We start from the raw sequence: 121,027 nt of genomic DNA on the forward strand, positions 1-121,027 counted from the left end.
TGAAAATTCATTAAAAAATTTATAATTTATTGTGTTTGAATTCAAAATAAACATGTGATATTTTTTTATTAAAATATGCAACACTAATGAACACAATGTTACGTGTGTTCGAATTCCTTTACTCATGTGAGGTTTTGTAAGGGAGCTCATGTGAGAATTGACGAGTGATCTATAAAAACTTTTATATGTATGATATTTTCTGATTGGTGATAGTGATTGGAATCGAATCCACTCAAAGTTTTATTAACAAAAAAAAAGAAGCATATTGAATTCCATTTTTTTTCCTTTTGGTATGGCATTCCTAAGCTTGTGGTAGTGATTGGAGTCCAACCTATCTAAATTTTTATTCACAAAAAACAAAAAAAAAAAAGAAAGAAGTTTCCTGAAATTTTTTTTTTCGCAGTTTTGAGCTTTATACTGGTGTCTCACTAACCACGATCTCTGGATTCAACTTTAGCTTGGTCATAACGCGGCTGTTTTAACTTTTTAACTCGAGGCCATTCATATAAAGCTCTGTTCATAATTCAGGAGCACATACTTTCCATTTCACTAAATCCCTCCTCAGCTTAAACCCTTGTGTCTTTCTCGGAAAATCGAGCAAAAAATGTTCAAGAAGTGAGTTTTCGTTATTCCTCCTCTGACACTCTTAGATTCTTCTGATTACTAATTTATGCTGCAAAATTCTTTCATTTTTTCTTGGGTTGGGGGGAAGGGTTACTTGTCCAATGTAGATATTAAGGTTTGTGTTTGGGTTCAAGTAGTTTAACTCTCGGTTTTCAATTGGAATCCCATTTCGTGATTTTGCTGATTTAATTGTGTATTGTGTGTTAGTTTGTGGGTTTGTTGTATTATCTCTGCCTGTTGTTTTGTTTGTTTGTTCGTTGTTTTCAAGTTATTGTTAGATTTGGGGATTCATCTTGTGAGTTGGGCTTCTGGGTTGTAAGGTTATTGGGGGTTTGAGAGCAATTAATTGTTGCAGTGAATAGCTTAGATAAGGATTTTCTCTGGGATAAGTAGGGAAGATAGATAGCATTTATCGTTGAAAAATCGAAATTTGACATTAAATATGATACAGATTTTTTGCGGCGAGGAAGATTTTTATTTGATATCAAGGGTGATGAACTGTGTAAGAGCTTCAAAAACATGTTTTCCTGAAATACTCGAGACACTTTTGGTGTTTCATATAGTACGGATATAAGCTGTTGAGGAAAGTTATTTGAAAGAAAGTGAAGGTGAAGAGATACCGGTTTGGAAGTGTAGTAGTTTAACTTTATTCTATCACTGTTATTCAAGTTGCAAGGTTTTGAGGAGAAAGGGATTATATGAACTATTGACAGTCTGTATGGCTGTTCGTCTGCTGAGTTGAAGGAGATTTTATTTGTTCCTTTCAAATTCATTTTTTATAGTCCCTGGTCCACCCTCACCCTTAGGTGGAAGAAATGAAATTCTAATCAACCTGGCAATAGGACTAATGAGGTGAATAGTTTCAGGACCTAGGCAAATGAGGAGAGTAGGAGTCATGTAATCAAATTGCCATTTAAGTTGAATTTTTATTCCTTCGCTGTGTGGAATAATGGCTAAACAAGTGTATGAAAGAAACTCTGGCTTATGTTGGTTTGCAACACTTTTGCCATATATCAAGGTTGACACCGTTTGTGTTGTATTGAGTTAAACACCATTTGTGTCCTCTGTGATTAAATTCAAACAAACTGTAGTTGATGTTAATGATGTTCAAGTTACTTGTTTGAGGAGTTCAGGTCCTGCAGTCTTGTTCTTTAGCAGTTACTAATATGCAGAGTAAAATAACCCTTTGGGTATTTTCCTTTGAATGTTTTGCAGGTTCACATCCGAAGAAGTTTCTGGCCAAAACCAAGTAAAGGCATCTGTGCAACGCAGAATCCGCCAAAGTATTGCGGAAGAGGTCTTAATTAGGGCTATACCTATCACATTACTCTGTACTTTCACTTTAGTTCTAGCACTTATCAATCTTGTAATCCTTTTTGTTGCAGTATCCAGGACTTGAACCAGTATTGGACGATTTGCTTCCTAAGAAATCCCCCCTAATAGTTGCAAAATGGTTTTCTTTTCTTCAATGATCTTTAAATCCTTGTATTTTACTTCTGCCTTTTATCAATTAGATTATGACCTTGAATCTAACTTTCTACTCTTCTTTTGCTTTCTTTTCTGTTTGTAAGCCCAAATCATCTGAATCTTGTTATAGTGAACAATGTGCCACTTTTCTTCAATATACGTGATGGACCGTACATGCCTACTCTTCGACTTCTTCATCAATGTAAGTCGGTCATTCATTACATAGTTTCTACCCCATTTCTCTAATTTCTTCTAAACATTGCCATCTATCATGTATTTAGGCTAAAAAGTTTCCTGTTGATTTGACAATGTCTCAACATGCATGGTAAGTCAGTTGTATTCCTGGGGGAATAGAAGCTCAATATGCAGTGGGGAATGGGGGGAGAGAAAGAGAGAAATATAATCCACCACTGATTTCCTTTAAAATTTCCAAATGATTGCCCCAGGGAATGTCAGCAGTTGTAGTCTATACCAGGAATCTGGTTTAATACTATGAAGATATGTATCAAGCTTGTGTAAGTTTGAAAACTTGTAGCACATTTTTTTACAAAGTTACAGAATGTAGCTTATTTATTACGAAGTTGTCCATTTGCAATGATGAGTTCGTTTAATAATCTACATTTGAATATTTGAAAGGCTTATAAGATATCATACTTAAAAAACCTGCATCTAAATGTCTTGTTTAAGATCTATTGGGTAATTTGGTTGGATTGGCGATGGTCCTCAATCCATGTCCAGGTCCAAGTTTAAAACTAGTATAAGATGCAAAATGCTGGGATGCAGAGAGTTTGATTCTAGCAGTCATCCTTCTTAGTTTTCATTTGTGAACCATTTGGTTTTCATATTGAAGATCTTGTTTCTGTTTGGTTAATTGCTTTCAACAACCAGCTAGCTGACATATCATCCAGCATTATGTTAATTTACCAAGAAAAAAAAAAGAAGCGTAACACTGGGGTTCCCTGCTGCATTTTGCATACTAACAATGAGATCACTAAAAGTAATTTTACCTGCAATGAGATATGTAAGCAATGCTGTTAAACGTAAAATACAATGGTGTCGAACCACAAACTGAGTCATGTACACATCAGTTTCTTAGGAGAACCATTGTACCTATTCTGTGGAATTATGTACGAAAAGAAAATGTAGTATGTCATTTATATAGATCACATCATACTTTGATACAAAAGTTTAGTTGTGTTAATCCATTTATTATATGCTTAACTATATATCCCAGTGAGTTGTGTACTTGTGTGTAAAAAATTCTTATCTTCACAGGATAATCTAGTGTGGTGTTACCTTGTCATGTTGATTGCCACCTTTGGGTCTCAAGAAATTGTAGTCACTAATATGGAATGGTTCTGTCATCCAGCATGATTTGTTCAATCCTCAGATAATCGATGTTAACTGTTCTTGGATTACTGTGAAGGAATGACAGAAAGACATCATAAAAAGTGCTTCAACATCAAGAGAAAAAATGTAAAAATAAAAACCAGATTTCAACTGGTGCTGACTTATACACAGTTGAAATGAGAACAGAACAGTTTAAGAGCCCTAGAGAGATGGTGGCTGAGAGATGCGTTGCAGTCACCTGTCATTAGCATGCATAAACAAGTATGCAGCAATAGTACAGTCAATAGGTTCATTATGTTTTTAGCTGCTTAAACAAATATATTTGAATGTGGTGCTGGTTGCCTTGAGTGTGCAAAAGTTTAGACTGTACTCAAGGATTCTCATTCAACCAGAAAAAGAAAAATGCTGAACAGTTTCAGGATTACTAGTGCTGGAGGCTAAGTTGGATGATATGGAAAATGCTTTGACAACTTATGAGCACCTTTAGTAGTTTGCTCTTGAGAAGTAAATGTTTTCTCCTTGTTTTCCATCGGCAGAGTGGAACTCTTCTTTTCTTATTGCTTTACTCTGCAGGGATTTCTGATCAAAACTGCACTTATCTGCTGATTCAAGAAGAAGTTTCTTTCTAAAACTCTTTTTTCATTAGGGGACAGGTGTTGTTTACATTATGTTGGAGTAAAAAAATTTAATATTGCACATTAAACATGTTTCCTTGAGCAAGTTGTGGCATCAAAATCATTATAGTCTAAGGGTTGTCAAAACTAGTCTATAATTACTTTTGCATGTATTTCTCTCTTTCACAGATCCAAATATCATGAAAAAATTCCAAGTTGATAGGGGCGCGATTAAATTTGTCCTATCTGGTGCGAATATTATGTGTCCTGGGCTTACGTCTCCTGGAGGTGCTTTGGATGATGACGTGGAAGCAGATTCCCCTGTGGTAAGTACAAGAATCATATTCTTCATTGCTTTACCATGTCCATTTCTATAATCTAATTAGATATATAAAGATATTTGGTTCGATGTGCTGTTGTGCCATAGTTGTATCAATTTTGGTTTGATTGTGGTCTTAAAATTTATGACTCGTTGACTTCAATTATCAGGCTATAATGGCTGAAGGAAAGCAACATGCTCTCGCTATTGGTTTTACTAAAATGTCAGCTAAAGATATGTAAGTTTGTTGTAAGCTGTTAGGAAACTTCGACTGTCCTCTGATGTTTCTTTCCTTTTTCACTTTGCATTTTCTTCGTTTTGATCATGTTATGTTGGTGAGTACGTTCACTATGTTTTAAAAATTATTCTGTGCTATTGTAGAAGGTCAATCAATAAAGGAATTGGTGTGGATAATATGCATTATCTTAACGATGGACTCTGGAAGGTATATTCTTTTCTAGTTCATTTCTTTGGTCTCTTAAAGCATTAAGGTGGTTTTATTTATCTTTTGGAGGTTTTCTGTATTTCTTGAAATTTCCTCATGAATGTTACAACCATCGGAATTGCATCTTATCAGCAGTTTCTTTAGATTTTGGCATTGTAAGTGGTTAAGTAAGTTGAGTTCATTGATTTGTTCATCAAATGGAAAATTTTTTTCTATTTGTTCTGCTAGCTACATTTCATTATGCAAATTGGTATCTATGGCATTAATTCAAAGTGTATTTACAGATGGAGCGTTTGGATTGAGCTGACACAACGGTCAAAGGATGTCCAATTTGCAAGAAAATGAATAAGTTTTACCTGCTAGAAAAGCTGCTTCTTTTCTGCAATAGTTTTCAGTTAATCTGGATGCTGGTGGTAAAGTCAGAGTTTTCTTGAGACCCTTTTTTCTGCCTTGGAGGGTTTACAGGTTTTGGTTCTGAAAATGTATAACAATTGTATGAATGTTAGGTTATGCCCCTCTTGAGTGTGGATCTTAAAGCAGGGGCTGGTCCTCAAACATCTTGAGGCTGAACTTTAGTCATCTCTTCAATTTTGTTGCATAGTTGAGCCAAAAAAATGTAGAAATTTTCGAGAAATCGTGAAAATAGAAGTTGGAACCCGTTAAAATTTGTTGGAGAGACAAGCCTACCTTATATGTTGAAGCTCCAATGGCCATCTTCTTTTGATAATTGTCTTGGGTTTGCTTTATTAGTTCTACGTGGAGTACTTATCCAACAGGTTATGAGATAAGAATGGATGCATCTTTATTTCACAGTTACTCAAGACAAATTTCTGAGCTCAGGTAATGATTACATGGTGCTGAAGTGTAATTTGACATGAAACCTAGTGGTGAGGCAAACCTGATGAGCTTGTTTCTCTCCTTACCTAGCATTAGTTGTCAGTCTTCCAGCTTTGGCTGAGATCTGACTAGCTCTTGGGTTCATGGTCCTATAGATCTTAGATCAAGTGCTTGACGTTGCAAAATACAGGTGATACTGGATTCTTATCCAAAGCGTTACAGAATTGTTCAATGGATGATTGATAGTAAGAATTGAATGATCTTGAAGCTTTACCATAAAATAAAAAATCAAAGAAGGAAATCCTGCAGCAGGAACAGCAAACAGACATTACTGAGAATACCTAGCGGAAAATCAAGCTTCTAAATGTTCAATTGCCACTCTGCAGAACCGCAGGGCATATTACCACAAGTAGCTCTCAGAACATTTTGATGAAATGATGGATGTGATGGTTGATCTCTTCAGCTCTTTCTTGGTTGAGGAAGTGGCCCGCGTCCTTCATTATCACAGGTTCTTCCAAGAATGGCACGTCCCTTTTGAAGCCGCCACCATGTACGTATTCCTGTGTCCCTGGAGTGGTATACACCATATCCAAGTCTCCGACTATGAATTTCACAGGAACTTTCACTTGTGCTCCTGTCCATGCTGCAGTCAGCTCCCAGTTTCTGCAACGGTGTGGAAAGATTACTATGAAATGCAAAATCCATCTTTAAAACCAGGAAGAAAGCCAAGGGAATTTTCTCAATGCATTCTATCCTTTAGATTCATTAGTCTCCATGTTTAATCTTTCACTATTTTTCAATTTTGACCAATTTTTTCCCTAACGACATTCATAAAACTGTGATGATCATTAAAGAGCTCAGTTCTTTCTAACTTTGCTGTGTAAAACTAAACAGAATGGACTTAATAGTGTTTTCAAATGGTTTAAGAGGGAACTGCACCTGAGACAAGTCTATCAAGTATGATCCCAGATTTGCTACAATTGGAATGTGGATGCATAAATGGAGACTAGCGACAAGAACACGAAAACCAAGAAGGCAATTCATCAAGAAAGAAAACGTACAAATCCAATGCACGGTAGTAGTTCAATCCTCCAGTGAAGCCCTTCTGGGCGTATTTGTTAGCATAGTACTTCAAGTCTTCTTCTGATAGCCAGGCGGGCAATTTGATGTCAGTATCAGGTGAAATCCCAAAAGGGTTCCCCTTTGGTAGACAAGGAGGACCAGGTTTACGATCTGTAAGAATTTTCTTGAGTACTGCTTTGCTCCCATATTTTGCAATTTCAGCTTCAATCTCTCCAGGTTCCTGTGACATGAAAATACTTGCCTTGTTTGGACAGCAATTTTCTAAAGAAAAATTGCTACATTTTCCGTGAACACGTTTTCTAATCACCTTTTTACCTCACATTTATCAAATCGCTACAGTAATTTTTCTACAAAAAATCTAGAAAAATACAATCCAAACACAATCGTACAGCTAACGATAAACATTTTATTGTCGGTTGTATATTACCAAGATGTGTGTTATAGGACATGGCATAGATACTCAAGTCATAAAGTGCAAATTCATGCATTTAAGAGTGTAAAGTGCAGATTCTACAAGCTAAGTCATTCAAATCCAGTGCATGGTGGTGCAACTTGATGCTGTAAATTGATAGTTGAGGGTCTATAGTGCAAATAGGTGACATTTCAAGGGTATATGTTGCAATTAAGCCAAATGGAAAAATTGAGAAATCAATGAACATGACCAATGTCCAAAGGACTTGTGTTAAACAATTACACCTTAAACTAGGGATATGGAGACCTATAGTTATAACAATCAATGATACATAGCTTTGATAGAGATTATGCGACAAATTTATCCATCTAAAACGTTTTTAACGGTTTGGATTGAGGGAGTCGGACAGAAACGTAAGGAAAGGAATTGAAGGGATTTGATTGTGCTCATTTTAATTGATTCTTGAGAGGAAAAGAAAAGGATAGAAAGGGAATGGAAAGGAAACGATCTAGTTATTTTGTTGAAGTATGATTTCGATCCAAAAGTGAGCAGAAATAGAATGAAAGAGAATCACATCTGATAAAATAACTAAAATTTTTTTAAAAAGTCATTTTTTTCTTATCCTATTAATTAACACTTGATCTTTTCTTTTCTCAATCTAAACAAAATTTCAAATGTTCTTTTTTTTTTTCCCATATTCAAACCAAACAAAATGAATGAAACCATTTTACTCTACTCTCATTTTTGGCTTTTACCTTTTAATATGGGAGATGCAGGGCTTAAATTATGGCCATAAATGCAACTGGAATTTAGGTAATGGAAACGGCGCATTCAAGAAGACTGAATTGGCATTCAAGAAAAAATGCTTATGAACCACGAACAACAGGTCATAGCCCACAAACAATGAATTATATGACCTGCCTACGTCTTTAATGCCTACGTCTCATTTACTGGGAGCAGTGGTTTTGCTGACAAAATAATTTTGTCTGCATTTGTAGAGTTATTAATCTAGAATATGGGGTGCCATAATAAAATAGCCCTTTTCTTTGGGTTCAGATCTAGTATACACGTTGTAGTATTTATTGGACTTGGCTTCTCTCCGTAGATTTTCTTTCCATTTCTTACAGTACACATCTGAATCTGAATGCATGATACGTGTCCTCATTTATTAATACTGGTTAGAATTAGTCGAGCTTAAAATGATCACATTTATTTATAATAAATAAAGACACATATCATTCATTCAGATGTGCATTGTCGAAAATCGAGACAGGATCCACTTGAGAGGAGTCAAATCCGTATTTATCCTCTCCTTCTCACTTAAGAATTGTGCATGGTTTCACAAATTTGGACAAATTCTAATCTTTCGCAAGAATTTCTTCCCTTACGTAAATCAGATTTCTAAAACTAAAAAACCCCTCAAATAACATAAAACATCATGAATAATCTTCTTGGTGACAAGTAGCTATCTTGCAACTTTTTGATGTGTCATGTGACAAGTACACCAGTCAATTGTACTGGCAAGTAGCCTAACTTTCAATATTAAGGTGTCACATGACAATTTTTTCTTTGAGCAGACACCGTGAACTAAATTGGTGAATCTCGTGAACCGTAATTTAGTTGATTTGATATTTTTCTAACATATACATTTCATAAGCATACACTAATGTCCACAGAAAAATATATATATTTTTTTGGTTATCAAGGAGAGCTAAGCAGCTCAATACATAGATACTAAACGCGGGGTAGTTACTCCGGCAATATCCAAGTTCATCCATCTCCGAACTATATCCGGTGGACTCTGTAAACGATATAACCCTGCTCCCAGTGGAATTAATGATCCCCTTAAATGATCCCCTTAAATGATTTACAAGGCAACCCTAACCACCCAACCATTACCCGACCCAACCCAAGTGGCTGAGGCCAAGAGTCGAGATTTCATAGGCAGATACTAAGGCTCCATTTGGATTGTATTTTTCAATTGAAAAATTTCGTGGTTCTACTCTGTGAATATTTGTTCAACATAATTTTTAATTATCTTTTTATCTGACGTAAATTTTATTTTTTATAGTAATTTTCCCTCAAAAACTCCCAAAAAATGCAATTCAAACGGGAAATAAGTCAGTGAGAGGTTAATCAAAGTGGACGCATGATCCATTTCATTTCATTCCCTATTGTCCAAGAAGCAAATAGATCTATGGAAACAAACCCCTTTTGGTTCAAAGTCGAACATAAAAAGTTTCCAAAATAATAATAATAATAAAAAAAAGAGTCATACTTAAAAAGCTTATTTCAAATCTAAATGCTTTTGGTCATCTGGAAAAAAAAAAACCTGGAATCTGCACATGTAATACTCCTCCCCAAAAAATGCCCGCAAGCCGGCAATGGGCTTCATCTTAGGATTCCTTGGCCGGAAAGGCACAGTCAAGCTCACAAATGCCTTCACCATGTCAGGCCTAAACAAGCACAAGTACCAAGCAATCATGGCACCCCAGTCATGAGCCACCAAGAAAACATGGGCTACGCCTAGGGACTGAATGAGGGCCACGAGGTCACCTACAATGTGGAAGCAAGTGTAGCTGGATATAGAAGAAGGAGCATCAGTGTCCCCGTAGCCACGGAGGTCCGGCGCAACGGCACGGTAGCCTAAGGTGGCGAACGCCGTGATCTGGTGGCGCCATGTGTACCAGAGCTCAGGGAAGCCGTGGAGGAAGAGGACTACTGGGCCTTCACCTTTTTCAGCTACGTGCATGTTTATGCCATTTAAGTCCACTTTCTTATGCTCGATGCCCTCCATTTTGTGGCTGCTTTTTGGCTATGAACAAGGAGAAGAAGAAGAAGAAGAAAAGCTGAAAAGGTTGAATATTTGAAATGATGTAGGAAGGTAGTCAAGTGCATTTGAAGATGGATATATATGGTTGTGGCTGAACTACTCCCCTTCGACCCCGTTTCCCTCTCAACTCTCAAGTGCACTGTTCCTTTTATGGTAAACTTTAGAAAGTTGCCTTTTCTGTCTCATTGAATGCATGGTTTCAAATTCAATGTCTTAGGGCATGTTTGGAACCTGAGTTTTTTTGGAGTTTGTTTAAAACTTTACTGTAGTGCACTGTAGAAGTTTTTAAAAAAAATTTGTAGAAGTTTTTGTAAGGTAAAATTTTTTTTTCTTTTTTTTTTTTCTCTTTCTCTTTCTCTTTCTTTTTCTTTCTTTCCTTTTCTTTCATCTCTTCTTCTTCTTGCTTCCCCCTTCCCCTTCCCCGTTACCTTGCACCAGCAACTCCCTTTCCCCCCTCCCCCGCCACCGCACTGCCCTCTCTTTCCCCTTCCCCTGCCCACTGCCCTCCCCGGCCACCCCCCTGCCCTCCCTTTCCCCCCTCCCCCGGCCATTGCCCTCCCCTCCCCCGCCATCGCACTGCCCTCTCTTTCCACCTTCCCCCGCCTACTGCCCTCCCCCGCCACCCCTTTGCGCCACCTTTCCCTCTTCTCCTGCCCGCCACCCTCTGCCCTCCTTTTCCCCCTTCCCCCCGCCCTTTGCCCTGCCCTTCCCCTGCAGCCCAGCCGCACCAGACGATGGCAAGCCTAGGCTTGCGACCAGACGCAGCCCAGGCTCAGCCTTTCCTCTTCTCCACAGCGCACCAGAAGCAGCCCGGACTCACAACCCAGCCGCAACGCGCGCGCAGGCTGGGGGACGAAACGGTGGTGGTGTGTTTTGGGAACCGGCGGTGATGTTGGGTTGGGATGGGGGAGGAAGAAGGAAAAAAGGGAAGGGAATTTTTTTTGGTGTGTTTTGGGTATTTTGAGGTGTGTAGGTAAAAAATTTTGAGAAGATTTTTGGGATTCCTGTAGCAAAAGTTGTTAAAAAACTAGTAGATAAAATACTTATCCAAAAAACTGGGTTCCAAACAGGCCCTTAGTTTGATTTGATAGAGTATTTAGACTTTAGAGAGAGAGTTGAAAATCACAATTTAAAAGATTTTCTAAGTAAAATATTTATACTGAAAGAATACTTCGTATTATAAATTTTCAATTATATAAATGCACTAAAATGTAATAGTAAGATATTAATTCAACTAGAAATGTAATATATATATATATCCTTATACTATATAAGAATGAGTTTAGGGTAAAGATGATCTTTGGATTTCAACTGCAAGGGTGGGACTATTTTGGAAACGCGAGAATGTTTGAAGTGCAATTAGAATATTGAATATGAGTCATTGTAGTTAATTTGATTTTGTTGTAATTACTTAGATGTCCTTTCAGACATTCAAAGCTAGGTTTAAGTTTGACATGTGGTAGTGTTCGATATCCGATCCAACATTGGGTACAACTGAATTCAGCTTGTGTTTTAGTGAAATTACATAAAAACCCTTCTAATCATTTAATTGTATTAATATCCAAGTCTTTTAATTTTCTAAAGCCTTTATCATCAGTTATTTGCAAAACTTATTATATATAGATGTTAAGACATAATCAATACCAATTAGTAGAGAAGTTTAGTTTCTTGACCATTACCATGGCAACCCCCATCTATTCAAATTCATTTCATTTACTTATAGTTTTGTTCCATCACAATCATGCAACCTATTTGTTTCTCAATAGGTATGTTTTCTTTAACCAATTTACTTTTTGGTTGAAGAAATCTATAATCTTGCAAGTTGTATGTGCAATAAGTTTTTAGTGTTTTAATTCAATTATCCATGTTAAACAAGCTTAATAGGTAGGAGATCACATTTGTTAGTTGTTATTTGTGGTTTAAAATAAGTTTATCATCATAAAATTTTCCATTTATAGACTGTAGCTACTTCTTTTGTTGTTTTAACTACTCCCTCCGTCCCATTTTGATAGTCATGTTTTCCTTTTTCGTCCGTCCCAAATTGTAGTCCACTTTTCAATTGAAAAATATAGTTGTATTTTAATTTTTATGAAATATCCTTATTCAATGTAAGTTATTGTTACTATAAACCTACCTCATTTAATGAGAGTTAATTCTTTATTTACCATCAATTCAAGTTCCCATAAAGTTGTACTCTAATTAATGTGAGGGTATTTTAGGAAAATAGTTACCTAAATTGATTGTTCCAACAAAGTTAACTATTTTTTCTTAAACTGTGTGAAAAAAAAATCAGGACTATCAAAGTGGGACGGAGGGAGTATTAGTTATGGTAATTTTCAAATCGTTTACTATTTTATTGATGATTCCATCTAGGCAAATTTTCACTTCATTTGATTTGTCAATATGTTTAACTATCTACTTAAAACTATTTGGCTGCAAATCTAAAGTATGTATTTCATTACTTTTAATTATTTTCTTGAATTGAGTGGATTAAGATGCTTTAGTACTTTTTTGAGGTAATTATTTCTCTAAATTAGAGTGTTAGGTGTTGTATATCTTTGCAATTAACTCAAAAACTGATGTTTCGTGATTGTAACCCTTATTGAGAAGGAGATTCTTTGCTATATGCCCTAAACCATACAATAAATCATAATTGATTGATTGGTCAATATGGAGGTTTCGTGATGATATATCCTTAAAATCAATATAAAATCAAGAATTTGGCTTGCAAGAACCGAAATTCCACCAGCAATGATTTTTTTAAGTATGTAATTGTCCAAATCTCACTTGTATGACAAGATAATGTGGTGGATTGCCCTCATATCAAGATTAAATTCAAACTAAATAACAGATTTTAATATTCCTAAAGTGCATGAGCCGATATAGGTAGGTTTTTTATTCAACTAGGTTAGATGCAAAGTGGTTGATCGTATCTTATAATTATGTTTCATTGCATATTATATATTTTGACTAATGATTTTTATGTTTAATATTACATAATAAAATTGTCATACTTCAATTCTTATACTACAAAATACCAATTAATAATTATTAACCATCTCTAATTACAAGCACTAAACTCCCGCGCGTTGCGCGGGTTTTTTCCCCTAGTATATATATATAGTCAAAGTTCTATTTAGTGTTATGAGATTTTTTTTCCGTCAAAATCAGATAATGCTGTTAGAGTTCCATCTTTAACCTTAAGATATAGTGGTTAATTTTCATTATCTGAAATTCATTTCTGGCTTCTTCCTTCCTTGTTCCGACCTGAAAGGAAAAATTTTCAATGATAAGGATGGTTGGATAGAGTATTATTCCAAATAATTGGGATAAAAATAATTACTGTAATACTTTTTGTAATGTGATATATGTGAGATAAAAAGATGATTGGGAATATAAAAAGGTGGATTGAGAAATGTATTTATGATGCAAGCGAAAAATTTTTTTGAAAAAATTTGCTATCCAAACATAACTGTTATATTGCCAGAGCTATTATTTTTCTGTCAAAACCAACTACTTCTAGAATAGTTGACCACCAAGGAGAATGAGAATAGGTAAAGGATCAAATCCCTTTACCTACATTCTAAAAAATGCAAAATTTCCAAAAAAAAATTCGCCAACAGGTGCTGGATCGATGATGGTTCAATCCCCTTCGAATTCTTCCTTTAGTCCCTTTGGATCCCCTCTTCCCCTAATCTAGACTCTAAAGTAGGAACAGGTGTAGCATAGAATCTATTGTGTTTGGCAAAAAAAATACTATTATTTTTCTGTCATGGCAATTTTACTCCAAATACCTTAACTACCCTCTATTGGCAGATGAGTTAACAGTAAGTGTTTTCCAAGCCATGCGGGCCTTTCTTCTTCCTCTATTCCCTGAATTCACACTTCCTCTTCCTCCCATAAAGACTTGCAGCAGCTTCATAGTGATAATGCCCTCGCAGTATTCAAAGCCGCAAACATGAAACTCAACACCAGTCCAGCTAGAAACATTCATAAACGAGTTGCCAAATGAAAAAAAAATAACAATCCAAGCCTGTTTATCTGCTGCCCAAAATCCCTAACCGTTCTGTCTTTTGTTTAGTATCCCAAAGCTTTCCCTTTTGACCAAACCCACAATTTAGATATGCCAAGTAAATTTCTTGTATTAAACCACCAGCCCAAAGGCTGGTGGCCACCACCCAATCATTAAGGTTTGGTGGGGTGGGAGGTAAGGTTTGAACCTTGCCTCCCACCAAATGCCACATTTAAAGTGGCTTGGCTTCGAAAAAATCTAGGCGGGTACATAGTGCACCCGTCTGATCCGGTGGTGGTTCAGTCCCCTCCGAGTTACTTCTAGGCCTCTTTAGGTCCGTCTCCTCCCTCTAGTGTAATATATATTAGGTTATATAACAGTTGTCGTCTCTGAAAAAAAAAAGTATATTTCTTGTATTACGGTTTATAAAATTATCAAAGTTATGTTTGTCGATAAAACACCCTAAATCTACAACTCCCATATCCTTCTTACGGAGAAAATAACAAAAAGATAAATGGATTATTTTATGAATTTCATTTTGCTGTCCAAGAACCAAAATAGAAGAGTAGCGAAAGGGGAGAGACAAAAGGGTGGCACACAAAGATCAATCTTATCATCGAAGGGGGATGGAGGTACTGGGATTTGAGAGATGTAAAAACAAAGATGGAACTGCCCAGAAAGACAGAGACTAGTGGCAGAAAGAAAAGTGGTTTGTTTTCCATACAGCCACAAGTTACCGAGTAAGGATAGTTTGGGCATTTGGTGCAAAATTGCTCTGGCAGGAAGATTTTAGCTCTGGCCGTAAGGATAGTTTGGGCATTTGGTGCAAAATTGATCCGGCAGAAAGATTTTAGCTCTGGCAATATCCCTAGTAGGGTGCATACGAGCCGAGTCGAGATAGGTAAAATGACTGAGGTCAAGTTCAAGCCTGAGCTCATCAAGCTTTTAGAAGTCGAACTCGAGTTCAATCTCAAACTTGATTTCAATTTACCTTACTTGAGTTTGAATTTAATTAAATTTAATCGAATTAAATCAAAATCAATTGAGCCTATTCGAGTCTAATCGAGCTCACGTAATAAAAATTAATATTTTACATATAATCTTAAATAAAAGACATTATTGACATTTCACAATAATAAATATAAAAAATTAAATATATATATATATTATAAAAAACTTGATTAAGCTCATCAAACTTTCTAACACAAAATATTGGAACTCGAACTTGACTCGTGAGATCAAATGAGTAGTTCAAATTCAAATTCAAACTCAAACTCGGTCAAAACGAACCCGAGTCAAGTTATTGACCGAGTTGTTCGCAAGTTCAAGTTGAGTTATCTGATTTAGCATCATCCAATCGCTAGTCGATAAGAAAGGAAGAAAAATGTTTTGAAAGGAGTAGCAGCATTAATAAGGAAAGTAGTATGAACATATCAATGCATCGGAAATTTGGAATGGGACCGCATAATTATGGTTTGTGATGGCACTAAAGGAAAATTATAGAGCACAGATGTAAATGAATGGGGGAGTAAATGAGGAGGAAGACGGAATAATTTTGAGCATTCAAGTATCGACCGATTCGCGTAGAGTTTATTCTTTTTTCCTTTTAAAAATCATTTTATTTAATAAATTTGTATTAAATACTAGAAATACATTAAATAAAAAATGACACAAATATATATATATATAAATTTGAGATTAATAAATACAAAAAATCTGAAAAATCAATATAAATGAAGATGAGCTCCAACAAATGTCAATCCGTCTAGGGTTAGGCACTTGAAATCATGATGTTTCTGTCCATAGATTCCTAAGTAGCTTGTTGGACCTTATACCGTAACAGTAGTATACTCTCATTTCATAAGATATTCAAATCTAAATGTCTAACTCATTTGTGTTTGTGGATTTTTTATCCTCTGTTTAGAACGGGAGCCTAGAGTTGGCCACTCTTCCTTAACCTTCCCACGGCCCACACTCATCATGCATGTTAAAATTGAACCTCCACAAGCTGATCATGCATGTTAAAAATGTTCATATATATATATATGCCAATCATTGATTTAGTGATTAAAATTCAAGCCCTAAGACTAAAAAATTCTCAATTCAAATTTCATTATAAGCAATTTTTTTCCACTCTTTATGAGTTCTTTGTTTTTTTTTTTTTTGGATCAGTCACTAATTGTTACATTACTCCTATTCTAGCCTATAATAGAGAAGGGCTCAACTGGATCAAGGAGAATTCGAGGGAATATGCAATATTATGAGTGAGTGTGCAATATTATTGCGTTGTAGTTCTCACTATTTTATGGGTTAGTTTTACTGATTATTTGTAATATTCTCAACATGTGGGTTATTTGTAATCTTAAGAATAAATTTGTACAGAATTAGCTTACCTAAATTACTTTATTTTCTCCTTTGTCTAAAGTACTTGTTGCGTTTTGCCAAATTGGAAAAGAAAGTATTGCAGTGATTTTTTCACACTATAGAAGTTAAGCAATTTCTATTGTTACTATTTTTACAAGGGAAGACTCTAAGCTTAAGCCTTACAAGGGATAAGGGAAAAATGATGAGAGTTTAAGAGTTGAACTAGGAACCTTACCTAATGTCTTTACTAGCTAGATTGGGTTTTGGGGATATAGTTAAACATTTCATTAGACTTCTTTAAGAGGAAAATAGAATTCAGCATTCCCCAAATTTTTAAGTTTTCTTTTTTTTCTTTGTTGGGTCAAGAACAGATTCCAAACCCTAATTTTACTTGGTTTAAATTATGAAAAATTCTATGGTCCCTTTTGAATACTATCCCTTCAACTTGTATCTTTCAATAAAAATAATAGTTTGGATTTTAAATCTTTGGAATTGTTAATATTTAAGAGCCACTAACATCTTTTTCACTATCTAACAGTGAATTTAACTTGGGCATATGATATCAAAAAGGACCGTAAAATCTCCCTAAAATTATTTTCGTAAGGTAAAATGTTTGTCACGGGTCCAGGCCCCTAAAGTTTGTTGTAGATGTTGTGGATTGCCAGTTGACAGATTTGTAGGGTTGGAATGGGCCAAAAACCCACCCAGTTGGTTCAGTTTGGGTTGGGCTCCTGTCCCTGGAATGCAATAAAACGTTATCCATTCATATTACTCCTTTTCATTCAATTTCCTAAGACAATTAAACTTCTTTTAATTTGAGAGTTTTTGGTCAAATTTTTCATTTCATAAAAAATACGCCAATGTTACATACGAGAGTTAGATCCAATCCAAAACAAGCTTAGTTGAGGTCGGAAACTGGGCAGCAAGACAATGATGGGTTTGGGTTGGGCTGCTGTCCCTCGATGCAATAAAACATCTGATCCGTCCATCATACTTCTCTTGACTCCTTTTTCGTCTCTCTTATAAAAGGGGTAAAAAAACATTACATCTTTTTACTTCTTTTGATTTGATTTTTTTTGTCAAATTTTAGAGTAAAATTTTTATACATTGTGTACATTTTTCAGGTCAAATTTTTGAAAATAAATTTTTGTGTACACTATTAGTATAAATATATTTTACAGTTATAAATTTAAATCATTACCAGATAACATGAATTCAAATTTAAAAATACAATAATGTATTCATAATTATTAGTGTACAAAAATCACTACACTATCTATATATAAGAAGTTAATCCAATTTTTTCATTTGAGATGATCTACAAATCCTTCAATGTTGTTTGCACTGCAATTTTTCAAAGAAAAATTATTACGTTTTCCGTGAACACAGTTTTTAATTATATTTTTACTTCACATATATTAAATCGTTATAATAATTTTTCTAGAAAAAATCTAGAAAGATGCAATCCAAATAAAGAGTAAGAGTTAGATTCATAACGATTAATCTTTGATTAGGAGCCAAGTGCCACTCTTTATTTTCAATTTGCAGAACACAAACAATACATCAATAACTAGTAGTACAAGCATAGCATTGATATGACCAAGCACCTCGTAGCTAATGCCTCATTTGAGAGTTTATGTGCAAAAAATGAAAAAGAAAAGACAATAACGTGTCAAATTTATAAACTTGGCCTTCAAATCAAAGGGGCATTACCCAAAAAGAAAAAAATTGACTTTGTTTCCATTTCTTGCCAATTATGGCAAGACAAGGATTCGGACGTTTTGAAAGAAAAAATTATATCATTTTCTATAGGGGAAAGAACAATGTCATAGTTGAGGTGTCAGCCATTACCATTGAAGCATAGCTCCACAGTTTCATGGGGAGAAAGCTCAAGCAGAATGGATGATTTCTTTACGCACAGATAAAATCTTGGAAACTGTTGTGATTGAATTGCCAAGAAGAACTATGTGCGATAAACCAGAAACAATAAACCAAAAAAAAATCAAAAAAGAAATTGCTATTGGGAAAAAAAACGAAGACGAAAAGAAGAAGAGATACAGAGTAAAGGTAAAACAAGAACAGAAAACCAAAAAAAAAAAAAAAAGAAGCTTCTGCTGAGAAGAAACCCAAGACAAAATGAAGAAGAGATACAGAACAATGGTGAAGATGAGGAGGCCGCATGGCGGGGTCTCGAACCCTAAAACGAAGTCATTGGCCTGGGCTGCTAGTATTTATACAAAGATTGGGGGATCAAAGGTTTCCCGGGCCAAGTTTTGTATGACGCTATTGCCCTCATATGCATCTTCTTATTTCCTTTTGAACCCTCCTGCCTTTCATCCATTTTTCTTGGGATAATTTCGGAAATCTCCCCGGATGTTTCTGACAATTTCACTAGCCTCCTCTGAAGTTTGTAAAAGTACACAAACCTCCCCTAAAATTAAGATTTTGATAAAAAGGTTAGTCCAATTAGAAAAAGTAACATTAAAAAAGTACTTTAAGCAGAGAGTTAGAACTTTTATTTCGTAAATACCCCTTATGCATGGACATAAGTCATATTAGTAAAAGAATAAAAATAATTAATAATTAAAAATAATTAATATGCACATTTAACCACTCAAAAAGTTCACATTTAATAAATTAGACAGCACAGATAAGTAACAAAACTATACTAATAATTACAAGATTCGGCAAAACAAACTAGTCATCTTTTTTAACATAATATTTGTTATGATTCTTGTAATTTGAACAAAAAATTTTTCAAACTTTGCCTTTCTTTTCTCTCATTTCAATTTTCTTTGAAACTTTTAAAGTTGTGACAATTGTAAAGTAATTTTATGGAAATAAATGAGACAATTGTAAAGTAATTTCATGAAAATAAGGAAGAAATGAGGGAAAAGAAAGACAAAATTTAAAAATTTTTCTATTCAAAATCACAAGAATCATATCAAACATCAAGTTAAAAGAAATGACTGGTCTATTTTATTGAATTTTGTAATTATTAGTGTAGTTTTGTTGCTTATTTGTATTGTCTAATTTATTAAATATAAACTTTTTGAGTGATGAAATGTGTTCATTAATTATTACTAACTTTTAATTATTTTTATTCTTTTACTAATACGATTTATATACATACATAAGGGGCATTTATGAAATAAAATTTTCATCTTTCTTCTTAAAGTACTTTTTTAATATTATTTTTCTAATTAGACTAACTTTGTTATCAAAACGTTAAATTTTAGGGGAGATTTGTATATAAATACAATCTTCAGAAGAGGCCAGTGAAATTGTCAAAAACCTTAGGGGAGGTTTCTATAATTTTCCCTTTTTTCTTTCATAATCAATAAGTGGCTTCTAGGGAGAGAAAATGGCTTGGTTAAGTCATCACCACCACTGGGGGAGATATATAAGCAAAGTAAGAGAGCTGATCACAAATGAAAATTGGAACAAGCAATTGATAGAGTCCATTTTCAGTGAGGATACAAGAGAAGTACTAAAAATCCCTCCAAGTACATGCAAGGCAAAAGACAGGTTCTATTGTTTTCACTCACCAACTGGTGGGTATACAGTAAGATTTGGGTATATGCTGGCGAGGGAACTGAAAAGAAAGAAGATATCCAGGAGTATCATAGGTGGAGAAAGTAGCAGAAATGAGAGCAGAACAAGAATATGGAAACTGTTGGGGGGGAACGAATGTGAAACATAAGTTGAAGCACTTCATATGGAAATCCCTAAAGGGGTTTCTACTTGTGAATGAAGTGATAAAGACTAGGATGGGAAAAGGAGAACAACGTGCAAGTGTCTGTGGCAATCAAGTGGAAACATTAGAGCACATGTTTTTCTTCTGTGAAAATGCAGAAGCAATATGGAAATGTGCTCCTATAAAATGGGATGGACTGAAAAAGTATAGAGACAACTTCTGGCACTGAGCTTCTGGGAGTGACCCAGAGAGAAAATGGTCATGATCATATTGCTTTAACCATCAATATTTTACGGCAGATTTGGAAGGTGAGGAACGAGTTCCAGTTCAACACAATGAAGAGACAACCAATGACACAGATCAACAAGGCCATATCAGAATGGATAGAGTGCAAAGAAGCACAAACAGCTACAATGGAACAAGAGGAGATCAGAGAGCCTAAAGAAGAAGATAAAAGATGGGTTCCACCAAGGGAGAAATGCATCAGAATCAATATAGATGCAGCGGTACAGACATCAAGAGGGAAAGCTGGATGGGGTATAGTGACTAGAAACTCAGAAGGGAAACTGATCTCCACGTGGGCAATTCCTCAAAAATGTTCTTCAGAACCAACTGTGGAAGAAGAATTAGCCATACAAATGGCCTTAATGAAAGCTAAACAGAAAGGATGGAAGGAAATAAAGATTCGATCAGATTGCAAAAATGTAGTAGGGAAGCTGCAAGAAAACTCTGCTGAGAATGTGTACTGCACTACAATTCTGAAGGATATTATCAAGTTGAAGAACGAGTTTGATGTTTGCATTTTCTCTTTCACTAGAAGAATAGACAATGTAGTTAGTCATACGCTGGCAAATTTTGCTCTGAGCTTGATTACTGTTGTAACCTGGGAAAGAAACTTCCCAACTTGGCTCAATACGCTAACCAAGGAAGATATGATAGAGCAGTTGCTCAGAATTTTGTAACACAGTTTTTATGCGATGAAAGTTTATCGTTTTGGGGGAAAAATAAAGGCATCCTCTAAATCTCTCAAACTACTTCATTTCCATTCTTGATCTAGTATGGCAACGCAAGGCTGTATATTACATCTGCAAAATGGCATTCTATGGAATGCATTCCGAAGATTAATGTTATCACAAAAATAGCGCTACAAATGAACAAACTTACACGGCCTGCAAGTACAATGAAAATATTGAACATAGCAATCCAAAAGAGCATATTTAAGGTAAAAGATTCTTTAACTTGCATCCCAAAATAACATGCTAATATAGTTCGGAGTCGGACATTGCTTGAAGTTAAATCAAAGTATTGGATGCGGATCAAGAAAACTTATCTTGGAACATCTTGCGGCACATTTTATACTATAATTGATCAGCACCTCAATCAGTTGATGATAACAACCTTCCCAATTTTCTTTTTAACTCCAGTCCGGGGCCTTATCTATTTGTAATATAAAAGCCAGGGAAGATGGCTGTGGATGCCCCAAAAGATCACCAAAACAGTTTTGATGTAACAGCTTTTGATACAACTAAATAACGCAAAATCAGGAGTCGTATAACGCTGAATGTCAGAAATGCAAAATCGAGATACAATGTCAAAAATAATAATAATAATAATAATGATACAACAACCATATAAGTTCTCAAAAAACCATGAGGTGGAGAAAGAACACAATTCCATATCTTGTAATTAACTAATATATGGAGTGCCTTTGAATCCTCATGAATGTCGTACAGCTTCAATCATCTGCCCCAAGAAATCCCATTCCAGGAAACCTTTCTGGGGTCCCTGATCAATCATAACTAGCATTCAAGAAATTCAGTAGCTTGTTCCGATTATTTTCTGCCATTTTGTCCTCCTTTGATTTCTCAAGCTTTAATAGAATCTACAAGTCAAGAACACGATATAACCTGAGGCGCCTTCCTGATAATATATATGACAATCTAAAGCTACTTAATGCGAATCAAATGCAACCAGTAGAAAGCAAATCTTTTCTAGCATAAGCATTGAGTCAGCTCATCTGACTTTTTCATATTTCAGTAAGAAGATCTACGCACAATATAGAGTCATGAAATCCTCCTAGACACCAGTTTGCATTAATGTTTTACATTTAGATGACTATATTGTGCTAATTTTAAGAAGCCGGACATCTACCTTTTTGCCAGAGACAGCACTACGACGGACACCGTCATCTTTGTCTCGTCCCAGAAACTGTATTGTACCCAGAATATAAATTAGTTCACAGAGGAAAACAAAACTTAAGCAGCAAATTTCAAAAGGAAATCTTTGAGGGCGAAAAGACAACCTTAGACAGCTGCACAGGGCTGCTACTCTCCTCCTGCTGCTTCTATATATAGCTCCCATTACCAGGATAAAATCCGAGGCAGAAACAACATCCAAGCAAGCCAATCAACCACCCCATCATCATGCCACAGACCCAGCTCCAATTTCGAAGAGCCATTAATTAAAACAGACAGAAAGTATTATAAGAGTCACGTCAAAAAAGTATACACCAATTCATAAAAACAAAACCAATAAACTACCACACATGAGAGAACTCTTAACATGGCTAAGAAGGTTGTTTCAATCACAAAATTAGGGATGTGATCACTCTAATCCAAAGCTGAACCAGTAATCTACCTCTTTGACTTTGTGCTTGTGACGTTTATGCTGATGGCTTTTCCTTTTCTCTTTATCCTTGCTCTGAAAGATCAGAAGCCATTAGAAGGTTACACAATGGGAGAGGAATAGTAACCAATGGAAAGTAAATAAAGTCATTATTCAAGACAACCTTCTTGGGTCTGTCACTCGATTTGTGCCTCTTTGAACGATTTGATGCTTCATGTTCACTATCAGAGGAACTGCAATAACAAAAAATATGGCATGAGACGAAATCTCCAAGTTCCAGTTATAGTTTAATTAAACCAAATAGTAATTCGAAGTCACTTTTTCAATCTGCAGCATATATACATTAATAGAAATTCAAATTCAAGTTCCTTGTGTTTGAGGGGGAAAAGCCAAAGTGCAATATGGCATCATTTGAGAACAACATAATGTACAGACCCTCTAATGCACGGCATAATGAGTTTATTAACAGAGCAGAGAACTTTTAGGTAAGCCTTACAGAGATTGCCTAATAAGTAAGATGATCTGCCCATCTTTAGACCGCAATAAACCAAGCAACCCCCTTTAACATCGGATCAAACGAAAACAGAATTAAAAGCATTTTAAGAAACCTTATAGATACTAGGAAACCTCCTAACTACCAATTACTTTCCAGTTTTTTAATGTAGATTTCCTGCACTTTTGGAACAAGTAAGAGATCAGACTTGAAGCAGGCTTCAGGAAAATACAGTTCCAACTTTTATAGCTAAAAAGAAGTTGACCACATGGTAGTATTAAACAATTTTGAAGAGACTTGTGAAAAATTTGAACTGATTTAGGCTAATGCGATAGTACTGTATTTCCAGTGCAAATCGTATTAAGGAATCTTGACCAAGCTTCTACCATTTCTTGCTCAGTACCAGGTAACCATGTTACCAATAGACAAATTAAAATCAGATCCAATAGAATGAGCACCATCTCATGGAGTGAACAAGTTATTGATTCCTAGCATTCCATGTTTTGTCTGTTTAATATAATTTGCATTCTATTAGTCTGCTCAACCTATGAAATAGTTAATTTTGTGTATCTATCTAACCTATTTGCGTATCTTTATATTATGAGTTTCATCTACTCTTTGCCCAAGGTGGAGAGGCATAAAAATCATCAACAAAATGGCAAAATATAGGCAGCATATTATCCCCCGTCCCCGTCCCTTCTCTTCATAGCAGTATCTGCTGACTGCACCGCCTCTATATTATGAAAGCTTTCTATTCAAGCTAAGAATAGTTGAAAGTATAAAGTTCAAATTGGTACCACCATCTCATAAGGAAAAATCGAAGAAAAATTTTGACAAAGGCAAAGCCGAAAATTTTGCATTGAATTAATAAATGATTTCAAGCAAGTGACTAGACTTACATTCAACTGACATTACAAACACCTTCACAGCAAGTGTCTCCTAACTACAACAAGTGCGTAGGTTGCCCAAGGGGAGCCCACGCTGAAGTTGAAAACAAAGTGAAAGAGAATGAATATCCTTGAAAAATGATATTAAAACAGTTTAGGTCATAAACAACAAAGCTCGTACCCTCAAAACAAGGTTTCTAACCCCAAGCCTAGACAGAAAAGTAAAAAACAATAAACCACCGCAAATACAAGGTTTATATACTGTCGCAGACTGTCAAGGCACCAAAGTGACCTAAGTAATGCCTTTATGAACGCCTCCATTATGCCTCCTTGTATTGCAGCTTGAATTAGCAAGTAGATGACAACAATGGTCTACCTTACCCTAAAGGTCGGATTTCATAGCTAATAGTATGTTTAATCTAGCACTGCTTACTTCCAGCTAAAGAATATTCTTAGATGTTCCTACATATCTATAGCTTCCTTTTAGCTTACTAAAAGCTCAATATTATTTTCAGAACAAGAAGCTAAAATCTTCTCTACCCAACCACCCGTTGCATTTTTCACTGCTTTTTTACAAGGCAGAATTCACGAAAATTAAATGCAACCTTAGAAAAAGAATCTAAATTAAATAAATCACGCCCCCCCCCCCCCCCCCCCACAACAAAAAAAGAAAAAATAAAGAACTACAATCCCCAAAACAACCAAATGCAATCCGTAACATCCTAGAACAAACGTCAGTCTACAGATTTCCGAGAAAAGAAAAATCCAAACTTCATCAAATAACAGAGGGGAGATTTTCTTTTCGAAATAATTAAAATACAAGATCAAAGGGAAGGGTCGAAAAAAAAAATGAGACCTGTAATCATCATCCGATGAAGCGGAAGAGGAGTAAGAAGAGTATCGGTCGGACGAGGAGGAGTGGCGCTTATGACGACGCCGTTTGGATTCAGAAGAGCGGTGGTGGCTTTTCTTGCTGACCTTGAGCTCGTCTCGGTCTTTGTCTTTGTCTCGGCGTTGACGGCGGCGACGACGGTGGCGCCGAGGCGAAGAATCCGACGAGTTGTCCGATGAAGAGGACGCCGAGGATGAAGAGGTGGAGGAGGCCGGCATACTTACGCCAGAGATTTGGGAAGTTCTCTTCTCCTTTTGCAAAATCTGGGATGAGCTTCGACTTTCGATTGGTATACTGGTGAACGGTTGGGACTTAAACGACGTGGTAACAAGGGTTTTGTGCTTTTTTTTTTTTCTTTATTTTAATTTTTAACCTTTCTTTGCTTTGTTGTACCTAGTACAAGTGTACAACTAGGACTGCTATTTTTAATTTTCTAAATTTTACTCCAATGACTGCACTTTTTCCTAAAACGAACCCTGCAAAGTTTTGTTATCTTTAATCAAACTTAAAAAACTAGTAAAAAATTGAATAAAGTTTAATATGGTTTTGACTAGATTATAAGGAATCTAGAATAATGGGAAAAAATTATATTGGATGGCTCTCTAATTTGATGTGAAACTTTAAAAAAGAAATATGATGGACAACTCTCTACACTGTGATATGGATATTAAAACTAATAATGTCATTGTAATAATTGCGAAGTAGCAAGATTTTAAATTTTTAGTTTAACTTGGTGGTGTTTGTAATTTCAACTTCATAAATTTTTAGCAATGTTAGTTTGATTTGCAATACATATTTTCAGAAATTCTAAGAACATATACAAAAATATTTTATTTGTATTCAATAAGTAGATCAATATGTTGTACAAAAGAGGGAAAAGAATGCAATTCCATATAACTTTTTTTTTTATCAAAACGATAACATTTGTATTGATTTAAAACTTGATAATACAAGTATGCTTTACAAAAGGGACAAACTGCCCTCACAATCCTTTCGTGCTAGATATTTTATCCAACCCGGGAAATTTGTTTCTCAATACACATCATTAACTAGCTTCAAAGTGAATTTTGCTAGCGTATGACACACCTCATTTCCTTCCCTATAAATAAAGGAGAAATTGCATTGATCATAAAACTCCCTTAGCTTATAACTAAATGAGACTTATTTGTATGTAAACATTAAATTCTTGAAGGTGATGATGCTTAGACTAAACTTTCATTTGTATAGTGTTTTTTAAAACTATTTTAACCATTTTTTAAATCTCATCAATATATTTATTAGAAAAGTGTCACAATAATTTAAAAAAAAAAAAAAAATCTAAAAGCACCATATTTTGCTATAAATTTCTTTTTTAGCCCCCCTTTTTTCACTTTCATTTTGTTTGTTCCCAAATGAAGATCCTTGGGTTTAAGGCCTTCATGATGATGTAAGTACGTCGTGAGTCAATATTCGATTGAAACCTATTTTTGACATGGGAATAGTGGACCAAAAAGTAGGAAAGAAAGCTTTGTGAATCAAGAGCTCAGTTTGAGACAAAATACGAAGATTCTTATTTACTTTTCTAGCTACAAATTAGAAATCTTGTGCTCTCACTTCTGTTCTTTTGAAAGTGTTGAAGGGTTTTTTTTTTTTGTTTGAAGGAAAAGTGTTGAAGGGTTTGAGTTTGTGTTAATATAGGAAAATTATAGATATTTTCATGGTTAACATACACTGCCTGATACATAATTTACATTTAAATTGTCACATTAATTTTCATGTGTTTTCCCTTGCATGCATTTAGCCACTTTCATGATTAAGTTTAAGTTTTTCAACAGGCAAATGGATGAACTTAATCAAATGAATGCCTCAAACACCCTGCAGACATACTTCACAGTCATCTGTAGGTATAATTTTTATTAACAAATTACAGAACTCTTGTCTCTCTAACAAACTTGTAGCTGATCTTGAATTGGTTTGTAAATTCTTGTTTCTATAATAAAATTTGGGAAAAGCCTATTTGGACTTCATTTTTTCTTATTTGCACTCCCATCATTTTGTTTTATCATATAATTTAATAAATAAAAACTATGTGATTAAAACGATAGTGGAAGTGCAAATAACATTTTCCTAAATTTTATGTATCAATTTTTGTGGTCCTAATTGGCTATGCAAAATATCATAGTGGTATTAATTTGCCAGTGACTAATGGGATGATTTTATCATTAACCCATAACTGAATTATGACCCAAGCAACATATGAATCACTTCTTCTTCTTCTTCTTATGATTCATTGATTTCTCACCCTCGCATGAACTGAGTTGGCTTATTTTATTGGTTAGGAGATGGAGCAAGCTAATTGTTTGTTTTCTACGTTACCTCACATGAAGAACTTATATCCCTCAAAAAATGTCATTTTTCAAATACCTTTCCTTTTCCGCATGAAAACCTATGAGATTTGCCGTATACAGCCAAGACAAGTTTTGCACTTAAAGACTCATAGCCAAGTATCAAAAGGACATTGAAGTCTGGATATTATTAGACAAGCAAGAAACTAATGGTAAAAAGAGATGAATGCTAGTAGCTACTCTCTCTCTCTCTCTCTATATATATATATATAGACACAAACAAAAGTTACTACTTTTTCTCCCCTATGTTAATACGGAATTATGTTATTAAGCATTTGAAATATATGTTCAGAAATATAATGGCAATACATTAAAACAAAAATCTTGATATATATGATAAACCATAAACGAATATAAATTACTACTGTTACTACTACCATATTCCAAAAAAAAAAAAAAGAATATAAATTACTACAAATTGGCCATGAACTTAACATTAAGTGAAGAAAACGAAATTACAAAAGGGATAAAAAAAAATACACAATTGGTTATTTCCAAAAAAAAAAAAAAAAAGTCTTTTTAACTCGAGATTTCTACACTTGATTCCTTCGAGCTGTCTGCATTGTCATGGGAAAATTGAATCTTACAGTTCATTGCGATTTGATCACTGGAATATTCTACCGTCGGATTACAGATGCCAACATGTCACCAAATCTTTGCTATAAGCCGCCTAAGACGTGAACCTGATCTCCGTTTGCGAGTGGGAGTGGGAATGGGAGCGGGAGCTGGAGCGGCAACTGGGCTCAAAGCTGGAGGAAGGCCATAGCTTGTAAGAGGAGGGGCTGCTATTGATGCAGATCCAATGTCTGCATTATCAGTTGCTGCTGGTTGACGGAAATAGAATGCCTCCTTGCTTCTGTCTGAGCCTAAGTCTTTGGTTTCTTCTGGTGCTACAGGGGAGTATTTAACACTGGGATCCTCCTGTGGTGGTGGGTAAATGAATCCAGAGTTGTAGGGGATATGAGCTGATTTTACCCAGTGATTGCCGTCGATGAATTTGGCTGCAAGAAAACGTTCAACTCGAGATGATGGAAGCTCCTTAACACCATTCCATTGAGCACGGAGCATCTTATTGGAGGAAGGTCCTCTGTTGTTGAATTCAGCATAGAAGAGTGTGTCGAGAGCAAAAGAGCCATTCCAGGCCAACCATCCCTCCGGCTGGATCAAATCATCAATGAAAGATTCCATGATGATGGTTCTTGAGAATTCTTTCCATGGACGGCCAAGATATGATTTGAGTTGAAATCTGTATGGGAAATATGCTGGATCGGCCACAAAGCTGCAATTCTGTAGCACCAGACCTGTTGGCTGGCGCGCGTCCTTCCTGCCTTGTGCTGTGACGATACACTGTTGATTGTCCAGAGGCTTTCTGACCTCCAATGTGCAGTTTTGGAGCACGGCAGCACTATCACCAAATACAAAATCTATGGTTCCAGAGATTTTACAGTTGCGGTAGAATTGGCGATAGGTGTGTGCATAGAGAGTATCTTGGAAGCCATCGAAATGGCAATTGTAGAAAATTGTTTTGTCAGCTCCAACACGCACTGCCACGGCTTGATGCTTTTCAGGGCCAGCAGCATTCTCGAACCCAATGTCCCTGGCAATGAAAAAGTCTCCAAGCACAGCTGCATTCAAAGATATTTCTCACAAGATTAGAAATCCAAAAAGGAAAAAGTTACATTCCCATTTGAATTACTGGCGTTGTGTCCTTTGTTTGATATATTATTAGTAAACCAAGGCAATGTATCATAAAAATTGGAAGAAAAAAAAAAAGGGAGAGAATACATACCGACTGTAGCTGTGTGGTAAGTAGGAACTCCATCAATGAAATTCAATTTTCCAGTAATCCTTGTCTTGGTTGGGCCATCACCGATAACCGTCAAATGAAGCAAGTTCTTATGAAAGGTCACCTTCTCTTCGTAGACACCCTCTTTGATGTAGAGCACAAATCGTTTTTCTTCATTTTTGGTGATATTCAGGAGTGCCTCGTTGATCGTCGTGAAATTGCCGGATCCATCCTTGGCAACAATGAGATCAGGTTTAACTTTACTTGGCTTAGCTCGAAGGAGCCTGCGCCTTCCTTCATCTATCCAAGAAGGTAAAATGTCCATACCGTGACCGAGGATATCATCAGATAGGAGACGACGATTTGTGAAGGCAGGAAGTTCCAAACTTGTGAGGACTGAAGAGATGTCATTGATCATGGCAAGACCATTGCTTGTCAGTTCCATACTAGTCTCCAGAGATTGCCTCATTTTCTCTCCTGCATCTCCCTCGGCACCTTCAAAACCATCCAGACATGTCTGTTGATATGTAAGGGCACCACTGAGCCAAACCTTGATATCAGCAAGCATGTCATCTATGTTGCTGAAATCAAAAGTTTGGAACTTGGCAAAAGATCTTTCAAGATCCTCAACAGCCTGGTGTGCAAGCTCTTTGCAGTTTTCAAGAGCCAATTTGGTTCTGGGATCTTTCTGAAGCTCTTGCAAAACAGTTGAGTTCTTGGCTGCTTCGTTGATGTAATTAGTGGTAACCTTGAATGCAGCCTGAATGAGTTCTTTGGGATCTGTGGAATTTCCAGCTTCGGCTTGTAGGGTCTTGATGCAAGTCTCTTTGTAATCTGTAGGTTCACAGATTGTCTGGATGGCCTTCTGGGAGTCAGAAACTTCTTGGTGATTGTAGTTGTCGGTGTCGGAGTTTTGGGTGCCCAAGGTGACGGCAACCACCATAGCCACTAGGACAAGTGAAGCAACGCCAAGAATGGCAAATTTCTTCTTGGCCTGGCCAGCCATATTTGGCAATTGTATAGCTATCAACAACTGCCAAATGAAATCACTTTTCTTATAACTTTTTCAGAAAGGTTGTGGCTAATAGAACGAATTATTAACCTGATGTTCAGTGGAGAAGGGCCAGAACAGCTACTTTGTGACCCTCCCCTTTCAAGCTATCTATTAGCCTGCAGGATGCTGTTGGCCCTGGAGAATTACTAGAAAGATTGTTTTATAGGTGGTGTGTAAATCAGTATGTGAAACTTTTAGTAGTTATTCTGTTATAGAACATGAGGCTCAGAGAGAAACTAGTATGGAGAGTTAGAGATGTTTTTACTATGGTTAGCAAGTGGTGATTAACATTCGGCTGTTTTCTTTGCTTATATAGTGGAACTATTAGCAAGTATGGACACAATCACATCACACGAATAGGACACGGCAAACATCCAATCTAACCATTTAGACACAAAAAAATGTCTTAAATTACGGAGGACACTTCTTGCACACGCTATAAACTTGTGTTGGATAAATTTTAGGTAAAATACCAAAAAATTCCATGTGATTTGTTGAATGTCTAGTTTAACTCCCACTGATTTAGAAACTTACACTGTAATTCCCTGTAATTTCGACTAAATTGAAAATTAGACAAAAAGCATCCAATTTAACGGTTGTGTGTGAAATATCAATAATCTCCCTGCTATACAAGAAATGTTTTCATTCAATTTTCAATTTAGTCAAAACCGCAAGAAGATATAGTATGGTTTTTTAAATCAAAGTGAGTTAAATTGAACATTCGACAATACGTTATCAATATGTGCTACATAATGGCCAAAACAAGCATGTATACGTACTTCAATTGATTCATACAATATCAAGCATATAACTGCAATCAAAATGAATTAATCATTTAGGAGCTTTATTCTTCACACAAGACTAAAGTTTAGATTCTATAAGACCCTTTTATGTTAATTTTATTTCGTATAATTTTCCACGTTGGTCGCAAGGAAATCATCTCTTATAGTGCAAATAAATCATACAAAATAATTTTTTTTTGTTTTTTGATTTTGATCATTGATAAAATAAGCTGCAAAATCTCTTTTCCTTTGCCTTTAATCATATCATAGTTACAGCGAAGTTAAAACATTTCTGATGCCAAAGTTCAATAAAGCCGAATTGAAAGGGTATTACGGTATACAAGTTCCATCCTACAGTCTAATTATCACCTTAATTAAATCGATTATGAGTTTACCCAAAGTTGCCTCGCCCCAGTTTATTTCCTTCTTAGAAGCTTTCTCAAACTTTGGCCACACACTTAATTATTCAAGAAATATTTGGCTTGAAAAGATTAATCACCTCACTTTCTCCAACCATTCCCACCATGTGATCCAAGGAGTTTGGCATAAGATTTAGCAACCAAAACAAAGCTCACATTAAGAAAGACTAAAAGCCAAAGCCTTCAAGTGATATGATTACAACATTGTAAAATAAGATTAGATGCTATCTATTTAGCCAAGCTAAACTGTTTAGAATATAAGGTAAAAAGTAAGGTAAATTTTATATTCACTGACAGTGTATACTATCACCGTTAGATTCATGATACATGTACAAAAGTTAAATTTCAAATTCAAATTTTACATAGTTATCATTCATCCAAAACTGACAGTGTATGCATTGTTAGTGTAGAAAAGATTAATCCTAAAAATTATATAGATAAATCTCAGTTTATTAATTTTCGTCTTTCTAATCTTGCACCAGCTTCAACCAAAACAAGACCCGCCCAAATGGAAGGATTTTTAGGCATAAAGAAAGCCACCAATGTAAGGAACTCCGGTAGCAGGCAACCAGAAGTCCCCAGATATGAAAATGGACACAGTGAAATTAACAACAGCAGATGCACTTGTGATCACATGATAGCCAGGCCATGTAACCCTGTTCGATCCCGGACCAGAGTTGTTATACTCAGCATAGTACAATGTACTTAGCGCAAAATCCCCTGACCATGCAGCCCAACCAGCAGGATTAATCAAACTATCCATGAAGGATTCCATATAAACCGTCGTGGAATAATTCTTCCATGGTCGTCCAAGATACGTTTGTACCGTTGCATTGCTCAGAGATAAGTCAGTCGCGGCCAAAATGTTGCAATCTAGAATAGAAGTACCAGTATTTTGGTTTATGTCGGTTTTTCCTTGGGCAGTGATGGTGTTGAATTGACCTTGGAGAGGAAGTCTTGAGTACATGTTGCAGAGCTGGAAAACAACAGCGGCATTTCCGAAAATGTAGTCTATGGTTCCATATATGTCACATTCCCTGTAAAACTGCCTCATAGAGTGGGTGTATAATGTGTCTTGGTAACCTTCAAAACTGCAGTTGTAAAATGTAGAAAGATCAGCACCATTTCGAACAGCCACAGCTTGGTATTTTGCTGCTCCAGCAGTATTACGGAACGTAATATTAACTGCAACAAATCCTTGTGCAACCACGGCTGCAAGAAATATATATTATGTTGAGATATGTACCAACATGTAGTTTTGATTTCTGAAATATAACAGGCCAAACATGAGACGATTGGCTCTCATTCTCCCCCCCCCCCCCCCCCCCCAACCACAAAACCCCACCCACACACACAAAGAAAATAAGAAAACTCGAACTTTTGAGGGAGATTTGGAAGCACAAGTTGCCCTGGTTCGATGTGAAAAAATCATCTTAGTCAGGAGGGAAGGAACCAATTAAGGTGTACCGCCCCCAAGCATTAGGAATTTATATTTTTTGGGGGTAAATTACCTTTTACCTTTTACCTTTTACCTTATAACATAATCTCTTTATGGTTTGAAAACTTATGTATAGCTCTCTCATGGTTTGGGTTAAAGCGTCATCATTAATTTTTCCCTTAAAACTAATAGTCAATAGTAAAAAGTCAAAGTAAAACTAATAAATTAATAAATTAACCCTTTTACTACATTTTTTTTCTTTTTCCCCTCTCTCTCTCTCTTGGAGAGAAGAGATGATTTTGAAAACCTATATTTTGGCCTACAAAATTTTAATTTTCTCCAAATAGAAAAATGATGGAAGGGAAGTAAAATATAAACAAATAAGAAACAACAAAAATGGAAGGGAAATAAAAATAAATAAATAAATAAGAAACAAAAAAGGGGGGTTATGTGGTAAAGCATCAAACCACATAAGGTTAAAAAGTAATTTACCTTATTTTTGCCAAGAATTTTAGAAGGATTTTATAGATGTTAGTAACAAATTAATAAACTTTTTGCCCTCACAAAAATTATCAAAAACTTTAACATTGACCCCCAAACCTTATAAATATATGCAGGTCATCCCTCCAAAGTAAGTTTTCCATTGTGGAAAATAAATAAGAATAGCAAGGAAATGAATATATAGGAATATTTGATGAACTAGTGAGACATTGTGTATTGGATGTATACAATTAGATTAAGTTTTACGTATTCTTCAGAAGGTGTGATTGACAAACACTAAAAAATCAATTTCATTTCTTTGCAGATGAGCGGATTAAAAAGAGAAAATTTAAAGAAGTCAAGGCTCAATCTACTAATTATGGTACCAAACAACTGTGACTAATGAAATTGCACGCCATATGGTCTATATGCAACTCCACCCAGTCAGTTGGAAAAGGGTTTTAAAACTAGGCTGGTACTATATATAGAAACAGGCTAAAATAATTTTACCCAATTTAGTCAAAGAGCCAAACACATTAATGAATAGAGCAAGAGGCTGACAGTTCCAGCATTTCAGCCAATTGAAAAGAAGAAGACATTTACCAATGACCAACAAAGGCTTGGACTTTCTATTAGTTATGTCCATTCTTGTAATAAAATTTTCAGCTTAAAGAATTGCAAATTGTGTTCAATTATGATTTGTCAAAGAGTTAAACTACAAATTTATTCGTCCTTCTCCATAAAGATTCATTTCTCTTAATTAATCTATCACGTAGGTAAACATGGGAAAAACATTATTCAACGTGAAATTAATCATCAGATAAGCCTAAATTAGATCTTACTAGCTAAATCAATTGATCTGGGGGAGGGAAAAGGATGCTCTAGAGTCTTAGGTCATAGGCTACAATAGGGTAGTGCAAAACCTCTTTACCACATCTGATCAGTATTAACTCAAATAGCCAAACATTGACATCCCTCACGAAGCTGCATGCAGAATGCATACAACCTCATTCTACAATGCCAGGGCTTCTACTTTCTTAACTAGTGTTTTTGCATAATTATAACAATTTTTTGTTTCTAATAGAACAAACAAAATATTACAAATGATATTGCTAGAAATCGTTCAACACAATTTACTCTTAATAAATCTAGAGGAAAGTTCCAGAGAGACTCCAACATAGGGCTTATTCTTAATTGATTATAGATTTTTTATTTTGGAAAATCAACTTTTTTGATGTTCTCGTTTAGTTTTTGTATTTAAATTATAAAAATTTTTAATAACCAAAAAAAGCTAAATTTCATATCAATAGATTATGCAAAATCTAAGGCAAACGAGAACAAGGTATAGTTTTATCTAGTACCAATTCGAAGGACTAACTAAACAAAGTCGTAAAATAATTGAAGAAGTGTACGTACCAAACGTGGCAGAATTGAAGGTTGTCCATCCATCACCAACGCTATGATTACCAGTTATAATCGTCTGGTTTATGCCATCACCAACCATCATCAGATACTTCTTGTTACTAGCAATAGAAATGTACTCTTGGTAAACTCCAGCAACAACATGAATCAGGTAATATCCCCGGCCTGCTTGAGTGTTGTTAGGTGCAGCTGAAATGGCATCGTTAATGGTGGTGTAATTGCCACTTCCATCAGGATTCACCACGACTACTTTGGTAATGTTAACACTACCACCACCAGATTGTAGGAGTTTTCTTCCAATTGTTGACTCATAGAATTTAGGATGCCACCTTGATAGTCTCAGAGGCAAGTGATTTCTTGCATATTTTGCACCAGAAAAAGGGAATTTTTCACCAAGCAGTCTGGATTTTGGGGTAGATGGGATCCAACCATGCTTGACAAGTGCAAGGGACACGCTACAAAGCATGGTTCCATTAGCTAATGAAGGTGAAAGGCCATTTGCTATGGCCCAAGCTGATGACACAGCATATAGTCCCTCCAAACAAGTCTGTTTGTAGGTAATGGTTGCACTAAGCCAAGTGTCCAAGTCATCATATTGTGAACTTTGGAGGGCATCTATATCTTTTATAATTCCAGCAACACTTGATAACAAATCCACATTTGAACTGAGGAGAATTTTGCAATCCTGAAGAGCAAATATTGTGGTCTGAGATTGTGAAGAACTTCCGGAATGTAAGTAACGATTGATTGCAGAAAGTATGACTTGGGATGTTGAAAGAGATTTCTGGATGGACAACCTGCCATAGTCATATATGTTGGTTGATTTGTTTTGAGGCATCTCAGAATTACAGAAATCCGGGTAAGGAGTAATGTCACAGAGGCCATCGGATAAAATAGGTTTTGAGAATGAAGAAGATGCATGGATAGGAGACATGATTGCATGAATGAACAAAAACAGTGAGAAAGTAGAAATCGACATTGTTTCGATACAACTAGATTGGAAGGCAGCTTAATGTTGTGATTTATGATACACTTATGCGGGTTTAAATAGACAATTATGTCAAAAAGAATATGATCAAGTTGGTGAGATGAACGTGGTGCTGACTTTTGGTTGCCACTCTGTCATGAGGAAGTTTCCATTTCTTTATCATTAATCAAGTTCCTCTTTACTTAATAATGCATCAATCAAGTATGGTTAAAGCAGTTCCAGATCAAAACTGCGACTTAATATATTTTAATATGGTTTGATTAATGGGTGCACGTCGTTAATCGGGTCTCAAAAGTTTTTTTTTTTGAAAATTTGAAAAAGTTTTTAATTGAGAGGTGCAATACTTGTGATATTGTATATTTATATGACAAGTTAAATGTAATTTATATGTGTTAACAAGTGTTTGCTCATCCCCCAAAGCTTTCTTACTTCATGCGTCCAGATGAAGACTTCAATTACCATCCGTGTGAAAACTTTGGAGTTTTGAGATCCAGAAAACTAATGGTGCATTTGATAAAACAGAAATTTGAAAATCGAAATCTGAAATTTGAAATTTAAAATCTGAATTTATTAAGTACTAAATTTGACATATTTGAGCGTATATCACATTAAATAACAAATGAATACCTGATCACTTATTTTTTTTGGAACAAATTTTGCCTAAAAAATTCAGTACTATTTAATTAATTCAGATATTCTAGTTTTAGTTATCCAATGCATATGAATATATTAAGTTCTTAATCCATTAAATTTAAGTGTTAAATTGAATTTTTAAGATCTAAGAGTTACTTTTGGAACAACACCTCAAATTTCAGAAATTTGTGTTTTCTCCCCTTGAAAATTTGTAAGGTTTCAAAATTTTCCTTATAAATGATATTTTGCCTCGAAAAAAATTCAAAGAATTTTATATCAAGTCTAAAGTTTATATGTGTATGCATTTCGCCCTCAAAGTAAATTTTTCTAGTTTCGTCACTGGTCAACGTTATCTCCCAATCTTGATCATCTTTACTCGTTGCCTATCACGTGAAAAATCAGCTATGTATTTCTGCTTGCATTATAGGTGTATTATCCCATCCATAGTTGACCTTACCAAAGTCTCATTCTCGTTTCCTTGTGAACATTGCTGCATTTGGGCTTTTCCAGATTGTAGCCATTGGTAGATTCGTCGAAGGTTTTGCGCAAAAGACAATAATCATCAAATCTGGTTAGGGGTTTGTCATAAGACATTGAGACCCCTCGCAGGTTACTGAATAACTCGGGAGATTACAACAAAAACCTGCAAGTGATTGTCCAATGTGAATAATCCACAATTCATTTAGCAAGCTGAACGTTTTAAAACGCGAGGAATATTAATTAAGACACTGACAAGTATCCGACCATTAGCTGGTTTTTGTTTTACTAATCTTTAAGCTGCTCCAAGAAAATAAAAGACCTCGGATTGAGAAATCTTTATGAATACAAAAAGCCACCAAGAAAAGGAACTCCAGTGGCAGGCAACCAGGAGTCTCCAGATATGAAGTTGGACACAGTAAAATTAGAAACATGAGATGATTTTGTGATGACATGATAGCCAGGCCATGTAACCCTCTTGGCAGTGTTTGATCCCAGACCTGTATTATTGTACTCAGCATAATACAATGTACTCAGCGCAAAATCCCCGGACCATGGTGCCCAACCAGCAGGATTGATCAATTTATCCATGACCGATTCCATAACAACCGTTGTGGAATAATTCTTCCAGGGTCGTCCAAGATATGTGTTCACAGTCGCATTGCTCAAAGCTAAGTCACTCGCGGCCAAAATGTTGCAATCCTGGATAGATGTACCAGTATTTTGGTTTATGTCAACTTTTCCTTGAGCAGTAATGGTGTTAAACTGGCCTTGCATAGGAAGCCTTGAGTATATGTTACACATTTGGAGAACCACTGCTGCATTTCCAAATATGTAGTCTACGGTACCATAAATGTCGCATTCTCTGTAAAATTGCCTCATGGAATGAGTGTAGAGAGTATCTTGGTAACCTTCAAAACTACACTTATAAAATGTCGAAAGATCGGCACCACTTCGAAGAGCCACTGCTTGGTGTTTTATTGCTCCGGCCGTGTTACGGAAGGTAATGTTTATTGCAACAAATCCTTGAGCAGTTACAGCTGCAAGCAATATTATTTTTAGACGTGTTAGTAGGTAGCGTAACATGGTTTTGATTACTAATTAAAATGATCCTCCACAAGATACAACACCAGCCCAGAATATTACTCAAACGTGTGTACATGGTGAGAGTTTCAGACAATTGGATGAAAATATTATATCCTGAAAAGCATTTGTTCATCAAACTATAGCATAAGTTTTGACTTGTCTTTTCAATTTTTAATGGTATAATGGATTTCAGCTTCATGAACTGCAAAGTCTAATACCATTATGAATTCTTCAAGTATAAAATTATCCATCCTTTCCTGTACAAAGTCAGCCAGCCAAATGAATCCAAGCTTACACTTAACGAAAAAGGAGGACGATTTTAACCAAATCAAAATGTGTGATTGAAAAGAAACAAATGAGGTACCCAAGTAAAATGCGCTGTATGCATTTCTCTTGTTTTGTCATAAAATAGTGGAATGGAACTAATATATTGCAATGGAAAGTCTGAAAATGTGAATTCCAAATACTACTTTTCAGTATGTATTAATCACAAATGATCCTGTTCGGAATCTTAAATAGTGAGATGTAAGTGCCAATAACATTCTATAATGCTGATTAAAAGGTGTAAAATTCCTTTTATACATTTTTAAAGCAAAACCTTAGAATAAAGTACTCCTCAGGGAAAGGTATCGCTGTCACAGCATGAAGTACTATATTAGAACTGAGTTACTAACATATCAGAGGATTGTGTATTTGTTTAGGGAGTTAATTCTCCAAAAAAAAAAAAAGAAGAATAATTTGATTCCTAAAGAGAAGTAAAATGGAGTAATAGTGTTACCAAATGTTGGAGAATCGAAGGTTGTCCATCCATCATCCACGCTATGATTACCGGTGATAATTGTCTTGTTTATACCATCGCCAACCATCATCAAATACATTTTGTTACTAGCAATAGAAATGTACTCTTGGTAAACTCCAGCAACTACACGAATCAGGTAGTACCCCTTGCCAGCTTTAGTGTTGTTTGGAGCTGCCAAAATGGCATCATTAATGGTAGCGTAATTGCCACTTCCATCAGGGTTCACCACAACAGTTTTGGTTATGCTAACACTCATACCACCAATTTGTAGGAGCTTTCTTCCATTTGTTGACTCATAAAACTTAGCATTCCACAAGCTCTTTCTAGCATATTTTGCCATAGACAAATGAAATAACTCTCCAAGAAATCTGGATTTACCGGTAGATGGTTTCCAGCCATACTTGAGAAGAGCAAGAGACACCCCACTTAGCATGCTCCCATCGGTGAGTGAAGGTGAAAGCTCACTGGCAACGGGTGAGGCTGATAGTACAGCTTTCAGTCCGTCCAAACAAGTTTGTAGACAGGTTATGGTTGCGCTAAGCCATGTATTGGAGTCCTCATACTGAGAACCCTGGAGGGCATCACTATTTTTCATAGTTTGGAGAATATTTGACAACAAATCCACATTTGTAGTAACAAGATCTTGGCAATCTTGAAGAGCAAAAACTGCGGTTTGAGACAATAAAGAACTTTTGGAACTTAAATGACGGTTGATTGCTGAAAGTAGGACTGTGGATGTTGAAAGGGATTTCTGAATAGACAGCCTGCCATGGTCATGTATGTTGGTAGATTTGTTTTGAGGGAATTGAGATTTACAGAAAGTCGAGTACGGAGTCATGTCACATAGGGCATCAGATGAAGTAGGTTTTGAGGGAGAAGAAGAAGATGCATGGACATGAGGAAATGAGATGGAACAAATTACAATGATGAGCAACAAGAAAGTAGTGCAACTGGAGAAAGTAGAAATGGACATTTTCTCCATACTCAATTCAGAGGGTTATCAGATGTTGTGACAAATGGTATGCCACTGCAGGAGTTTTATAGGCAGGAGAGCTATAAAAATATGATCAACTTGGCTGGGTGAACTTGGTGCTGACTTTTAGAGGCCACGCTGTCACGAACAAGTTTGCATTTTCTTTGACATGGATCAAGATCTTCTTTACCTAACAAAATTCCAATCGTGCATTTTAATTACAAGGGGTTCTTGATCAAATTTGTACTTGTACTAGTGTAACATGGACCCGAGAAAAAAGTTAATAGTATTGTAAAAGTCAAAGTCCAATACAACCGCAAGAAAAAATCAACACGGCTTAGCCTTTGAGCAATTAGATCAAAATGTCAAACAACCCCCCATAAAAATTTTCATGAACTCACATGCAAGAACACAAGTTGAAGTAATTAAAGGGCCATAAATTTCAGAAGTTTCATGTTCAGCTAACCTGATTGGGGCTGCGGCAATTCAGGGTTCAAATAATACTAGTATTTGTGTAAACATTATGGGGATTCGAGTTTAGAAAAACCAGCAATTGTTGTGTTTTAATGGTCTAAAATCGGCTAATGTCAAGTTGGTAACAGTTGCATTTGATTGCCCAAATATGTCAAGTTGTCAACAAGTCTGCCTTACAGGACAAATTTTTCAACATCTAGAAGAGTGGAGATTAAGAAGGTGAAGCAGAGGATAATTGGATTCGTGACTCATTGATCAGCCGCTATGTTTCCAAGGGTTTAAGATGTACGCTGTCCACAGTTATTTGATAGATAGCTTCTTCTTGCAAATATTTACAGTATATATCATCTCTTATGTTTGCCTTGCACTCGATGATTTATAGAGCTAGAATAAGAGAAGAGTTGCTCTAGACTAGACCAGGTAATTATGCCCAAAACCCAACAATCCATCCACTAATTTGACAGGTTGGCTTGTGTAAGTTGGGTATTGGGTCAATTTTGGATTAGATAATAAAAATCCACATATATTTTGGGCGGTTTGGGTATTTGTGTTGGACACCCATTACCCAACTTGTGCTAATTGAATCAAGTGAATAATCAACACAATCTTAAAAGGGTGAATAGTTACTCAAAAGCATCAACTATAGACTTTTTTTTACTATTTTTTGCTATAAACATCTTTTGTGATTATAACATAATTCGCCAAGCAAGTTAAAATTTTTTTACTTGGCCTATTTTTAATTCCTTGGTTACATACTTAGTAGGGTAGTACCCTAGATATGGAAAAGGCCAGATGTGCTAGAATAATTGCCAGATGCATCGTGACAAAAATATTAATTTGCATTTATGAGTTAAATATTTAGCTACAACGTGACTTTTTTTCATTTATATTATCGTCATCAAAATGTGCAGTATGAAGAATTTGAACATTATTAAATTCGAAATTAATTTTGAGACATTAATGTCAACTTACAACTACTTGTGCCCTCGGTGCTTAATAACTACCACATAACTCATTCATGCTAAAAGATTTTTGTTTTTATAAACCGTATTCTCAATATGTAAAAACTACATAAATCCAAAATTACCTTACTTTCTTTGTGAAAATATTAGCATAAAATATTTTTTTGGGTGGTTTGGGTATTTGTGTTGGACATCCACTTAAAATTTTTTTTTGGTATGTGAAAATATATTTGAGAGAGTTTATGTATTAAAATCTATTAATTAATATATTGGGTCATGGGTTTGAGATGACCCAATATGACCCAACCCAAAATTAATCTAATCTAAAATTGAGCGGGTTGGATGTAACCCATTTAAATGAAAATCCAATATTAACCTGCCCAAAACCCGTCCAACCCATCCAATTGCCAGGTATACTCTAGACTGTCATAATTTTACACATACAAGGATGAGGGATAAAGAAGGTGGCCATGCAATCTTCACTAGTAAGGTATGTATGAGTATACTCCTTTCGTCCCATAATTTTTTAATTGTTTACGCACTTTGAAATTAGTACATTTTATGCATGGTAAACTTCACTCAAAAGCTTTAAAGCTTTTGTTCCATATATGCCCTTTAGCCCCACGTTCAAGTTTGTGGGTTGAAATGATTGTAAGACTACTCAATACTTTATGGACCAATTTGCATATATATATATCTGTGATGATAGGACAAACATTTTCATTGTATACAATGAAAGGCAGAAAATAACATCAGAAGACAGAAGGTGTGTACTAAAATAACTGACAAAGGTTTGATTCACTTCGTTTCCAAATAAAGTAAAATCTTTTTTTTTTAACATAATAACCATTTTATTGATGTATCAGTAAGCTTTACAAGGGAGGATATACTCTTACTACATCTACAACACAGCACTAGACTACTGAGTACAAGTATAAAACTGCTAAAAAATACACAAACAAAAGCTATTCCTACAACTAGCTTTGCAAACACTCTTGAGATCAACCCCCTGCCAGGACCAGTAGCTAGTTTCCATGAGTTCTGGGAGCTCAAGTCCATGACACCACAGTCAATTGAACCTCTTGGTTGATAGCAGCAGCAACTTGTTCAGTGGTAACGGCAAAGTGTTGAAATATCCTCCTATTCCTTTGTGCCACAGGTGCCAAAACTGTTGCAGCTAGTGCTAATCTTCTAAACATTGCAGCAGGAAAATCAGATCCGGCAAACGTAATACCTGTTGATTTCCCTTTTACCTAATAATAAATGGATGCTCAAATTATCAAGCCCATACTAGTAGTCTAATTCAAGCAATACTGCAAAAAGATTGGTAAATATGTTAGTCCCAACGCAACTTAACATTTCCCATAACATATATGAAAATACAATAATAGATGAAATAACAACTCAAAAATTCTTTATCACCCGATACATAAATACAAGAAAAAAACTAATTCTATATAGCCAGCGAGCTGTACTAGCTAGTTACATATTTGCATCAATACAACGTCTTGTGAAAATCTGAATATCCTGATATTAAAAAAAAAATCTTATAAAGAATCAAGAGTTGCAGTGTATAGAAGTCTTGGACAAGTGGCAATTATAGCAAACCGCTGGTATAGGTTACTCCTGTCTGGGGTAACCAATTATCCCCTAATATGAAATTGGCAACAGTGAAGTTAGCTGCATCAGCCGCATTTATGACATGGTAACCAGGCCATGTAACCCTGCTGGTAGTATCAGATCCGGGGCCTGAATTGTCGTACTCAGCATAATACAATGTGCTCAGTGCAAAGTCCCCTGACCATGGAGTCCAGCCGGCAGGATCAATCAGGCTCCCCAGGAATGATTGCATGTAAACAGTTCTTGAATACTCTTTCCAGGGTCGTCCAAGATATGTCTTAGTCGTCCCGTTACTCGAAGCCAAGTCTGGGGCTGCCATGATGTTGCAATTCTGTATAGAAGTCCCTGTGTTCTGGTTTATATCTGTTCTACCTTGTGCAGTGATCGCATTGAATTGTCCTTGCATTGGAAGACGAGGATAGAGATTGCAATTTTGAAAAACAACTGCTGCATTGCCGAATATGAAGTCTACTGTTCCATAAACGTCGCATTGCTTGTAAAATTGCCTTAGGGAATGTGTATATAACGTGTCTTGATACCCTTCAAAACTGCAGTTGTAAAAGGTGGACAAATCTGCACCATTTCGAACCGCCACTGCTTGGTGCTTTACTGCTCCTGCTGTGTTCCGAATGGTTATGTTCATCCCAACAAACCCTTGCCCAGTCACAGCTGTGTGTAACACAACACGAGTATATTTATTCAGATTTCAACAAATAATAAATATTATCATGCAATTATTTAGATGAAACAGTTTCCAAGGACAAACGTTTGGAAAGCAATCAACTTGTCAACGGTAAATTGATCACTATAAAGGATTTAAAGTCTCTCTCTAAATTTTAGGTCAGGATTCGAACCCTTCACCCTACTATTAAAAGAATGTAGAGAGTGTGCCTATGCACTACCCTAGCTTAGATGCTATTCATTGTAGCCCTTTCGAAATTAAACGAAGAAAAAAAAAAAGCTTGGAAAGCAACAATTACATTACCAACCCCCAAAAAAAGAAAAAAAAATGATAACAATTACATTAGTCAATTCTTACGGAGTAATTAATAGATGTGATTGACTCATGACGTGAAGTTTCAAACTTCCAAGTAGTAATATGGTGATAAAATACTAAATTTTAGTACATAAAATGACGACTGTGGCACACTTTTACGGTCAACTAATTAACTTGATATACTAGTTTAGTGTACTCGATCGATACTGAATCCAGAAAACCAGATCAAAGTTTTTCAAATCTAGCTACCAGCTGAATCAATTTTTTAGTAGCACCCAACAGAGATGTTGATGTTTGGCATGTTCTTGAAGCGAAACGTGTAACCATTTAAGCTTTGAACATTTCCAAAAAAATTTTAAAGCACATCCATCGTTGCAGCTGCCTTGTGTTTTCCAAATTAAATTGAAACAAGTCAAACTATGAAGCAATCCAATTATGTTCTATTTTACTGCATTATTTTTTTAAAAAAGAAACTTCTAACTTACAAATAAAGAACCTGTAGGAAATGCACAAGAATATGGTATGGCAAATGCTCTCAAAAAATTAGTTAATAATCTTCTCCCACATAAATTGACACAACTTGTCATGACGGTTCAAGCTTCTTGGCTTGCTAGAGATTGGGTAAATAGGCATAAAAAATAGTAGAAGATATTCTGTTAGCTAGAAGCTAGAATATGAATACTTACCCAATGTTGCAGAATTAAATGTAGTCCAACCATCAACCACGCTTCTGTTCCCCGTAATTATCGTCTGGTTGATCCCATCTCCAACCAACATAATATACTTTTTGTTACTAGCAATTGTAACATACTCTTCATAAACTCCAGCAACCACGTAAATCATGAAGTAGCCCTTGCCGGCGGCCGTATTATTGGGAGCTGCAGCTACAGCATCACTAATGGTAGTGAAAGTTCCATTCCCATTTGGATCCACAACCACCATCTGATTCACCTTGGCATTATTATTCCCAATTTGCTGCAGGAGTCTTCTTCCCCACCCAAAAGATTTATCAGAATTCAATTCACTTAGCGACCTCCTTGATTGTCTGTAGCCATGCATGAAAAGGGCTAAAGAGACACTAAAAGACATACTCCCATTAGTCAGTGGAGCTAAAAATGCACTGCTAACACTAGAGGAAGAAGTTGTTTCTTTTAGCCCATCTAAGCAAGTTTGATAGTTGGTTAATGTGGCACTAAGCAATGTTTGCATATAATCAGCTTGGGAGCTTTGAAGGGTTGTTGTGGAACCAATGGATTGAATGGTATTCGACAAGAAATCCCTGCTTAAGCTAGCTAGAGTTTGGCAATCTTGAAGAGCTCGAATCGTGCTTTCGGTGAAAGCAAACCGAAGCCTGAGATATCTATTGACTAATGAGAGAAAATTGTTTGTCATGGACAGAGAATGATAGACAGAATATCGGCAATAATCATGTATGGTCGCGGATCGATTGTTTGGTAGTGTGGATCTGCAGAAGTAAGGGAATGGAGTATAGCTACAAACGGTTTGTGGATTGGAAGGAGCTGAAGGTGGTGGTGGAGAAGATGCATGGTTTGTGAAGAAGAAAGAAAAGAGGAGAAGTAAAGCGAAAATAATACAAGTTTTGGATTGCATGGTTTTCATGGTTTCTGAAAATGACACAAGTGAATTGCCTAATTTTCAAGACTATGAATTTTATGCAGCACTGAAACCTATATATATAGAAAAAGAAATCGAAAGAGATTCATGGAACTAAAAAAAATTCAAACATACAGTACACGTCAAGATGTTAGCCGTAAATCTGTCTTTCTTGAAATTTGAAACCGTGTTTAGGTCTGAATTTACGCGAAGGGTTGGAAGTCAATTAAAATTCGCTTTCCTCCAAATTCTACGAGTATTTTACTCTCTCCATTTTTCCACAATTTGTGAAGCTGTTATCCAGGTTGGGAATCTGTTTGCAGGTTTTGGAGAATGGATATTGATCTTCCAAGGCTGCGCTAGAGTCTTCCTGTAACAAACCGCGTTTTAACAGAACAAGGGAACATAAAGGAACATTTAAGGTTTATTTTACATACTATAATCTATGCTAAAGACAAACCTCGTGGCTGATTAAGATGCTATATGGTATAATGAATAACTAATCTATGCTAAAGCCAAAGCGGAGTTGTTAGAAATTAAGAAACAAGAATACATTGGCCAAATCTTGAAAAAGTTGCAAGAAAGAGTAGGACAAACATGTACTAGCATGTATTAACGTGGGATCCAATAGCAAGCCGCCGCGGACCGATCACAGACGTGTTCCGCAGATTTGGTTGTAAGATTAGATATATCTCTGAAGTTATGCCGTTCCTTCCGCCTTTTCAGTAGTAAGATCTCACTTTACCTTTGTATAGATAGGTATAGTGCGACTCGGAAAGATTTGGGATATATAATCGACTGAAAATGTTCTTTGTGCTGGAATACTAATGACTGGATTTAAATTTTAGGGTAAATTACGTGTAATTCCCTTATAGTTTTATATAATACTACATGACTCTCTTAAGATTTTAAAATAGTCATATAGCTCCCGTGTAGTTCTAAGTATAGTGAAAAATGGATGGAAAGCACCATAGATTATACTAATTGAACAAACGCGCTCTAAAATGGCGTGAGATGGAATCATAATATCTACTTAACCTCGCGTGATTTGCATGAACATTCCGTTAGATGGAATCATAATATCCACTTAATCTCACATGATTTGCATGAACATCCATTTCACCCCTTCCCCTTATACTTTTTGTATTTGTCTACATAATTCTTCTATGCTTTTATGCAAAATCATTAGGCCATTGATCGATTTAATGTTTAAGAAATGGTGATATTGATATTTTAAGTAACAATATTATAGAGGCTATTTTTCGTTAAATTTTTATTTTATTTTACATGAAATCACAAGAAATTAAAGTAGATATTTTCAAACGTTAAGGGGTCACGTGACAACGGACAAGACCACATAAGTGTTATATGTAATGTACCCTTAAATTTATTGAGCTAGTGATAACAAAAGAGAGGGATGCTTTACGTATGCCACAGGAAATGCATCTTGATTGATAACGAAAGGTTTGAGGAACCCAAAGGAAATGCATCAAAATAAAATCGTAGTCACAAAAATAAAAAGCATACTCCAGATTTTTGGCTATGTCAAAGAAGAAATAAAGAAAATTTCGTGCCCCGACCACAATAGGGAACGGAAAGCCATTTTGATGGATAACGAATAGCTCAAAATGTATTAAAACAATTGGTTTGCATGATTTCCATCTTAAAATGAATTAATTAATGTACTAAAAGCTAACCACTTCACCGACCCCATTTTCGATCACTAGATATCCTTTTTTTTTCTGACACGATAGATTCGATTTTACACCTATTTCTACTCTGTACAAGAGAGAAGGGGAATCAAAGGGGTCAAAGAAGAAACTCGGAGGACACCGGCCCGACTAGATATCACTTATGTCTAAGTTTTAACAACTGTTGCTGTTGTACCAAGAAGCACCTTTGCGTGGTCAAATTAGAATAGAATACAAAACATGACTAGTGTTGTCAATTCATCGCCAATTAATGCATTGCTTCAGGGCTATAGTGCCCATTCTCTTATATCTGTGTTTTGATACCTATGCATGAATGATATGATTAATTAATGATATAACTTCTGTCATTAATATAGATTTTAATGATATTATGACATTTTGAAAAAGGGAAAAAAAAAAAAGGTGTTGCTTCAAAATTTTGATCTTGATCTCATGGACTAGCTTCTTTAGTGAATTAGGACCCTTTAGCAATGAATGAACGTTGAAGGTTCCAATTCTCCAAAAAGCGTGTTGCTAATTAATTGTCCCACCTTCGAGAGATGGGAATAAAAAATCGCAAACAGCGGAAATAAAGAGGAGGCGACCCAAAAGGACTTGGTCTATATGGGCAGCTGCTATCCAGCAAACCTGTCAAATTTGAATTTCTCAGGCTGATTAGGAATTCTCGGTTCTTTTTTGTTTTCTTACAACCTTTATTCGGTCAAGACTAAATATAGTTCGGCTAAAGTTGATGCTGATTTTGAGGGGAAAAAAAAAAAGTTAAGAGCATATTGATTGATTTACCTCAATCAAATATAAGCAAAAAACTTTGAAAATGCACGTATTTACAGGACTGGCAATTGACCTATTGGTTCTAGTAGCTAAAATTCAATTCTTCTTGTTATACGATCTCAAAATTAAGACCCTGTTTGATAATGCAATTCAGTACTTAAATTTAACAGATTCAAATCTTAACATGTTCAAACGCATTTGATAACCAAAAATTGAACACCTGAATTAATTAAATGGTACTAAATTTTTTAGGTAAAACTTACTCCCAAAAAATAAGTGATGAACTATTTACTTATCATTGAATATGATATACATTCAAATTTATCATATTTAGTACTTAATAATTTAATTATTTCATATTTCATATTTCAGTTTTATCAAACGCACTTTAAGCATTTCACTGGACATTAAAATGTGAAGATAAATAGCAAGTTAAAGAAAGGTAAGCAAATGATAAATCGAATACAAAGGCGAATAGAATGAATTATCGAATGAATGTTTTCCTTCACCTATAATTCATATGGTTGAATATTAAGAAAAGTTCAGTAAGTAAATAACATTCATTGGAAATGCAAAAAGTAGGAGCCCGTTATATGTTTTAGTTCAATGTTTCATTATGAAAATATGGAGGGAAGTTGTAAAAAATTTCAATACTTTTAGGGGACAATCTTGGGGTAATAGGGGATATTATCAAAATTCAGACAAAAGTGAGGTAATACTAAAATTTTTAAATTTTTTACAGCTTATGCTATAGTTTCTAAAAAAAAAATGAAGGGGTGCTTGGACTGAACATGATTCCGCCACTGAAAATAAATTTACAAACTTCCTACAAATAAAATACAGCAACAAATATTTTCCCCCAAAAATACAGAAATTGAGAAACAGGGGAAGATAAATTAGCTATACGGGTTCTTTTCCCTCATTTACTTAGTCATTCAAAAATAGGTTTTAGCAGTAACCAGGCTCACTGGCTAAGCGCCTAAGCATACCCCTAATTGTTTATTGCACCACGTCCGTAAAGTACGGAAGTTCCAAGCTCCCACCGACACTAATTAGAAATTTCAGAAGGTATATATTTTAGTTAGACCGTCTAATCAAAGATCTCAAACAGTTCAATCTTTTCCCCTCAAAACATTGCTTACATTGACTCGGATTAAGATAGTGTTTTGATTTAATGTTTGGCTACATACAAAGCTAACAGCTGTGCATTTTCCCTTTACATACGCGGGACAGGGACGGTTGATCTATTAACCATATAGCATTTTTTAAACGTTTTGTAATTTTGTGTAAATTTTTTATACATTTTTTTTAATAGAAGTGTGATATTTTGTTACTATTCATCTGTTACAGGTCCTTCCTTTACCATGTTCTGGTGCTAGGACGACTAGCAACTCAGTCCAAAATTATGGGTACACCAACCAAAAAGCATACTAGTTTTGTAGCAAGCTCTGTCTAGACAGACATTCTTTAAAATATACTTCAGATATTAGATTTTTGAGAAGTAAGATTAATTAAGGAAAGTATATAAATAGAAGGGAAGATACTAATTATTAGTACGTATATATATATATGATAAGTTAGATGAAATTTAGGTGCGTTAAGTAGTATCCAATAGGCGACCGTTAAAAAAACCCTTCGTAATAAAAGTCGTGCTTCAAAATCAAAGAGCTAGAAGATCTGTTGGTTGCTGTCATAACAAAATTAACATTAAGAGAGGTAAGGAAATACAAATTAGGAAATTTTGATGTTCAATAATGTCCTGCTTTTCAAGTCAAACGACAAATAGTTCCTTAATTTGGATGCAATCGAAGTCAACTCAATTGAGTTGAGTTGGCATTTCTTGGTAGAAGGATCAACTTCGATATTGCAAGTTGGGTAGATTGAATTATCTCTCTTGTGAACGGGAAAAATGCGAACATTAATGAATGAAGCTTGATACCATTCATTAATGCGAACATTACGGGTAGATTGAACAAGTTTTTGATACCATTCAGATTATATGTCGAAGAAAACCAGAATGCAGCCAACTTCTAAGAAGCCACACTTGCAGAAAATGGATTCTTGAAGGACGTAGTTTTGTAGGCTACTTGGCACCCCAGAAGACGTACAACCTTTTTTTTTGTGTCCCTTCCATTTAAGCATTATTCTTTTACAAGCATACCTTGGTTGGTCTGGTCAAATTTCTAAAGCAGAATTTTAAATGGGAAGCAAAGCGATGGTGTAAAAACTAAAAACGGGTACTTCCACCGGCCTAGAGAATACTGCCTTGGTCGAGCCTGCCGGTTGAACCTTCGCTAAGTTATTAACTTACTATGTTTTCAGCCCTTTAGCCTCAGGAAGCTCGCATCAAATCTTCTGTTACGAATTTTGTCTCTGTTCCGTTTTCATTCAACTGCTACTTGTATTGTGCTGCTAAACTTATCCTCTAATAAAATCCTAAAAGTTATTGATTGTTAGACTTATGCAGAATAGAATTTTAAAAATTATTAATCAATATACATGACAGTTAAACAAGAACGGAACAGAGACAAAATCAGGGACAGACGATTTCAAGCGTTCTTCGCCTCCTGCGAAGTGTAAAACATGACATTAAGAAAATTCTAAAATTATCAATAAAAAAATTTATTCCTTTGTATAGCCATTCATGTGGAGGTCTTTATAATTTTTTTAAACAATAAATAAAACAACTTCCCTATAAATAAATACTTAAAACAACTTCCCTAGATCAAACCGTCAAGGGCTAGCACTACAATACTGGCTGGCAACCAATATAGCCCATCATTATTGAACACCTTAGAAATAGATACTGTTTAATTGGTCAAACCATCTGTGAACTTGATCCCAGTGCTCGGCAACCAAGACCGCCCATCAATGAACCGCCCAACCGTGAAGTAACCGGCCGCAGAAGCATCCATAATGATATGATAGCCAGGCCATTTAACCCTGCCTGCTAGAGATGCACCTGGCCCATAATTCCTATACTCTCCAAACCACAAAGTACCCAATGCAAAGTTCCCGCTCCACTCTAGCCAACCTCTAGGCTCGACCATAGAACTCATGTAGGTGTTCATGAACACCGTTCTTGAAAATTGTTTCCAAGGCCGGCCTAAATAAGTGGGCCTCGTCGCGTAAACAAAACTATCTTGAATGATAAATCCAGTGCTTTGATCTGGGCTTTTGCGGCCTTGGGCTGTGATGGTTACTTTTTGGAGGGGTAAGGGATTACCTGTGAATAATTTGCAGTTTTGAAGAACAGCTGAACCATTGCCAAAGATGAAGTCTATGGTGCCATAGATGCTGCATTCCCGGTAGAATTGGCGGAGGGATTGGATGTATAGGGTGTCCTGATGCCCCTCCATGCTGCACCGGAAGAAGGCCGATTGGTCGGAGTCGACTCGGAGTGCCACTCCTTGATGGTTTTCCGGTCCGGCGGTGTTACGAAATGATATGTCTCTGGCTATAAATCCCTTGCCGGAAACAGCTACAAGAAATACAAATTGATTGCCATCATCAAATAACTTCTATGAAATTGATCGAAATTTGTAGCTTGTTAAATTGAAAGTTAACACCAATGAACATATCTAAGTTCATTCCGTATAGGTCACCTTTGGATAGTCAAAAGAAATTTTAAATTGGAGAAAGAAAAGGAGCTGATCATTTGAATCTACACTTTTTTTTTTCCCTTTTGGCTGTTTTCTTTTCTTAGAAAAACCAAGTTGTTGTTTTGATTGTTACTATATGGCAATCCGTTGGCCTTTTCCCGTAGTAAAATAATAGGAAAAAGAAACCTTTTGGTCTCACCCTATTCAAGAAAAATATTTAATGAAAACTAACGTGTATTTAAGTATATAATAGCTCATAGAAATAGCAAAGGTTCAAAATTTTGAAGAACCATATAAACAGAGTATTACGTACCAACAGTAGCTGTCCTGAAAGTTGTCCATCCTTGCATGAAGTTTCGGTTACCAGTGATCACAGTTTGCCCAATTCCATCTCCCACAAGCATGATATTAGTCTTTTGCTTCCTCATGTCAACATTTTCATGGTAAACTCCTCTCTTCACATATATGATGTACCTCCTAATACTATAGCTAGGAGCCTCGTATACTGCTTGAGCTATAGAACGATAATGCCCACTCCCATCCAATGCAACAACGGAATCAACATGCATCCCTTTTGGACTAGCAGAAACTATTTCTTGATCTCCCTCAGTCATCCACTCTGGAAAATCCACGCTTTCACTAGTGTCATTAGGACTATTTCTTGGTGGCTTAAAAGGTAGACTATGCAGTCTAGTGTACAAACTCAAAACATTGCTAATTAGTTGGGTAACTTGTGTTAGACTTCCCCTAACAAACCGCTCAAGACGCCGGTCCGTGCCCTCGAATCCTTCCAGGCATGTGTCTTGATTGCTCAACGCAGCGCTGAGCCACGCCTTCAGATTTCCTTCATAGTGAGAATTCTTGACGCCGGATCTAATCCTGTTCATTTCTGCTAAAGACCATGCTAGCTCGGAGACTGAAAAATCAAGAAGCTCTTTGCAGTCATCTATTGCAATTTGCTCGCGATAACTCACCGAGAGTGTACTGAATTTTGTGAGTGAATCAGCGGCTAATCTTGCCTCATTGAGCGTGTTCTCCAGGGCAGCTTTGAGGACTGAGATGGGATTTTGTTGGCTCCAAGTGTCCAGCCTAGATTGCAGGTTGGCGAGACATGAAGTCTGATCATCAACATGTTGACAAGCTTGTGTCATCATGGTCTCAAAGCCCTGGTGGTTTTGATCTTTTGGATAAGCACTGGTTTCTTGGGATTGAACTTTGGATCCGCAAGGTAAAAGAATGAGAAGAAAGAGAACAACATTGGAAAATGCCATTGTTTTACTGTGCTGTTGCATGGTGAAGAACGTGGTTGGCATTGCTGTTTTACGCGGCAATATAATATGCATTTATTTAGAGAGTTCTTAGATTCTTTGATACAAAAGACAAGGAATATCTATCTCTTCACTCTTGCTTGGAAAACTATGCTTTTGCAAGTAACAGAGTACAAGTTATGCTTCCTTGCATACTATGGGATCAAATATTCTTCACTGTTTATGTCTTGCAAGCTAAGTAGTCTGCTTCTATCAAAAATTTTTCAGGGATTCTAGAGCTAAACGTGACGCTACTGTAAATGTTCATGTAAAAGTTAGTTAATTGCTGCCCGTTAAGAACTATATTCCTAAATCTTTAGTCTTGACCAGCATTAGAAATTTGCAATGTCATAAACTATGTGCTTTTGTGTGTGTAAGTTGTTTGGGGAGAGGAGGGTGGTGGGGGAATGGAGGCTAAGGAAAGGTATATGGTTAAGGGATTTGCAAATCCCTTGCACTCGTCCTAGACTAAAAACTGTGTAACAGTTCCAGGAGAGCTATAAAACCACCCAAAAAAAAAAGTGATTTTGTAATGCAAATTGTGTTCTAGATTAGTCATACAATCTGTTTAAGTGATTTTACATGCCACAAGCATTAGAACTTCCATATGTACAATCACAAGTTTGGCTGGCAATACTGTCAAAGGGATAATCTTCTTATTAGAGCAATATTTTTCCAAATATCAACATTACTCTCAATAGTTAATTCCATATATTTTCATTGATTTTGTTGGCCCATTACTCACCAATTACTTCTTTTCTTCTCTCTCTAATTAATTGAATAGCTTGCCTACTTCTTCTATCTCTTTAATTTATTTATCTATTATTTTCATTACTCATTGTTTTGGTTTTCAGTTTTTTATAATATATTGTAATTCTTTTACTCTAAAGCGCTCTTATTTTTAATTTTTCAAGTTGTATTTAAAGTTTTTTTTTGGCAAATACAATATGATTTAACTCAAACAACTAACAATCTAAAATGAAAATAATCCAAAAAAATGTACACACACTTCTTCCTTCATATTCGTGGGATATAGAATGTAACACATTTTACAATAAATTTAATCTAGTTATTAGAAAATACGGACACATGTTGAAGTCAAGATTTATATAATAATTAAAATAGTGGAAAAGATAGTGAAGTTTGAAGATCAACTACACACTAATAAACCAAACAACCAAAATTCAAAGAAATATAATATGTTGCATATATCCTAGGATTGAGTTCGAATAATATCATAATAGCAATCACACAATTTTTCCATGGTCTTTAATTAAAAAAAAAAAGAATTAAAAAAAAACATAGTAGACCTTCAAGATTTTAATTTTATAATATGGAAAAATTGATTCTCGTATGAAGGATTAGATGTGGCCTAATATTCCCCTTCTTCTCTTGCAAACAAATACGAGTTTGTCTGCTAAAGTAGCCATTGCATCGTAAAGATTTAAGGTTCAGCAAAAATTGATGAAGCCATCTAAGAGTAGGTAAAGCACTTGTAACAAATCTAAACAAATTGACGAAAAATTGTAATAATGTACTGATAATGATGGAAAACATAATGGAATAAAAGTAAAACAAAATTGTAAGCAAAGATTATTTAATAGAAAACATAATGGAATAGAAGTTAAAAAGAAAAAAAAATCAAGAAAAATTGAATGATATTGATGAAAAAATAACGAGCAAAATGGAGAAGAGAGTAATGCAAAAAATCTTGAGCCACATCATCTCTAAGTATCGACAAAATGAAAAGAAATTGTAAAATAGAAAAGATTGAGAGACATTGGAAGGCACGAGTTGGAAAGGATGTGAGAGAAGCAAACAAAACCTTATTGTGTCAATAAGAAAGAGAAGAAAAGGAGTAATTGTTAGATAATTGGTCCAACAAAATCACTGAGAATATATGAAATTAACTAGATTGGGGTAATATTGGTATTTGAATAAGTATAACTGTGGGTATTTACATAATAACTTGAGCTTAGGGGTGAATAGACACTCATTTAAAATTCCAATTACAAAATAGTAACACGGCATTACATTTCAGATTTAAGAATTCTTTGCTTCCATTTGCCAAAATATTCGTAATGAATCTTCTGTCCTATTTCCTATGCCACTCTCTGTTCCATTTTTTATTATATTGCTATTTTTTCTTCACAAACATCATATTTTAATTCTTTTTTTATTTTCTTAAGATTCAATAACTATTTAATTAAATAAAAAATAAATACAACAATCTCAAAAAAGTAATATATAATAGAAGCTTAAAAAATACAACAAAAAATTCAAAAAAAATCTCATTTTTTATGCATTTTGATTTTTTTAATTTGTTAAATTTTATGTATTACTCAATTAATAACTATTGGATCTTAAGAAAATAAAAAAAAATCTAAAATATGATATTTATGAAGAATAAATAGCAAAATAATAAAAAGTGAAACAGTAAGTGGCGTAGAAAGTCGAACAAAAAATACGTTGCACAAAGTATTACACTCCCATAAGTCCGCAACCAATCTTCTATCTCACACTCTGTTCCACTTTTTATTATATTGCTATTTCTCCTACATAAACATCATATTTTAGGTCTTTTTTGTTTCATTAAAATTCAATAACTATTAATTAAGTTATACACAATTAAAACATGATGTTTATGTAGGAAAAATAACAATATAATAAAAAGTGAAACCGAGAGTGACACAGAATGTGAAACAGAAGTTCCGTTGCGCCGTAAGTCTAGTACAGTAACACGTCTTACAATGCTTGCCAAACATGATTAGGGTATGACCCAAGATTCATAAGATTCTAGCAATAAACTAAGAAGCTAAAACAGTTGCCCTAAGAATCTATGCAAGAAACCCCACACTATATATATATATATATGCAAGAAACCCCAGATTAGGATGCAAATTCCACAAATCTCTTGGGCGTTTTTCAACTGTTCCAATGCACAGATAAAACCGTTCATCATTTAATACAGATTAGATCATTAGACTGCAATTAACCAACCCCTTAGTGTTTTCTACTCGATAATAGAATAAAAATCATACGAATACATGTGCTTGAGGCCTTATTTTGTGGCTTGAGGCCTTTTACAACACCATTAACGTTCTTCATTCCAATTTCCCAGTTGCTACTACGAGTTTCTTTTCTGTTGCATGTATAATATGTATAATCTATAATATGAAGCTGCACACATCTAGTTGTAAATTATTGTGGAAGGCCTAGTCCCATCTAACCCTGCAGCCCCTTGCTGCTAGCATCTCAACTATCTCCTGGGATAAGTGAAATCTAAGGGAAGTAAGCAACTTGACCTTCTTGAGCCTCACGCAGCATGCCCTAAGAGCAAGCTCAAATCCATTTACTGTTACATTGATGAGGTTGACCAACTTTGCATCCTGCAGCCGTGTCAAATTTCCCATCACCATGCAGAGTCCCACGTCTCTAATGGCACAATTGCTCAAATTGATCTGCTAAAACTAAAGTATTTCAGTACTTTCAATGACCAACTTTCTTTGCTTATATCATAAAGATTTTAGTTAGTAACAGCATATATGTATCAGTATTTTGACAAGCACAATGCAGAAATGACAAAAAATATTGGCCTAAATCTTCTCAAGAAGGAACACGATAAGAATACGAGGATAACCAATTAAGCACAGCTAAAATCTGTACTTGTACAGCAGTTTTACATTGTAAAAAGTACAGCAAGCAGACTCGTCAAAATGAAGGTTTCATATTGTCAATTCAAAGTGGATGAAGAGATGTTAATGCTTTATAGCCTATCCTATATGTCCATCCTTTTGGAATGCATGCACTACAGTTATAAGGATTGGTCTTTCCTGCACTGATACTGTTTATGACTTGCGCACACTAGATGGCACAAGCAATAATTTCTCCGAAGTATGAACTACAATGGTGACCTGATTATTGTGCACAAGTTAAGGAGTTAACTTATAAGCACACAGTCTGACCCTTCGAATAGGCCAACAATTTTTATCTTACCCCATAATATAAGCCAAATGTGGGTATTAAACCTTTAGGTAACTTCTATATGCAAATTTATGTGTTTGCATGATTTGTTCCACTGACAAATAATTCCAAAAATATTTTGTGGTCGAGTATATGCATACAACAAATACCAGAGGTATTGCTGCATGCTACAGAAAACACTAAAGCTTCATTAACAAAGTCTCTGCACTCGAACAACCATGTTGATGAAACCATTGACAATTGAGTAATAAGAGATATATATACAGATTCAGAGTGTGTATACAAATAACATGAGGCTTTTTTCATGTAAGTTGTGTATGTCATATCATTTTGTGTCAGAAAATTTTGGCAGGCCCCAAATATATAGAGGTGATGATGATTATATGTCTTCATATCTTATATAGAAAGTACAAGAACTCAGTAGAACTATCATCCTTACAGTTAGAAACTTGAGCATGAATCAAAACAGAAATGCTCGTACCAACCTTACCTTTAATTGACTCCTCAAAAATTAAATATCTAAAACCTAAATGACATCATCAGTTCATCTCACACCTCAGTTATCAGATCTAATAAGTTATATAAAGAAAAAGATTCTCCTTGCTTGTACCAATTTCCGTGAGATTTTTTTTCGGGGGGTGGGGGTGCGTGTTTAAAAGGACAAAATTGCTAATCTATCACATGCCTTGCTGAGTCAAGTATGAGAAATATGGAACAAAAGGTAACTGTGTAGCAATGATATCTGAAAAAATTAAAAAACTTTCACATCATAAGCCGACAGTAGCTGATACATGTGTCTTCCTAAATAAATTTTCCCACTTCCAAACAAGTGTTCCACCATCATGTCACATAGGTAATTTTTAATGAGAAAAAAGGTCCACTGCTCAAATTTATAATTGTTCTCTTGGAAAGGCAATGTTTTAATTGCTTCAAGACCTTTCTTTTCAACATAAAAACCTGATGACCATGGCTTTTGTGAATTTACAGATATTCATGATTAAGATTTAAAACAATAGTATGGCATCATACTCCACTGCTATACCTACTCCAATTCAACACTTTTCTATTTAAAGTTTTCAACTTTACTCATATTCCAATTCAAAGTTGAGACCTTTTTACCTGTCGCAAGTTCCTTGAGTAGTGGGCAAGAGCCCAAAACCCTGAATCATCAATGTTCTCACAGTGTTTAATGTCCAATTCCGCAAGTCTCTTGCATCCAGCCGCAACTGCTGTCAAACCTTCGCTTGTTATGTTCAGCAAACCCCGTATCTCCAGATCAGAAAGAACCTCTATGTGACCCAAAAATTTCATCCCTCTATCGGTTATTTTATTGCAGTAAGACAAGTTCAGCTTCTTTAACTTCTTGCAACCAACTGACAATGAAGCTAATGCATCATCCCCAACTCCTGAACACCTGTGGCCAATTATCTAGATCATTATACCAAATTTAATACCTCCACTTATGCTAAAACCACTTTAGAAAAATAATTACCTGTAGAGATCAAGTTCACAGGTTTTTGTGCAGCAAGAAGCAATATAGGATATTCCCTTGTCTGAGATGTTAGTACACAGCCCCAGTTTCAAGCATACAAGCTTTGAACATCTAGACAAATAGCCGAGCCCTGAAAACGTCAAAAAAAAGAAAACATCAATACCAAAAGTATCTAATGATTCACTAAATTATTTTAACAAAAAAAAAAAAAAAAAAAAACAACCATGTGGTAGCTTCAAAAATATCTTCTAGTTACCTAAGTCAGTAACACCAGAACAATCTGTGAGATCAAGTTCCTCAAGTAGGTAGGAAAATGATCCAAGACTATATAGGCTCTTCTCAGTCAATAAATTACAACACTCTAACTTAAGGCACACAAGATTCTGACAGGATTCTGCTATTCCTGTTATTGCCATGTCTGTAATGTCACCGCAACACGTCAAGTTGAGCATTTTCAAATTAATGCACCCAGATACTAGCTGCAAAATGCCATTGTCTGTTACCCCTTTGCATTTCCCAAGTCCAATTTCAACCAAAAACTTGCAACTTGTGCTGATAAGTTGGAAGCTAGAATGAGCAATCCGTGCTCCATCGAGTGTTAGAGTCTTTATATTCTTTAACTCCAAGGAGAGACAATATGGGGTCAGGTGAAGCTCCTGCATGACATTAATGACAATGACAGCTCAGATTCCACACCAATGCAGTTAATAAGAACTTAAGTTAACTTTCAACTGGATATCCACTTACAAAGAAACAGTAGCTAGCATGGAGCTCTATCAAGCCATTATGTCCTTTGATAACTGAAACAATTGAAGTGGAGCTCAGCTTGTCACATCGTGATATGTCCAGTACCTGTAGACAATGCAATCTCAAAAGTGAATTTGAAGAGCATGGTTTATGCCATGATAGATCCCTCAACTTCATTAGCAGCCTTAAGATATAATGACACCTATAAACCACCATTACAATAGCAAGGATGATGCAACTAATTGACAAAGTATATGATACCATAGGAAATTAACTGCTTGAAGTTCAGTTACTGTTTAAACGTGAGCAGCAAAAAAATTATCTTGCTATAACGTACATTTGTTTGAAATATAACAGTGTTCATGCTTCTTTTGAGACTGCATATGTCCATTGAGAATTTCATATGACAAATGTATATGCTATCAATGGTTTACATAGAAAATACCAAAAATGGCATCTTTTCACAGTTCAAGATAACATGCACAAACTCAAAATGCAATGGATTACTGCACACATATTAAAACCCAATTACGCAACTTACCCTAAGTTAACATGGAAATTGTCGTTTTAGTTTTGATACCAGCAGGTAGACTGCAGCTTGTGAGCAGCAAATAAATGACCTTTCAGTTAAAAAGTAAATCTGTTTTTAAAAATAACTTAATTTTCATGATCGTTTTGTTACTGCACATCCACTGAAAATCGCACATGGTTATTATATTCTCTGTAGGGTTAACCAGACTATCTAATAAGTATGGGCATGCCTGAAGACTGTGCCACCATCTAATGATAATATGCAGCAAATTCTTTCCAAAAAGAACAGCAGTTTATTTTGGGAATAAATTTATCTTATAGTACTGAATATAATCTAACATCTGTCAACCATAGGAACTAAGATTATGTTAGTTGACTGGTGGACAATCAATAATGCAATAGACCAACCAAGAAAAACATCACGTTCTCTGACAAAATTGTAAATCTAATATTATATCCTTCACATTCACAATATTCGGCTGCATGCTGTTTCAGCTTCTCTAATTTTACCTTGAGGAACTTGAATAAGAACATGTATGTGACACTAAGCTCCAAGTGCACTTAACATGCACAACACCTGAATTATGTTCAACTAATTATGTCTATGATGGAGACTAGCTTACTAAAAAGGGTAATATTTCCATAATTTTGATTAGGCTAATCCTCATAATGAAGAAATATTAAAGATATTAAACTCCTCGACATTAAAAAAAGGTAATAAAAAAAATTCCTTAAAGCAAATAAAGTTGAGCACTGGTGCACCTACCTAAACTACAAAACGAGATATCCACTTGCCAAGGCAAAAAGCCTTCATCTTTTCATCTAGTTTTCAATTGAACATGTAACAACGGTTTTTTTTTCTCATTTCCTTGTATTATCTACTATGTCACCAGCATATTTAATAGTTAACGCATTTTACAGTTTCTTTTTTAACTCTTTTAAAATGCACCACTACAGCTAATTCCAAGAGTTCATTTCCAATTGTTAGCAACTTTCAAATGGGAGAACTTGAGAATTTGAAATACAAAGGAGAAGTTTGAACACGTTTATGGAACTCCCTAGGCCCTATTACAATCATACTGGCAGAGAATCAAAGTACATGAATATAACCATTTTAAGGTAAAAAATAATGAAATGAAGAAATAAAAGACGTGATGCAAAAAAGCAAGCAAAGATAAAGGATTAATACACTTCAAGAAAGTAACAATATAAAAAACAACTTCCAAAATAAGACATATAGTTTAAACAACCATCACAGACTAAGATACGTAACAAGAAAATGAAAACTTCCATAACACATAATTTCGGCTATTCATCAGAATCCAACTTCTAAGACAGCTCCAGCAAGTTTCAGCACTATAGCTACAATTACTGTGCACTAGATCACATTCAAGTACAAAGATATAGTACACTGCAAACATTTTCTTGAAAAGTATGCAGTTATAACTATATATACCGTTATATCTATCCCGTAGATAACTTAAAAGAGAAACTGAATCGTAATAAGTGTTTCAACCACTGCTACAACCAACTTCATTAATTAATAACCAAATAAGACACCCTCATAATTATGTCAGAAGCTATGAATTGAAAGACTAACCTGCAACAAAGGGCACCCTTTTCCCAGATACCTCAGCCCAACATCATCCACCATTCCACACCTCATCATCGCCAATACCTCCAACTTACTTATCCTACTAATCGAACGCAAAGCCTCATTTGTTACCTACAAAAAAAGACAAATAAAAACACGTATCAATATCCACAAACAAACAACTGAAAAATACCTTCACTTGACTATCACTTTGCATGCAAATTCGTGCTCCCAAAAATCTATTAATATAAAAGGATTAAGTACACATGTATTCATGTCTGTGGAATATTTAGATGTTAATAAAGAAGATGAACAAACCTTTAGGTAAGAAACGTCAAGTTGCTTCAAATTTGAACATTTCTTGGACAAAAGATCGATCCCAATATCAGTTATCTCCAAGCACCACTTCAAACTAAGCTTTTCAAGTCTTCCACAGCCCACAGCGATCTTAGCCAACCCAACATCAGTTACACCAAGACACTTATCAAGCCTCAAATCCCTCAAATTCGCAGCACAAGAGATCGCAGAAGCCTCCAAATCGCCGAATGTGCAGCAATACGAGACGTCGATAATCTCCAGTACAGGACAAGACTTAACCAGAATGTCCAGCCCGTAATATCCTAACCCACAAGACCGACTCAAAACCGCCCTCCTCAACTTCGTAGCCCAAAATGGGACCGACCCATTTCGGAGGAGGACGGCCAAAGCGCCGTCATCGATGCGGGGGCAGCCGGAGAAGTCAAGGGAGTTAAGACAAGGGAATTTCGAAAGAAGCTGGGGGAGAAACTCCGGGCGGAGGATTCTCAAATGGGTTCTCTGAAGAGAATCCACACGATAGAAGGTTTTGCAAGTAGCCCGGAAGGATTTCTTGTCGGAGGAGTCACCGGAGAGAAAAGAGTAGATTCGAGTCAAAAGGTCTTCGTTGAGCAAAAACAGTAGGCCTCCTGCGGTAGAGATGTCCATATTAGTAATATGATAACAATTCTGGGGTTGTTTTGGGATTCTTGGAAAAATGAAGCAGTAGTTTTAAGGTGGGGACGAAGAGGAAGAGTAGGCGGAGGTTGAGCAGGGGTTCAAGGGTTGAAGAGGAAACCGAGCGAGATGAGCCAAAACGTGTTTTTCGGACCAAAGGTGTCATTTTTCTCTTGAAGTAGTTAAGGTTTATGTGAGTTTTGAGGTTTCTTGAAGTTTGCCAGTTTGAGCTACTTGTCTAACAAACCTATCATAACACACAGGATTGGATCGTGGATGAGGATGACCGTGTTTTGGTGTTAACTGTGTGTGTTTAGTGGGTGTTTGGGTGTGAAATGGTGGGTTGATTGGATCGTGGGGGAGGATGACCGTGCTTGGGTGTTAACTGTGTGTGTTTAGTGTGTTTTTGGGTGTGAAATGGTGGGGCAAAGGGGAGGTGATAAGTGGTGGAGGCAGCTGGTAAGAGAGACTGAGAGAGAGAGAGAGAGAGAGAGAGAGGGGAGGGATGGCATTAATTGATTGATAAGTTGAAAGTTTACACATACAAACAAACAAATGGTGTAGGGGATAATAAATGAGTGGGGCAAAAATCTGTGTCACGTGATAGTCACGTGGATGAAAATTTATCATTCAAATTTTTTTGAATATATATATATATACACACATATAATATATATATATATATAACAAAAAGTGTGAATAATTTTGACACTATAGGCTAGTGCAGGCCTTGAGACCCTGATGTACAGAGATCATGAATGGCCACCAATATAGTTCTCACTTCCTGCTCTTTTTTTTTTATATAGAAAGAGTGGAAAATTTTATTAATATCAAACTAAATCTGTTTCAAAAGCAGAAATAACAAAATAAGGTGGAGAGTCATGAATTGGCGACCAATATAGTTCTCATATTGAGGATCACGAATTCAACTCAGTACTATCATAGAGAACATAATCCATCTTTCTTACAATTGAACCACATAAATTGGCTTAATTTTAAGATCTTTATGCAGTATGTTGGAGCCTGTGCATAGGAGCAAAAAATGTCCAAAACTATGTACTTTTTTTTTTTTTTTTTGTAAGCAAGAAGATTCGAATCCAAGATCTCACGTTTATACTCCTTCCCCCGGTACCACCCAACCCATCCTTCCCCCCCTATATACTATTAAAGAAGAAGTAACAATAAAAAATTTAATGGTTTGACTAACGAGATTATGTACTCGTTAAGAGAGATTTTATGTATTATTTTTTTATAAAAGTGTCATTTTTTAACTAAGTATCAAAATGCAGAGGATGCAATATCTGTGAGTGTCTATATTTTCGTGATAAATAAATTAATGGTTTGTCTAACGGGTGTCTAGATTCATACCTACAGGAACTTGTTAAGATGTATTTCAGAAGTTCGAATTTTAGAAATTTAAAACTAATTAGGAAAAACGTATAAATACAATGAGAGTTTTTAGAAAAAAAATATATAAATACATGAGAAAGTAATAATTGTTAGTATATGTATACATAACAAGTTATGTGGAACCTAGGTGTATTAACCAATATTTACAAGACACCCATTAAAAAAAACCCATAAATTAAATATAATTTAAATGTGCTAACAAGTGACACCCGTTGTAAAAACCCAACCAATGAAATTATCTCAAATAATATTTTGCTTGCATCATAAACACATTTTTTAACCCATCTTTTTTATATTTTCAACCATTTTCTTTATCTCACATACATCACATCATAAAAAATGCTACAGTAATTATTCCAAATAATATTTCAAATTGGATAGTGTATTATTTGAAATAATACTTGAAATAATTACTGTAGCACTTTTTGTAATGTGTTGTATGTGAGATAAAAAGGTGATTGAGAATATAAAAAGATGAATTGAAGAATGTGTTTATAATGCAAGTAAAATATTATTTGGGATAAAAGCACTGTCCAAACATTGTTTGACTGTGACTGTGACTCACAAATCAATCTAAAACAATAATATGGCCTTTGACTGTGAGTTTGTGCCCTTTACGGCTTACGCAATTACTGCCTGATGCCTGATGGTAGACCGCATGTGAGTTGACCGTGCATGTGGAGAGACTTTCTAAATCAATTTACTTAGGGGGAGACATAGTGTATATAACCGTAATACCCTAATCCACTAATAGGATATGTGGTCATTGTTATGTGATGTGAAATGGACTCGGAACTGGATAATCTCTGGAATACTTCAGCATGCTTAGCTGGAGAATCTCTTTCTCCAAATAAGTAACTGCTTTGACATGGGGAATCAGGTCAAGTTTGGAAGAATCATTAGAGGAAGGGATTTTGGCAAAGCTATTATCGAGCACAAAATTGATGCTGAACCAAAATGTTTTTATTCAGAAGATGGAACGATTAAGGATTAAGACAATGGTAGTGTCATATTTACTTTGATTTTTCAAAATCACATACACAGCATAAAACGCTTTACCAAGGGAATGGTGTGGAGAAATCAATAGAGGAGGGGATTTTAACAAAGCTATTATCAAGGACAAAATTTGAACTGAACCTAAGGATTTATTATTCAAAAGATGGAACTAGGGTTGCAAACGAATCGAGTCATATCGAATTTTGAATTTATTAAACCGAGTTGGACTTGTTAATGTGTGAGTTCGAATTCAAGCTCGAACTCGTCAAGCCAAAAAAATAATGCCTGAGCTCGACTCGACTTAAGAAAAGAAAAGTTCAATCTCGACTCATTTCTGTCTCACGAGTTTAGCTCGATTTCTGGCTCGCGAGCAGTTAGAAATGTCAGCTCGAGTTTCGCTTGATATTTTGGCTCGCAAGGAACTTGAAGTCAGCGCTATTTTAATTGATGTAGAGGCATTTTTGTAATTTCACATCAACTCGAGCTTTTCAAGCGAATCATTGAGTGATCGAGCCTAACAAATGACTACTTGAGTTCGACTAATATATATTAACGCCCAGATCGAACTCGATGTTAACCAAATTCGAGTCAATTGCAGCCCTAGGTGGAACAATTATAGGACAATCACAGTATAACTGAATATTCACTTTTGATATATTGTAATTTTAGACATATGTATTCACTTAAATCAAAAGTGATTTAGATATATGTAATTTTTTCTTAAGGATTAAGTAATTACTTAAAACTCTAACTTGCTGGTTGATCTTAAAATGTGAAGTATTATTTTTGAAACACTAATCTTTTGGTATCTGTGTCATAGTCTTTCATGCATAATGAAATCAACCCCCGTTATTATACTCCACTATATTTTAGCTTGATGTTATTATAGAGGTAAAAGAATCTTAGTTGAGATTTAGCTAAAAACTTAGGTCCCGTTTGGATTGCATTTTCCGTCATTTTTCATGAAAAAATTACTGTAACGATTTGATGTATGTGAGGAAAAAAAGTAATAGGAAAATGTGTTCACGGAAAATGACGAAATTTTTCTACGAAAAACAGCAATCCAAGCAAGGCCTATTGAAGGAGACCCTTGAAACTCAACCTAGAATATTAAGGTAAGATAAATAGTGTGTTTGGATAGCTAAATTTTCAGGTAATTTTTTTAAAAGTATCGAGAAAAAATGTCGCATTATGTAAACACGTCCTTTATCATCGTTCTATTTTTTAATAACTTTTTCAATTTTACGTAAATCGTATCAGAAAAAGTGTTGTAGTGTGATTCTAAAAAAAATTTCCAAAAAATTTCCATTCCAAGTTTTCATTTTGACCATATCTATTTCAATTTTTGCACGTCTTTTTTTCCTAAAACTATGCGTGATATGCGTGTGCGTGTGCCATAGGCATCATTTAATCATTCAACAATTGCCTTAATTAGTTAGTGGGCATGAAATTATGATGAATCAACAACCAATGGGCTAAATCTCAAAAAAAAAAAAAAAACAACCAGTGGGGCAAATCTCGAAAAGCACAAGAATAAAGTGGTCTGGATATGAATATGAGAATATGATGCACCCCGGGGCACGCAGTACAACGAATAAGACGGAGCAGGTAATAGTACAACAGTAGTACGCGTACGAAAGTCGTCAATCGGCTGACATGAATCAATTCCGCCAAGAGAGACAGAGTGAGAGAGAGAGAGGCTTCTTGGAGACTGCGCCGTATGTGGGCCCTACTAACGTGCAATGACCGTACCTATCTCTGAGATGGTACGTCCGGAATCCGATGTAAAGATAACGCCAATGGCCCAACGGATATAAACTTGTGAAAGACCATCTTCCATTTATTTCTTTCCCAAATAAAGCTCTAGAACTTTTTTTTTTTTGGGTGGAAAAAGTTTGAGTAGATTAAATTCCGATCACTTTTACTGATCAAGACATGCTCTTAGGACCGTAGGTCACATGCAAGCACAGGTCAGGGCATGTCTTTGAAACTGTAAGTCACTTACAAAGGTTCGTAAAATCACCTATCAATACGGACCTTACATTAATAGTGGTATTCGAACATGCTCTCGAAACCCAAAAATCGTCCACTAATATAATTCTCACATTTTATAGATAGTTCATCAATACAGTTCTTATATCAACAGTCGACAAATGAGATTCAAGCACACATCTTTTTGTGAGAAGGTAATACGTTCTTATTAACTGAATCAACTTGTATTATTATAATGTAAATTCTACCTTCAACATAAATATTACAAAGTACTAAAATGTTGTATACCATTATTTGAAATAATTATTTAACTTACATTATAAACATATTTTCAACTATATTTTTATATTGAACACATTAAATCATAAAAAGTGGTATAGTATTACAGTGAATAAATTTTTTAAACAATGGGCATCCAAACACCCCAATGTGGTCAAATAGAAGATTATTTGAAAAAAATTTTGAAATATTTACTTAGTAGTTTTTTCTAATGTGGCGTGTGTACGATAAAAAGGCACTTAAAAAAATTAAAAAGTGATTAAAATATATTTGTAATGCAAGTGAACATTGTGATTAAGGGTATGAATATTAAATCTTACGAAGAATTGTGATTGACATTAATTTAGCAGGCATGTGTAGGTCTAGAGATCATAAGTGTTTTCTCTACAAAATAATTACTTGGAATTTAATTTGAACAAAAATGTCTATCCAAACACTGAATAATCATGTAACATATTGCTAAGAGAGTGACAGCAGCATGCAGTTGTGGGACAACTACAATTGTTTTTTTCTTCTTGAGCAGGACAATTATTTTATTGAAAGATGAAGTACAATTCTTTTAGTTTGTAATGGTTTTGGAAATCATGCATCGAGTTAGTATGGAACTTATAAGTTTCTGAATTTAAAGTTACTACATTATGCCTTTGAGTTTAATAGTACACTACTAGATTGTGGTATTTCATTAACAATTCGGCATTCGTCTAGAGAGATTTTAGGTGGCAATTTAAAATATAGATATATATATATATATAATTAAGTTCGAAAAGTAACAAAAAGCCGAAGGTGCAATAATTAGAACTATATGTAATTCATATAGTAAATTAAGTATAATTTAAAGTCTATTTGGAGTGTGTGTTTTTTTGGTATTTCTATAAAATTTTATTGTAACTTACTGTAAAATTAGTGGAAAAACTTTTGCATATTTGAAGGGCTTCGGAAATTTTAAAATTTTTATTTTCTTTCTTTTTTTTCCCATTTCTTTCCACTATTCTTGCTTCCTACCACCATAGCTACTCCAACGTCACACCTCCGCCCCCAATAGCTTCTTTTTTTTTCTCTCTCTCTTTTTGTCCCTTCCTCTTATCTTCTCTATTTTCCCTTCTCCTCTCCGATCTTCCCGAGACCTCCGATCCCCTTCCTTATCAGATTTGGACCAAATCACTCTGATCCAGATCCGATAAGGGGAAAGGGTTTGGGGATGGAGGGATGGGGAAGGGAGGAGGGAGAGAGAAGGAAGAAAGAGGAGTGGAGGTGAGAGGGAAGGAGGAGAAGGGGAAGAGAGAGAAAGAGAGGGGAAAAAAGCTGTTTTTTTTAGATTCTTGTAAACAAAAATGTTTTTGAGATTCTTGTAAACAAAAAAGTTGTTAACAAACTTGTTTAATGAAAATAAGGGGAAAAAAAAAAAAACGGGGTGCCAAGCAAGCCCTTAAGATATGCTAACAATTACTCATTAGGTTACTGTTAACAATAATCCCTTCACAATACTGCAACTGTAGTTATCAATTATTGGATAGGTTTCTAGAAGGGGTCTTTTCCGTAGATTCATTTTCTATACTGCTGGTACGAATAAAAATCATCTTTGCCTCCGTACGGACTAATTAATTAGTCATAACCATAAGTGCGCAACTGGGTTCTTTTTTTATTTTCTCCTACTCTTTTTTTATTTTTTTTCATTTTATATATATTTATATATTTTTTTTTGTTAAGGGGACACGGATAAAAGTAAAGGCCATCGTTTAATGGGGTCGGGTCTTCTTAAAAGGGAAACCCGCTATTATTGTAATAGGAAGTGGTTTAGGACAATCTGACCGACAACGTTAAAGAAATTACCATTTGCAGAATAGTTTTATGTTTCTGTTACGTTGTCTTTAATGCTTTTTAATTAAAACTAACCAACAGACAAATGATAATCAAGTCGCTGATTAATGACTGTCCTTATCATTAATTGCTGTGGGGCACTTTGTTCAAATGTTGGACTTGAAAGTTATTAGCGAATTTCAAAGTATATTAATACGAAACTATTAGTGATAAAATGCAATGCAAATATCGTAACTGGGAAAAAAAAGCAATATATAAATTTTTTGTGTGAAGTCATCTAACATCGAAGTAAAATAAATTGTCTTCTTGGACAGTTTTCACTATTGAATAATTACCGCCCCCATAATGGAAGAAACAACATTGAGACTGTCCAAATGTTTTTTTTTTTTTAATTTACTTCTGCAACTGATGCATAAAAAATCCTTAATCTTTTAAATACCAAAATTCGCAGTTAAATATAAAAAACAAACACAGAGTTTAACGTCATTTTGTTGTTGGAGTGTTGTTGTAAATATCATTTTTTGTTTTTTAAATTCAAAGTGCGTATCAATTAGAGATAATTGGATAATGGTAAATTATGATAGTTGCCATTTGAATGATCGTCTAAATGGATTTGTCTAAATGATAGTTGCCATTTAATCCCTTCTCTCTCTACAGTCTATCCACCCGTTTTCTCTGCATTTTCTTAGTGAAAGTTTTCTCTCTCCTAATATTTATTAGTGAGAGTTTTATTCTCTCTTACATTATTGTAGTAGGAGTTTTATTTAGTTTTCTATTATTTTTTTTCTCAAATCTAATAATTTTTTCAGATCTATATGTTATATTTGAAATTTCTTAAGTTTTCTCGTCAAATCTTAGTATCATTTTTGAACTTGAATCGGTTGGATAGCAAATCTGACGAAATAAATATATATAGAGCAACTCGCACAATTGGTCAGATCTCATGGTTTGTGATTTACAATGCAATCCTTCTTATTTTGTAACTCTATTAAATCTTATAATTTTTCAGATCAGATATACCTGTGATATGTTTTATATATTTTCTGCCATCAGTGTAGTTATTTTCTGTCAAACAAATAGTTTATCAAGCAAATCGTGTTGGACTATTCACAACTACTTTATTAATAATATTGACTTCTAATTTATTAAAAAAATACCATTGTAACATGTGTGAAATACAGAACAAGTTTTCACAATCTTTTTTCCTTCTTCTTTACCATTTTCCATTGATTCATTTCATTTTTCAAAGCATACCAAAATTGGCCAGGCATTTGAAATGGGCGAGAGACCAATAATGTAATCTTAAACGTATGCAATACAAACCTGCCGATCACAATAAACTGTTCATTCGTTTTGGTGGTTTTTCAATAACAAGGTCTTTTCCCTTTGGTTCCCTCATTATCTTGCCTATACTAATGCAGCTAAGTCCTTGAAAAGCTTGAGTCCATGTCCATTGTACTCAAGAATTTAAATTCCACAAAAATTCTTTCTTAATCGACGACAATCTTGAAACACCCACATAAACTGCTGGCCATATTCCTCGCAACTAAAGATTCAAAGCCCCACATCAAAACTTTATATCTAAGTCACAAAAAATATTTTTTGAACCTATCTAATAATGTAGATATCTTAATAATCAAAAGATTTATGGTGGCGAAAATGGTGTTATACAATTCTACAATGATCCTTGACACGTATAAGGTATAACATGAGTGTTCTAGAGAAGTTTTCGACTTTTTCGCAGTCAAATGTTTTGCCATTCATCATCTTTTCAAGACTTCGTAAACTAATAATAATATATGTTTTCCTGTGGCCTGTTTCAGCTCAAGGTTGGCGGTGAACAAAGAAATTCAATGGCGCAGATTCATCGACCCAAAGAAAGAAGAAACAGTTGCCAGACGCCCTAATAATTAAATATGCACTGCAACGTTGAAAAATAAGCTGTTAATGTGTGATGATACGAGTACATATTTGATGTCTCAACTTTGTCAAATTCATGGAACCTGTATGATGTACGTAATGATCGACCGTACACTTGAATTCTTTATTCGAACTTGAGGGAATCATGTCCAACATTTGTGACCAACCCTATCAACTTGTTCTTCAAGGAGAGCATCAAAGTGCCCACTTTGGACCTTGGGTGCCTTGTAATGCACTACCAAGGAATTTTATATGCTACGATAGTCTTCGTGTTGTATTGTTTTGCCAAAAGCATCTCTCATTTTCGTTATCTGTAGATGGCGGTAGTGGTCTAGTTTGGTTGATGGAGAACTGGGGTCAGATTTGAGCAATATAAAAAAGTGATTAGAAAACGTATCTGTGATGCAAACAAATATTTATAACTAGAAATACGAACATTAATTTGGCAGGCATGTATAGGCCAAGAGATCATACGTGTTTTCTCGACCTTATAATTACTTTGGATTTAATTTGAACAAAAATGTCTATCCAATCACTTGTAGTTATCCCACATCGGTTTTGGGGTGAGGTTTGGTTGGATAGTTAAGTCCCTGGGTTGGCTCCAAGAGTTGCCGGCTTTTGGAGTTCAATCTGGGATTAGGTTTAATTAATTCAACGAAAAGTCATTTACTGGAGTTAGAAAAAAAAATCACTTGAAGCTATACAGAAAAAGTTCTGTCATTAATTTCAGTTTTCTTTCCCTATAAAAGGTTTGCTTTTGAACAATCATGTAACGCATTGCCAAGAGAGTGACATGATTTTTTGGCCCCTCAGCAGGACAACAATTTTGTTTGAAAGAAGATGAAGGACAATTCTTTTAGATTGTAACATGGTTTTGGAAATCATGTATCAAGTTATTATGGAACTTATAAGTGTCTGAACTGAAAGTTACTACATTATGTCAATGAGTTTAATAGTAGGTTACTAGGTAGTGTTAATGCATTAACAATTTGACACTCGTTAAGAGCTTTTCAGGTTTTAGTTTCTTTAAAAAATGTAATTAAGTTGGAAAAGTAACAAAATGTCAGAGTTGCAATAATTGTAATTATATATATTCATACACTAAATTAGGTGTAATTTAAGTATGTTAATGATTTTGTTAATGATTTTCATTGATCTCCGCTAAAAAAATCACTTCACAAAACTGCAAGTGTGGTTATCAATTATTTGGATAGGTTTCTACTTTCTAGAAAGGTTCTTTTATGAATAAAAATCATCTTTGATTGAGTACGGATTAATTTTCTATACACTGACAGTGTACGCTTTTACCATTGGATGTATGATACATAATTCGAGTTTAAATTTGAAACTCAAAATTTGTATATGTGTCGTTCATCCAACTGTAATAGTGTATATACTTTTAATATATATAAGATTTATTCTTAATTAATTAGTCAAAATTACTCTGTTTGGATTGTAAATTATTTGAGATATTTTTACCGTAGCACTTTTTGTAATGTGATGTATGTGAGATAAAAAGGTAATTGGGAAGATAAAAAGGTATGTTGGAAATTGTAATGGTGATGTAAACAAATAAATTTTGACAAATAATCCTCTATCCAAACAACTGGGTTCTTTTTAATTTTCTCTTACCTTCTTTTTTGTTTTTTAAGGGGGCAAGGACAAAAGTAATAGCCTTTCTAGTTTTTTTTTTTTTTTTTTTTTTGTCAATCGTCAACCCTACTCCTATTTCTACTCTATTCTAACCTAACTAGAGGGGAGACCCAACTGGGCCTATGGGGGGACCGATGAGGACAGAACCACCACCAGACCAGATGGGTGCACCACGCACCCATCTGGATTTTTTGAAGAACCCCAACTGTGGCAAATTGGTGGGAGGCAAGGTTCGAACCCTTGCCTCCCACCCCACCAAAGCCTTAAAGGCTTGGTGGTGGCCATCAGCCTAAGGCTGATGGTTTAATAGCCTTTCTAGTTGCTGAATATTTTTTTGTTTGTGGGGTTTTGCGGCTACTCAAATGGGACTGGGAATCCCACAATTATTGTACAGGAAGCGGTTTAGGACAATCTGACCTACAACATTAAAGAACTTTCTAGTTGCTGAATACTTTCCGGAATGTTGTCTTTTAAGGCTTTAAATTAAACTAACCAACAAATGATAATCGAGTCACTGCTTCATGAATGTCCAGTGTCCTTATCGTTAATTGCTATGGGGTACTTTGCTCAAATCTGGGACTTATAAAGTAATTAGCGAATTTCAAAATATATTAATACAACTATTAGTGATAAATAGCTATGCAAATTACGTAACATGTATAAGAATTTCCACAAATAATTAGTGCTCCTATTTAATGGAAGAAACAACATTGGGAATCCAAATATTATTTTTCATTTACTTCTGCAACTGATACATAAAAACCTTATACTCCCTCCGTCCCACTTTGACAGTTCTGGTTCTTTTTTTACACAGTTTAAAAAAAAGTAGTTAATTTTATTGGAACAATCAATTTAGGTAGCTATTTTCCTAAAATACCCTCACATTAATTAGAGTACAATTTTATGAGAACTTGAATTGATGGTAAAAAAGGAATAAACTCTCATTAAATGGGGTAGGTTTATAGTAAAAACAACTTACATTGAATAAGGGCATTTTAGAAAAATTAAAATGCAACTATATTCTTCAATCGGAAAGTGGACTACAATTTGGGACAGACGAAAAAGGAAAACAGGACTATCAAAGTGGGACGGAGGGAGTATTCTTTTAAGTACCAGAATTCACAGTTAAAACAAAAAAAACATAGAATTTAACATCATTTTCCACTAATTGATTTCACTTTTCAAAGCAAACCCAAATTCGCCAAGCATTTGAAATGGGTGAGAGACCAATTATGTAATCTTGGACTAATACAATACAAACCTACTAATCATAATGAACTATTTATTGGTCTTGTAGTTTTCCAATGACAAGTTTTTTCCCCCTGGCTGCCTCATTATCTTGCCTCTATTAATGTAGAAATGTCCTTCAAAAGCCTGAGTACATTAAACTCATGAACTCAACTTGCTACCATCCTTTCTTTAACTCATGAATGAGAATTAAGTATTTTTGGAAACATTCTCATCCTCTCCTTTTCTTTCCTTTTTTCAGAAGGTCTTCCTCCTTCGAAGGGAGACTATCATGGTCTTCTTTCCATAGATTTCGTATTATTTTAATCTTTAATAAAGTCTTTCCTAAATTTTCTTTGTGAGAACTCTCTGTGTTTTTAAGGATTTCTAATGAGAATTTTATGTTTATCTTAATGGTTTATTTCAGATCTTGTCGCCAAATTTGATTTTTTTTTTAAATTTTGGATCTTACTCAACAAATCTCATCATCATTATGGAAATTTAAAATTATTGATTAGTAGATTTGATGATTGTGACATGGACGGAAGGGAATTACAGTGATTTATCTTATTAGTAGACAACGTCAAATTTTTCTGTATATTTTAGATCTATTGAAAAAAAAATTTAAAATCTGTTGTATATCAGTTAAATTGCAGATATGATCTATTATTTCTAGTACATAACAATGTAAATCAAATTGCGTTAGACGATTTTCAACAATTGATTAATAAAATTTTCTTTTATTAAAAAACATACAACCATTCTTTTTAATGGACGACAATTTTGAAGCATCGATGTGAACAGGTGACCATATTCCTTGAACTTAAACTTCATAGCCCTACATCAAAATCTTACATAGTGGCTACGATTTTTGAACCTATCTAATTCTAATGTAGACATCTTTAAAATAAAAAAAGTTGCCGTGGGGAAAATGATACAATAGAATTCGTCGATGATCCTTGACCCGCATAAGGTAGGTATAACATGAGTGATCCAGAGAAGCTTTCGACTTGTCGCAGTCAAACGTTTTGTCATTCATTACGAAACTGATAACAGATGTTCTCTTGTGGTCTGTATATCAGCACATGGATGGTGGTGAACACAAAAACTCAATGCGCAGATTCATCGATCCAAAGACGAAAAAACATTTTCCGGATGCCAGAATTAAACATGCACCACAACAAAATTGAAAAATGATGAATTGAAATTCTTTTTATATTAACACGATAATTCTTATTTTACTCCAACTCCTCTTCTACATTAAGAGGAAAGGAATAGACCCGAAAGGGTCGACGAGAATCAGAAAGGACTAAATCATCACTAAGCTTGATGGGTGTCTTTCAAAAAAGTTTGAATAAAACTGCAAGTACAGGAGATTTCATTCCTAGGGATGGCAATTGATCGACGCCCGTCCCACGCCGCAGGGCTAATGGGACTGGATGGTAGGGGAAATTTTTTTCCCCATTAAAAAATGGGATGGGGAGCGGGAGAGTATACCCCCACTCCATTCCTTGCTGTGCCACCTGTTAAAAAAAATTAAATATATATGTGTGTGTATAAAATTGGGGAGCGGGAAAGTATACCCCCACTCCATTCCCTGTTGTGCCACCTGTTAAAGAAAATTAAATATATATATATGTGTGTGTATAAAATTAGTTACAAACTCGTAATAATGATATTATTAGTTATAAGTATTATATAATTTATATTAGTATATATAATATAATTGATATTATCAATTATATTAATAATTATACATGCGTACTAATAGAAATTATTAATTAGTTATACTAAATTTACTGATATATTTATACTAAATTCTTAATTATACTTAATACAATAACACTTTTTTCTCAAAAAAAAAATCAATAATGACTTGTGATTATATTTGTCTCTAAAGTAAAAACTTAATTACTTTAATTTTATTTGTCTCATAATGTTGTTGGATTGTATTCAAATAACTTTTATTTGATTGTTTTTATATATTTCAATTGTGAAATTATATGAACAATGACTTGATGATGTGTTGATATTTAAATACTTAATTTTTACTAAAATTTGACTACAACAAAATTATATAATACATTTTTATTAATCTCGCCGAAAAAGTGAAAAGGAATGGAGACGGGAGGGGAGATTGGTACCTGCACCCAAGGATGTCCCTCCCCGTTTGCCAACTCAGCTGAAATATCCAGACGTGGGGTGATATGAATACATTGTATTGACGGCTCGACTTTGTCAAATTCATGGAACCTATTTGATACACGTAACGATAGACCGTACACTTGGATTCTTTATTCGAATTTAAGGGAATCATGTCCAACATTTGTGACCAACCCTTGTCAACTTGTTCTTCAAGGAGAGCATCCGAGTGCCCACTTTGGACCCTGCTACTTTGTAATGCACTACCTAGGATTTTTCACACTATATACTACAATAATATCCTTCATGTTATTAGTGTTTTAGCAAATCTAATTCCCATTTCGATTTTCCTTGCCTGTAAATGTTGCTCGTGGTCTAGCTTGGTTGATGGAGAACTGGGGTAAGCATTTTAAATGGATGTAGGTTTGGTCAGTCCTAAAAAAAATCTTGGGAGAAGTTTGTATTTTATCACCTTATGTCTTGAGTAGTATCAAAGATGAAAGTCAGTGAAATATCTGTTTGATTGAAAAAGTATGATTCATATAACGATGCATTACTCCAATCACCTTATATCTTGAGTAGTATTGTAACTTAGGCCTGTTATCATCTAATTAATCCTGCTTTTCCTGTTGTCCCGCCTACACCAACAAAAGTTAATCCTCAGAATATGCTTCACTACTTGAGTAGATATATGGTCTTACCATGGAATTTTGTGCCTTGTTTGGAAGTAAAGTTTTTTACCAAGTTTGTCTGCTACAAGTTTTTTAAAAACTTTAGCTACAGTAACCTCAAAAATTTTTTCAAAGTTTTTAAACTATACACTTCAAAATATTAAAAAAAAAATACACTTCAAAAATTTTTTTAAAAACTTCTACAGTAAAATTTTAGACAAACATCCAAAAAACTCACCTTCCAAACGGGCCGTTAATACATGTGATAATTGTGTCATTCTGGTATAACTTTAGAGTGGAAGAAAGTTGCTTCCACCCACATTTAACTCGGTTCAGGTTGATTCTGTCTAGTTCGATCTAATTATTGTGATTCATAACTTTTGGTGTAAATTCGTACAACTTTAATTTAACTGTGAATTAGTTGTACGAGTGGATAACATTCACAGTTATACCAAAATTGTACCATTTTACACCAAATGTTTTAAAAATTACATAATTGGATGGAATTGAACAGAAGTTCAACCGGACAGGCTCCGAATGGTCGAACCATATTTAGCTACCCTTTTCGGAGCTAGCGGCCCCAATTATGAACGCAAGTATTCTTATTTTGTGAAGGAAGAATAAGAACAACTAAAAACTTGTAAGAAGGGAAAACAAAGAGAACGAAATGTGTTACTTTGTGAAAAGGCTCAACTAGGAAGACTGTGAATTAAAAGTACCTTTAGTGGATCGGATGTATATTTTTTATGGAAAATTTTTTTGAGATTTTTTAAGGTTAATCTTTTTTATACAATGTTGCTGTATAAATTTTTAACACTAGTAGATTTATGTCATACAACATAATATGAATTCAAATTTGAATTTCAAATCATGCACATGTGACATACATCCAAAACTGCTAGTGTAATAAAATCACCACACCGTCAGTGCATAAAAAGTTAATCCATTTTTTAAATACATTTTTTAGCTACCTTTTAATTTTTTTCATTCAAATTTTTATCTATCATACAGCATATCACAAACAGTATTATTAATAAATGAAGAAAGACAGTTCAAAAAAATTGAAAAAAGATTTTTTGCAAATAATCTTCACTCCAAATACAATTAGATATATTAATTTGGCGTAGGCTCACTTCTATCTATGTCTCCTCGTTTTTGGACTGTGGTCCAATTAACGGTCAAAGCCCATAAAGCCAATGGGTTTGTTTGGATTGGGTTTTATTTCCTCAAATTTATTTGCTTACATCATCATTATAATTTCCAATACACCTTTTTACCTTCCCAATTACCTTTTTATCTCACATACATCACATCACAAAAAATGCTACAGTAAAAATATCTCTAATAATTCACTTCTATATGGATTGGATTTTTGACGGCTGCTTGGAGATTAGGCTCTATCGAGGCGTCGTAGGAGGAAGATTTCGGGGTAAGGTCAGATCCATTTCCGTAACGCTAAAGAAAAAAATAAATAAATAAAATTCCAGTTTCTATTAGAAAAACTTTATCTAGATTTGGACTAACTGCTTGACAAACCGGCTTAAAATTCCACTTTGCATCCTTTAACTTGTATACTTTTTTCACTTTGCACACCATTTTAATTTTGGACACATTGCATCCTCAACTATTGAATTTGAATCTACCCTATTTCAATCCAATTGATAACTCCATCACCAAAATTAACAAAATAAAAGACATTTTGGTCACAATGCACAAGTCATTTTGGTCAAAGGGGGGCAACCTTCCCTCCACAAAAATTTCATCATCTTGTACGGACATAAAAGTCATACTCGCTCATCGTGTGCATTGTCTTTTATTCTATTAATTTTGATGATGGAATTATCAATTGGACCGAAATGTGATAAATCCAATAGTAAAGGGTGTACTGTGTTCAAAATTAGAATTAGAGGTGCAAAGTGAGAAAAAGTGTACAAGTTGGGGTTAAAAAGTGGAATTAAGCCTAACAAACCTAATAGTTTGGGAGGTTTGGATTGGCGTGGTAAGGTGGGAGAAATTATCCTAAATACAAGACTATCCACTCACCCAAAAAAAAAAAAGTTTGTCTTTATCCAATGGAGTACTGCTAATTGAACAAATAAGAATCTCAAAATATTAATTGTATTTGATATAAAACTAGTGAGCTCGAGAACATTTTTATTTGTCTACTAGGCTTGCCAAATTATTGATTTGACTGTGATAAAATTCTTAGAAAAATTTTATCTTAATTTTATCATTAAGAAATCACATCATCAATAGGAAAATTCTATTTATCTCATGATTGATTAGGTGCAATGGGGAGTTCTCAGCATAGAACTTTGTACGAGGCTACTGCTTTAGGTAATGTCCATCTGAAGGTGCTGGTAACATTTCTAAAATCTCAACGAAGTACTAATTAAGGGAAAACTAGGAGTTAGAAAAGAAAAAAAAGGTCCTCAAATCCTTTGAATCACCTTTCAAATCCTGGTATGAATTTTCCATGTCAACTGTTACAGTTTTTTCAGGGCAAAGACGCCTCCCTTGTACAGCTTATCCCCACCTTCTGCTGGTGAGTGGTTGAGATTCATAGCTGATGGCCTTGTCATATCATCCATCGTTTTGGAAGCCACTACTGTCTCGGCATTCCAATACCAGGGTTGAAGGTAAGGTGAAGAAATAGATGGAGAATATGAAGAGGGATGTAGCATTATTGATCCCCAGTCTCTTTCTCCAGGCTTTGGTTCCTTTATCCTCCTCCTGATTAACAAGCTTCCCACGTCTTCTTTTTTCATTTCCGATATGCTTCTCAATACTGATAAGCAGATAAGAAGTACAAAAACTGCATCTTCTTCAGGCAGTACCTCCACTGCCGGTAGCTTCCAATTTAGAAGAGCAGTTGCTTTTCCAGTTGGCAACTCCTCTGAGAACCGGACCAGTGTTATAAATCCATCTTCTTCTTCTTCTTCTTCTTCTACTTCTTCGTCATCCGTATCGTTTGGTTTTTTGCAGATAGAAGAGTCTGAGGCTGATGATGACTTCTTGACTTGATACTGCATCTTCCTCCCTTTCAGCAACCTTACCTAGAGTACACAGTTGTGATTTGTTATTTTGCATCGTTTGATAAATGCATGTTCTAGAAAATTGATCTTCAAAAATAGGGAATAAAACTGTAGGCTGTACCATCCTGTCAGTAGGTTCCTTGTTTCTTATGACAAAATTGAAGCCTGAACTGGATGTTGGAGACCCCCAACGTATTAATAGTTCATTTCCTGTTGAGATGTTCCATGAAGCTTGCCACTCCTCAGGTGGTTCTTGAGGTGTTGCAGTGCCTACAACTTTCTCTGCACTAGATGACAATTGCATGTAAAATAAGCACGGAGGTTGAGAGGGAAACAGCATAACTGAAGAACCAAAACAGGTGGAAGCAGTGAGAAAGAGCTACATTAAAGCACATACCAGGGGCTTTGCCAATCGAACTAGCAACGTAGGACCAAGAACCTTCACGAATCTCTATGATCCTGTCCTCCCATTTAACAGCTGAAGGTGTTTCGCCTCCTCTCCTCCAAAATCCTCCTCCCATCCTGGATCATTCTTAATCATTTGAAACTCAGAATATTGAATAAAGCAGACACTAATAAATGACTTCTTTCCGATAGCAATTACCTCATTCGGATGACAAAACACTCTCTTCCTGCATGGTCAAGGACAGTGCGAGACAACCACCGACCAGCCTGAGGCCGATACTCATTCATTCTAAGTATTACATCTGATATCATTGCTCCTGAATCATCTGTGACCCGGTCTGGGACGCATTTCAACAAGTAGGGTGCTTGAACAGGTGGAGTGATTGAAGCATCTGCTTTAACTACTTGATCAATTTCTTTTGACCAAGTTAGAGAGCGTGCACGCAATAAATCATTCCAAAGAAATGCAATGCTACATTGCAGGTTACTTCCTTTAAAGCAACGGCCACCTCTCTGACGAAGTTCAAGTATCGCTCCCTTTGTGCCAAACTCACAGTACAGATGCCAAGCTTTACGCCATGATTCTGATCTAAAGTCTAACAATGGTTTATCTAATTTGAGTTCCTTATGGCATCTAGCCATCCGGAGACGTAGAAATTCATTTGACATCTGTCTCTTCATTGCTCTTGTCTCTCTACTTAGCTTCACGGATATGCAGAACTGCACAGCAGGATAATGGAGCAGTAAGGTGACTTTCACAACTTCCAATACTCCCCATTGGGCTTCCCCCAACCCAAGAAAGAAAATCGGAACACAAAGTTCTACGATATTTTCTGTAAAAGTTAATTGCACTTATATTCTCTAACATATCTCATTACATCTTATTCCTATGCAGTCATGCAGTTGTTTATGTTTTAAGCATTGAATCAATCAGAACAAGATTTAAGTGAACCGAGCATTCAGCATCTTCCTATTGAGTGAATTGAGTGAACCATCAACAGCAAAATATCAAAAATCTTTTGGATTCTTAATAGCTGATGAATGAAAAGATGCCAATGGTTTCTGAAAAGCAAGTCAGAAGAACCTAAAATTAGTTCCTTTGTAGATGTTACACAAATTAGAGTGGCAGTTAATCTCAAAAATCAAAATTGTGCCATTGACATCCTTCGAAGCCTAATGTAAGTAGAGAATCACAAGCTTTTTTCTGCATTAAAAAGATCCAATTTTGGGGTTTCACCATAATTAGATACTTTGAAGAGGGGATATGAAGTTCAGCTAGCAAGTTAATCCTAAGTTAATTAAATAAGAAAACATGATTGTCCTAAGAGTGTTCCTTTGTATTTATTTCATATCTCTAAGTTGGAAAGAGCCAACAACTGACACCAATGGTAAACTACTTGGTACTTCTCTGTAAGACAAAGAAAGGCTTAATGACAAGGGCTACTGTACTTTCTTAGGCAGATGATGCCAATTGGAACATGAACATATAGTGCATAATTTCACATTTTTGGGGGGGAAGGAAAAAGTGAAGAGAGTAACTGTTAACCTATTCTGTCTCAAGATGTACAAGTTGCTAGAAGATTAGAAGAACTACCACGAGTGAATACACCTTAAAGGCTAGATGTACATGAGACTCATTCGAATGGAATTTCAACATGTCAAGACGAGTCCAAAGATTCCTTTTAGATGTTTGTAAATTACTACTTATCAGAGTCAATATATGTCAAGGAGTTGAATACAGTTACCATTTGTTGCATTTATTGTAGACATGTTGTATCAAATCATTTCATCTAAAACTTCTAGACGTTTTACCACTTGATAAGCAGACAATTTGCTAATCTTCAACAACCAAGTTACCCATGCAAATTCAGTTTCAGGGTTTAGTCCAGGCACTGAACTAGGATCTTTTCTGTCCCTAAACCAAAAATATGTTTAATTTGTCAAAGCTGGAAAATTTTGGGATCAAGAAGAAAAATCTAGGTAAATGGACAACTGCCCTTGCACCAGACAAGAGCAAATGCAGTGAATTCTGCTGTGCAGCATCTGCCCAAAAAAAGTGAGCGGTTCCAACTCCCAAGCCTTCTTGAATCCCAAGTTGGTCTCACATGACACAAAAAATCTTTTAGCTTTTAAAATATTGAATTCTTGAACAGATATCTTGACCGTGATTAAAGACTTAATGAAAGTTCGATCAAGCTGGAGCGTGGTGGATCATATGTCACCACTCACATGTTCTTTAGACCTGACTTGTACAAATTTGTTGCATGTACATGTGAAGGAATAATTAATTATAGGAGCTATATTAATCTAATTACATGTTCAACACTATTAGACCAACTTGCTAATTAAAGAAGTACCAACTGAAAGAATCAACCACCTAATATGGACACTGCCAACTAATAAATAGAAAAGGTGATATAGAAAGGGCCAATCCTAGACAAAGCACTCAAACAACTTGGTTAATGTTAAATCATGACTCACAGTTTCCTTGATCTTTCCTTTTTCTTTTTCCATGTTACAAAGTGCTAAAGCTAAAGGAACTAACCTCAAGCAAGAACCTTGGCACCAAAGACCTGTACTTTGTATTAACATCCGTGTCTGAGGCATCCCAATAAAAAGGTGGTTTGACATGAACAGCCCTCCCAATGGCTGAACCACCAGCTTTCTCATATGGTCGATCAAATATTTCCTCCCACATGTTTTTCGCTTCTTCTATCGCTCCTTCCTTCACATTCACATCATCCCATGCTCCATGTACCTTTTCAATATGCCCTTCCAACTCCTTAGTGTCTTGAGCATATACTGTAGGATAGCTCTAACAAATTGAATGGCAAAAATAAATAAACAAAATATGATAGATTATGTGAAGCACATATCAAAATTTGCACGAGTTCACGTATCTAGAGAGATTATTGTTTAGCGTTTAGGGCATACATTCTCTTCTTATCTTAGGACACCCATTCTTGTAAGCTTAAAGACAATATAGCAGGTTTGGGGCTCAACAAACTACTGATTGAGACTTCTGGTGTTTTGTAGCAGATGCAAACAGTGAAGTATATCGCTGTACAAAATGTTCTTGTTTTCACTACATTATGAATCTAGACTGCAGTTCAAATTGTGTGGCTACATTTTCCAGCCATGGATTCACCCGTCAAAAATTAGTAGGGCTAATTGACAGGTAGATTGGTGGGAGCTCCAATCCTTACCATACTGTCAGTCTTCCACTTGTGGTACTGGATGTCGAGATTTACTTTAGTGATCAGAACATTACTTCCAACTCTGAGGCAACATAATTGGCCTATCTTGAGTACTCTTAAGCACAATATTAAAGTAATGTCTACTAACTTTTAGACAATTATCATAAACCAGTAAATTAAGCCATCTTCTACTGTTTCTGACCCAGTCATCAAGAAGTATGCTTCATTTGCCCTCATGCCCCACCACAGACCCCAAACAAGAAAAAAAAACATACTTAGAAAAGGGCAGGAGGATGGAAAAGAAAAAGGCTGCAGCACCACTTGTTGCTTGATAGTGCAAAAACCTAAAAAGTAGGGATTTTCTGTGGAGGAAGTATGAGTCAGACTGAAGCAAAGAAAGAATGTATATTTGCTAGAACCAAAAGACCACCATGAATTTCAGAATAGCTCCATTTCCATTTGCCAGGCAAACCATGTAGATGTAGGTAAACCAGAAAGCTGGGAAAACAAAGAATGAAAAATAAATGTGGTCACCTACCTGATGAGTCAGCCACATAAGTAGAACATCTGAAGGGGGCACCAATAGAGAGCACCTCTCGGAAATTCTGTTCAAACTGTACAGAAAGCCTTTATAGCTTTGTCTTGCTGCAATCAGATAGACAACCTCTGACCTGTATGGCTCATTAAATATGGTGTATAAATATCTCTGCTTGGACACTTGATCCAGAAGATCTTCATTTATAACACAAGGCTTCTCCAAATTTAACTCAAATTCACTCTCAAAAGGCTCGGATGGATATCTGTATTCCCAAATTTCTTTGCATCTGTTCAGTGCATACTCTTCATTTTCTTCATCAAAGATCGCTGCTTTCCCAATTAACTTCGAGAACCTTGACTTGCAATATTCTCTGTAACTGACCTGGAACGGAATTCAGAAAATAAGCATTATCGGTATAATCTTCGATGCAACCTTACTTCAATTTGATCAAGAATGAACTTTATTTAACCCCAAAAAATTTAACTTGGATTGAGTACATAAATTTGATGATTTTAGCTTCAGAACACCTCTGTCTAGTGCATTTTTTTTCTCGACTGTTAAGAGCAATATCATTCTTTTAGTCTTAACTTGAATTTCACAATCACAAGGGGAAAATTCTGAATCTTTGTGGTGCAGCTAAAGCCATTAAATGAAAAACTTACCGGATTCAAGGTGTGACAGAACCAAATCCATTCAACATCAAGTGGAGGAAGGACCATAGGAGGAGTTGAACCGACTGCGAGATCAGAGATGAGAGGCATCCAAAGCTGATCATATCTAAACATTTAAACCATCAAAATTTCCATCAGACGATAATTTTTTGCTAAACTAAACCACACCCAGATGAGTTTAGCTGCTAATAAATCATCCCAAATCAAGAAATCAGTACCTTCTGATGGATTCAAGAATGCTGGGTTTCTGGTGAAGCCAGTCAGAGTCATCCACCAGTCTCAAGAACCCAAGATTATGCCTTGCAGCAGCTACAAGATCCACACTAAGTTTCACAGTTTCCTCCTCCGATATCTGACTTAGGCTCCTGATTGATCCAACATCGTCTGAAACTGACATTGCTTACCAAATTCTTCACATGCCTTCGGACACAGCACCCTATTTGTTCAACTCAACAAATCCATGACATCTTGAAAAGCATGCTGCATGAGCGCACACAAAAGTAGTAAAAGAACTCGGCACGTGGTACATTTACATTTGATTCAACTATAGATTGTACTACTGATGGGACCAGAAAAGACAAGACCATTCATTGGTTCCAAGATGTAGTCAATTGGGTCATCAAGGGTTGTAAATTTCAATTTGTTCCTAGTAATGTGCAATGTGGAGTGCAAATTTCATAATAGTAGTATAAGCTTATTCTTTGTAACACTGTTCTTTCCTTCTTTTTTTTTTTTTTTTGGTATGTGGAAACAAAAAAGAAGATGAAAATAGTGGAGGCATGTATCAACGAAAAAATCCCATTATATTATATGATTGCATGATGCAATGTTTTAATTAAATTATCTAGTAGCAGTTGAGAATTTGCCATGGACATTAACGTTAGAATTGATTGAATCATGTTAAAATTGCAACAAATCTGTTAAATTAACATTATCCCCATTCTTGTGTGTTGTATTTGTAGTATTATATGATGCATAATTTCGGTGGAATGTTCATCCGATTCAACAAAGAAATAACAGGTGTTGCATCCTCCATCAACGTTATGAGATGATAAATGTATTTTTGTACAATGATGAGTCTTCGGTAAAGTATATGGTTGCTTTTCTTGACCTACTCTCTATGGTGAGGTGTTCCCTTTTCAATTGAATCTCCCATTCAACGTGGCATAAAAAATTAGATATTAAAACTACTAGTTGCAAATGACGTTAAATGGAATAATTGACGAGGCAATACATACAATAAAGGCAATATTCTCATTTTACATTAATTAGTGTACTCTTAATGTGTACTACAAAAAAAATGATGAAAAGGGGGCATTATAACTTAAAAAATGATGAAAAATGGGTATTTTAACTTTTTGTTTAAACCTTCCACCCCAAATGCCAGGCATAAAATATAGGATTGGAGTTTTGAACTTGATAACAAGAAAAATTTTAAGAGCCATTTTCTGACCACTTAACCGGTCCTAATGGTTGGGTTATCGTAACATTTGTTATTTTTATATTTGGATTTTTCTAACGAGTGCCCTTAAGGCACTTGTTAACACATCTAGTATTCATCTAATTTATCATATATATATATACATATAGTAACAATTATTATTCTATCTTGCATTTATATAATTTCTTTATTTAATATTGTCTACCCTTCCTTGTATTTATTTATTTTTTCTAATTAATTTTATATTTTCAAAAATATAATACTTGAAATATATCTTAACGAGCGTACTATGGGCACTCGTTAGACAAACCATTATAGGTTTAGTGCTATTGAATTGTAATAGTTGTCATGTTCACTATTTGTGAATCAGTTGTTCATTAATTGTATTACTCCAATTATTATGGGTTTCTTGTAATCTTATTAAAAGAATAGAAATGTTATATTAAGCGCCATACGACTTAAATGACAGAAACAAACTAAATAATGGTCCATTTTCTTGATTTTAGGGATTTCTTTATTTATATCTATCGTTTAGGAATGTCGTGATTTTCAATATCTTTTTGTAAATGGACCAAAAAAACAACTTTGTCTTTTTGATAAATGAACACTTCTTAAGAATTTACTAGGCTAATTTGATATTTAGTAGGTCCCTTCTTCAAATCAGGCCAAATGAATTATTCACCAGAAGTTAAGCAAAGACAGGATGAAGAATGTAGAAACTAGGCTAACGAGTAGATGTGGGACAATGCAGCAAAAAACTGATACAAGAAGAATACACAGAGTTCTAAAATGAATCGATTGATTGGTCCCATCCTTTTCACTTTCGCTATTGCACCACTAGGCACAAGGTATCAAACCACTACTGGTAAATCTATGATGATGGGCCAAATTTGGGGTGACGTGTGATCATGATTTTTGCGTCCAAATCTCTACCTCATCCTGCGGCTCTTCGCTTCTTTCCGCTTAGCTTTTGGTTGAAAGTGTCCATCTTTCATTGCATCATGTCATAAGAAAAGTTAGGTTAGCAAACTAGCAACCTAATTTAGATTTTCCATATAAATTTTTTTTGAAAAGCATATAGATTGACCTTATAGAATATAAGAACATTCCGCATCATATAGATTTTCCAATGTTTTGAGCTTGGGTTGGGTTAAGCAGCTGTTTGAAAATCCGTTATTTTCTGTCAGCCAAAAAAGTATGTAAATACCTAATTTAGAGGTGGGTTGGATTAGATGCTACGATGGAAGGAATTGAAACAAAAATAAATTTTAAATATTTAACTTACGGTGCAATTGGGAGGAGGGTTGGGTTGAGTAGTACGGGAGGAGGAGGGAGTGTAAGTGAGAGTTTTTGGATTCAAGACCCTCCACTTGCATTTGAAGAAAGAAAATCTTGTGACGCAATTAAGTTCATTATCATAGAAAACAAATGTTCCCTAAAGGTCTACAACTTCCATCAATCCTTCTTTATATCCTATTGGCACAAAATTTTTTTTTTTTTTTGACGAGGGATTATTTGGACAGAAATTTAGACTTTATATGTTTGGGGCTTTTGGGCACTTTATTAACTGAATCATAATACAAAAATGGACTATTATTAGGGGTGGCAATTTCTGACACGACCCGAAAACACGACACGAACCTAACACGAAATTAATGGGTTTGGGTTGAAGTTTTGGGGGTTCGGGTCAGAATCGGGTCGAACCCGATGAACCCGAAAAGAAAACAGGTCGATTTCGGATCAACCGGTGGTGACCTGATATGACCCGATATGACCCGTTTACAAATTAAAAATAATTTAATAAACATAAAAATTATTTTATCTAAGTAAACTAAATCATTCTTTTTTTTTCAAAAGCATTAATTACTTAATTCTAAATGAATTTATTTACCTTGTGTGAAGTTAAAATTATTATATTTGGACAAATAATATAATTCGTTTTAATTTATTTTATATTTGATTTGGGATAAAACAGTTTTACGATGTTTAATTTATTTTGGATTTGATTTGAAATTATTTATTTAAATTTTTATTACTTGATGATGTAATTAATTTTGTGAGAAATTGATTTTATTAGAATTTACAGTGATAAATTAATAAATTAAAATTAATTTTCGGATCATTTTGAATCGACCCGCCAACCCAAAATTTTCGAATTCGTGTCAGATATACTGACCCGTCACGGGTTGACGGGTCGAGTTCGAGTCAACAGATTTTTTGGCGGGTCGGATCAACCTGATTGGTCCCGAATTGCCACCCCTAACTATTATAATGTCAAATTCGACAGTGTAGAAAATTAATTGTTATTTGTCACGTAAGTACTTATCATCACAAAATACAAGTACTTTCTTTAGTGATAACAATTTCACATGCAGTAAGGTAACCTCATCGTACTCAAGAATTGTTTACAGCTTATAGGAGTATTATATAACAATAAACGCAGTGATTAATTTAATAACTCTATGTTGTTGTATGAATCCACATTAATATTTGGAGATGATAAAATACACATAATCAATCAGTATTTCATCAATTCAGATGAGAACATTCATTATTGTCCAAGTTCAAGTGAAAATTTTGGAACTGATTCCCTCCTGCCTTATGACAGAAAATGGATATTCAATGATAGAGAAGTAATAATTCATTGAACTTCAAGAAGAAAACGTCAAGGCCGTTGCCACAACTTAAAACTTTTTTTTTTTTTTCAGACAATGCCTGTTTAAGATTGATTTTGCGTATACCAAAAAGGGAATTCAATGATGAAGAAGTAATAATTCATTGAACTTGAAGGAGAAAACGCTAAGTACCTGGACAAAATTTAAAACTCTTCAGACAATGCGTATTAGAGATTGTGATTCCATAACTAAATTGACATCTTAACAAAGTGCCTTAAGTAACCAACTAAACTATCTCTAGGTCGAGTGATTGAATTCCAGAAGTAGTTAGCCAAGTTCTCTTTGGGTGTCAATCAAAGAATTGAATCCTTTGACTTTGCACTCGTCTAATCCAATAATGATTATATCCTCGTGACCTAAGTTGGTTCAATTCCTATCAATTCCCCGACCGTCTGATCTAATAATGATTGTATCCTCGTGACCTAAGTTTGGTTCAATTCCTATCAATTCCCCGACCGTCTGATCTAATAATGATTGTATCCTCGTGACCTAAGTTGGTTCAGTGACCTAAGTTGGTTCAATTCCTATCAATTCCCCGACCGTCTGATCCAATAATGATTATATCCTCGTTGGTTCAATTCCTATCAATTACCCGACCACCTAAATGATTCTATTCATCGCTCCCTTCCGGTCGATTCCCTTGACCGAATTAAGACCTCCCTTAAATAGGAGGTTGGTGTAAGAGAAACACAAGAGTAGTATTGAGCCCTCCCTTAGATACACTAACATAGGAGTAACAGTAGGAATAATGTAGCTAAAAAAAAAAATCAGCCTTGAGACCCGTGGATTTCATTATGTTGTTTTTCCCCACTCTTGGTTTTTGTTCTCTCTCTTTCTTTGCTGATCAATTTAAGAATGCTAATTTCATCAATTAAACAAGATAGAAACCAGGTTCAACCAGACGCCCTAGCAATCAAAGGAATTATTCTTTCTTATGGAACTCTAAAGGTTGTCACTCTAGAAGGCTGATATTGACAGAGAGATTTCCAGAGCATCTTTTGACCTTTTGCCCCATCAAAGGTTAACTCAACTTTACACTAAATGGAGAATACCAAGTCAATACGCAGGTAAAAGAGCAGAATTGGTACTGGAAGATATCATTGTACACCAATTTTCCTTATTTCCCTCTGATCAATTATCATGCATTCAAGAAAATCAAGTGTCAAACCCATCATCTTATCCATGTTTCAAGCAAAATTGGACCCCAAAGAAAAAAAAAAGTGAAACAGAAAGTAAACAAAAGGGCTATTCCTGTTCCCTCAGAAAATGATAATTTACAAATTTCAATCAAAAAATGATTCAGAATTAGCATGGTTTGGATAAGAACATCACAGGGAACAAAAGCCCAGTTGTTTAGACTGCAATTCATCAAAACAGAAAATCCCAGATCCTAGGGCAACCTGGAAAATAAAAAGAAGTTAAAACAAAGGATTGAAGAAGCTCAAGCTCAGACAGATGTTGGAAAAAAGTCCATTCCTGGACCTTCTAGTTGGAAGCCAGAAGGCCTCATAATGAGCTGGGATTAACATTTATCATCATAGCATTCTTCCATATATATATAAAAAAAAAAAAAAATAAGCAAAGCCTCAGTGGAGGAACATAGAACAAAGGCAGAAACAGAAAAAAGAAAGAAGAAAAAGCTTCAGGTAAAGCACAGATGCATTCGTTGGTGGTTCTATAAACAGAAGCTGGAGAAGAAAACGGAGGGCAGGAGTGGAGAGCTGGAAGGGGATGGCGAAGGATTTTATATTTGAGAAGACAAAAGTTTAGTAGGGATTTAGGGTTTTGGTGTGGGCTTGTGGGTGGTTGCCGTCTGCTAACCTTCAACAGAAGTACTGAAAATCCTCTGGGCCCAAATACGTCTCCCTGTGTTCTGGGCTCAGTCTCAGTACCCGCTATATTGGTGGGCCATGTAAGGATCTTTACTTCTATGCGGCTTTAACACCCAATTTAATGGGCAGATACATTAGTCTGGTGGTTGTGAAGATTCTGATTCAACTTTTTAAATCATCTTTTTTTTTTTTCTTTTTTTCTTTGTAAGATTTGGAGTCTCTGTTTGCACTAAAAAGAAAGAGAGAAGAAAATGTAAACTATTTGAGTTGAATTTTGATAATACTACTAAAGTTGTTAAGCTTTCAACGATTGTGTTTAAGCTCAATATGATGATGGTTTTATAGAGCTTGAGCACAATTTGTATAAATTTGAGTGAGACAACTCTACTTCAAATTTGAACTCGAGCTAAATGAAGGCGGAAATTTTGCCGGGGGAATTTGATCAAACATAAGGTTGATGAAGCAAATTTAACGTCATTTACTATTATTTCTTTAGAGCTTAGGCAAAATATTTCAAACAAGAATTAACACAAAAGATAAAATAGCTAAAAAGGAACATGAAACATGGTAGTACTAGAAAGCAGTTGCTTAAGAGCTAGCATCTTTTAGCGTCTCCTTATCAAAGCATCAGAAAAGGGAATGTAGTGCAATCAAAGCCCAGCAGCCAAACAGGGCTTGATTCAAACTCCTTCCACATCCCAAACTGAGAAGAAAGACGCACATAAAATAGGCGATTAGCAATTTTTAAGGTGACCACGACGACGATGATGTTGAAACGAAGAGGTTTGGGCGCTGCTTTTTCTATTTCTCCATACGAGAAAGCATCAGCTCCATCAGAATCAGGTACTTCTGCTGCTGCTGCTACTGCTGAATTAGCTTTTCGTTCTGGTTCTGCTGCTGCTGTTAAGGAAAAATACCCATCTTGGGGTTTGAGGAATCAGATTAATAATGACATCAATAATCTGGAAGATGCACTGAGATTGTACGATGATATGGTTCGAACGAGGCCTCTGAATAATGTTATTCCCTTGAATCAACTGCTAAGCCGTTTAATTAAGCTGAAGCATTATTCCTCTGCTATTTCCCTTTTCAAAGATATGTGGGCTCTGGGCATTCCGGTCAACGAATACATCCTTACCACAGTAGTCACTTGTTACTGCCTCGTGGGTCGAGTGGATTTAGGGTTTTGTACATTAGGTGCTTTCTTCAAGCGTGGTGTTGTCCCTAATGTCGCCACCTTTGCCATTTTACTCAATGGACTGTTTCGATGGGATAGAGTTTCCCAAGCACAAGAATTGTTCAAGAAGATCATCTATCGAAAATTGTGTGAACCGGATGAGAAAATGTATGGAGTTATAATCGATGGGCTCTGCAAGGCGGGGAACACCAGCATGGCTATTGAGTTTCTTGAAGTTTATGCAAAAACGAAAAGTTAAGCCGAACGCTGTTATTTACAGCTCCATCATTCACAGCTTGTGCAAGGATAACATGGTAGATAAAGCTTTTGACCTTTTACATGAGATGGTGGAGAAGGGCATTGCCCCGAATATCGTTACTTCCAACTGCTTGATCCATGGTCTTTGCAATTTAGGTCAATGGAAAGAGGTTGCTAGGTTACTGACTGAGATGCAGGATTTTCATTGGATGTTTTTACTTTTAGTGCTGTGATTGATGCTCTATGCAAGGATGGAGAGATAGAAGCTGCAGAAGATGTATTTCAGACCATGATTCAGCGAGGTGAAAGACCTAACAACGTAACATATGCTGCTCTGATGGACGGATACTGTTTGCAGGGCCACATGGATGAAGCAATGAGAGTTTTTAACACCATGGTTGCCAACGGAGTTGTTCCCGATAACTTCATATATAATATACTGATGAATGGATATTTCAAGAAGATGAGAGCAGATGATGCGCTACATCTCCTTAAAGACATGCAGTGTAAAGGTTTAACACTTGACACTCCTACGTACGATACAATCTTGAAGGGATTGTTTACGGTGGGGAGGTCTGTTGCTGCATGAAAAGTGTTTGATGAGATGCAAACGACTAACATAATGTCTGGCTTCTACACTTACTGTGTGATGTTGGATGGATTATGCAAGGGTGGACACATTGAGGAAGCACTGGATTTGTTGCACAAGGTGGAAGTTGAAAGAGCGGATCTCAGACATGTATGTATGTACAACATCATTCTTCATGGACTGTGTAAGATTGGGAGGCTAGATAGTGCTTGAGATCTTTTCGAGAGCCTGTCTCTTAAAGGACTGGATCCAGATGTTGCAACATATAATACCATGATACAAGGGCTCTGCTCAAAAGGTTTGCTAAAGGAAGCTAAGGAGTTGGTTGTAAACATGGAAGAGAATGGTTGCTCGGCAAATAGGATCACGTACAATGTTATCGTCCGAGGATTTCTTTTGGGAGGTAAATATGATGATGCACCGGTGTATCTTGAAGAAATGGATAGGAGGGGATTCCCGGTGCATTCTTATACTTTTTCCATTCTATTAAATTCATTAAGAGAGAGTGAAACTGATCCTTATCTTCTCAAGATAATCCAGAAGTTTGTTCCAAATAGAAAGGTTTGAGTCATAAATATAGAGGAGGCTTGACTATGGGCAGCATGTTTTCCCTAGTCTTTCTCCTAAACAATTGAATCATGATCGTGCAACATATAACACGGCAACAAATGGCTCTTGTTTGAGGGTTTGCTGAAGATGCTAAAAAGTTTGTTTAGAGATTGAGAGAGAATGGTTGTGCACCAAAGGTATTGTCCACCAACTCTTTGAGGTTAGTAAATATGATGATGCAGGGGTATGTTATGATGAAAATGCATAGAAGAGGATTCTGATTGCTTTGTCAACTTTGTACATTTTGCTTTGGATAATTGAGAAGTCTGATATTTCTCAACTACGAGATTTCAGAGTCATATAAATGCAGGATAAATATGATGGTGCAGGGGTATGTTGTGATGAAATGCATGGGAGAGGATTGTGACTGCTTTTGTCTACTTTGTAGGCTTTGCTTCGTTCAATTAAAGAGGATGAAAGTGATCTTTCTCTTGTTTTGGATACTTGAGGAGTCTGATTTTCTTAACTACAAGATTTCAGAGTCATAAATGCAGGACTATATTGGATTGCTGGATATCAAAGTGCTCTTCTGCTCCTAAGATTTAATTTTGTTGGAAGGTACATGCTGCAGATTCACAATTACTTTTGATCAGAATATAGGTTTAAGATTGAATACAACTAATCCCTTGAGGAGCACTTTTGGGCATATTCAGGGAAGTCTGAGATATTATAACCCTTGAATTAATTAAATTATCAAATCGTGTTTGAACTTGTAGATAATTGACGCATTAAAGCTTAATAGGAGGCTCAAATAACAGTTTCAGTCAATACATCTTAACATATGTTCTTTTCATTATACAAGAATAGCTATGCATTATTGATAAAATAGTATTAGAAATAGAAAAAATATACACATGAATCAATCTCAGAACTTACATTTTAAACCCACAAAAGATTTAGATCGAGTCAGACGGTTTAAAAACTAGTGGATTTGTTTATAACCCTACTCATGGGTTCAGCAGGCATAAAAAGATTCATGCATTTATCTTCCAGATATTATAAAAAAAAAAAAAAAAATGGTGGGATGCATTTAATTTTTTTCCCCAAGGAGCCTCAACATCATCTGGTTCTCGGATCTCAATCTGCTGCTTAATTTCAGTATTAAAAAGAATTATGAATTGACCGCTTTGTGTATTAAAAACTAGAGTACTTAAAGTACATTTGTAGCCCAAATACTCCACTGCTTTGTAATGAATACACACACAAATCATATTGTTAACTTGCAAGGCTTAGAGTTAGTAGAAGAAAATAACCTGTCTCCTGATTTGATTCTTGAACTCCTTCTTTCCTTCTTTCTTTTCGCAGGGAAAATGATTAAAAAGGAATGGGTTCGGATGAGAGCATGTGCTTTAGGCTTTCTTCAACTTACCTGAATCCGGATGGAAATCTTACTTAAGCTGGCTGTCTTCTTTTCCTTCATCGAAGTCCTCATGGTTCAACCTGCAAAGAGAATTTAGTTTGACGGGCTAAACATCAACATATCTGTGTATAACATAATAGAATATTTTCCAAAACTAACAATACACAGAGACAGAGAAGAGCCTCCATCAGCAATTTGGAACATATATGCATGACTTTTATCCCTTCCAATTTGGAACAGGTTTCAGAATCATCTTGGAGAAGAGATGGATCATTTTCACTCTAAATGCAGTGGGAATCCTCTCTTTATCCCTTCCATTTTGGGTGCATAACTAGTTCCACGCTCATAATGTTTTGGTATCCAAATGTTCTCTTTTTGAAAAAATAATACAACGGCCCCTTTTGAGATGGGATGTACGTGAGATGAAAGGTAGCTCAAAAACATATCAAGGGAATATATTCCCGAAAAATTTTTTCTGAAGACTCGCAATCCAAAAGATATAGAGAGATAGGGACATCACACCCTAGTGCCCCATTGAAATCATCAGTTTAACGAGCCAGCTCCCCAAAAGTTCGCATCTGGTGAACATTCATCCTTCCAGAGTGGACCTGTAATATCAATTCATCAAGGAAAAATCAATTAACAATTATTACTAAATCCAAAAATTGTAAGGATAATGGTGGAGTTTGATGATTAAGCAGGAACAAAAAAATAATCTCAATTAGCGAGTACACCAGCAGGATCGGGATCCCTGGTTCCTTCAGATGGATGGGGGACTAAATTGCTGATCAAGTTGACTTGATCTTATCAAGGCAGGGTCTAGAATGAAGTGCAATTAAAATGAAGCTATTTGACAAGCAAGTTCCAGCTCAAGAAGCTTTGCCATACAAAAGGACCCGGAAAGAAATCTCAAAATGAAAAACAACCTCATGATCAGCATTTTAGAGCCAAAAAAATGTGTTTTTTTCCTCTTTTTTTTTTTTTTTTTGTTCAATCACAAAATGATACAATTCACTTCAGGTTGCCATCCTGTTTCCTAGTAAAAAGTGATTAAAAAAATTCAATTGCAATTAGATTACTTTTCGCACGTCTCTCCCTAATTCCCCTGTGAATTGCTCACGTTGAAAGTCAGTTTCAAGGAACTGAAAAGATCTGTGCAACACTGTATGCAAACTCTGGCAACAGGACCTATTTTTTGTTTCAAAACGTTAATTTAAAACCTGATAAGTAGAACCTGCAGGCTGCAAAACCTTTGTTTCAGATGTTAAAGTCTCATAAAATGTGGCGAGATATCTTGCAATGGCAGTCAGCAGTCTATGACAAGAATAAACTTCTTAATGACTTCTACGCAAAGTCGGTTTGCTAATCCTTAAAAAACAACTTAATAAACAAGTTTAATGCACCAGTGTGAGTATAGCATGCTCCAGCCGCTAAGTTGCTCAAAAATTGTAGAACATAAACATTCTTAATTCTTCAAAACAACTTTAAGCTGAGTTAACATTTACTGAAAGTTTTAACTCAAAGACTCCAAGAAGAGCAAAGAGTAATACAAAAGGCCATGAGACAGAAAATTATCCATTCCAAGGTAAAACTCAAGAAAAAAAAACACTAATTATAATAAAAATAAATTCACTGCAGGATAACCACAGAAGAGTACTTTCAGTTTATTGGCCAACAAAAGGAGCCAAGGATCACAATATTAAGGTTGGGGTTCCTGAATTATATATATATATATATATAATATTTCCAACATTTACCTGATGAACACCTATTTACAAAACCTATTCCAGGAGAATGAAGGCTCATTTCCTATCCTTTTAGGGCATCTGATTCATTCCCCTTAACCGCAAGTCCAGTGTAATGCTCAATGCCACGACAACGAAAAAGTGACCACCTACCAGAAGTAGCATTTTGGACAAACCAAGAATAGCGTTGATATGCCAAGCAAATGGCAAAAACATGTATCCACTCCAACTAAGAGAGTCTAAATAAACCTTCAAAGCATTAACCTGAAATCAATGACATCAAACTTCTACTGAAGTGCCCAGGAGTGCTTTTGAAAGGCTGGTTGTTAACATTCTTCAACAGGAAAGAGATAATCATTGGAAAAAAGGAGCAGACTTCGTTACTTGAAACATATAATTTCACAGAAAATGATGCTTCAGAGGCAACATGAGTCCAAGGATTGCAAACAGTTGCAATCTACTAAAAGATACCCTGTGCCCTTTATTCACCACTTTATTCCTTCATATTGGGAACAAACTTCTGAATTATCTTAAGAAGATAAGGATCATTTTCACTCTTTTTTAATGAATTCAACAATTTGGAAAAAGTATGTGAATGCAATGGGAATCCTCTATTGTCCATTTCTTCAAGATGCACCAGTGCATCATCATATTTACCACCCAAAAGAAGTCCTTGGACAATAACATTGTATGTGATCCTATCTGCCGAACAACCATTCTCTTCCATCTTTATGAAAAAGTCCTTAGCTTCCTTAAGCAAACCTTTTGAGCAGAGGCCTAGAATCATGGTGTTGTATGTTATAACATCAGGATCCAATCCTTTGAGAAAAAGACTATTGAAAAGATCTCGAGCACCATCAAGCCTCCCACTTTTACACAATCCATCAAGAATGATGTTGTACATAGTTATATGTTTGAGATCCAATCTCTGAATTTCCATCTTATGCAACAAATTCAATGCTTCCTCGATGTGTCCACCCTTGCATAATCCATCCAACATCACACAGTAAGTATACCGGTCAGATATTATGGGAGTCATTAGCATCTTGTCAAACACTTTTCTTGCAGCACCAGACCTTCCCACCCTAAACAATCCCTGCAAGACTATATTGCATGTAACAGTGCTAGGTGTTAAACCTTTACACTGCATTTCTTCAAAAAGATGTACAGCATCATCTGCGCTCATCTTCTTAAAATATCCATTGATCAATATATTATAGTTGACACCACTCGGAACAACTCCATTAGCAACCATGGTGTCAAAAACTCTTCTTGCTTCGTCCACTCGGTCCTGCAAGCAGTATCCATCCATCAAAGCACCATATGCCACGCAACTTGGTCTCTCACCTTGCTTAAGCATGGTTTGAAATACATCTTCTGCAGCTTCTACCTCTCCTTCCTTACATAGTGCATCAATCACAATACCAAATGTAAAGACATCTCGTATGATGTGAAAATCATTCATCTCAGTCAGCAGCTTAGTAACCTCTTTCCATCTACCAAAATTGCAAAGACCCTGGATCAAACAATTGTAGGTAACAACATCTGGGGCAATGCCTTTCTCAACCATCTCATGTAAAAGGTCAAGAGCTTTATCTACCATTTTATCCTTGCACAAGCTGTCAATGATAGTGGTGTAAATTATGGCAGTCGGTTTAACTCTTCCTTCTTTACCCATAACTCTGAGAAATTCAACGGCTTTGCCTGTGTTCCCTGCCTTGCAGAGTCCATTAATCACGGTTCCAAACATGACCCCATTGGGTTCACATAATTTTTCACAGATGATCTTCCCAAACAATTCTTGCGCCCGGGGAACCATGTGCTGTCGAAAGAGTCCCCTGAGCAAAGTGTTAAAGGTGGTCACATCAGGGACAATACCGTACTTGAAGAAAACCCCCAATATACAAAATCCCAAATCCACTCGATTCAAAAGGCAGTAACAATTGATCACAGTATTCAGGGTGTAATCATCAACCTGAATGCTCAAGAAGTACATATCTTTGAAAACGCAAATAGCAGGAGAATAATGCTTCATCTTAACAATACGGCTAAGGAGTTGATTGAAGTGAAAAACGTAAGGCACAGGCCTGCTTCGAACCATATCATTGTATAAAAACAGAGCTTCTTCCAGATTATTGATATCGTTATTAATCAGATTTGTCAAAACAACAGGTGGGGAGTCCATAGCATCAGCAGCAGAATGAAAGGATGATATGGGTTTTGAATAGGGGTTTGGAAGGAGAAATGTAGCGGCAGTACAAGTACTAGTAGCAGTACCTATTTCAGCTGATTCTTTCTGAAACATAGAAATAGAGACAATAGAACCAAAAGCTCTTCTTTTTAACATCATGGTTGTCTTCCTCACCATAAGATTGTTAATCAGGGAGAAGAAAGCCAGAATCTTGAAAAGAACACAACAAGAAGTCTGAGGAGGGTCATTTAAATTTACAAGAAGGAAACCCTTTTTCAGTTTATTGGATTTGGAGCTGTGCAAATTTTTACTGCCTAACGTGCATTTCAAATTGTAGGGTTCCAAACAAACAAGGCTCTTAACTTAACAGTTCGGGATCGATTTAAACCCAATTTCAGACAAGTTTGAGTCCTGGCTGGAACAAGAACGGATTGTTAAATTTGGACAGGAGATTGTTTAGAATAAATTTTCAAAGGGATAATTTCAGAAACCTCCGAGGTTTCTGATAATTGCAAAGACCTTTCCTCAACTTTATTAAATTACGCCTGCCTTCCTTGCTTTTACTGTTTATAAAATAATATAGGTCCAAAAGATTTTTTTTTCTCTTAAAAATCTTAAACTACCCTTTTTGTACAAAAATAAAATAAAAATTATTTTGCCAGTTGTTTTCTTCTATATTTCAACCAAACCTATCATACTAACAAACTAGCTTAACAAATAGTTTAATTTCAAATTCTAAACCCAAGCAATTCCATTATCATAGGCATGGATGGAATTAATCAAGTTTAAGATAAGGAAATGCATCATCATGACTATAGAGATTTTTAAAAAATTCATTTTGCCAAAAGCCATTTTATTTACAACTAATCACACCCCAAATTTCAAACCCAATGCCGACATCTTCTCAAAACAAAATAATCTAACCTACCATGAAATCTTCAAATATGTTAACGTCTTAAATACAGAGAAAAAACTCCATCTCCATAACGAAAACCACAACCAACAATTGTCAAGTATAAAAAAAATATATAAATGTACTTATTAACATCTTAAAAAGTTTTTTGGATGAATGATAGACAAATTAGCAAATTTACCAATTTCAATTCCTCTTCCTCTTTTGGAAAATGATTGCATTATTTGTTCCATTATTATTGTGTATTTTTCATCTCCTTTTAGTTTAACTATGAAATCAAATTTTACTTCAATCATCAAATCTAATCCCTTAACTAAATTTGTAATTTGGCAATTCTAAAGAGAAGAAAGGAGGAATAGGAATATATAGGAGAGTTTGAGGGATCATTTGTGGTGTGATTGGTTACAATTATACAACAGTTAGTAATAATTTGAGAGCAAGTTATAAGATGCAGCGGTTGATGGATGAGAACAGAGTGATAATAAGTGAGAGAGAATCATCATTAATTGTAACTTGTAAATAAGATAGTCGAAGAGGTTAGGTTTCTTTTTCTTTTTTTTCAATCTCATTTCATTATACTATGAATTATTTATTAAGTGAAGGTCATTGTAATCATTTTATTGTGATAAGGGAGGTCAGTGTAATTTGTAAAACTTGAGAGGAGCTGAGTGAAATTATCATAAACCACAGGGGAGGTTTGGGAAATTATCCCATTTTCAAATTCTGACAGGTTTGAGTTCTAGCTAGAACAGGAATCAATTGTTAAGTTTGGATACGAGATTATTTGGAATAATTATTTGTAAAAATCCTATAGCGATTTTTGTAATATGAGATGCGTAACGTATGTAAGATAAAGAGATATTTAAAATAAAATTAGTTTAAAAATGTGCATACAACTCACTTCACATTATATATATATGCACTAGTAATAGTTCACGTACTTTGCATGTGATTGTAATATTTTAAAATATATTATTCTTTACTAAAAATTTTTTATGAAAATTTGATCATCAACATTATAATATAGTATTTTTATGTTATTTATTTTTGTAACCTAGTTACTTTTAAAATTTTTATTAAATGAAAAGAGATAGAAAACATCCAATGTAGTTGACATATCCCTTACGATTAAATTTGAAATTATGAACCAAATACTTTTTTATTTATAGCTTGAATTCTAACATATCAAATATTGATAATATATGATCCATCACGTAAAGTTTTTTTGGCTTGTACATTCTAACAATTGAAATTTTATAAATAAAGATAGTTGGAGTTTTTCTATTTTCCTTTTCTTTTATTCATGTTTTTGGCACACTCCAGTGTGAAGCAAAAGCAACTAGTCTACTTTTGTCATATGGCCACAATATTTTTGGTTTTAGTATTAGTTTTTTTGATGATCATGGAACTAGAATGAGAATTGTGGCTAATTAATAATTTTAATATTAACTTTTTGTATAGTGCAGTGTTTTATTTTTTAATTGCCAACTTTTAATTCATAACTGCTATCATTATTATCAATTATTTGAACGCACTACATCTGTCTAATTACAATTGTCACCATAAATGAAATTTACTTAATTTTAAAGCTTTTCATTCGTTTATAGTCCTAATAACGGATTCATCAAAATTTGATTTGCTTCAATTCGTTTATGGTCCTAATGACGGATTCATCAAAATGATTGTAAAAGCTTTGGAGTGTTTCATATCTAAAAAGTCATAAGAAAAAAATTACCTTAATGATCTTCACTTACAGGAGTTATCCATAGATATGCAGAAATCTGATGAAGCTCTTAAGAAAATTTAAGTTTTTCATTTGTCTAATAATAGGCACTCAGTTATCTTGTGTTGTGTTAGGTTACCTGTTGCTTGGTTCCAGGACAAATTAACAATTCCCTTATATTACTTGATGCTTATTATTGCTTTTTGTTTTATGGTCTCTCTGGGAAATATAAAATAAACAAAAAGGGCCAAGCTAGCTTAGAATGGGAAATGACCAAAGGCTTTCGATCCTCAAATGGTTACAGACGGAAACAGGATGAAGCAGATAGTCACTCACATAACTGCTGTTTGTCAATCTCCTTATAAACTCAGGCTCAAAATCTATTTCTTGTTTGGAAAGGGATTTTCTATCAAAAAATCTCTACGTTTTCCGTGAATACATTTCCCAATCAACTTTTTATCTCACATATATCAAATCCTTACAGTACATTTTCTACGAAACTCCAGAAAATTGCAATCCAAACGCAACAACTTAGGTTCAATTACAGAATGTATTATTGTTTATAATACATAACATGCCGCCTGTTAAAGCTGCATTTCGTTGGTGAATGCCAAAATTTCCCACTTCTTAGTCATACATCAGGTCCTCTGACTACATGGCTTTTCTTGCCAAAGTGCATTGTGCCTGTATAGAAATGAGGATCCACTTGAAAATAGGATGAGTATACCCGGTGGGATTCATTTATCTTTTCACAAGCACTTTCATCGTTGAAAGGATCTCTTTCTCCTGCATCATACATACAATTTTCAGAAGTTTCATTGAAGAAACTTGGGCTTTGGTGAAAATGGCCAAAGCCTCCTGCTGAATTGTACTCAATAGAATTCACTTTCACTGCTATGTGTGTCCAGAAATAGACACATCTGTGGTCCGATTAGTCCAATGCTTTGTGTCTTTAAAAGTAAGTACATACAAATCAAATTGATAACCTTTTTTGAAAAAAAAAAAAAAAAAAATCCCCGGCAAGGGAGGAGTGGGACTCAAAAAGCAGGGAGAGTGCAGTAGAATTTAAATCCAAAATCTCTAATTCGTCGGGCTTCAAATTTAGCCATTAGATCAAATCTCTTCAAACAAATCAAATTGATAATTTATAACATGGTACTGAAATTTAATCTTTCCCATGACACCTTTTTTTTTTCATCTGGTTTTGTTCTTGAACTCTCTTTCATTACTTTTTCTTTTCCCGGGGAAAGGGATAAGAAAGATGGATTTGAATAGGAGCACCGCCAAGTCACTGGACTTGACCGCCAATACTTTTTTTACATTGCTGCATAGGTTGGATGATAACACAGAGCAGCTTAGATGATTCTTAAAGAACAAGTCAACAAACAAGTGAAAAACATGAGTATAGTAGTTTTACACCAGCAGCTGAGTCTCCTAATAAGCACAAGTTCAACAATCCTAATTCTTGAAAACAACTTAATGCTGAACCATTACTAACTGAAAGTTGCAACTCACAAGAGTCTGAGAAGAGCAGGGAATTACCGAAAAGGCAATTAGAGCAGTAGCAACGTGTTGACTGCATGACACCCACAGAAGAACACTTACCAGTATATTTGTCAACAAGAAGAGCTTCAGAGTATAACATGGAGCCTGGGGATTCTCCATTGCACTTTTTCGTACGTATACCTGAGATGAAGGCCTTCCCACTAAAACTCATTCAACAATGTGAAGGCTCATATGCCATCCCTTTTAAGGAGTCTTATTCATTCCCCTTGCTGCAAGTTCAGTGTGATGCATGCTGCCACAGAAATGAAAGAATGGTACCCTACCAGAAGTAGCATTTTGAACAAAACCAAGAATAATTACAATATGATAAGAAGACAGCAAAAACATGCATCCACTGCTACTGAGAGACTCATTAGACCTTGAAAGCATTGACCTACAAACAGCAGACATTAAGATTCCAACAAAGTGCCCAAAAGTGCTACTACAAGGCTTGATTGTTAATATTCTTGAACGTGGATGATGCAATTACAAGACACAAGATCACACTTCAAAACTCAGGACAGGCAATATGAGTACGACACCAGAAGTAGCATTTCGGACAAACCCAGAATAGTTTTGATACAACAAGCAAACGGCAAAGACATGTATCCACTCTGACGAAGAGAGTTTAAATAAACTTTCAAAGCACTAACCTAAAAGCAATGACATCAAACTTTCGCTGAAGTGTCCAGGAGAGCTTTTGAAAGGCTTGTTGTGAACAAGCTTCAACAAGAATGAGAGAATCATTGAAAAGAAGACCAGACTTCCCTATTTGAAACACCTACTTCCCAGAAAATGATGTTTCAGGGGCAATATAAGTGTGACATCCAGGGATCGCAAACGGTTGCAATCAACTAGAAGACACCCTGTGCCTTTTATTCATGACTTCATTCCTTAATATTGGCAACAAACTTCTGAATTATCTTCGGAAGAGAAGGATCACTTTCACTCTCTTTTAACGAATTTAATAAAATGGAAACGGTAGGTGAATGTGGAGGGAATTTTCTCTATTCCATTTCTTCAAGATACACCAGTGTAGCATCATATTTACCACCCAAAAGCAGTCCTCAGACAATTACATTTCACATGATCATGTCTGCCAAGCAACCATTCTCTTCCACCTTTACAAAAAGTCCTCAGCTTCCTTTAGCTAATCTTTTGAGTACCGCCCTTGATTCATTGCATTACATGTAACAAAATCAGCTTCCATATTCCATACATATACTTTACCAGAAAATGATATTCAGAGGCAATATGAGTGACATCCGAAGATCATAAATCATTGCACTATACTAAAAGATACCTGTGCCTTTTATTCATGACTTTATTCCCTCATATTGGGAACAAACTTCTGAATTATCTTGAGAAGAGAAGGATCATTTTCACTCTCTTTAACTGAATTTAATAAAATGGAAAAGGTATGTGAATGAAGAGGGAATCCTCTCTTATCCATTTCTTCAAGATACACCAGTGCATCATCATATTTACCTCCCAAAAGAAAAACTCGGACGATAACATTGTACGTGATCCTATCTTCCGAGCAACCACTCTCTTCCATCTTTGCGAGAAACTCCTTAGCTTCCTTTAGCAAACCTTTTGAGCAGAGCCCTTGTATCATGGTAGTATATGTTGAAACATCTGGATCCAGTCCTTTAAGAGATAGGCTCTCGAAAAGATCTCGAGCACTATCAAGCCTCCCAATTTTACACAGTCCATGAAGAATGATGTTGTACATGCATACATGTCTGAGATCCGCTCTTTCAACTTCCACCTTGTGGAACAAATCCAGTGCTTCCTCAATGTGTCCACCCTTGCATAATCCATCCAACATCACACAGTAAGTGTAGAAGTCAGACATTATGTTAGTCGTTTGCATCTCATCAAACACTTTTCTTGCAGCACCAGACCTTCCCACCCTAAACAATCCCTGCAAGACTGTATTGCATGTATCAGTGCTAGGTGTTAAACCTTTACACTGCATTTCTTCAAAAAGATGTAGAGCATCATCTACTCTCGTCTTCTTAAAATATCCGTTGATCAATATATTATAGTTGACACTACTTGGAACAACTCCATTGGCAACCATGGTGTCAAAAACTCCCCTTGCTTCATCCATTCGGCCCTGCAAACAGTATCCATCCATCAAAGCTCCATATGTCACGCAATTTGGTCGCTCACCTTGGTCAATCATGGTTTGAAATACATCTTCCGCAGCTTCTACCTCTCCTTCCTTACATAGCGCATCAATGACAATACTATAGGTGATAACATTTAGATGAATGTGAAAATCCTTCATTCGAGTCAGTAATACCTTAGCTTCTCTCCATCTACCAAGATTGCAAAGACCCTGGATCAAACAATTGTAGGTAACAACATCTGGGGCAATTCCCTTCTCCACCATCTCATGTAGAAGGTCAAAAGCTTTATCTACCATTTTATCCTTGCACAAGCTGTCAATGATAGTGCTGTAAATTATGGCATTCGGTTTAACTCTTCCTTCTTTACCCATTACTCTGAGAAATTCAATGGCTTTACTAGTGCTGCCTGCCTTGCAGAGTCCACTGATTATAGTTCCAAATATAACCACATTGGATTCACACAGCTTTTCTTGAATGATTTTGATGAACAATTCTTGCGCCTGAGAAATCATGTGCTGTCGAAAGAGTCCCCTGAGTAAAGTGCCAAAGGTGGCCACAGTGGGGGCACTGCCATTCTTGACGAAAAGCCCCAGCGCACAAAATCCCAAATCCGTTCGTTCCAAGAGGCAGTAAGAATTAATCAAGATAGTCAGGGTGTACTCATCAACTGGAATGCCCAAAAACCACATATCTTTGAAAACTGAAATCGCAGAAGAATAGTGGTTCATCTTAACAATGCGGTCAAGGAGTAGATTGAAGAGAGCAACACAAGGCAGAGGCCTCATCCGGACCATGTCATTGTACAATCCCACAGCATCTTCCAGATTATTGATCTCATTATTACTCATATTTGTCAAATATCCAGGTGGGTATTTCATAGGATCAGTAACAGCAGCAGAAGAATAGAAAACTAATTTGGATTTCCTGTATCGGTCTTGAGAGACAAGCGAAACGCCAACAGTAGTACCCGATGCTTTCCCAAATTGAAAAGCAGAAATAACAGCAGCAAAAGCTCTCCGTTTCATCATCGTCGCCGTCGTCTACGTCTTCGTCTTCAAATTTGCTAATCAGATAAAACAGCTGCTTCTCTGCAAGATGAAACTGTGAATGGGAAAGGAGTGGTGGGTCGGTGGGATAATTCAAAAGCCAATAATACTATGCTCATCTTCTTCATGTAAATGTAGTAATAAAGAGTTTCTTTTCTTTTTCATCTTGTTTTCACTTTTAACGTTCTGTCGCTAAGGAATGAGATTTCTTTTTGGCCTTTTACAACTTCTCCTTTTGGGTTAGCTTAAAATTGTTTCAAACTTTGCTAACTTTTCTGAATGAAAATCTTGGTAATTGACTGATAACTTGGTAAAATCGGTGACAAGTGATTAGTGATAGATGATTAATCTAATACACTCTTGCTCACATGGTGTGCCCAATACCTTTTTACCGTATTCTTGTTTGATAATACTAAGTTTGGAAAGTTCTTTTAAAAAAGAACAAAAAAAAAAAAAAACTTGAGGAAAAATCATATAGGTTAGTGTTGTTCAAATGAACGGGGAGATTTTACCGCTCTCTCGAAGATTATATCCTCAAGTTAAATTGATAAGCAATTATTTTTTACTTCTAAATTCTAACCAACAATTACAAATAATAAGTTTCAAATCTAATTTGTATATTAAAAAAATTACCATATATAACAAGCTCTACCGATTCCTTGTAGTGGAGTCTCTCAATATGTCATTATTAAATAAAATTTCATTGACAAACGAATAAATACGAGATGAAATGCTTACTTTTCTTTTCTTTTTTCACATTTCCCAGATGGGAAGTTTATTTTCCCGTCGACCTATTGTCAAAGTTAGATTAATAAAAGATTTTCTCTTTTTTCAAAAGAGCAGGAATAAGACCTTTAGTTAAAAATTATATATATAGTCATTGAGGGATACAAACTGAATGAATAGTTCCTCGAAAGAACCATAGAACTCCTCACTCCTAATATTTTGGTATCCAAATGTTCTCTATTTGAAAAATAATATTACAGCCGTTTTTTAGATAGATGGAATGTACGTGACATAAAAGGTAATTCAAACAACATATCAAAGGAATATGTTCCCAAAAAAAAAAAAAATTTTTTTTTTTTCCGAACGCTCACAACCCTAACAAGCTCTCATTATCTAACCAACAGTTAGAAACAGACCAACACACCAAGAATAAAGACGTGCGAAGATATAGAGAGATCAGACCCTGGTGAGCCAGCTCTGCAAAAGTTCACACCTGGTGAACATTCATCCTTCCAGAGTGGATCTGTCACACCAATTCATCAAGCAAAAATCAACTAACAATTATAACTAAACCCAAAAATTGTAAGGATAATGGTGGAGTTCGATGATTAAGCAGGAAAAAAGATAATCTCAATCAGTGAGTACACCTGCAGGATCAGATCCATGGACCCTTCAGATGGATGGGGCACTAAATTTCTGATGAAGCTGACTTGATCTTGTCAAGGCAGGGTCTAGAATGAAGGTGCAATTAAAATGAAGCTATATAACAAGCAAACTCCAGATGAAGAAGCTTTGCCATACAAAAGGACATGGAAAGAAATCTCAGAGTACAAAACAACCTCACGATCAGCCTTTTAGAGCCAAAAAAGAAATGTGTGTTTTTCTTTTCATTTTTTTTTTCCATTTACGATCACGAAATGATCCAATTCACTTCAGGTTGCCATCCAATTTTCTATTAAAACTAATTTAAAAAAAAAAAATTAAATGCAATTAGATTGCTGTTTGCATGTCTCCCTAATTCACCTGTGAATTGCTCATGTTGAAAGTTCAGTTTCAAGGAACTGAAAAGATCTTCTCACCACTCCATGCACACCCTTGCAGCAGGACCTATTTTTTGTTCCAAAATGTTAATTTAAAACTTGGGAAGTAGAACCTGCAGGCTGCAAAGTGCAAATCTTACATAATGCCCATGGTTGGGCCCACTCCCCACATGAACGACAACAGCAAACAAAGAGTATTCAGAATCGGCGTTTTCCACAGTGTTGCTCAGTTTCAGCTCTAGAGTAGAGGGAACACTACGCGATACGACAACTTCTTGTATCGACCAAGTTGTTCCATGTATTTGAAACGCTTCAGATGGATGACTAGAATTTGAGGTGGCTTTTTAATCTTCATCCTCTTTTGAGCCTCTTGCAGGCTACTGCACTTGTCACAGAAAAACTTATCCTCCGCATTCAAGGTTTCTGTGGAACTGAAGTTTTTGAGACAGCTAGTGATAGAACTATTCTGTTCAATATCAAGGCTCAAGTCAAAGAATGTCTCATCCCTTGCTGTGACCGTCTCACACCTTAGACACCTTGTCTCATTGGTAAGTATTCCCTGAAAATTCTTGTGTACCCAGGTAACCAGTGGCTCCTTGACACCATTTGACCGACCATTATTCTGCCCATTAGCAATCCTTTCCTGAGATGGTGGACATTTTGCTGCTTGCGACTCTTTCTCCAGTATATCAACAAGTTCATTGAGCAAGAAGTTCAAAAATTCATGGGCATCCTGATGCATGTAGCCACGGAAAAGTTCATTTTGTTTTCTCACTCTCTGAACAAAACGCTTTGGTGCAATGACACCTGTTTTCTTCTTTTGTGAACTTATCTGCGAGAACAGTTCTGCCAAACAAGTCAAGAGATTTTCTTCTGCTTCCCCTAGAGTTTTCCCATTTGCATAATACTCTAAAAAGTTGTTCCCTAAATGGTACACACAAGTATAACGCCTGCAAGACACTGTTGCAATAGCAAGTATTCCCAAAATTTTCAAGGCCAAAATAGCGTTCTCCTTCAGGAAACTGGTCTCCGAGGGCCTTCTCGAGCTTGGAACCCGTGGCACCCATTACTTGGAGACCATCTACAAGATACCAAAACTCCTCTATTATTTTTCTTTTTTTTAATCCAACAATCTTGTTTGCTGTTGTAATTTGCATAAGATACTTGACATTTGAAAAAGTAGGCTTCTGAGAAGTCAAGAAAACTCAACTTATTTAAGAATGACTCTAAAGAAAGCAGGGCTCTTGTACATTGCAACCTAAACCACAATCAACTTATTTAAGAATGACTCTAAAGAAAGCAGGGCTCTTGTACATTGCAACCTAAACCACAATCAACTTATTTAAGAATGACTCTAAAGAAAGCAGGGCTCTTGTACATTGCAACCTAAACCACAAATGTAATAGTAGGCTAAACATCACAGTTTACCGTTTACCCCTGAAAATCCCAATTTTGAAAGTTCCAAATTTCCCTTCCACCTTCGATGAGAGGATTGGAGAATAGCCTTTTGATTTCCAGTCTTGGACGCAATTCTTCATCACGTTCATCAAGTCAATTGCACCTTTCGCAACTAAAATAAAAAATCCAGCTTCAATTGAACGGCATATTCCATTTCCTATTCCACCTATCCACCGACGGCGGTCTCTTTCGGGATTTCGCCGCACTTCATCTTTCAGATTGATGATATCGTTGTGCATCTCGGATAGTTTCTTTTCCAATTGTTCGTAGAGGTGCAGCGGGTCGGCATTCTGTCTCTCCAGGGACCCAGTACTGCCCGGAGACGCAATACCCTTGACATCAGTCATCCCTTTCAGTCGATCGTCGTCGATAGAACTGAGGTGGGACGGCTCGCCATTCTCTCCCTCCGGAGACCCAATCTCCTGGACATCAGACAATTTCTCAATATTCCGTCCGTCGACGATTAAGTCCCTACGGCGGCCCACATCCATCAGTTGAAAGCAAATGTGGCGGCTTTCTTGACTGCTGTAAGCCTAGGGTTTGCTGTCTTCGGGCAGTACTGGGTCCCTGGAGAGACAGAATGCCGACCCGCTGCACCTCTACGAACAATTGGAAAAGAAACTATCCGAGATGCACAACGATATCATCAATCTGAAAGATGAAGTGCGGCGAAATCCCGAAAGAGTCCGCCGTTGGTGGATAGGTGGAATAGGAAACATTTACCTGATGAATGCCTATCTACAAAGCCTACTCCAGGAAAATGAAGGCTCATTTCCATTCTTTGAGTTTGTCTGACTCATTCCTCTTAACCGCAAGTCCAGTGTAACGCTCAATGCCACGGCAATGAAAAAGTGACCACCTACCAGAAATAGCATTTTGGACAAACTAAGAAAAGCTTTGATATGACAAGCAAATGGCAAAAATATGTATCCAGAGAGTCTAAATAAACCTTCAAAGCATTAACCTGAAATCAATGACATCCAGGGATCGCAAATGGTTGCAATCAACTAAAAGATACCCTGTTCCTTTTATTCATGACTTCATTCCTTAATATTCGCAACAAACTTCTGAATTATCTTCGGAAGAGAAGGATCACTTTCACTCTCTTTTAATGAATTTAATAAAATGGAAATGGTAGGTGAATGCAGAGGGAATTTTCTCTATTCCATTTCTTCAAGATACACCAGTGTAGCATCATATTTACCACCCAAAAGCAGTCCTTAGACAATTACATTTTACATGATCCTGTCTGCCAAGCCACCATTCTCTTCCACCTTTAGCAAAAGTCCTTGGCTTCCTTTAGCTAATCTTTTGTGCACAGGCCTTGACTCATTGCACTGCATATAACAACATCAGACTTCCATATTTCAAACATATACTTTACCAGAAAATGATATTCAGAGGCAATATGAGTGACATCCGAAGATCATAAATCATTGCAATATACTAAAAGATACCTGTGCCTTTTATTCATGACTGTATTCCCTCATATTGGGAACAAACTTCTGAATTATCTTGAGAAGAGAAGGATCGTTTTCACTCTCTTTAACTGAATTTAATAAAATGGAAAAGGTATGTGAATGAAGAGGGGATCCTCTCTTATCCATTTCTTCAAGATACACCAGTGCATCATCATATTTACCTCCCAAAAGAAGTCCTTGGACAATAACATTGTATGATATCCTATTTGCCAAGCAACCATTCTCTTCCATCTTTGCGAGAAACTCCTTAGCTTCCTTTAGCAAACCTTTTGAGCAGAGCCCTTGTATCATGGTAGTATATGTTGAAACATCTGGATCCAGTCCTATAAGAGATAGGCTCTCGAAAAGATCTCGAGCACTATCAAGCCTCCCAATTTTACACAGTCCATGAAGAATGATGTTGTACATGCATAAATGTCTGAGATCCACTCTTTCAACTTCCATCTTACGCAACAAATTCAATGCTTCCTCGATGTGTCCACCCTTGCATAATCCATCCAACATCACACAGTAAGTGTAGCAGTCAGATGTTATGGGAGTCATTAGCATCTTGTCAAACACTTTTCTTGCAGCACCAGACCTTCCCACCCTAAACAATCCCTGCAAGACTATATTGCATGTATCAGTGCTAGGTGTTAAACCTTTACACTGCATTTCTTCAAAAAGATGTACAGCATCATCTGCTCTCATCTTCTTAAAATATCCATTGATCAATATATTATAGTTGACACCACTCGGAACAACTCCATTAGCAACCATGGTGTCAAAAACTCTTCTTGCTTCGTCCACTCGGCCCTGCAAACAGTATCCATCCATCAAAGCACCATATGTCACGCAACTTGGTCTCTCACCTTGCTTAAGCATGGTTTGAAATACATCTTCTGCAGCTTCTACCTCTCCTTCCTTACATAGTGCATCAATCACAATACCAAATGTAAAGACATCTCGTACAATGTGAAAATCATTCATCTCAGTCAGCAGCTTAGTAACCTCTTTCCATCTACCAAAATTGCAAAGACCCTGGATCAAACAATTGTAGGTAACAACATTTGGGGCAATTCCCTGCTCCACCATCTCATGTAAAAGGTTAAGAGCTTCATCTACCATTTTATTCTTGCACAAGCTGTCAATGACAGTGCTGTAAATTATGACGTTCGGTTTAACTCTACCTTCTTTAACCATAACTCTGAGAAGTTCAACGGCTTTGCCAGTGTTCCCCACCATGGTGTCAAAAACTCTCCTTGCTTCATCCATTCGGCCCTGCAAACAGTATCCATTCATCAAAGCACCATATGTCACGCAATCTGGTCGCTCACCTTGCTCAATCATGGTTTTAAATACATCTTCTGCAGCTTCTACCTCTCCTTCCTTACATAGTGCATCAATCACAATATTAAATGTATAAACATCTCGTACAACGTGAAAATTATTCATCTCTGTCAGTAATACTTTAGCTTCTCTCCATCTACCAAATTTGCAAAGACCCTGGGTCAAACAATTGTAGGTAACAACATTTGGGGCAATTCCCTGCTCCACCATCTCATGTAAAAGGTCAAGAGCTTCATCTACCATTTTATTCTTGCACAAGCTGTCAATGACAGTGCTGTAAATTATGACGTTCGGTTTAACTCTTCCTTCTTTAACCATAACTCTGAGAAGTTCAACGGCTTTGCCAGTGTTCCCCACCTTGCAGAGTCCATTAATCACGGCTCCAAACATGACCCCATTGGGTTCACACAACCTTTCACGAATGATCTTGATGAACAATTCTTGCCCCTGGGGTATCATATGCTGTCGAAAAAGTCCCCTGACTAAAGTGCTAAAGGTAGCCGCATTGGGGACAATGCCATTCTTGAAGAAAAGCCCCAGCGCACAAAATCCCAAATCCGCTCGTTCCAAGAGGCAGTAAGAATTAATCAAGATAGTCAGGGTGTACTCATTAACTGGAATGCCCGAAAACCACATATCTTTGAAAATGGAAATCGCAGAAGAATAGTGCTTCATCTTAACGATGCGGCCAAGGAGTTGAGTGAACTGAATAACAGAAGGCAGAGGCTTGATGCGGACCATATCATTGTATAATCCCACAGCATCCTCCAGTTTGTTTATGTCGTTATTAATCACATTTGTGAAACCCTCAAATGGGTATTTCGTAGCATCAGCAGCAGAATGAAAAGCTAATTCACCAGTAGCAGCAGCAATAGTGCCTGATGCTTTCTGAAATTGAGAAATATAAACAGAAGCAGCAGCAGCAAAACCTCTTCGTCTCATCATCGCCGCCGTCGAGACCTGTGATTTCCGGCAACTTCTTTAAGAGAGAGGAGTAAAGAGGAAAGGACTAAGGAGGGTTGAGTCTTGGCGGGTGTGTCGTTCAAAGTGGCAAAGTCCACCGAAAAGGATTGATATGGTTGAGTCTTTGGTATAAAAAAAAATTAATTCAAAGACTGAATCAGAACAACCCTTTAATCGGGCTATATACCTATTAACTACTTACTCAACCTCTTTTGGTTAGGAAAAGCCCAATAGCCCAAAGTAAAGATATCGGGGTGAGAGCATTCTAATCTGATTTTTTTTTTGGGGGGTTAAATTTTCAAATTTCATTTTGATAACATTGGTTGAATTGACATTTATCATTTTGATGTGTTTACCAGGATGAAAACACTGTAGTAGTTAATTTGGAAAATGCTCAAGAATAATCATATCATTTTTAGTTTGGAATTTGTAGCAAGCAATAAGTTATTGTATTCCATTTTGTTTGAATTAAGAATTAATCTTTTGACAGAAAACATTAGGAGGAGCGAAGTGCATGTAAACAAATGCAAAACTTGAAGTTGAAATTGAAATTGAGATTTATTGTCGACCAAATAATGTATATATTTTCACACGAAAGATTAATTTTCAAATTCAATGGATATATACTTTTGTACGAAAGATTAATTTCTAAATTAAATTAATTGTAAAATACGTATGAGCGAATCGTCTTAATTGAAGTTCGAACGCATTTGTTTTTTAACTTCATGTGTTGAATTTCAGATTCATTTGTTCTTGACCTTCGTTTTATTTTAGGGCAGATAGGATTGTAATGCTGGTTTAAAAAATTAAGTGAACTTTTAGAAAATATTATGGTCCTCTTTCGCTCCAAAATATCTTTCATCCGAATGAATCGCTGCACCTATGCAGAAGCTTTTTCTTCTAGTAATTGGCCACGATTGAAATCGTTGCTGGAGGGGGAGCTGCTATTCATCTAGGACAAAATATATGATCCCAAAAAAAAAAAGAATTACCACACGTCACAAACTTTGGTGTTTTTTTTTTAAAAAAAAAAAATTGTTTTCATTTTTGGGTACATTGAACTACTTACTGCATTAGAGTATAGAAAAAGGGATTATTGGCCATATGATTAAGAAACAGCCATCACCAAGAATATCATATCATGATTTGGGTCTGAGTTCTATGCCCTCAACAATAAGGCCGCCTTTAATGTGCTGACCATCAACCTCTCTTAGGCACATTTTCACCTCCTTTTCACTTCCATCATTGTAAAACTCACCCAATTCAACCTCCATCCATCCATCTTCCCTCTCATGCAGGATTCTTTCATTCCTTTCACAGAATCCTGGTGTCACTACCTCGTCAAGTGTCCGCAACAAGCAAATGCTACACTTCTTGTGCCTGAGAAGAGTTATGCCCCAAGATTTCTGGTCCCCAGCATCAATGATAACCTCCAAGGGATATGAATGTAGCCCATATGCACGATTTGCAAGTTTAACCACCAAGTAGGCTGCGTATGTTGTCTTGGGTGACAGCATTCGAGTGTTGATCTTTCCAGTGATATCCAGCCATGTTACCATTATCAGCTCAGCCACTTCAGGGAATCTGTTGTCGGCATATATGCAAATAGGACAATACATACAAGGGAGAAGCTTTCAATGAGTGGTGTGGTGTAGAGTTTTCTACTTTGATTAATTAGGAATCTGAAGAAGTATTTACCTTGACGGAAGAAAGGGTTTCCAGCACCAGTAAAGATGATTACTGGACCACGTTATTGAGAGCTCCCTTGCACTCAACATGTAACATTTTTTGTTCGCAAATTTGTCTATCCAAAACGTCTGCATTTGTCACAAGATAAGGAAATCAGCATCAATGACCATCCAACAGCATCACCATTCTCTGTGAATGCGGACTCTTTCCAAGTAAACGGTGCAGATTTTGGTAAAAGAAAACGGCCATGATAAAGGGTTCCCACCGGGATAGCGTGCAGGACATATATATACATATATATATATATATATATATATATATATATATATATATAAACACACACACTGTCACACATACTTAGATACAAGGTATTATTGTTCCTCAATCAATTCTTGCTCAATTACTTCTGATAAACAAGAGTACCTGCTAAACACTTGTTAATATACCTAAATCTCATCTAAGCTATTACTATATGAATTCCACGCATCAAAATTTCTGTCTGTCCCTTATATTTATACACTTTTTTGGATTCATTTTATTTTGCTTTTCCAAAAAATTAACGCCTATTTTAATTTTACACGTGTTCATCAAACACTCACTAGAAGCTTGGATCAAAGAAAACAAGAAACGGAAAATGAATGCAAGAGCAAGATTAAAGCATTTGTTACATGAAAAAAGCAGTGGATGATATTATCTCGGATGATCGATTATGGCTTAATAATTGTATTAAAATTGTTGGCCCACATGATGTAGTTGATTGAAAACAAAAGCAAAAGCAAGAAGCAATCGTGAACGTCAAAAAAAAAAACAAAAACAAAAAATGGAGGGTTTGAATATGCACTAATGCTTTGACTGATGAACGGTGATGATACCTTGTTGCCACCATCAATGAGGAGAGGGTGAGAGAGCTTAAGAAACAGATCCTTTTTTGATTTGAACTCCAATGGAGAAACCAATCTTGAAAGAATATCCAGGTAATCGGATGGCAAGAATTTCTCCCACAAAACTTCAGATTCAGCTGCATCACGGATCCCATTGGAGACCAGAGACGCCTGACATGCAACTCGCGGAGATGTGCGAGAGAGCACTTGAACTATACATTCTTCCGGCAGAAGTTCGAGGTTCATTTCTGACATAATTTTGCCAGCCAGAGAGATATTTGCCAAAAAAAAAAAAGTAAAATTGGAAGCACGGAGGAAGAGATGATGATGAAGCTAGAAACTTGTGAATATGGGAGGAAATAGTCAGGCCCTTTATACAGTAAAGCCAAGACTGGAGTCGGTTGTTGTTTGCGGGTTTTGTTGTGTCGAGAAAATGGTGCACAAATGACGACATTAGGAGGACACAATGGGGAGTTTTGTTGTGTCGGGAAAATGGGTCCACAAATGACGACATTAGAAAGACATCACGTCAACACCACATTTGTTGTACGCTATAAAAAAAAGAGTGGGTCAAGAAATCTGGATGGCCCACGACCGTTTATTAAGCTTGTAGATTTTTAGCCGTCTGACTATTAAGTGTATATTTGTCATCTTTTTGACTAAAGATAATTTTAAAATCTTCTCCTGAGACTTTTGTTAATATTACTTGACATTTCTAAGAGTATTGTGTTCGCAGCAATTTAAGTTTGAAAGGTTGAACTTTGATTATCACCGCAAATTAGGGCATGCTTTCGAGATTATAAGTCAAACGCATAATTTTTTTGTTAAAAAGTATTTCATCCTTACCAACTGAACTAACTTGTATTAGCATGAATTAAACCGTTACTTCTATATATATATATATATATATTAGGCAAAAAATGACGAACTAAAGTGTCACTATGATAAATTTTGAGGAGAAAACTTTGGAAGAATAGAATTTAATCTTCTAAATAATACATCCAATGAATACAAGAAAATATTTACATTTTTTGTGAACACATTTTAACCTCACATATTACAGCACATTTTTTTACAAAACTCCAGAAAATAGCAACCCAAAACAAGCTATTGCTAAGTCTTGGTTTTTGTCTTGATAGACAATACTATCTAAATTTAGCATAATTATTTTTAACGTTACACGTAGAACGTTGTCATTTTTTCACGAAATGGTTGTTTATTTTTCAAAGTATTTTCGGCTGTCTAAGTTGAAAAAAAAAAAAAAGGCTGTCTAAGGTAATATGCCTCCACATTTAGAAGGATATCTCTTTGAATATAAGTCGTAATTTAGCCATCTCTTGGGTTAGATTCAATGTGGTTGAATTACTGAGTGGTAATATGTTGATATAAATTCTCAGGGGAAAAAGTGGACAATTGCTCCTTCAACTTTCAAAAATTAAATATGAAGCTTGCAAATTTTTATAAATTTCTTACTTTTATCTCATTTTTACATCCCTAAATTTTACAAAATTTCTTATTACTCTCACATTGCTCCCACTAACAATATAACAATTTTTCATTATCCTATTTGAAAAGTTAAAAAAATACCGCTTTGAATTAAAAAAATTCAAATCTTTTGAAACAAAGCAGAATTTAAAGTTAATATAATCTTTGTCTAACATCTCTTCTGTGTAGCGATATTGAAAACTCAAACAATATGTTATTAATCTAAAAACCTGTTCGATAACCCAATTGAATAGTTAAATTTAATGGGTTCAAATCCATCCAGATTGGCCATTTTTTCAAAAAAAAAAAAGTTTTTTAAATACAATGCTACAGTAATACACAATAACTCAAAAAACATCTCATCCATATAATATGTCAAATTTTTCATATACACTGCTACAGTAATTTTTTTCAAAAACATCCCAAATAGCTAATCCAAATGGAGCCGTTAACATGTTTAGATGTGTTTGACAATAAAAAATAGAACATCTGAATTAATTAAGTGGCATTGATTTTCTTAGATAAAACTTGATCCCAAAATTAAATAATAAATTATTCACTTATCATTTAATGTGAAATACACTCTAGTGTATCAGATTTAGTACTTAACAATTCATAACTTGATGAATTCAAACTTCAGACATCAAGTTATGAATTGGCACCCTAAGTAAATTTTGGCACATGACTCCGTCATTGTATACTATCATTAGATAATTGTGATCTTATTTGAAAAAAAAAATCGACATTCATAAGACAACATTTGTACATTTTTTTTTGTAGAAATCATTATTTTATTCATAAAATCTAATAGCAAAAAATACATTATCATCAAACATGTTACAGAAACAACATATTTGATTACAGATACATCCAATTTGAAAAAATTACAATGTTACATCGTAAATTACCGTGTATATATATATATATATATATTTATATATATTGGTCCTTAGTAAACAACGATTGGAATATTGACTAGAGAGTAGTATACTTTGATAACGTCATTTTTCCTCCATCATTGCGTTACTGGTTAATTTGAAGATTTTATTATGGGAGAGGAAAATATATATTTCTTTGCATAAAAGGGGAAAAATAGCTCCCGTCAGTATTTATCTTGTATTTTTCTACCGTATCGGTCACGGAACAAAATGAATGAGCCGTCATTTCATAAATCATACTCCCTCCGTCCCACTTTGATAGTCCTGTATTCCTTTTTCATCTGTCCCAAATTGTAGTCCACTTTCCAATTGAAGAATATAGTTGTATTTTAATTTTCCTAAAATACCCTTATTCTATGTAAGTAGTTGTTACTATAAACCTACCCCATTTAATGAGAGTTGATTCTTTTTTTACCATCAATTCAAGTTTCCATAAAATTGTACCATATTTAATGTGAGGGTATTTTAGGAAGATAGCAATCTAAATTTACTTTTCCAACAAAGTTAACTACTTTTTCTTAAACTGTGTGAAAAAAGAAACAGACTATCAAAAAGTTGTACTAAAATGCTAGTGATAAGAAGTTGTAGGAAAGAAGGTGCTAATTTCTTGACAACAATAATTACTTCAATTAAATTAAGAATCTTACAAAATATTTAAGAAAGTGAATAATTTCCCAGGGTCTCTTTCGAAAGTCGGGTTGCGGTATATGCACGTTTCTCTTTGGTTGGTTAATCTCATTTTCGCATTTCTCAACTTCTTTTTTTTTTCATTTTGTGTTTTGGATAGAATATTATTTAAAATATTATTTGACATATTTACTGTAACACTTTTTGTAATCTGATGCTTGTGAGATGAAAAAGTGGTTAAAAATATAAAAAGGTGAGTTGAAAAATATATTTGTGATACAAATGAAATATTATTTAAAAAAATGCAACTATCCAAGCAGTTGTAATTGAAATTGTACTAATGTAGAATTGACATTCAAGTTATCATGTCGACATTTCCTATGTTTCATACAAGACTTTTCTTTTCTTCTTTTCAGGTAAGACAATAATCGAGTATCTATTATTTGGATATATATATATTACATAATAAAAAATATTAAATATTATTCTAAATAATTTTTTCAAATAATCTCCTATGGGAGTCGTCGCTTTCTACTCCGGCGACCGGGGCGGTGATGTTACAAGAACTTGTCCTAGTCAGTTAATGGAGACGCAAGTGTTCGTTGTCAACTCTTTGCCCGCATCAAAATAGCACCAAAGGAACAAACTTTCGCAAGAAAGAGCAATGACAGAAAAGAAAAATTGATGCGCTTTCTGTTAACACATTTTCCAATCACCTTTTTACTTCACATATATCAATCGGTATAGTAATTTTTCTATAAAAAAAATCCAGAAAAATACAATCCCAACAAGGGCTAAACTATCCAAAATTAAAAGTGGCAAAAAAAAAAGAACAACTAGATTTTCAAATGGTTCCTTAAATTTCATCTGATTGATTTAACTTCTATGTACAAGCTCGATATGAAAGCCGGAAAAAGGATGCCCTGTAGATATTATAAAACTTCTATGGTTCCTTTTTTGTGTCTTTCAAATCCTTACCTAGACAAACAGAACAATGCCCAAAATTTAACACTTGAAAAGAGAACCAAATTGCACCAGAACAAATGTGCTAGCTTTTAGGCCTAACTTCAATGCCTTCTATGATGAGTCCTCCCTTCAACTGATGACCCTTAATTTCCATCAAACTCATTGTGATCTCTTCATCAACCTCACCACTAAAGAACTCCCCCAGATTAATTTCCATCCATCCATCCTTTCTTTCAACTGGCAATCTTTCATCACCTTCATTCACCCTCATCTTTAACATCTGCACGCGATTCGCGTAAAACAGGCTCTGCATTTGCTGCTTCGTTTCATCCTTTGGGCGCAAGTATGCTGTATTTGTTACCACATTATCACCTACGTTGACAGAAATTTCTGATGGAATACAGTCAAGCCCAAATGATTGACTGGAAATTTTCATGATGAGATGAGCACCATAAGTTGTGTTAGGAGACAACATCTGTGTTCTTATCTTGCCTTCGATTTCTATCCTATTTGTTGTTTTCAGCTCAGCCGCCTCGGCAAACCTGCATAATCAAGTCATAAAACTGCAATTAATTAAGATTACTAGACTCGGTCATATTTGATTTTCCTAGCTTAGTCAAGCACTCAAGCGTAAAGTCCATTCAAATTCTATACATGTAAAAGCGTATCAAATTGGGCAAAGTTTACCTTGATTCTGTCAAGGATTTCCAGCACCAATGGTTTGATTCATTGCCATGCAAAATGGAAAGCTCTCTTGCAGATAGTGTGAATGATTTTCGACCGCTTGATTTTTCTAATGCAAAGCTCTGCAATAGTTTATAACAATAAAAAAGTCAGCTCCAGAAGTAAGATCATCCCAGTTCTGATTTAGACTAATAAAATATCTTATGGACATTTCTTAGGAAAGGAAATTTCTTCCGGGGTCTAACCCCACAAGTGGACCATATGTGTTCTTGGAAGTCAATGCAACAAAATACATCACCATTGAGATGCAAACATGACTTTCAATATGCAGGAAAAACAGTGGGGTCTGAAATCAAGAATCAATCAGTTTGCATTTGTTCATAAGTTTCATTTTATCATCAACTAAATTAGGATGACACGAACCTGTTTGATTGCATAAACTCTTTTACAAATTTACGTTTAATAATTTCAAGATATCCCATGAATTCATTTCTCCTGCTGCCCCAAGCGGATGTTATATATGTTAAAACTTTTCCAGAATGATTGAGCATGACTGATAAAGGACTAACCTGTTTACCTCCATCTAAGAGGATAGATTCAGAAAACAGAAAAAAGAGCTCTTTCTTGGAAGAGAACTTGAGGGGTTTGAGGGTTCTTGCTAGGATATCTCGGTAATCAGATGGCAAGAATCTCTCCCAGACCAAATCTGATTCTGCAGCTGATCGGAAACTGGAAGAAACCATGGACAACCTGCATGCATCTTCAGGAGATGTGAGGGAGCAAATTGTGGAAGCGCAGTCTTCTGGCAACATGTTAAAATCCAATTGCGACATTTCTGATTCACGAAAATCAAGAAACAGAAATGATCGAATCCAATTACAAAACTGAAGTAAATATGCTCAGATTGTTCTGTATGGAAAAGGCAAATGGATTTGCACCTTGGATGGTCTTCTCTTCTTATATATGTGCCGTGTCAGTGAAAAGAAGCTTCCAAATTAGGCCCCATGGCCTTGCCTTGGCTACGTTAACAATTTGGCTACACAATATTGACTGGAACAGGATTGGCTGGATTTCTCAGCCCCACTCGGTGGTCTTCGCTTGTAATTTCCCACCGTCTGTGTGAAATCTGCTTGAAGTGGAAAAACACGCCCATAAGGTCATGATCCTCTGTTTTTGCCAATTGCCATGTTCAAGCATTGGATTGGAGAACAAAGATTCATTTGATTTTCGGCCATCTACAGCATTCAAAACAAGTGGGACTGCAAGATTTTTGTTCTTATCGCTTTATAGGAATAATTTCACAAACCTCCACTAGTGTTTATGCAAATTTCACTCAGCTCCCCTTGCATTTGAAATAATTACATATTGATTTGGTGATTTACCATAAAAAAGGTTATAAAGGCTACTGAAACATTATAAAATGCCTTCAAATAGAAGAATTAAAACTTAACGATTTCTAGAAGTACCTCTCTTGATAATTCGATGAAAGTGTTTGTGAAAATTTGCAGGG

At 35.5% G+C, this 121,027-nt stretch overlaps 15 protein-coding genes, 1 long non-coding RNA gene, 2 other non-coding genes and 1 pseudogene across 23 annotated transcripts; 3 read left to right on the plus strand and 16 right to left on the minus strand.

Annotated features, from left to right (window-relative positions):
- The first annotated feature begins 427 nt into the window (after window positions 1-427).
- LOC113732899 (uncharacterized) lies at window positions 428-5,546 on the plus strand. 2 transcript variants are annotated; one of them, XM_027258934.2, is made up of 8 exons: window positions 428-615; window positions 1,840-1,921; window positions 2,010-2,077; window positions 2,196-2,293; window positions 4,245-4,381; window positions 4,545-4,612; window positions 4,756-4,819; window positions 5,104-5,546. In XM_027258934.2, exons 1-8 carry the CDS (start codon window positions 605-607, stop codon window positions 5,119-5,121), a joined length of 546 nt encoding a protein of 181 aa, XP_027114735.1. In that variant the 5' UTR covers window positions 428-604; the 3' UTR covers window positions 5,122-5,546. The 2 variants fall into 2 exon arrangements, with proteins under 2 accessions (XP_027114735.1, XP_027114736.1); XM_027258935.1 differs by lacking the exon at window positions 428-615 and having other exon boundaries at window positions 1,829-1,921.
- A 268-nt stretch (window positions 5,547-5,814) lies between these two features.
- Window positions 5,815-10,083, minus strand: LOC113732898 (epoxide hydrolase 1-like). The gene is made up of 3 exons (XM_027258933.2): window positions 9,484-10,083; window positions 6,718-6,959; window positions 5,815-6,319 (listed from the first exon to the last, which is right to left on the minus strand). The coding sequence occupies exons 1-3, from the start codon at window positions 9,946-9,948 to the stop codon at window positions 6,073-6,075; spliced, it is 954 nt and encodes a 317-aa protein (XP_027114734.1). The 5' UTR covers window positions 9,949-10,083; the 3' UTR covers window positions 5,815-6,072.
- A 10,324-nt stretch (window positions 10,084-20,407) lies between these two features.
- LOC140036450 (uncharacterized) lies at window positions 20,408-21,019 on the plus strand. The gene has a single exon (XM_072077870.1). It carries the CDS (start codon window positions 20,408-20,410, stop codon window positions 21,017-21,019), a length of 612 nt encoding a protein of 203 aa, XP_071933971.1.
- A 568-nt stretch (window positions 21,020-21,587) lies between these two features.
- On the minus strand, window positions 21,588-25,269 carry LOC113732900 (uncharacterized). Of its 2 annotated transcripts, none has more exons than XR_011840946.1 (6): window positions 24,919-25,269; window positions 22,846-22,915; window positions 22,695-22,757; window positions 22,360-22,495; window positions 22,209-22,265; window positions 21,588-21,939 (listed from the first exon to the last, which is right to left on the minus strand). XR_011840946.1 is itself a non-coding variant. In XM_027258936.2 (6 exons), the coding sequence occupies exons 1-6, from the start codon at window positions 25,170-25,172 to the stop codon at window positions 21,847-21,849; spliced, it is 579 nt and encodes a 192-aa protein (XP_027114737.1). In that variant the 5' UTR covers window positions 25,173-25,266; the 3' UTR covers window positions 21,588-21,846. The 2 variants fall into 2 exon arrangements, 1 of the variants encoding a protein (XP_027114737.1); XM_027258936.2 differs by having other exon boundaries at window positions 22,360-22,401; window positions 24,919-25,266.
- Window positions 25,270-27,767: 2,498 nt separating this feature from the next.
- Window positions 27,768-30,435, minus strand: LOC113729647 (probable pectinesterase/pectinesterase inhibitor 58). The gene is made up of 2 exons (XM_027253906.2): window positions 29,128-30,435; window positions 27,768-28,963 (listed from the first exon to the last, which is right to left on the minus strand). The coding sequence occupies exons 1-2, from the start codon at window positions 30,128-30,130 to the stop codon at window positions 27,984-27,986; spliced, it is 1,983 nt and encodes a 660-aa protein (XP_027109707.1). The 5' UTR covers window positions 30,131-30,435; the 3' UTR covers window positions 27,768-27,983.
- Window positions 30,436-31,847: 1,412 nt separating this feature from the next.
- Window positions 31,848-35,609, minus strand: LOC113729440 (pectinesterase-like). Its single transcript, XM_027253735.2, has 2 exons — window positions 34,714-35,609; window positions 31,848-32,591 (listed from the first exon to the last, which is right to left on the minus strand). The coding sequence occupies exons 1-2, from the start codon at window positions 35,555-35,557 to the stop codon at window positions 31,900-31,902; spliced, it is 1,536 nt and encodes a 511-aa protein (XP_027109536.2). The 5' UTR covers window positions 35,558-35,609; the 3' UTR covers window positions 31,848-31,899.
- A 1,467-nt stretch (window positions 35,610-37,076) lies between these two features.
- Window positions 37,077-39,693, minus strand: LOC113732901 (pectinesterase-like). Its single transcript, XM_027258937.2, has 2 exons — window positions 38,682-39,693; window positions 37,077-37,857 (listed from the first exon to the last, which is right to left on the minus strand). The coding sequence occupies exons 1-2, from the start codon at window positions 39,682-39,684 to the stop codon at window positions 37,157-37,159; spliced, it is 1,704 nt and encodes a 567-aa protein (XP_027114738.1). The 5' UTR covers window positions 39,685-39,693; the 3' UTR covers window positions 37,077-37,156.
- Window positions 39,694-42,499: 2,806 nt separating this feature from the next.
- LOC113732902 (pectinesterase) lies at window positions 42,500-45,373 on the minus strand. The gene is made up of 2 exons (XM_027258938.2): window positions 44,415-45,373; window positions 42,500-43,400 (listed from the first exon to the last, which is right to left on the minus strand). The coding sequence occupies exons 1-2, from the start codon at window positions 45,346-45,348 to the stop codon at window positions 42,709-42,711; spliced, it is 1,626 nt and encodes a 541-aa protein (XP_027114739.1). The 5' UTR covers window positions 45,349-45,373; the 3' UTR covers window positions 42,500-42,708.
- A 5,058-nt stretch (window positions 45,374-50,431) lies between these two features.
- On the minus strand, window positions 50,432-52,760 carry LOC113732904 (putative pectinesterase/pectinesterase inhibitor 22). The gene is made up of 2 exons (XM_027258939.2): window positions 51,741-52,760; window positions 50,432-51,306 (listed from the first exon to the last, which is right to left on the minus strand). The coding sequence occupies exons 1-2, from the start codon at window positions 52,738-52,740 to the stop codon at window positions 50,636-50,638; spliced, it is 1,671 nt and encodes a 556-aa protein (XP_027114740.2). The 5' UTR covers window positions 52,741-52,760; the 3' UTR covers window positions 50,432-50,635.
- Window positions 52,761-55,623: 2,863 nt separating this feature from the next.
- Window positions 55,624-62,592, minus strand: LOC113732905 (F-box/LRR-repeat protein 3-like). The gene is made up of 7 exons (XM_027258940.2): window positions 61,401-62,592; window positions 61,089-61,214; window positions 58,958-59,062; window positions 58,467-58,866; window positions 58,211-58,340; window positions 57,838-58,132; window positions 55,624-56,195 (listed from the first exon to the last, which is right to left on the minus strand). Exons 1-7 carry the CDS (start codon window positions 62,043-62,045, stop codon window positions 55,950-55,952), a joined length of 1,947 nt encoding a protein of 648 aa, XP_027114741.1. The 5' UTR covers window positions 62,046-62,592; the 3' UTR covers window positions 55,624-55,949.
- A 15,902-nt stretch (window positions 62,593-78,494) lies between these two features.
- LOC113732906 (glycine-rich domain-containing protein 2) lies at window positions 78,495-84,548 on the minus strand. 3 transcript variants are annotated; one of them, XM_027258943.2, is made up of 8 exons: window positions 84,227-84,548; window positions 84,000-84,114; window positions 83,338-83,718; window positions 82,148-82,417; window positions 79,802-80,322; window positions 79,595-79,719; window positions 79,319-79,479; window positions 78,495-79,218 (listed from the first exon to the last, which is right to left on the minus strand). In XM_027258943.2, the coding sequence occupies exons 1-8, from the start codon at window positions 84,403-84,405 to the stop codon at window positions 78,649-78,651; spliced, it is 2,322 nt and encodes a 773-aa protein (XP_027114744.1). In that variant the 5' UTR covers window positions 84,406-84,548; the 3' UTR covers window positions 78,495-78,648. The 3 variants fall into 3 exon arrangements, with proteins under 3 accessions (XP_027114744.1, XP_027114745.1, XP_071937019.1); XM_027258944.2 differs by having other exon boundaries at window positions 78,573-79,218; window positions 82,148-82,360; XM_072080918.1 differs by lacking the exon at window positions 78,495-79,218 and having other exon boundaries at window positions 79,325-79,484.
- Window positions 84,549-87,938: 3,390 nt separating this feature from the next.
- Window positions 87,939-89,920, minus strand: LOC140037054 (uncharacterized). Its single transcript, XR_011840947.1, has 2 exons — window positions 88,614-89,920; window positions 87,939-88,546 (listed from the first exon to the last, which is right to left on the minus strand). It is a non-coding gene; the product is annotated as an uncharacterized lncRNA (long non-coding RNA).
- On the minus strand, window positions 89,377-89,463 carry LOC113733553 (small nucleolar RNA snoR53Y). The gene has a single exon (XR_003459062.1). It is a non-coding gene; the product is annotated as a small nucleolar RNA snoR53Y (small nucleolar RNA).
- LOC113733546 (small nucleolar RNA snoR69Y) lies at window positions 89,564-89,673 on the minus strand. Its single transcript, XR_003459057.1, has one exon. It is a non-coding gene; the product is annotated as a small nucleolar RNA snoR69Y (small nucleolar RNA).
- A 605-nt stretch (window positions 89,921-90,525) lies between the features above and the next one.
- LOC113732913 (putative pentatricopeptide repeat-containing protein At1g26500) lies at window positions 90,526-93,032 on the plus strand (annotated as a pseudogene).
- Window positions 93,033-93,682: 650 nt separating this feature from the next.
- Window positions 93,683-105,458, minus strand: LOC113732908 (uncharacterized). Its single transcript, XM_072077871.1, has 6 exons — window positions 103,394-105,458; window positions 102,720-102,847; window positions 102,351-102,460; window positions 102,127-102,207; window positions 95,707-98,247; window positions 93,683-94,557 (listed from the first exon to the last, which is right to left on the minus strand). Exons 1-5 carry the CDS (start codon window positions 105,230-105,232, stop codon window positions 96,188-96,190), a joined length of 4,218 nt encoding a protein of 1,405 aa, XP_071933972.1. The 5' UTR covers window positions 105,233-105,458; the 3' UTR covers window positions 93,683-94,557; window positions 95,707-96,187.
- A 4,122-nt stretch (window positions 105,459-109,580) lies between these two features.
- Window positions 109,581-113,097, minus strand: LOC113732907 (uncharacterized). The gene is made up of 2 exons (XM_027258946.2): window positions 109,932-113,097; window positions 109,581-109,811 (listed from the first exon to the last, which is right to left on the minus strand). The coding sequence occupies exon 1, from the start codon at window positions 112,227-112,229 to the stop codon at window positions 109,941-109,943; it is 2,289 nt and encodes a 762-aa protein (XP_027114747.1). The 5' UTR covers window positions 112,230-113,097; the 3' UTR covers window positions 109,581-109,811; window positions 109,932-109,940.
- A 148-nt stretch (window positions 113,098-113,245) lies between these two features.
- On the minus strand, window positions 113,246-115,215 carry LOC113732912 (F-box protein PP2-B15-like). Its single transcript, XM_027258953.2, has 3 exons — window positions 114,809-115,215; window positions 113,946-114,064; window positions 113,246-113,831 (listed from the first exon to the last, which is right to left on the minus strand). Exons 1-3 carry the CDS (start codon window positions 115,070-115,072, stop codon window positions 113,387-113,389), a joined length of 828 nt encoding a protein of 275 aa, XP_027114754.1. The 5' UTR covers window positions 115,073-115,215; the 3' UTR covers window positions 113,246-113,386.
- Window positions 115,216-118,708: 3,493 nt separating this feature from the next.
- LOC113732914 (F-box protein VBF) lies at window positions 118,709-120,597 on the minus strand. Of its 2 annotated transcripts, XM_027258956.2 has the most exons (4): window positions 120,456-120,597; window positions 120,087-120,352; window positions 119,521-119,639; window positions 118,709-119,375 (listed from the first exon to the last, which is right to left on the minus strand). In XM_027258956.2, the coding sequence occupies exons 2-4, from the start codon at window positions 120,348-120,350 to the stop codon at window positions 118,916-118,918; spliced, it is 843 nt and encodes a 280-aa protein (XP_027114757.1). In that variant the 5' UTR covers window positions 120,351-120,352; window positions 120,456-120,597; the 3' UTR covers window positions 118,709-118,915. The 2 variants fall into 2 exon arrangements, with proteins under 2 accessions (XP_027114757.1, XP_027114756.1); XM_027258955.2 differs by lacking the exon at window positions 120,456-120,597 and having other exon boundaries at window positions 120,087-120,448.
- Between the last annotated feature and the right edge of the window lie 430 nt (window positions 120,598-121,027).

This window comes from Coffea arabica, chromosome 2e, assembly GCF_036785885.1.
Source record: "Coffea arabica cultivar ET-39 chromosome 2e, Coffea Arabica ET-39 HiFi, whole genome shotgun sequence".
NCBI lineage: Eukaryota > Viridiplantae > Streptophyta > Magnoliopsida > Gentianales > Rubiaceae > Coffea > Coffea arabica.

What these genes read in the sequence shown, in the direction of transcription:
- LOC113732899 (XM_027258934.2), top strand. An exon ending in GCCAAAGTATTGCGGAAGAG is followed by an intron (nt 1,922 to 2,009) that starts GTCTTAATTAGG and finishes TTTTTGTTGCAG; the next exon opens with TATCCAGGACTTGAACCAGT. An exon ending in AAAATGTCAGCTAAAGATAT is followed by an intron (nt 4,613 to 4,755) that starts GTAAGTTTGTTG and finishes GTGCTATTGTAG; the next exon opens with AAGGTCAATCAATAAAGGAA.
- LOC113732898 (XM_027258933.2), bottom strand. Translation starts at nt 9,948, where the DNA reads ATGGAGGGCATCGAGCATAAGAAAGTGGACTTAAATGGCATAAACATG. An exon ending in ATTACATGTGCAGATTCCAG is followed by an intron (nt 6,960 to 9,483) that starts GTTTTTTTTTTT and finishes TTCATGTCACAG; the next exon opens with GAACCTGGAGAGATTGAAGC. An exon ending in TACTACCGTGCATTGGATTT is followed by an intron (nt 6,320 to 6,717) that starts GTACGTTTTCTT and finishes ACACCGTTGCAG; the next exon opens with AAACTGGGAGCTGACTGCAG.
- LOC140036450 (XM_072077870.1), top strand. Translation starts at nt 20,408, where the DNA reads ATGACACAGATCAACAAGGCCATATCAGAATGGATAGAGTGCAAAGAA.
- LOC113732900 (XM_027258936.2), bottom strand. Translation starts at nt 25,172, where the DNA reads ATGCCGGCCTCCTCCACCTCTTCATCCTCGGCGTCCTCTTCATCGGAC. An exon ending in TCATCGGATGATGATTACAG is followed by an intron (nt 22,916 to 24,918) that starts GTCTCATTTTTT and finishes TTGTTATTGCAG; the next exon opens with TTCCTCTGATAGTGAACATG. An exon ending in CGAGTGACAGACCCAAGAAG is followed by an intron (nt 22,758 to 22,845) that starts GTTGTCTTGAAT and finishes CTGATCTTTCAG; the next exon opens with AGCAAGGATAAAGAGAAAAG.
- LOC113729647 (XM_027253906.2), bottom strand. Translation starts at nt 30,130, where the DNA reads ATGGCTGGCCAGGCCAAGAAGAAATTTGCCATTCTTGGCGTTGCTTCA. An exon ending in TTACCACACAGCTACAGTCG is followed by an intron (nt 28,964 to 29,127) that starts GTATGTATTCTC and finishes CTTTGAATGCAG; the next exon opens with CTGTGCTTGGAGACTTTTTC.
- LOC113729440 (XM_027253735.2), bottom strand. Translation starts at nt 35,557, where the DNA reads ATGCCTCAAAACAAATCAACCAACATATATGACTATGGCAGGTTGTCC. An exon ending in CTTCAATTCTGCCACGTTTG is followed by an intron (nt 32,592 to 34,713) that starts GTACGTACACTT and finishes TATTTCTTGCAG; the next exon opens with CCGTGGTTGCACAAGGATTT.
- LOC113732901 (XM_027258937.2), bottom strand. Translation starts at nt 39,684, where the DNA reads ATGGAGAAAATGTCCATTTCTACTTTCTCCAGTTGCACTACTTTCTTG. An exon ending in CTTCGATTCTCCAACATTTG is followed by an intron (nt 37,858 to 38,681) that starts GTAACACTATTA and finishes TATTGCTTGCAG; the next exon opens with CTGTAACTGCTCAAGGATTT.
- LOC113732902 (XM_027258938.2), bottom strand. Translation starts at nt 45,348, where the DNA reads ATGAAAACCATGCAATCCAAAACTTGTATTATTTTCGCTTTACTTCTC. An exon ending in ATTTAATTCTGCAACATTGG is followed by an intron (nt 43,401 to 44,414) that starts GTAAGTATTCAT and finishes TGTTACACACAG; the next exon opens with CTGTGACTGGGCAAGGGTTT.
- LOC113732904 (XM_027258939.2), bottom strand. Translation starts at nt 52,740, where the DNA reads ATGCCAACCACGTTCTTCACCATGCAACAGCACAGTAAAACAATGGCA. An exon ending in TTTCAGGACAGCTACTGTTG is followed by an intron (nt 51,307 to 51,740) that starts GTACGTAATACT and finishes TATTTCTTGTAG; the next exon opens with CTGTTTCCGGCAAGGGATTT.
- LOC113732905 (XM_027258940.2), bottom strand. Translation starts at nt 62,045, where the DNA reads ATGGACATCTCTACCGCAGGAGGCCTACTGTTTTTGCTCAACGAAGAC. An exon ending in TTGACGTTTCTTACCTAAAG is followed by an intron (nt 61,215 to 61,400) that starts GTTTGTTCATCT and finishes CTTTTTTTGTAG; the next exon opens with GTAACAAATGAGGCTTTGCG. An exon ending in AAGGGTGCCCTTTGTTGCAG is followed by an intron (nt 59,063 to 61,088) that starts GTTAGTCTTTCA and finishes CATTGTCTACAG; the next exon opens with GTACTGGACATATCACGATG.
- LOC113732906 (XM_027258943.2), bottom strand. Translation starts at nt 84,405, where the DNA reads ATGTCAGTTTCAGACGATGTTGGATCAATCAGGAGCCTAAGTCAGATA. An exon ending in TCTGTCACACCTTGAATCCG is followed by an intron (nt 83,719 to 83,999) that starts GTAAGTTTTTCA and finishes ATTCCGTTCCAG; the next exon opens with GTCAGTTACAGAGAATATTG. An exon ending in TGTTTTGTCATCCGAATGAG is followed by an intron (nt 79,720 to 79,801) that starts GTAATTGCTATC and finishes AGAATGATCCAG; the next exon opens with GATGGGAGGAGGATTTTGGA.
- LOC113732908 (XM_072077871.1), bottom strand. Translation starts at nt 105,232, where the DNA reads ATGATGAAACGGAGAGCTTTTGCTGCTGTTATTTCTGCTTTTCAATTT. An exon ending in TTGTTCCCAATATGAGGGAA is followed by an intron (nt 102,848 to 103,393) that starts TAAAGTCATGAA and finishes TCTGGGAAGTAG; the next exon opens with GTGTTTCAAATAGGGAAGTC. An exon ending in TCTTGTTGACAAATATACTG is followed by an intron (nt 98,248 to 102,126) that starts GTAAGTGTTCTT and finishes CGAACTGTTAAG; the next exon opens with TTAAGAGCCTTGTTTGTTTG.
- LOC113732907 (XM_027258946.2), bottom strand. Translation starts at nt 112,229, where the DNA reads ATGATGAGACGAAGAGGTTTTGCTGCTGCTGCTTCTGTTTATATTTCT.
- LOC113732912 (XM_027258953.2), bottom strand. Translation starts at nt 115,072, where the DNA reads ATGTCAGAAATGAACCTCGAACTTCTGCCGGAAGAATGTATAGTTCAA. An exon ending in TCATTGATGGTGGCAACAAG is followed by an intron (nt 114,065 to 114,808) that starts GTATCATCACCG and finishes TGACAAATGCAG; the next exon opens with ACGTTTTGGATAGACAAATT. An exon ending in AAACCCTTTCTTCCGTCAAG is followed by an intron (nt 113,832 to 113,945) that starts GTAAATACTTCT and finishes TGCCGACAACAG; the next exon opens with ATTCCCTGAAGTGGCTGAGC.
- LOC113732914 (XM_027258956.2), bottom strand. Translation starts at nt 120,350, where the DNA reads ATGTCGCAATTGGATTTTAACATGTTGCCAGAAGACTGCGCTTCCACA. An exon ending in TCTTAGATGGAGGTAAACAG is followed by an intron (nt 119,640 to 120,086) that starts GTTAGTCCTTTA and finishes AAACTATTGCAG; the next exon opens with AGCTTTGCATTAGAAAAATC. An exon ending in AAATCCTTGACAGAATCAAG is followed by an intron (nt 119,376 to 119,520) that starts GTAAACTTTGCC and finishes TTGATTATGCAG; the next exon opens with GTTTGCCGAGGCGGCTGAGC.